Below are 121,896 nucleotides of genomic sequence, written 5' to 3'. Positions count from 1 at the left end.
TCTTTTTCAGTTCATTGTGATTTAATTGGTATCAGTGATAGTGAATTAATTAGAATAGAATTGAGTTAGTTATATTAGTACTGTTTGCCCAGAGGGCTATAAAAATGTGCATATCCTTTGACTCAGTAATACCACTTCTAGGGCTGTATCCCAAAGAGATCATAAAAATGGGGACAGGACCCACATGTGCAAAAATATTTATAGTAGGTCTTTGTGGTGGTCAAGAAATGGAAATTGAGGGAATGCCCATCAATTGGGGAATGGCTGAACAAGTTGTGGTATATGAATGTAATGGAATATTATTGTGCTCTAAGAAATGATGAATAGTCAGACTTCAGAAAAACATGGAAAGACTTATATGAACTGATGCTGAGTGAAGTGAGCAGAACTGGAACATTGTACCACAGTAACAGCCAATCTTTGATGGCTTTTGATAGATCTTCTCAGCAATGTAAAGACCTAAAACAATTCCAAAGGACTCATGATGGAAAGTGCCATCCACATCCAGAGAAAGAACCATGGAGCTGGAGTACAGAGAAAAGCAGACTATTTTCCTTTTTGTTTTATTTTGTTTTTCTCATGGTTTCTCCCATTCATTATAATTCTTCTATGTAACAGGACTAATGTGAAAATGTGTTTAAGGGGAATGTATGTATAGAGCCTATATCAGACTGCATGCTATCTTGGGGAGGGAGAGGTAAGTGAGGGGGAGAAAATTTTAAACTTATGGAAGTGAATGTTGAAAACTAAAAATAAATAAATAAAACTTAAAATAATAAGTTATGATTAATCCACTATGTATCGATTATATTAATTGTATTGGATTTATCAGATAGTCATACCATATTAGGATTGTTAAAAGGATTTATTAGTACAACCTTTCCCCCTACCTCTTTCTAAGTGTACTATGCTTGAAATAAGGTTCATAAGCCTTAGCAATATCCCCTCACCCCTATGAATCACCACTGCTGCTCCTAAGTGACCTTTGCTTTAAAACCACAACTTCCTTGGTCCCCTAGGATAGTGTTGGTCAAACATTAGTGTTTGATGGCCTGTGAAAAGCCCCTGCTGAGATGGCCTGTAGCTGACGACCTATGAAGGGCCTGCTAACAACGTAGTTATGATTAATGGACATTGTCCTTAGTCAATCATGGGGGCTCCCCAATTCTGAAGATTAGCCAATCATAGGAGTCTCCACACTTCTGAAGGAATATCCCCAGCACTAGGGGAACCTTCCAGGGACTCCCCATGGTCTATAAAACCACCTCAGCCCTTGAGCATCAGGTCCATGACTGTGAGGAAGGTCTTGGACCCAGTTGCTTAGGAACCACTAGTTCACATTGGTACTGCCTGTTCATATCCAGGTTTGGCATATATATCCTTCACAGTCTGGCCCCTTCCTGCCTTTCCAGTCTTCTTAGACTTTATTCCCTTGTGTGATCGTGGGCAATTCACTTAATCCGTTCACCTCAGAGGCTGCTAGGTGGCTCAGCAGATAGCTTGTTGGGCCTGGGGTCAGGAACACCTGAGTTCAAATCCACCCTCAGATTCTTACTAGCTGTGATTATGGGCAAGTCATCTTAACTTCTGTTTGCCGTAATCCACTGGAGGAAATGGAAAACTGTTCCAGTATCTTTGTCAGGAAAACCACATGGACAGTGCGGTCCACAGAACCATGAAGTCCGACACAAACCACACCTTGTGTGATCTAGCAGCACCTTTCACATGACACTTCATTCTCCTGTCTCCATGCATTTTCACTGTCCCCTAGGCCTGGATTTGCTCTCTCTCAATTGGATTCCTTCACATCTCAGCTCAAATACCTTTTTGCAACAGGTTTTCCCTGGCTCCTCTTCCTACCCCCTCCCCCCACCTCACAGTTGACAGTGTCTTTAAGATTACCTCCCATTTGCCTCATTTATCTTCTTATGTACATAGTAGTTCCCTGTCCACTCCATTAGGTGAGCCCCTTGAGGTCAGACCTTATCATTTATTGCCTTTGTCTGCCCAGCACTTATTACAGTGCCCTGTACAAAACAAGTGCTTCTCATTCAACTCTGATTAACACAGTGACCTCAGTTTCAGACTTTAAAATAAAACATGCTGCTCAGTTCCAGATAAAGTGATGGACCAAATGCAGATGAAGCTTAGGTTCTTTTCCCTTTTTTTGGTCAAAGCCAATGTGGGAATGTTTTACATGATTATACCTACTTGTAATGGGTTTTGTTTTTCTTATCTATGGGTGAGGAAGAAGGGGAATATGGAATTGAAGAGAAACATTTTTTTTAAATCATGTTTTTTAAAAATGCACATGGGATAACTTGGCATTACCTGTTCTTGTTAAGATGTGTTGGCTCTTAAATGATTCTACACATTCACAATCATTCACATCTTAATAGTTAAGAGTTTTGACAATGCTATATAAACATTAGCTATAATTATGATCATACTTGTAAGACCTTTGTGATCTGTGTCTGACACACAGCAGGTGGCTAGACATCTCAGCTCAGCAGCTCCATCTCCCAGTTCTGTTGGGACCCCTCTGATGGAGCATCCTAGCCTCACTGTCTCAGATCTCACCTAGACTTCCTTTTCATTTCTTCAGTTCAGCAGAGGAAACAGACACTAATAAATGCTGTTTTGCCTTCTCATTGCTGATGCTGGGCTCCCAGTCCTTTTCGGTGCCTTTGGTTTTCAGCAGCAGCCTCGGTTTCTTCCAGACTTGGGTATTCTTGCTTCTATGACAGAACTTGTCATTCCTTGACATTCATTACCTGCCCTCCTAGGAATGATTTCTTTTATATTTTGAAGTTTTGTTTTTTGAGGGCTTCCCATCCATTTTCGGATTAATTCCCTCTATACATTTTTAGGAAGAGGGATTCTCTGAACCTTCTGAAAGTTGCTCTCCCCCAAAATAAGACTAGTACATAAGATACCACCAGCCTTGCTTGTCCCCAAAGTTTCTACCTGCTGCTTACATTTCAGCAACTAGTTCCTCCTTGTTGGACATTAAAGATTTTTCTATAGTGTGTTTTCTGAGGGGTAAGATAGCTTAGTTCACATTTTTATAGAATGTTCATTTGTGTTTCAGGTCATCACACAACTCCTTGGTTCAATCAATCCAATAGGTATTCACTACCTATCTTCCTCTTCTTATGAAAAAACATTTCTTTTCCCTCTAGAGAAGGGGAAAATCTCCTTGCAATTTAATGTAAACTAAATTATTTCTTTAATAATGAAATACCAATCTGAAGAGATGAGAAAGTATCAAATAGCCCCCTACCCCATGATTTTTGCAGAGGAAACAAACAAGCATCTGAGAATTGAGTTAAAAGTTGTAAGAAGGACCCACACAAAAGAACCACCACCAAATGAATTTCTTTTTTTAATTTTTTAAAAAAAGAGCACTTTCCACAGCACACTGCAAGAATGTCATACAGCAATGGTTTGCTGCTCTTTGTAAAACAAGGGTATGTTATAAAACCAAAAATTTTTAGATGTAAAGGTTTTCAAAGTTAGTTCTCTTAATGTATACAATTCATTAAATAACCAGTCCTCTTAAAACCCCTGTCAGAGTAGTAACAACATGTTTCAGAAGTAATGAATTTTCTATCAAAGATTGTATCTCTCTAGAAGTGAGCAAAAAGCAACACAAAGGATTTCTTTTACTCAGAAGAATAAAGGAATCATTAGGTTCATTTTTCAAATGTAGTAGTTTTCAAGTCTAAATATTTAGATTTTTACTTTTTATGTTAACAGAGAACCAATGAGTTTTCTGAAAGTGTTCCAATTTCACCTAAGTTCTGAGAAAAATAACAAAGATGCAGTTAATGAACTTCATTGTTAGCCCAGGTATACAATCGATTTTCTTAGAATCTGAAATTAGTACATGCTGAATGTTCTGTTAAAACCGAGGTCAAATAGTCTGTCTTAAGTTTATGTAAATTGTGGTACCCCTGAGTTGTATTATAACGAGTTTACTCATATGATTACTTCCAATCGTCTTCCAGCTAGCTTGCTTAGAGCCACTTCAAAAAAGTGGATGCCATTCAACTTCACACAGTTACAAGTTAGCAAAATGTAAAATGTGCTATATTTTTAAAATAAAAATTTCACTAAAATACATAAAACATGGTTAATTCTCAAGTTCTGTCATCCCAAGTAATTTAAATTTTAGTTCTAAGTGTAAAATGCAGGTACATTATTCTTATCAAATTAAGCCTAAAAGTAAAAAACACAGAAGCTCAGAAATCTGTAAAACATTCAAGTTAAACCTCTGGGATATAATCTGACTCAGAACTATCCAGGAGCCTATGATGCCTTGTCTTAAATAGGTATGGGTCTTAATCGGATTTTCAATTGTACCAATAAAGGACACATGGCTAATGTCTCTTTCACGCAAGTCATTCCAAAACATTTTTCATTCATCACTTTCTCTTTAGAATCTTGGTCAAGTACTTCATTTGGGGAAGAAAAATTGAGAAATACTGACTTCCGTAAAATGCTCTGGAGAGTATATCCAACATGGAAAAGTAAGGGAAGAAAAAGAAATTCTACTAAAACTCTCTCTTTTCCAAATATAGTTGTCCTTTCTTCATACTTAGAAATGTTACCTAAATTTTAAAAAATATGCACCAAAACACTTATGCCCTGAATCATGCAAAAATCATGTCTACTTCAGCTACAATAACCTAATGCAGCTGAAGAATTAAATTAGCCCAATCACATAAGAGGTAGTGACAATCTATTCTTACAGTGCCAAGCTAAAAATCCCACACATCTGGCACATGGGTCACAATGAAAAAACACACAGAAGCACCATTGCATACTCCTCGTGTTTCCTTTTTTTTGGTATTTCAAGTCACCCACAATTCCACTTGCCACTGGCAGGTGACAATCACCACTGCACCAACATAGTTAGAGGCAGCAAGTTTTGTTATTCATCACATATTATTGGTGGGCCTCCGTCATCTTTTAAAAATGAAGCAGACTTCCTTCCATTCTTCTGAACATGATCTTCATTCATCTTCTCCAAAGCTTCTATCTACAAGCGTAAAACAGACTCGTTAAAAACACTGCATTTGATATTACAGCCCAGAACTACAAACACTTCAGGCAGGCCAGAATTGACATAGGGCCAATTCCAACTCACCTAATTATAGGATAGTGAAGGCAGTGGGGGTTTGGTGGGTAACTGGGCTCTATCACTTCTTAAACTGGATCATGACCCCATATGGCATCTAGAAAAATTTGGCAACAAGGTTTCTGAATGCACAATCACCAAAAATTAATTCAAAATCAACTGCATAATGAATCCGAGATGTTTCTGGCAGCACTAGCCTGTGCTGAGTGCATAACTTCACTGCAGCTTTCACTGTGAAAACGAAGCATGTGCAATTTGCTCTTCACATGCTGTTGCTCCACATAATGCCAACAAACGCTGCTGAAATTCAAAAAAGCACCCTGAGTGGAAAAAAGTTTTAAGAAGCCATGGTCTAGAAGACCTCAATTCAAATCCTGCTCCTGACACATGATGGCTATGACCTCTGGCAAATCCTAACCTCTCTGTGCCCCAAGCAACTCTAGAACTGCACAGCTGCACAGCAGCTGCTGATCACCAGGAGAATGCATTTTCTAATAAAGCAAAGAAATCAGAAGTCCAGACCACACCTCACTGCACTCTTCCCCCTCCTCTATGACAAAAGACATGCTTAATTACAGGCTAACAAACTAATTAGAACTGGTTTATTAGTAAGATGGCTTGGTCTAATTATATTCCTAAATGCCATGTAACACCACTAAACTTGTCCCCTCTTTTAATGACATTGGCAAGGATACCTGGCTGTGGACATTGTACATTGAAGGTGGTACAGCACTACTTGTTCAGCGTAGGAAGCAGGTGAGTTGTAAGCATAAACAGGTCAATACATACTCATTTATAGTCAATCACTGATAGAAGAAAACTTTCATAGGAGCTTAGGTCTATTGGTAGGAGGGACCTCGGAGTTACGTGGAAGCTCAGACCAAGCAAGGTTAATGTCTTGCCCAAGTCATAGAAGTGTAAGTATGAGAGGTGGAATTTGAAGCTAGGTCCTGATGCTTTCCCCCATACCATGCTGTCCTCTTAAACAGGTGTTACTAAAACAAGCACCTGATTTGTTTTTCGTTAATTTTATTTTCAGTTCCCAATTCTCTCCCTTCCCTAATCCCCTCTCCACCCATTGGGAAGGCAAGAAATGATATCCATTATACATATGAAGTCATGCAAAACATATTTCCACATTAGCCATGTAAGAAAAAAGAAAAAGAAGAAAGTAAAAAAATATGCTTCAATCTTCACTGAAGAGTTCATCAGTTCTCTCTCCAGAGGTGGATAAGCAGTTGGTATTTTGAATATTCACCACCTGTCTTCCAATGAAGAAATAACTAATGCTATTCTACCCAACAGAGAAATAGCTAAGCCATGCTACCTAATATTTTACATATTTACAGTATGACTTGGGATTTTCCAAAAATAAATTTGTAAAACAATGGTTAAGTTTTCCTCTTAAGATACAGCTCTCAATTATCTAGATGTTGATCAATGAGTCTGTAGAACATTGATACAAATAGTTGAATGCTTTCTATTAACTAAAAATATTAAGACATCATTCCCTAATTTAAAGCTGACCATTTTTTGGCAGACAACTTGGACTAGGTCTTCCCACATGATAATCCACCTTCATACTCCCACTATTTTCTCTGGCTGTCCCTCATGTCTGAAATTCTCTCCCTCCTCATCTCCCCCTCTACATCCCTTCTGGCTGCCCTGGCTTCCTTTCCTGATCTCCCGTAATTCTGATGTTGCATTGAGATCATCTTCAATTTATTCTACCTCATTTGCTCATGGTGATTTGCATGCTGTCTTCCCCATTAGACTGTGAGCTCCTTGACAGCCAGGACTGTTTTTTGCTCTTTGAATTCCCAGAACTTAGCACAGTGCCTGACATAGTGCCTGTTCATCCTTCGTTGCCGAAGAAGACCATGCCATCAGAGAAATAATGACATGACTTGCACTTGACTTCGAGGGAGGGCTGTGCAGGTCACCAACCTCACTTCTCCTCCAGAGTCATCTGAATCCAGTGACTAGATATTCATCAGAGTGACTGGAGATGATCCAGGAAGAGGCCATTGGGGTTAAGTGACTTGCCCAAGGTGACACAGCTAGTGGGTGTCAAGTGTCTGAGGTGAAATTTCAACTCAGGTCCTCTTGACTCCTGCACTGGTGCTCTATCCACTGCACCACCTAGTTGCCCTGCCTGATTTATTAAATGCTTTGATATAAAAAGTGTGCAATCATTTGATATGCCTATAAACTCTGAAACTATAAAATGTTACTTATACATGTTGTTTTCAAGTAAGTAGACAAGACTATCCACCCCAAAATAATGAAGCAGCAGACTAGATAATGTCTAAAGCTTCTTCTAGTTCTACCTCCTATGAAACCTATGAATAACTAAGAAAAGCTTGAACTAGGGTGATGCCATCAGAAATAGAAAAGGACATACTTGAAAGCCACAAATCCAAAGGAAGAACTGTGTTAGAACTTCCTGTTTGTTAAAAGATGGTGGAGGAAGAATGAGTGATAAAGGAGTGGTCAAAGATTCTTCTCAAGTTGTGAATTTGTGTTACTGGTGGAACTAGTGGAGTACCAAATTCCTCCCAACGCCTTCCTTTATGGAAGCCAGAAACAGGATTTTTAGGTTTACTCCATTCTGCAGGTGCTGCTCCGCCTGGTTTAAAGGCCACAGAATGAGATGTCCTCATGATGGGAACCCTCAACCTTCTTTCCCAACTCCCAACCCATGATTTCCTGCCTCCCACATTAGACTGTAAGTTCTTTGAGGGCTTAACTGTATTCCCTGCACTTAGCGTGCCTAGCACTTAGCAGGTACTTAATGTTTATTGGATTAGAGCAGAATGACAATTATTTCTAAAAGGGAAATCTAGATTGGTAGTTGGTTTCTGAGGAAAGTTGTTTTAGATATACAAAGCTTGAAAAGCCAGTGACTGCCAAGGAAATGATGTAGCAGGCAGCTAAAAAAATACTGAAAATTACGGTGTAGGTAAGGGTTGGATATGTCCACTTCAATCAATAACATAAAAGAATAGATTAAGCAGAGGGAAGGGAACATGAGTTATATTTTGATTCAACCTTAAGGCTTGGTAGAGCGTTAAGCACATAGTAGGTACACAAACATTTGTTAGACAAAGAACAGGAGGCTTTAGACTAAGTCTTAGGGGACAAATAATTTAGGGGGCAGAAAGAAGGGAAGTAGGAAGAGGAAAAGGTAAATACAATATCCTAGAAGCTTTAAGGAAAAAGAGTTTCAAGGAAAGGATATTTACCAATAGCATCAAATTATCACTGCTGCCTATGTTTTGGTCATTTTAATTTCTCAAGAGAGCATGTAAGGAAGGAGATTTAAAAAAAAAATCAAACTGTAGATTTCAGATATCATCTAATCAAATCCCCTCAGAGGAAATGAAATTCTAATTTTTGTTACTTGTTAGGGGTCTTCAGGGAGAAAAACTTGAAATTAAAGGTTGAAGTGAAGGTTTTAAATTATCTAGAGCTTTTAAATATTTGTTCTGCCCTTGTCTCCTATTATGACAAGTAACTGCACAGTTGCTTAAAACACTCACCTCAGCCAGGAAATCAACTTCATTATCTGCTGTTATGTTTAAGCCTGACACAGCATTGAAGAGTTCTCGTTCACCGAGGGCTTCACTTACCCCTCCTTTCTGAAAAAACTAGTAGACAAAGTACAAGGTCAATCACTGCACCATTAAAATTATTTTTTCAAGATGAACAAGCTGTAATACAACTGTAACTACAACTGTAACAGCAGTGTATTATTCAAGCCATAATATCTCGTAAAAAGTTAATTCTCATTAGGCCTTATTCCAAATCTCTTTTTTCTCCTCTAGAATACTTAATTTGACATGTTACCTCCTCTAAAAACTATTCAGATAAGATTAATACACATGAGAGCTTTGCTTTTCCTGATCCTTGTTTGTTTGAATTCAAAACCACCCAACTAAATAGCGTGACTTTGCTTGAATTGATTTATTCCATAACTATCTGAGCCTACATCAGCATCAGGTAAACAGAACTACTCACTGTACTTCTAGGACTGTGAGGAATATATTACCCCTTTTAAAATGCTTTACAATTATATCAGCTGTGAACAACACTCTCCTTTAACCCTAACACATCATTTAATTCTCACCTGTGACACATTCCTGCAATCTCGAAACAAGAACTCCAGACCATGAGGGTGGGTTGGCTCCACAGATTGACTAACGTCAATCAACCAGACCTAGTTCAAAGGCAAGGCACAAACTGATTTACTCATCTATATAGCAAGTTTCTATTACAATTGTGCAAATGACATTAATGGACTGTGAACTTCTCACCTTTCCAGCGTGCCACAGCATGTTGTACTCACTCAAATCAGCATGGACAAGACTGCACTCCTTATACAACTTCTGCATCATCTGTGGGAGAAGGACAAGCCTTTAAGAAAAGGTGTCAAATCATTTCAACTAAATGGGGGCAAAATGATTCTGACAACACTTTAATGTTGCTATCATCTTGTTGTTCAGTTGTTTTTCAGTCATGTCCAACTCTTCATGACCCCCTTTGGGGTATTCTTGGCAAAGATACTGCAATGTCTGCCACTTCCTTCTCCAGTTCATTTAACAGACTGAGTAACTGAGGCAAACAGGATTAAGGGTGGTACACAGCTATTAAGTGTCTGAGGCCAGATTTGAACTTAGGAAGATGAGTCTTCTTGACTTCAGGCCCATTCCATTTCCCAAATGTGGTAGGAACAATATTCTAAATCCCTATCCACAACCCCATGCAAGTCAGGCTAATTTTTCTTTTAAAAGTAGTGAGACCATTCTCAAATCTTGATTGGCTCAGGGACCAAAGGCTCAAGCTATGAGATCCCTCCTGGTCACCTCAGTACAAAGCAGCCATAAAAAGTTCCAAGAATTCTCTCTGATGCTTGGTCAATCCCTTAGGGAAACTCAAGCAAGGGAATAAATTCAGGGTGTCCTCAATGCTGTTCTTTGTTGAATATCCTCCTCTTGCTTTGGCTAAGTAAGATTCTTTCTGTTAACTCTTGAATGATCTCTTGGCATCATTTTGTTCCAGGCTGAGTCAAGCCCAGCCCAGAACACCATGGGAAATGCAAAAACAAAAATGCCCCCTCTCACTATTCAACTAGAAGAATAATGTTCCCTCTTACCTATCCCCTACCTAGCCATTTTTAAACACATATTTACCAAGGGGAAAAATCTTTGGTTTTACAAAAAAATTTAAAGTACCCTTTCTAAAAGTAGCTACAAAAGTAAAAATATTTTTATTTTTGGGATGGAATACTTATGGCATAAAGAAATAAGATACCACATTTTTATACATATACAGTAATATTAAATTTTATTTGGTTAAGTTTCGGGGACTGAATGCCAAATTATCAAATCTCACTGTTTATCCAATGATACTAATGCTATTGACAGAAATTATAAAACCACCCCAGGTATTCATTTATCCAACTATTTGGAAACATACACATCTCTCTATCACTCCAGATACATAAGCAGAAAACGTCCTCAAAACTACAGCGTAACATAAGTATGTCATCTCAAAACTGGAAATGTAGAAATATAAAAGAAAATTTCAACTTACATGGAGGATTTGATAGTAGGCCTCTTTCATGTCTTCACTACTGAGTTTTACTTCCTTTAGTTTGGGAGCTGGGACTTGATCTTTGCCAATAAAAGACATAACCAAAATGTGTTTCTTTAGCATTATGACTTCTGGGCAAGAGATACCAGCCTTTTGCATTCTGGATATGGGAGAGAAATCATTAAGGGAGGGTAGTGTTAAAAAAAAAAAAAAATCAGATAACTATATAGCTCAGCAAAAATGTATTAAAAAAAACCTTCTACTTAGTATTTATGATCTTGTGCCTCTATAAATTTTATCTTATGCCTTTTGCATTTTAGTATATGCTTCAAAAAAGCAAAAACAAATCACAATAACAAGATGAGAAGTCATCATGAAATATATTACAATTACTTGAGATCTATTATAACTTGTAAATTGCCCTGAGAAGCAACAGAGTAAAGCAGAAAGAACTGTCAACAGATGAAGGCCCTCATTCTGGCTCTGGCACAAAACTCAGCTGTGTGGTATCACTGAACCTCTCAGAGCCCTAGTTTTCTTTACTGTAAAATGAGGAAGTTGGACACATGATTTCCAAGGCTTAAGCCTCCTCTAAATTGTTGACTGAAACATAAATCAGAATTACAAATACAGTGAAAATTAAAACTAGTAAAACAAATATCTTCTGCTATAAAAGCTTACAAATATTTTGTATTCCATGTCACAAAAGTTGAAGAAAATCTTCAGTATCTAATTTGGTACCAATGTAAATGAAAACAGATTATTTAGCCTGTAGAAAAAGAAGTGAAATCTTAAAAAATAGCTCCATGATATAAAAGAATTTTTATATGTGGAAAAAAATGTCCAGTTGCTCTGCATTTCCTCTAGGCAATTTAGTTTTGGGAATGTTATAACAAATAGGAAAATATTTCACTGTGGTATTTAAAAACTCTTGTTATGAAGAGAGATCAAGAAGATTCCTTATCTGGTAGTCTTTAAATTGACATTTAGGATACCTAAAACAATAGTGACAGACACCCAAGACCTCTTTTGGCCTTTTGATTTTCTGTACCTTGTTAGGTTGTGCATTTCTTTTTCTGCCCACATACGGATGATCTTTCGGGGATTCAATTTACTGAAGCGATCTTTAAACCTGAAATCATCCTTAATGTATTTGTCACGATTCTTGAATTCATTAAGAGTTGTTTTAAATACCTTTAGGGCACATTCTGAAGGTACAACCTTACTATCTTCTTTCCCATCTTCCATGCTGATATATAAAAGGAAAAAAAGGTCAAGTCAGTACATATTTCCAGATCCTAAGTAAGGCCTCTTCTAACTTAATATTTTAAGATACCAAGCCTTTCAGCAGAACAGAACTTCAAAAGAACATTCCTATTTTGAGGAACCATCAAATTTTTTTCTCCAAAAAGGTCCACAAATCTTGAATCATGAAAACCCACGTTTTAATAGACAATTTTCACCTACATGACAATAATTTTTCAGCAGAACTCAGTAATATCATTTTCCCCTTAATGGTTCTGGTGATAAATTCAAGAAACACGACATTTTAAAATGAATGAAGAAAAATGATGTTTTAAAAAGAGGCTAGATTCTCATTTGTTTGTGGACTAGGTGTGACAGATATAAAATAAGAGGAAGACAAAATGATCTTTCATGGTATTTTTCAAGTCTCTGATTATATGAGCAACTCATTATTTGGTATACCTAAAACTGACAATCTGAGTCCCCTCAAGCCCATTACATTGGATGGGTAGAGTGGAAAACTTTGCAAACCTGTGTATCTTGATTTCAAAATGGCCCAAAAAGTTTCTCATGATATCTTTGCAAAAAAGTAAGAAAAATGTGGCTTCAGTCACATGATTAGGTGAAAGCACAACTTAAATGACTGAAAGCCAGATGAATCAAATCCTCATTCTCTGTGACTCCTTGGACAAAAAACATCCCCTAGTTACCTCTCTTCTATATCTATGCCTATTAGAATATAAGCTCCTTGAGGACAAAGACCAAGACTTACTTTTAAAATTTATATCCCCAGTACTTAGCACACCAGACGCCTGATACATGTAGTAAGCCTTTAATATGGTTTTTTTAATCCATTATTAGCTGAATGATTGTAACCAAAGAAATGATGAGCAATGTCAACCAGAAAGGATTTCCCAATGGTGTGCTGGAAGACGCTCTATCTTGCCCCAAGCTGGTCAATTCTTCTGTCAACTACTTGCATAAAGACAAAAGATGGCAAGTAACAATGACCTAAAAATATAAAATCTTGCACTTAAGAATGATAACGAACTAGGCTGGTTTGAGGAGTCATCAAACCAGCTCCCATGAAAAAGAACTTAGTCAGCATGAGCTGATAGTGTGATAATGCTGCCAAAAAAGCTTGTCCTATCTCATGTTTAACAGAACAAGGGAAGTAACTGTCACCCCTCTCTGCCATGGTAAGACCATGTCAGAAGCCCTCTGAGGACTACATTTTAACAGATCACCACCAGAGACCCAACAGTATGAGAACATGTTGTATGAGAAGCAGTTGAAAGAAATGGTAAAGTTAGACTGTAGAAATGCCATGAGCAAGTGAAATAAGTGAGGTGGTGATGAGAGGGCAAGAAGACAGCTGTTGCCTTCAGATACATGCGAAGAGTATGTCTTGTGTATGTGTGAGTGAAATATGGATAAACTTACGTTATGGGCCTCTAAAAGGGAGAAATGTGAAGCATCACCTTCATACTTCACTAGTATTGTTCCCTTACCTGGCAGGCCCAACACTTCTGTGTTTTTCCTGTCCATTCCCTCTCCTCTTCCATCAACTCTGATTCCTCAAGTCCCACAATATTTAATCTGTATCACTGGATTCAAAGGTTTTCAGTTTATATTGGGCTTCAAACTCACTCCCTCCAACCATATTAAAATGTAACTGGAAAATGCGTAACAAAATACATTTAAATATAATGTAGACTGTTAATTTGTCAATATGTAGCACCCACAGGGATCTCTTTCTATGGAGTTTGATACCACTGATTTATTCCATTCCTTTAATGACACTGCACTCATCTCTCTTAACAATTTTTAAGATAATTATAGTCATTAGTAAAAAGGGACAAAAGGTTCCATTGAGTATCTCTTGCAAGACTATATGCTCCTTGGTGACTGGATTTGAGATACCTGAACTCTATCACTAAATTAAATACTTTTTTATACAAAATCTTTTAAAAAGCTTGTCTTAGTAGTAGTGTGTCTTCAACTTCAAGGGCTAAGCCCATATCTTATCTCTTCTGTATCCTCAACAGCATCTATTGTAGTAATTGCTTTAAAAAAAGACTGAATGCCCAACCTGGGAATATAAACCAGCATGCCCCTAGTATTTAATTCTTCTTTTCTCTATAACATGAAAACTAAGTATTCTCTGCCTCTTGCATTCTGAGAAAGGCAATATATTGAGGGGAAAAGAGGAGCCCAGTGGTCATATAATAGAATACTAATGCATCCTCTCTACGTCTTGCTCTGAGAACAGTAATCAAATCAACACTACCATTCCCTCTGGAAAGAGACTTTATGGATAGCCCTTTTCCCCCACCCACCATCTCTGCTACTTCCCAAACCTTTAACTCCCTTCCCTAGTTACCTCTCTCTTCTGTGCTATCTCTCTCATTAGAATGAAAACTTACTGAAGTGAGAAACTATCTCATTTTTGTATTGTATACCTAGCACTCAGCAGTGTGTGGCATATTGTCAAGTACTTAATAATTTTCTTTATTCTTTCATAATTTGAGAATTGACTCTCCACAGTCCATCATTATCAGATAAGTTTTATCTGCCTCTCCTAGATGCCATACAATTTACAGCCAACTTACTCTTCCAAAGCTATGCTACTCTTTCCCACACTATAGGGGCAAAAGCATGCTCTAAGCCAATGTATCTCTTAAAACAAAGGTATGTTGAAAGTTGATTCACGCATATCAAATAGGCCAATATCAGTACCTCCTTCTATCTTCTGCCCTAGCAACACTTTCCTGGAATGGAACAGAGCCTCCTACAATTTATACTTGTGCCCCCATTCCCCACTTTAAGAATCATAGAAGCTCTGAGTTCCCATTTAGACTTCAGGCTCCTCCATCCCCCAAAAGGAAATCTTATATTTAGACCAGAATTTATTAGATTTGCAAATGTCTCTGGAGCTTTTATTTTTGCTTCATGTGAGGTTTTAGGGTACATAAAAAAAATATATACATATCACACACACATACATATATAAAATATAGCTTAATGAAGTCAGAAAAATTTTCTAGCAAAAGTATCACGAAATAAAAGATTTTTATATGTAACAGAGAGTTTCAAACATTTTTTTTGCTTCAGTTAAAAAAAGATAGTTTGTTATAAACATTTTGTTTAAAAAGGGATTCCTCTGCTTTTAAATGCTACTTCAATGCATCCATAACATGAAAGTGACCCTGGAGTTTCAAAGGTCCTGCCACACTGAGCAAATAGAAGTATTAAAATACAGAGAGTATAGCTATATAAATAACTAATACTATAAGGGGGAAAATGGCATCCTTGACTAATTCTCTTTAAATTAGAATATTTTGCTTATTTACCTCCCTCCATATGCATGAAAGACAACAGATTCCTTTCCTGTACTAATACAGCCAGTGATTGTCTCCAGCATTCCAGAATTGACCATCTTGTACATAAGTAAACGTGTTTTAGGATCTACTGCTTTTTCCTGTAAAAATAAAGAATTACACATGCAAAAGATTACTCAACTATACACACACACATCAAAAAGGTGGAAATTTTTCATACTCTTTCAAGTGTGGTTGGACTTTTATCTACAAAAACCTGACAACAGGTTTGGTGATTTAATTTTCTTGCTATTTAAATGCATCTCTAATGTAACTAATATGAACTACTAAAGTCTGGTTATAAACATAAAGAAAAAGCATAAATCAAATAAATCTTTTTTCAATGAAAAATCCTGAAATATTCATCAGCACATAAACTATATATTTTGCTTTATGAACTTGCAAAAATCACAATAAATTAGGGAATAATAATCTAGAAAGTTAAGTGATTTTAGAAAATTATTTGTAGCTTTGATTTGAAAGGCCCAATCTTGTTTAAAAAAAAAAATTTTTTTGGTCCAGTCCTTTGATTTCGTTCACATAAGGAACAATAGTGAGCAAATTCCCTTTACCAATTCAAACTGGCACCAGCTTTTCAACCTAGAGAGTCTTAAGAGTTACCTGGGGCACTGAGAAGTTAAGTGACTTGCCCAGGTTCACACAGCCTATAAGTGAACCCAGATCTTCCCTGACTCAACAGACAAGTTCTATCTGCTATGATATGTTGTCTCTCCTGTTAAAAGATACTACCAAAAAAAAGCAAACATTCTAAAACCAAAGTGAAGTGTTACGGCTAAATCTTTTCACCAGACATGAGAATTTGAGAACACTTACTGCCGTAGAATGTTCCTTTTTCTCATGGACACGGGCACTCCGACGTTCCTCAGAGTAGGCATGTTGTTTTAAAGCATTGAAGACCTGATTTGGTAGTTTTAAATCCATCCCAATTCCATCTCCTACTTGGAATCCAGGTGCAAACTACCAATAAAAATTTAAGACAACACTGTTATGCTGCAATATAAATGATTACTAAGTTCAGTCCTAACTACTAAGGACTCAAAACAAGCTAGAAGACCTAAATAATGCAAACACTTCTTACATTTTTTATTTCTAGGCTTTCCTATATTTGCTTGGCACTAGGATTTAAAAGATATTAGAACCCATAGATCCTACACATAAAGAAACTAATATTCACTTACTACCAACTCTAAGAATTCTTTCCAGAAGAACAAAGTGACTAACTGTGGCTCTTTTCACATTAAGATGAAACTTTTCAAACTGAAAAGTTTAAGGTATAGAATTATCTACCAAGATACTTGTGATCCCTTATTTAAAGCAATAAATCTATCATTTTCATCTAAGGTTCCCTGAAATTCTTATTTGCATTCAAGTTTTTGCAAAAGTTTCTTCTGTCAATTGAAGTGTTTTTAAAGTAAAAATTAAAACTTTCCTCATAAGTATTCTATATTTCTTCTTATTCAATTAAACATGCTTTTAGAACATGGCACCTGTTTTGTTTTGGTTTTTTTGATGGCTTGAGAGCTAAGAATAGCTTTTACATTTTAAAATACAATTGGCCTGGAGACCACAGCTGTGTGATCCATGTTCTAGAAGGCAGACACACATTCCATAACTTACATTTTCCATTCGTGCTGTATTCTTTCTTCCACACACTACTTCATCATGTTTGGTGGTAATATCTTTTCCTTTTCCAATAAAACCCTTCTTGGGAGTAGGAACAGGTTTAGCTATAGGTGACCAAAGCAAAGGAAACGAATAATGAACAATAACCTGTAATAATCAACATTTTAAAGCTAAAAGACAAGAAAACTAAATGGTAAACTTTCAGTTACTCATTTTTGGTTCATGAATCCAATGACAAAACATAAAATTGTTAAAAAAAAAAAAGAGAGAGAGAGAGAGAAAGAAGGGAAAAAGAGTCTCTCCCTTTTCCCTCTCCTCAACATATACAAAAGTGAAGATAAACCTGGTACCTGCTCTGTAGGGATCATGGCGAGTATCCTGCCAGTCAACTTCATCTTCAGAGCTATCGCTGTCTTCATAAGGATGCACCATTCGATAATTTTCAAAGGAAATGGAAACTTAAGGACACAAAACATTTGAAGATTTATTTAGTAAAATGTCATATGCATTTGGTACCAGTCAATGGAGTTCATACAATAGGAGAAGAGTACCTTTGCTATCTCCATTGAATTTCTTTTCTTCACGCCGAAGTTGGGCATCATATTCTCTGTCAAACTCCATCTGCAACATCTGAGCCAGCATTAGATCACTAGAAGTATCAATATTTTCTCCAGTAACAAATGGTCCTTCAGCAACACTACCCAAAATAAGAAAATGTAAAACTCATAAAAAATCCTTTAAGTACAAAGATGGTCCACCACCCACAGAAAAACCATTTTCCAGAACATAGCTAATAATGGATACAGTTATCCCTTTCACATCTCTGGGGTTAAGAGTGTGGCACCCTTGAGATCTAGAAAATCCATGTAAAATTTTTTGGCCCTCCTTTCCTACCACAGAAGAAGTCTGAATTTTTTCTTTTATAGTGTGTTCACGTTTCTTATTATAAATTTTGCATTGATATTATATAATAATATACATATATTTTATGCGTTTCTAAGTTTCTAAATTTTTTCATCATCTGCTGGCCTTCACATGTTGTCTGTGGCTTCTGCAAAACTCCCCCAAAATTCCCATTTAATTTCTTATACCGACCTTCAACATATCAAAACCACAATAGGAAAAGTCAAGATGTGGAAGGGATAACTGTATTAGCACGCCCAGTTCTTCTTATGACCAATTACATACATTTAGGAGATGGCTGGTCAGGATTGGGAGTAGAATGACAGAACAAAAAGCAAAAAGGTCCATAAGGAAATTCCAAGAAATGACATCTTCACTAGTCCCCTACTCACAAAGGGAAACAATGAGAAATAGATTCACTACACATATTTTGGCCATAATTTGGTTCTACTTCACTATTCAGTATCAGAAAATATATGCTTTTCAGAAAGAGCAGCTCATTTTATTCAATAATACAAAGTCTAAAAAGAATTGTTTGTATAGTCAAAAAGATTTAGAGCTGGAAGGCACACAAAGCACATGCATTTACACATAGTCCAACCCTTTCATTTTATACATGAAGGCGCTGAGGCTCCCCAGCAGCTTTGCTTAGTGCTTAGAATGGTGCTTGGCACACAGTAAGTGATTAATGAAGCTTGTTTACTTTGCAAGTTTACAAAGGTAGAAGGACAGAGCAAGAATGTGATCCTGGGTCCTTTAACAATTAAACCACTAGAAAATTAGGGTTCTTGGCAAATCATACTTACGCGACAGCTTCTGGAAAAGCAGCGGCTTCATCTTCCAATTGTAGCTCTTTAGCTAATTGTTCACTCATTACATCAGCCAATGAACATGATATTGTATTTTGAGAGGTGCCCCAAGGACACTATAAAACAAATAAAAATTTAATAAATTTCACAATTTGTAATTTAGCTTTGTTTTTATATCCTAATATGCTTTACCAAGCAACACCAAATGTAGATTTATATTTTAGAGACTTCTAAACATTCAAATTAAACACCTGAGTTCAAAAGCAAAATAGTATCTCTTAAAAATCAACTACAAGGTGGAAATGGTAGCACTTAATGTAATCGCTGTTACTGGGCAGCCTGATGTTAGTGTAACATTTGAACCCCAGAGTTCTGAGCTGGAGTAGACTATGCCAATTGAATGTTTTCACTGAGTCCATCATCAATATGATGAACAGGGGGACCTAAAGAGCCCAAGTCAGTCAAACCTTATGTGCTAATAGACATAGAAAATGGAGTATCAGAGCGGCAATACACTTCCAGACTGAGTAAAATAGGGAGATCTAGTCTCAAATCAATTATAATATTCAGGAAAAAGGAAGAATGCCAGAAATGGTAAGCAAATATGCACTACTGCAAGAGCTCTTCCAAAAAGGGACAGTTGTAGTTCTTGATGTAAGTGTAATCATCCTTGTAAACTGTAAAGCTCTCATTTTCCACCTGCCTGCACTCCTTTGGACTTCGCTACCCTCCCAGAAATGTCATCAGCAGGAATCTTATCATCCTGCAGGAGTATATCACTTCACCAGGACTCTCAGTACTCTCTTCCTCTTTGGCTGGGTCCTGTGGAAAGAAAAGCTCTTCCCCAAACCTCCATGTAAAACAGAGAAGCCAGAACAACAATTTCTTCATTTCCCACCTGGCTACACAGCTCTGGACTTTTTCCCCATGCTTTCAGGACAGGTACTTTCCTACTCCAACCCCTTCTTTAGGCTTCCTTTTGCATATTGTCTTCTGCTATTAAACTGTAAGCTCTTTGAGGGCAGAAACTGTCTTTTCTTTTTTCTCCAGATTTGTATTCCCCAGCGCTTAGCATAGTGCACTTATTAGGCACGTAATAAATGTTAACTGACTGACATGCCCATTTTTCTTAGAAGCCTAAATCTATCTGCAATTTCTACTCCTTATTCTTAATTCTACCCTATTCTATATAACAGCCCTTCAAACACTTTAAAAAGTTCTCATCATCAATCATTACTGCCCCACCCCAATTCCCACCCCTTAAGTCCTCTCTTATCTAGTCTAAGCATGGCCATTTCCTTCAACCAGTCCTCTTATGGCATGATTTTAAGTCCTTTACCCTCTTAGTCACCCTTCCTTGGTCACTTTCCAGCACATCAATGTCTTCTAAAATGTGGCATCCAGCCATAACTGCAAAGAACAATCCAGATAGAGTGTGACTACAGTAAAGTCTATTACTTCCTGTAGTGAGTAAGAATGGTGTATTTGGAGACAAGAAAACCTGAGTTCAAATCCTACCTCAGACATTTGACCTAATATATCTGTTTCCTCATTTGTAATACAGGGATAAGGAAAGTCCCAGGGCTGTTGTGAGAATTAAATAAGATACTGTATGTACAGCAATTTGCAAATCTTAAAACACTATAAAAGTACTAACTATTATTATTATCACTACTACTACTGTCACTGCCACTGCTACTCCTTCTCCCACTCCCGATAACCTTGTCTCTCTTTAATCCAGCCAAAGATTATGTTAGCTTTTCTGGCTGCCTTAATCACACTCTTACCTCATTTTCGAGCCTCAAGCCGCTAAGATCTTTTTCAAACTGCTACCCTGCTATATTTCCTCCATCCCTGTTAAATATCATTTTATTAGACTCTAACCAATGCAGTAGCCTGTCAAAACCTTTTTGGATCCTGACTCTAACGTAGAGGGTTCTTAAGCTACAGTCCACAGACCTGAACTGATTTCAAGGGGTTTATGAACCTGGATGGAAAAAAAAGATTACACCTGGGGGAGGAGCCAAGACAGCAGAATAGAAAGATACACATATGCTAGCTCCAAACCCATAGCTCACAAAATATCTGTAAAGAAGAACTCCCAACAAATTCTGGAGCAGCAGAAGCCACAAAACAAGGGAGTGGAGGAGATTTCTGTTCCAGAGAGCCCTGAAAACAGACACCAAAGGTCCATCGTGCACCGGACCCGGGAGCAGAGCCCAGCACTGCCTTGGCCATGCAGCACCTAGAGGAGCAGATCCCAGCAGGCTTCAGGGACAGAATCTCCAGTGGCCGCCCAGGTCCCTCCACCCACAGGTGCCAGGGGTGAGTGAGAGAGTTTTTTTGGCTCGCCAGGACGGAGCGGGGTGTCCCCACCACCCATAACTCAGGCCCCCTCAGGAGGCAGCAGTGGGGGTGGCAGTGGACAAGGGCTCCCAGAGCAGGCAGGAGCCCTGATCCATTGTTGAAGGTCTCTGCATAAACCCCCTGAGAGAACTGAGCCCTGTGTGGCGGTCCTGCCCCCACCTAAGCACCTGAACTTAATCTCACACTGAATAGCAGCCCCGCCCCTGCCCAAAGCCCTGAGGCTAGGAAGCAACATTTGCATCTCAGACCCCAAGCACTAGCTGGGCAGAACTGGAGGTGAGATGGGTGTGGAGAGGAAACTCAGAAGTTAAGTCACTGGCTGGGAAAATGCCCAGAAAAGGGAAAAAAAATAAGACCATAGAAGGTTACTTTCTTGGTGAACAGATATCTCCTCCCTTCCTTTCAGAGGAGGAAGAACAATGCTTACCATCGGGGAAAGACACAGAAGGCTTCTGTATCCCACACATCCAAAATAAATATACCATGGGCTCAGGCCATGGAAGAGCTCAAAAAGGATTTTGAAAATCAAGTTAGAGAGGTGGAGGAAAAACTGGGAAGAGAAATGAGAGAGATGCAAGAAAAGCATCAAAAGCAGGTCAACACCTTGATAAAGGAGACCCAAAAAAATGCTGTAGGCTAACTCAATTGGCAAAAGGGGTTCAAAAAATGAGGAGAAAAATGCTTTCAAAAGCAGAATTAGCCAAATGGAAAAGGAGGCTCAAAAGCTCACTGAAGAAAATAGTTCTTTCAAAATTAGAATGGAACAGATGGAGGCTAATGACTTTGTGAGAAACCGAGAAATCACAAAACAAAAACAAAAGAATGACAAAATGGAAGATAATGTGAAATATCTCATTGGAAAAACAACTGATCTGGAAAATAGATCCAGGAGAGATAATTTAAAAATTATGGGACTACCTGAAAGCCATGATCAGAAAAAGAGCCCAGACATCATCTTTCATGAAATTATCAAGGAAAACTGCCCTGAGATTCTAGAACCAGAGGGCAAAATAAGTATTCAAGGAATCCACCAATCACTGCCTGAAAGAGATCCAAAAAGAGAAACTCCTAGGAACATTGTGGCCAAATTCCAGAGTTCCCTGGTCAAGGACAAAATATTGCAAGCAGCTAGAAAGAAACAATTCAAGTATTGTGGAAATACAATCAGGATAACACAATATCTAGCAGCTTCTACATTAAGGGATTGAAGGGTGTGGAATATCATATTCCAGAAGTCAAAGGAACTAGGACTAAAACCAAGAAATCACCCACCCAGCAAAACTGAGTATAATACTTCAGGGGAAAAAATGGTCTTTCAATGAAACAGAGGACTTTCAAGCATTCTTGATGAAAAGACCAGAGCTGAAAAGAAAATTTGACTTTCAAACACAAGATTGAAGAGAAGCATGAAAAGGTAAACAGCAAAGAGAAGTCATAAGGGACTTACTAAAGTTGAACTGTTTACATTCCTACATGGAAAGACAATATTTGTAACTCTTGAAACTTTTCAGTATCTGGGTAGTTGGTGAGATTACACACACACACGCACAGAGAGACAAAGAGCACAGAGTGAATTGAACAGGATGGGATCATATCTTAAAAAAATGGAATTAAGGGGTGAGAGAGAAATATATTGGGAGAAGAAAGGGAGAAATGGAATGGGGCAAATTATGTCATAAAAGAGGCAAGTAAAAGACTTTTCAGTGGAGGGAAAAAGGAGGGAGGTGAGAGAAAAACATGAAGTTTACTCTCATCACATTTGACTAAAGAAGGAATAAAATGCACACTCAATTTGGTATGAAAACCTATCTTACAATACAGGAAAGTGGGAGAAAAGGGGATAAGTAGGGTGGGGGGGATGATGGAAGGGAGGGCAATGGGAGGAGGGAGCAATTTGAAGTCAACACTTGGGCAGGGACAGGATCAAAAGAGAGAATAGAAGCAATGGGGGGCAGGATAGGATGGAGGGAAATATAGTTAGTCTTACACAACACGACTATTATGGAAGTCATTTGCAAAACTACACAGATATGGCCTATATTGAATTGCTTGCCTTCCCAAAGGGAATGGGTGGGGAGGGAGGGATGAAGAGAAGTTGGAAGTCAAAGTTCTAGGAACAACTGTTGAGTACTGTTCTTGCTATTAGGAAATAAGAAATACAGGCAATGGGGTATAGAAAGTTATCTGGCCCTACAGGACAAAAGAGAAGATGGGGACAAGGGAAGGGAGGGATGATAGAAGAGAGGGCAGATTGGTGATAGGGGCAATTAGAATGCCCGGTGTTTTGGGGTGGGGGGAGGGGACAAATGGGGAGAAAATGTGGAACCCAAAATTTTGTGAAAATGAATGTTAAAAGTTAAATAAATAAATTTAAAAAAAAAAAGATTACACCTTCACTTTTATCAATTTCTACCGAAATTTAGCATTTCCTCCAAGTATGAATATAGGCAAAAAACATGATTCCAAAAAATGATTAATAGCTTCAGTAGACTACCAAAAAGGTCTGTGACACACTAAAAAGGTTAGAATCCCCTAAAATTTAATGTCATCCAAACAACTGGTAATAAATTTCTCATATATACATACTTATATGTATGTAACTATATAAATATACATATATGTACATACATAAAATCAGTCAGTCAAGTTGTTACCCTGAGCGCTTTATGTCCCAAAGTAAACTCATCTTTCCTGGCCTCTGCCCCTATAACTGACTCTTCATATTTGAAGCTCTAGTGTGAATCACATCTGACACCCTGAAAATGATCTAACTCTGGATCTAACATTTTCTGAAGAATTCCATGCCCTCCATAATGCAGTACAATAAAAAAATTTGATAGCACATGAAACTTCAAAACTATTATGTATAACTTGCTATTCTTTTAAAATATATAATAAAGTTATTGTGAAAAAAAAAAAGAATCCCATGTCCATCAATTGAGAAATAGCTAACCAAGCTGTGGTATAGTATAGGATTGTAATGGAATATTATTATGCGATAAAAAATGACAAGCAGAATGATTTCAGAAAAACCTGGAAAGACTTAAACGAACTGAGGCATAGTGAACAGAACCAGAATGTTTTACATAGCAAGCAACTGTGAACGACTTAGCTATTCTCAGCAATACTGAGAATCCAAGACAATCCGAAAGAACTAATGGTGAAGCATATTATCTGCCCCCAGAGAAAGAACTGATTTGACTGAAATATTGACTGAAGCATACTATTTTTCATTTTCATTTTTTTCTTTTATTCAAGTTTTCTTGTACACAATGACTAATATGAAAATGTTTTACATAACCTAGATATGACTGCTTACTATTTGGGTGTGTGGGGGAAGAATGCAATTTGGAACTCAAAACTTTCTTTCTCAAAGGCCCCCAGGGTTCCTCCGCCTTTGGTACTGGGGCTTTCACCTTTGTGGCGGTACTCTGTTCACTCCTAAACCCAGACCATCTTGCCATCAGCCATGCTGCTGATGTGCTGCCTCTTCTCATCTGGCCTAGCATGGTCCAAACTAAGCCTCCAGGAGATTCGTCCCAAATCCCCAGAAACATGTCTTCACATAATGATATCCAGCTACCCCCCCCCCGGCCCCCCAAGCCATCTTGTCATCCGCTTCTGATCTGCTTCTGTGCCAGGTCAGAACACCTTTCCTCATTACTCATATCCAGATATATAGTCTGTTAATGCTTCTTAATAACACATGTCACCTTTATCCCTCCTTTATCTCTCCACAACCACCTAGCACATATAGCCCAGGGCAGGACTTGAGGTCTGGAGGCATCCTCAGGACTGAATGTCAGTCTCACAGTTGGTCTAGTTGTTATTCTTTCCCACTTTCGATCTGCAATTCATCCCCCTCACCAAGACTAATCTTTAAAAACCAACAATTTAATTAGATATAGATCCCCTGCAATAGCTTCCTACTACCTAAGTATGGGTCAACAACTTAATGTAAATATTAAAAAATTGAACAGATACGATTTAGTGGGATTGCCAAGCAATGTTTGTTTTTCACATTCCTTTTCTCTCTTCTGGTGCTTTCAGACATGTCTAGAAACTTGTTTATCTCATTTTTACAATTAGTTATCAACTAATTCTATTTAGGAATAGTCAAGACATTAGCTTATAGACCCGAAGAGGGGTATTGACATTTTTTAAGGTAACTTGGGACACTATCATAGGCCAAGGGTGGGCCCAGGGGATCAACTCAAATTAATAATCAAAATCATCCACAAACGTACTTCCTCCTATTTTTCCAAGTTTATCTAATACCACCAATATGTCTAGGATGTGCTATCTCTTTTTAGTCCCTAACTTCCTTCAAAGCTCAATTCATACACCACCTCCCTTGCATAAGGCCCTTCCTGATCTCCCTCCCCCACCCTGTTAGTGCCTCTCCCCCAAAATCACTTTGTGTAGATTCATATGAATGTACACATCATTTTCTATAACAGAATGCAAGCTTGAAACCAAGGGCTGTTAAATATTTGCCTCTATATTCCTAGTACCTGGCCCATAATAGTCATTTAAATAAATACATGATTTAGTGAATATTCTACAAAAATCTCTTCTAAAAATCTTTCTTACAGTCAAGCTTACTGCTTCAATTGTTTCTAAATTTACTAAATACAATCTTACCATCAAGCACAAAGTTCCTCGTTGCTAAGAAATATACTTCCTGTTCATTAAAGGGTACGGGTTTTATCTTACTTCTATTATTTACCATAGCACCTAAGCACTCAAACAGTAGCAGACTGAAATGTAATTTTGTAGATGTGACCAGAGACAAACCCAAATATATCATCTCTATCCATTTTATACAACTTATAAAAATATTTGCCCTAAAAATTAGACCAAACTTTGTCTTTCTTCACACTCTTTGTCAGCTTCATTACAATTATTGCCTGGTTTATTTATTAACACTACCATATGCTAATTACTTACCAAAAGAAATACACAAAATTAATTAACACACACTTAATCTAAACAGAAATTAAGCAACAAAGGAACTTCTTGCTCTGAGGCCTCTGCTCTCCTGAATCACTTTTAGGAAAACCCTCCATTACAATTTTTCATTTTACTTCTTACCATCCCCATTTCCTCCACAACCTCCCCACCTATCTTGCTGGCTTGTACCCTTCCTTTCCTCTGGCTCACCAGGTCTGAAATTATTAAAAAATATATATATATAACTCTGTCAAGTTCCTGGATTGGGGTGTGTCAATATACTTTCTATGGCTCAGGGTGTGTCAATATACTTTCTATGGCTCAATTCACCATCCCTGTAACTTTCTGGACCAAAGTGCCCTTCTCTGGACACTATTTTCCTAGCTGCGTTGTGCCACACTCACCCATTAAAATGAAGGAGCCAATAACACTTGAAACATAATGCTTAATTTGAAAAGCGGGAACCCTCTGCTTTTGATTTGTACCCCAACTGCTTAGCAGGAAGGAATACGGTGCTTAATAAATACTTTTTCAGTCATTCATCCAAGCTCACACATAATACACTGGGATAATACCTCTTACTTCCAAACACAGGAAAGTATTTTTTATGTAAAATACAATATTTGAAAGGATTAAGTGTTTAATTTTTCTTTGTATTTACTTAAATGACCATAATAAATGCTTTCCCGAAAAATGTAAAGTCATGAGACATACTAAAAATACCATCTAGTATCACTTCTATATACTGCTAGCGGCCTTGACGAAGAGGTCCAGACACCTAATGTAAAACTCACTCTATTGGTCAGCAAACAAAAAAAACTAACTTAGTTCAGATAAAGCTACAGTTATTCTCGTTACTTTAAAGAACTTCTATAGGCGCTTTATTGAATTCAAACTTATTTTCTTTAAATTCATCTGTAGTTAAATTAAGCCAAATAATTATTTCCCCCTTTCAGGGAGATACATAACCTAAAGTCCCATATAAGATCCTTTAAATGGCTATGCTCTCTCAAAGTGAAAAAAAAAAAACCAACTTTTAAAGCCAGAATTTTTATTTCATCTATTCAGAACCATAATCTGTTGGCAACAAAGTCCTAGGAAGAGAAGTTTCAGCACACTAAAACACATCACCACCAATATGAGGACAAAAAGAAAAGGTGATTCCTTCTCCTATACAATGATTCATTCCAGCACGTCCAACAACGGATCACGAAGCATGAGATCTCGGCTTATAAGGAAAGGAGAGGACGGATATAGAAAGCGTCAGTGCTCCTTTAGCTCCACCTGGACGTTTAAAAAGGACTGTGAGGGGCCCTCACCCTCGCCAGGAGAAGGGCAGGAGGAAGAATTCTGGCCACCATCGGCCACTACAGACCTCAAACCGCCACCCTCGGGAGAGCGGGTCTAGGATCACCAGCGTTTCAAAGAGACACAAGAAAAGGGTCGCGATCACCGAGAACTTCAACAACGGAAAGCAGGGACGGCTCGAAGCCATCGCTCCGCGGTCTCGAAGAGAAAAAGAAGCCTCCCCACCACGGGAACTCGAACCCCCTGGACCCGGCCCCGGCATCGCGGTTTTTTCCGCTCACTCCACCTCATCTCTACCCTCTCCCCACCGCGTCCCGACGGGAAAGCCCCCTCCCTCACTAGTCTCCCCTTTTTCTAAGGACCAAAGAACCAATCCGGCCCCCCCTCACACACACACCTCTCCGCCCCAGAGACTTCCCATTCAGGCTCTCAGAGTCTCGCAGGACGGACTGTCTCCGGGAGGGCCGTCCCCGCCATCCCCAAGCCTCCTACCTTATTTGGCCCCCAAGCCGACCCTGGCCTGGCCTCAGGAGTGGTGACACCGACCAGATCCATCTGCAGAGGACACACGTACGGAGCAGCGAGGGGAGGAATGAGAGAGCGGGCACAGCAGAGGTCTAGGACGAGGAGGCAGAGACGGCGGCAGCGAGAGCCGGAGGCGCAGGTGACAGATGGCGAGGGCGGCGTCCGGAACTGAACCTCTTCTCTTCCGCCCTCACCCCGGCGACGATCGCTTCCCATTGGCCCTCCCTCCCAGCGCTTCCGCTTTCGTCAGCTCGCTTCCCCGCCCCACCCACTCAGGAGCGTGACTTCACTTCCGGCTCAGACTCCGGGGATGCGGGCGTTCCCTGTCGGGTTGTTTTCGAGTCTCCAGGACAGTCTTAGGGGGAGGGGGACGGGTGTGTCGTCCTGACGTCGTTGCACTCGGTATCCCTGCAGGTTCCGGCGGAGGGATGTTAGTGACATCTTTGGACCTGGCTAAGCCCGCACTGAAATTGACCTGAAATTGATCAGTGACTCAGCAGCCCCTTGTTTATCCCGGTATTGATGAGGGGAAAATGGGCCTGAGAAGATCGTCACGTTGGAAGCTTTTAAAAATATTCAGAGGGCCTGGAGTTGGACCGGGGCCAGATCTAAGCCTGCGTTTTGCCAGGGTAACCATTGAACTCTTGTTAACATGCTCTAACCAGAATTCATTCACTTCCTTGTTAAACCCACCCCTCCTCCAGACTATTTCACTTTAAAGCACCTCTCTCAAGGCATCCAGGTTCTCGACCTGAAAGTCATCCTTTGCCTTTGTCAGTGGAAAAGAACAGCGAATTTAGAATCGGAAGCCCTGGGTTCAAATCATTTGATTATAAAACCAAGTGTTTTTCAGTTGGCACCCATGTGACAGAGTAAGTGACTTAAACTCTGTGGGATTGCTGGATGACTGAAGGTCCTCACTGGTTCTGAAACCATGAAACTTCCTCTTGCCTCAATAACCAATGAGTTGCCAAGTCTTAATTCTACCTCTATCACATCTCTTAAACAGGTCCTTCCATATCCTTAGTTCAACCCCTCCCTTCAACTCTCACCAGGAATATTGCAATATCCTCCTAATTTGGGCTACCTGTGTACAAACTCTTCATTTCAATCCATCTAACACATAGCTGCCAAGTCAATAATTCTAAAACACTAGACGTTCCCTTCTAAAAAACTCACGTGGCTTCCAATTGTCTCAGATAAAATACAAACTCCTTTGCCTGGTATTTGAAAAGCTCCACAATTTGGCCTCCAATCTTATTTCATATTGTTCCCTTTCCCACTTTATAAACCTAATCTGATTGATTTCTAATCCATGTCTAATCCAATCTAGGTGATTAATTCCAATCGAACTGGCCTGCTTGCCGCACCCCAAAGTTGTGACTATTTCACCTTCTGTGCTGTTGCAGAAGCTGACCCAAATGCAGGCCATACTTTCCTTTCTCTCCCACCTTTCTGAACCTTTACTTTCCCTTAATGCTCAACTCAGCTGCCACCTCTTATACCAAGTATTTCCTGCCATTCTCAATTGTAAGTGCCCTCTCCTCAAATTACCTTTTATGTGCTATGTATATATTGTATTCTAACAGGAGAATGTTGTCATTGAGGGTAGGCATTGTTTCAGAGACTGTGTCATCTTTTGTGCTCCAGCCCTTTGCCTTAACAGCTAGCATGTATTATGTGCTTAGTAAATATTTATTGAATTGAAACAGGTTGAATAGTTACCAGACCAGATTCTCATGATTTAAGTATTAGACTGTCATTCATTTCACTAATTACTTGAACACAGAATTGAACCAGGGACCTTTGTCCCTTAGGCAATTTTGTGCAGAATAATAACAGTCAAATAACTGTCTCTGATGACTACTGGACTTTTCTACCTTTCTACCTTTTTCCCCTGCTTCAGAAATTATTTCAAAATCTCCACACTAAAATGTTGTAGATCATCAGCCAAAGCAGGATGGGGGTGAGTGGGAGAAGGAGCTTGATAAATCAGATTTATGGATTTGTAGGGAGTGGGAATAGGATTCCTTTTGGTATGCTCAAGCCATTTGGGGTTCGAAAGGAATTGGAAATGAAAGATACATGAAAGTTGAGAAAACGTGGGTGGAGTGACAAATGAGATGAATCTTAGAAAGCTTTTTAAGAATAGATTATTTTTAGTTTTCAACATTCATTTCAATAAGTTTTAAATTTTCTCCACCTCCCCAAGAATTCATGCAATCTGATATAGGCTCTACATATACATTCTTATTGAACATATTTTCACATTAGTCATGTTGTATAGAAGAATTAGAATGAATGGAACCACGAGGAAAAAAAAGCAAGACCAAACAAAAAAAGAGGGCAAATAGTATGCTTCAATCTGCAATCACACTTCATATTTCTTTCTCTGATTATAGATGGCATTTTCAGTCATGAGTCTTTTGCAGTTGGTTTAGGTCCTTGCATTGCTATGAAGGGCTAAGTCTATCAAAGTCAGTCATCAAATAATGTGGTTATTACTGTATACAATGTTCTCCTGGTTCCACTCATTTCACTCAGCATCAGCTCATTCAAGTCTTTTCTGGTTTTTCTGAATTCTGCCTGTTCATCATTTCTTATAGCACAATAGTATTCCATTACATTCCTATACCACAACTTGTTCAGCCATTTCCCAATTGATGGACATCCCCTCAATTTCCAGTTTTGTAGCCACCACAAAGAGAGCTACTACAAATATTTTTGTACATGTGGGTCCTTTTCCCATTTTTATGATCTCTTTAGGATACAGTCCTAGAAGAGCTATAGCTGGGTCAAAGAGTATACAGTTTTATAGCCCTTTGGAACTATAGCATAGTTCCAAATTGCTCCCCAGAATAGTTGGATCAGTTCACAACTCCACCAATAATGAATTAGTGTTCCAATTTTTGGCAGACTTTTAAGGAGAAGGAAAAGAAAAGGGATGATCAGCCAGGGGAGGCTAGTAAATTTAGGATGTAATTCATGTAAAGGAGCAATAAAATAGTAACAGAAAAAAGAAGAGCCTAGGCAGAATAAAGCACAAAATGTGTAGAGGAATACTTCAGAGAGGAAATTGGAAAGGGCAGGAATTTGGAGATTAGAATTAGGATAGTTCTGGACTGCTTACTTCAGACTCGCAATGTGTATGGCTGTAAAACTTTAAATTATAGGTTTCAAATATTATCTTGTCAATTAAGATAGCATCTATCTACAAACAATAGCTATCTTTGAAAAGGAAAAAATGGGTGTGTTAGAATATGCTCTCTTTCAGAGAGTCAACGATGGAACAAAGGGCCATTTTAATGTGAAATTGAACAGATAGCTGTAATTGCAAGGAATAATCTTCATCTTGAGGTCCCTATTATGAATTTTGATAAACTCTCTCATGAACATCATTGACAAACTATTTTTTTTTTTTAACAAAGGGTAGGTCAAGAATCTGTGCTGCCTAAATTAATCAAATCAATGTGCCTTTTGGATTTTTTCAGCTATGGTGTGAAAGTTGAAAATAGTGTCATCTCAACAGGGTTAAGAATTTAGGACCTTTTCCATTCCTTTACTTAATAAATATTTAATACCTAATCTTAATTTTTAAAAAAGCTGCCGAGACTTCCAGTGCCGAGATGGTGGATTGAGGAAGGAACTCTCTGACATTCTCAAATTCTCTTTTAGACAACTAGAAAATCACCTCAGAATTAATCTAGGAAGTGTGAAGCAGCTGACCAACCCAGCAGGAGAGGTCTAACTCACCAGAATGGGAGGGGAGCCAGGTCCAAGAGAATCAACTGTTTGCCACTGCCTCCAGCCTCACAGCAAAATACAAACTTCCCAGCATATATAACAAAGACTCAGCTCCTGATGGACTCAGTTAGTAGGCAGGAAACCTATGTGATTAAGCACATCTGTGAACTCTCAGGGTTCAAAGGAGATCAATCCTTCAGATGTTTTCAATGAGCCTAAGAAACTGAGCTCCAAAAAGAAAACAACAAAAATCCCACTTTTCTTCCTCTTACACTTGGACATTTTTCAAGAAATTGTCAAAGATGGGGCGGAGTCAAGATGATGGAGTAGAAAGACACACATACACTACTTCTTCCCCCACAGCCCATGAAATACCTATAAAGAAAGACTCTCTTCAAATTCTAGAGCAGCAGAAGCCATAGAACAATGGAGTGGAGATTTCCAGCCCAGGGTGACCTGAAAGGATGGGAAATGTCTGTTGTCCAGATGAGGAGCTGAGCCCAGCCCAGCCTTGGCCTCAGCACACGGCACCTGGAGGAGGACTCGAGCAAGCCTCAGGGGCAGAATTCCTAGCTGAAGTAGCAGTGGTTCCCTGATCTCTCAACCCACAGGCACCAAAGGTCGGTGAGAGGGTTTTTTTCAACTGGCCCAGGAGGGAGAAGGACCTTCCCATAGCTCCAGCCTCGGCACAGCAGAGGCCACATATGATATTCCAAAAGTCAAAGGAACTAGGACTAAAACCAAGAATCACCTACCCATCAAAACTGAGTATAATACTTCAGGGGGAAAATGGTTTTTCAATGAAATAGAGGACTTTCAAGCATTCTTGATGAAAAGACCAGAGCTGAAAAGAAAATTTGACTTTCAAACATAAGAATGAAGAGAAGCATGAAAAGGTAAACAGCAAAGAGAAATCATAAGGGACTTACTAAAGTTGAACTGTTTACATTCCTACATGGAAAGACAATATTTGTAATTCTTGAAACTTTTCAGTATCTGGGTAGTTGGTGGGATTACATACACACACACACACACACACACACACACAGCACAGGGTGAGTGGAATAGGATGGGATCATATCTAAAAGAATGAAATTAAGGTGTAAGAGAGGAATATATTGGGAGGAGAAAGAGAGAAATGGAATGAAGTAAATTATCTCTCATAAAAGAGGCAAGAAAAGACTTTTCAATGGAGGGAAAAAGGGGGGAGGTGAAAGAGAAAACATGAAGCTTACTCTCATCACATCTGACTCAAAGAAGGAATAAAATGTACACTCATTTTGGTATGAAAACCTACCTTACAATACAGGAAAGTGGGGGAGAAGGGGATCAGCAGGGTGAGGGGGACGATGGAAGGGATGGCAAATGGGAGGAGGGAGCAATTAGAAGTCAACATTCTTGGCAACGGACAAGGTCAAAAGAGAGAATAGAAGTAATGGGGGGGCAGGATAGGATGGAGGGAAATATAGTTAGTCTTACACAACATGACTATTATGGAAGGCATTTGCAAAACTACACATATATGGCCTATACTGAATTGCTTGCCTTCCCAATGGAGATGGGTGGGGAGGGAGGAAGGAAGAGAAGTTGGAACTCAAAGTTTTAAGAACAAATGTTGAGTATTGTTCCTGCATACAATTGGGAAATAAGAAATACAGGTAATGGAGTATAGACATTTATCTTGCCCTACAGGACAAAAGAGAAGATGGGGATAAGGGAAGGGAAGGATGTTAGAAGGGAGGGCAGATTGGTGATAGGGGTAATTAGGATGCTCAGTGTCTTGGGGCGGGGGGGAGGGGAGAAATGGGGAGAAAATTTGAAACTCAAAATTTTGTGGAAATGAATGTTGAAAACTTTAAAACAAATAAAGAAATTAAAAAAAAAAAGAAATTATCAAAGAAAGCTGCCCTGATATATTAAAACCAGAGAGCAAAATAGAAATTGAAAGAATCCACCAATCACTACCTGAAAGAGACCCCAAAATAAAAACTCCCAGAGACATCATAGCCAAATTCCAAAGCTCACAGATCAAGGAGAAAGTATTTCAGATGGCCAAAAAGAATTTAAATATCACAGAACTACAGTCAGGATTACATAGGATTCTACAACTTTCATTCACATTAAAGAACTAGAGGGCTTGGAATATGATATAACAGGAGGAAAAGTAGTTAGGATTACAACCAAGAATTATCTACCCAACAAAACTGAATATAAGTTTTCAGGGAAAATAAATGGAAATTTAATGAAACAGAGGACTCTCAAGCATTTCTAATGAAAAGATCAGAGTTGAATAAAAAATTTGACCTCCAAATTCAAGACTCAAGGGAAACACAAAAAAGTAAAAAAGAAATAAGAAAGAGAATACATAAGAAATTCAATAATATTAAACTGTTTATATTTCTATATGGTAAGATAACATTTGTAACTTAATGTTATTACTATAAGAGCAATTAAAAGGAGTACATTCAGACAAAGGGTGTGGATATAAGGTGACTTTGATGGGATGATACCTGAAACAACAAAATAAAAGGATGAGAAAGAAAACTGTACTGGAAGAAGGAGGGGGAGATTAAATGAGATAAATTATCCTACATAAAAGAGGCATGAAAGAGCTATTATAATGGAGAAGATGGGGAGATTGAGGAGTAGGGGGCAAAGCTTAAACCTCACTCCCATCAAAATTAGTTCAAAGAGGGAATAACATACATATTTAGTTGGATATAGACATCTATCTTACCCTATAAGGAAGTAAAAAAGGACAGAAATAATAAAAGGGGGAGTGGGGAACTGATAAAAGGGAGGGTATATTGGGGAAGGCAGTAATCAGAAATAAAACATTTGTGAGGAGGGAAAGGATGGGGTGTAAGAGAGAAAGGAGAATAAACAAGTGAAAATAGCATGGAAGGAAATATGCAGTTAGCTATAACTAGAAATATGAATGGAATGAACTCACCTGTAAAATGGAAGCAGATAGCAGAATCCTACAATCTGTTGTTTACAAGAAACACATCTTAAGCTGAGAAACACACACAGGGTAAAGGTAAGGGGCTGGAGCCAAATTTATTATGCTTCAGCTGAAGCAAAGAAAGAAGGGGGAGCAATCATGATCTCAGACAAAGCAAAAGTAAAAATAGATCTAATTAAAAGAAATAAAAAAGGGAACTATATCTTACTGAAAGGTATTATAGACAATGAAATCATGGCAATACTAAACATATATGCACCAAATGGTACAGCATCTATGTTTTTGAAGGAGAAGTTGAATGAGTTACAGAAGGAAATAATGAAACTATATTAATGGGGGACCTCAACTTTCCCTTCTCAGAACTAGATAAATCTAACCAAAAAAATAAACAAGAAAAAAGTTAAGGAGGTGAATAAAATTCTAGAAAAGTTAGATATGATAGATCTTTGGAGAAAACTGAAAGGGACTACAAAGAAGTGTGCTTTTTCTCAACAGGTCATGCCACTGACGCAGAAATTGACCTTCTTTTAAGATATAAAAACCTCTCTATAGATTTTTTCATTATGCTTGGTTGGTTGTTGTCCTTTGTTCTTGAAGAGTACCAAAATGACATCACCATGATAAAGTGAAGTTTTGGTGTGTTCGATTGTAGCTGATCAGACCAGTACAATCTCAGAAAGCTCTACCACAGATTGGGCACAGATACTCCATGTGAGTATTTGGGGTGGTTATTTCAAATTTGTGCATCCTATGTTTCCTTTATGCTGTTTCAATTTTGCTTTGCTCATACAGCACAGCACATTTTCTGATATGGGCATGCTATGCTTAGAGGTCCTGTGCCAGTGTCTCCCATGTCACACAATCAAATCCAAAATTCTTGAGAGTGTCCTTGTATCGCTTCTTCTGACCACCATGTGATTGCCTAACCCATGTGAGTTCTCCATAAAATAGTCTTTTTGGCAAGTGTACATTTTGCATTTGAACAATGTGGGCAGCCCATCAGAGTTGTGCTCTCTGAAGCATAGTTTGAATACTTGGCAATTCAGCTCGAGCAAGGACTTCAGTGTCTGGTACCCTATCCTGCCAGGTGATCCTCAGAATCTTCCAAAGGCAATTCCAATGGAAACGATTCAGTTTGCTGGCATGGCACTGGCAGACTGTCCGTGTTTCACAGGCATACAACAATGAGGTCAGTACAACGGCTCTGTAGACCTTCAGTTTGTCAGTCTAATACCTCTTCACTCCCAAACTTTTCTTCAGAGCCTCCCACATACTGGCTCTGGCAATGCATGTGTCAACCTCATTGTCAATGTGTATATCCCTAGAAAGTACACTTATCCACAGCATTCAAAACTTCTCCATTTGTTGTAACTGATGGTTCCACATTTGGGTGGTGTGGTGGGGGCTGATAGAACACCTGTGTTTTCTTGGTGTTAATTATTAGGCCAAAATTAGCATAGGCAGCAGAGAGTTGATCCATACTTTGTTATATTTTAGCTTCAGAGGCTGCATTGAGTCCACAATCATCTGCAAAGAGAAAATCACGTACCAACACTCCCTCCACTTTGGTCTTGGCTTGTAGTCTTTTCAAATTGAAGAACTTACCATCAGTATGGTAGTTGACCTTGATGCCTCATTGAAAACATTTGACAACATGACTGAAAATATCATGCTAAAAAGCATAGGAGCAAGCACACAGCCCTGTTTCACTCCATTGGTGACTGAAAAGGCACAAGAGCATTGTCCACTATCCAGAACCCAGGCAAACATGCCATCATGAAACTGACATACAATACTGATGAACTTCTCTGGGCAACCAAATTTTGACATAATTTTCCATAAACCCTCATGACAGTGTCAAAAGCCTTGGTCAGATCTACAGATGTTGTGTACAGACCTCTGTTCTGCTCCTGGCATTTCTCCTGGAGTTATTGGGCAGTAAACACCATATCGACTGTTTCTCAACCCTTTCTAAAGCCACTCTGGCTCTCAGGTGTATGACCATCTCCCAGGTAAAGGATCAACCTATTAAGGAGGACTCTAGCAAGAATTTTGCCAGCAATGACTTAAGAGAGAGACCCTCTTGTGATTGTCACAGGACAATCTATTCCCTTTACCTTTATAGAGATGGACAATGGAGACATCCTTGAACTCCTGGGGGGTAACTTCCTCTTGCCATATAACCTGGAAAATTTCAGTCATTTTTTGTAAGAGCAGTGGTCCCCCTACCTTGTAAATCTCAGCTGGAATAGAATCAGCACCAGGTGCTTTGCCACATGCAAGGAGCCTAATGGTCCTCAAAATGTCTTCTTCATTTGGAAGTTCAGCTAGTGAGGGATTGACTTCAACCTGAGGTAAACAGTCAATGGCTTCAGCATTGATTGATGATGGTCTGTTGAGAACTCTATGGAAGTGTTCAGACCATCTCTCTAGGATCATGTGCTTATCACTAATCAATGTGGCCCCATCAGCAATGAGTAGTTGTAATACACCATAGGTTTTTGGTCCATAAATAGCTTTCAGGGAATCATAAAAGCACTTTGGATTGTTGCTGTAAGCATAAAACTGAATTTCATCTGCCTTCTTACTGAGTCAGGAATCCTGCACCTCTCTAAGCTTTGCTTGTACTTTGCTTTTGATGGAATTAAATGCTGCCTTCTTAGAGGTGGATGGACTATTCTGCTGGTAAATCCTGTGGAGTTCTCATTTTTCATTTAGCAGCTTCTGAATTTCCCCATCATTTTCATCAAACCAGTCTTGGTGTTTGCGAGTGTTCTGACCTAGATGAGCAAATGCAGTGCTGTATACCAAATCTGTGAAAGCTGCCCACACATTTTCTGCTCCACTGTTGCCAACTGTGTGTTGGCTCAACTTTCTCTCCAAGTTAGCAACAAACTGTTCAAGCTCAGAGAAGAGCTCTAATTTATTGACATTGATTCTTTGGGTACTTATTTTGCCTTGGGGATGCCACTTTTGATGAATGGGAATATTTAGCTTGGAAAGGATAAGTCTGTGATCAATCCAGAACTCTGCATCACACATTGCCTTTGTCACTCTCACATCTTGTCTCTCTCTCTTCTCCTTACAATCACATAGTCTATTAGATGCCAATGTTTGCTGTGAGGGTGCATCCATGAAGTTTTATTGCATTTAGGTAAATGGAAAACAGTGCTGGTAACAAGAAGGTCATGTGATGTACAAGTCTTCAGCGGTAAATGACCATTGCTGCTGCTGTTTCCAACTCCATTCCTCCTCGGACTCTCTGCCAAGTCTGGTAGTCTGAGCCTACTCTAGCATTAAAGTCACCGAGAATTATAAGCTTGTCCTCTTTTGGCACATTAATGATAAGGGTCTCTAGGACTTTATAAACTTTTTCTTTGACCTCATCAGGGCCAGTGGTGGAAGCATAGGCCCTGATGATGGTGGCATGGCATTTTTCTGCAAGGGCAATCACATTGTCATGAGCCTGTCACTCTCTCCTTTCAGCAGGCATACCAACTTGCTGACTAGATTAGTTTTGATTGTGAAACCTATGCCAGCTTCACAGTGTTCCCCTTCACTGTGACCATTCCAGAAAAATGTGTATCCAACTCCAACTTCAGTAAGCTGGCCTTCAGTTGCCAGCCTTGTTTCACTCAAGGCTGCTATTTGGATGTGATACCTGTTGAGTTCTCTTGCAACAAGAACAGTTAGTTTTTCAGGTCTATTGGATTTTGTGTTGTCTATAAGTGTGCACACGCTCCATATGCTGATGGTGAGTGGAATCATCTGTGCAGATGTTTTTGTACATTTGTACATTTTTTTGTATTTTGACCACATAATGGGATTCCTTGCCTGCCATGGTAATCAGACTAAGGTTATGTACGCAGACAATTTTTAGGGCACCTTTTCTAGCTCCCTTCCTTACACCAGGAGGTGAACAGTACAATCCTTAAAAAGCTGCTCAGACACCCAGGGGGCTGCTGAGTCCCACTGTTGCTTCCAGTGACAAATGACCCTATGGCCTGGGCTGCCTATGTGCAGGGTTGTGACTACAGCTTGCAGTGTATCTGCACCTGCTGCTTCATCACTTGCCTGTCACTGCAAGACTTTGAGGTATAATAGTAAAATGGTACAGGTGATGTCTTTTGATTTGTGTGTAAATTGGATTTAAATGAGGCAGAGTTGCATGAAGTCATTAGCCTCACTCTTTACTCCAGAGTCATCATAGTCCAGTGGCAGCACAGAGTTAAGATGGTTGTTGATGGCTCAGGATGCAGTGATGGATGACCTTGGCGTCTTCAGTGTCTAAACAAGCTCTAAGCTCTCCACGTTGCCTGCTTCAGCAGCCATTTCAGAAAAAGAAATTGAGGAAGCCATCAATGAACTTCCTAAGAAAAAAATCCCTAGAATCAGATAGATTCACAAGTGAATTCTACCAAACATTTAAAGAACAATTAATCCCAATACTATATAAACTATTTGGGGAAAAAAAGGGAAAGAAAGAGTCCTACCAAGTTCCTTTTGACACAAATATGATGCTGATACTGAAACCAGGTAGAGCCAAAATAGAGAAAGAAAATTATAGACCAATTTCCCTCATGAATATTGATGTAAAAATTTAAATAAAATACTAACAAAGTGAATACAGCGATATATTGTAAGGATAACACACTATGACCAGGTGGAATTTACAAGGAATGCAGAACTGGTTCAATATTAGGAAAAGTAGCAGCACAATTGACCATCTCAATAATAAAACCAACAGAAATCATATGATTATCTCAATAGATGCAGAAAAAGCCTTTGACAAAATTCCTATAAAAAATAGTAGAGACCATAGGAATAAATGGAGCTTACCCTTAAAATGATAAGTAAAGTTTATCTAAAACCATCAGTAAGCATTATCTATAAGGGAGATAGGCTAGAAGCTTTCCCAATACAGTCAGGGGTGAACCAAGGATGCCTATTATTACCTCTATTCTTTAATATTGTACTATAAATGTTAGCTATAGCAATAAGAGAAGAAAAAAATTAAAGGAATTAGAATATGTAATGAGGAAACAAAATTATCACTCTTTGCAGATGATATGTTATACACAGAAAATCCTAGAGAATAAACTAAAAACCTACTTGAAATTATTAAGCATTTTAGCAAAGTTGTAGGATACAAAATGAACTCACATAAACCATCAGCATTTCTGTATATTACCAACAAAGTCCAGTAGCAAGAGATAGAAAGAGAAATTACATTTAAAATAATTGTAGACAATATAAAATACTTGGGAGTCTACCTGCCAAGATTAACCCAGGAACTATAGGAACATAACTATAAAACACTTTTCATGCAAATAGTCATATCTAAACAATTGGGAAAATATTAACTGTTTATGGGTAGACCTAGCCAATATAATAACAATGACAATTCTACCTAAATTAATCTATTTGTTCAGTGCCATACCAATCAAACTATCAAAAAATTATTTTGTGGAGTTACAAAAAATGATAACAAATTTCATCTGGAAGAACAAAAGAATCAATGGATCAATGAAAGAAATGCAAAAAAAAAGGTGGTGTAGCCATACCAGAACTCAAACTGTATTATAAAGCAGTAATTATCAAAAGAATTGGTACTGGCAGGAAATAGAGTGGTAAATCAATGGAATAGATTATGTACAAATTACATTATAGGAAATGATCACAATAATCAAGTATATGATAAACCCAAAGATTCAAGCTTTTGGAACAAAAACTCATTATTTGACAAAAACTTCTAGAAAAACTAGTAAACAGTATGTTAGAAACTAGGCATAGACCAGCATCTCACACCATATACCAATATAAGGTCAAAATGGGTAAATGATTTACAGATAAAAGGTGATACTACAAGGAAACTAAGAAAGCATGGAATAGTTCATCTGTCAGATTTGCAGATAAGGGAAGAATTTAGGACCAAGGAAGATATAGTGAGCATTACAAAATATAAAATAGATCATTATGATTATATAAATTAAAATGTTTTTGCTCAAACAAAACCAACACAATTAAAATTTATAAGGAAAGCAGAAGACTGGGGCAGGGGGAAAACTTTTACAAGGATCTCTGACAAAGCTTTAATTTCTCAAATATATAGAGAACTGAGTCAAATTTATAAAAATATAAGTCATTCTCCTGTTGATAAATGGTCAAAGAATGTGAACAGGCAGTTTTCAGACAAAGAAATCAAAGCTATCTATAGTCATATGAAAAAATGTTCTAAATCACTAGAGATCAGAGAAATGCAAATTAAAACAGCTCTGAGATACCACATCACACATATCAGAGTGGCTATTATGACCAAAAAGGAAAACGTTAGATGTTAGAGGGAATATGTGAAAACTGGGGCACTAATGCACCGTTGGTGGAGTTGTGAACTGATGTAACTATTTTGGAGAGCAATTTGGAGGTATGCCTAAAGGGCAATAAAACTATGCATACTCTTTGATCCAGCCATAGCACTGCTAGGTCTATATCCCACAGACATCCAGAAAAGGAAAAAGGACCTATTTATACAAAAATATTTATAGCAGCTCTTTTTATGGTGACTAAGAATTAGAAATCAAAGGGATACCCACCAATTGGGGAGTGGATAAATAAGCTGTGGTATATGATTGTAATGGATTATTATTGTGCTATAAGAAATGACAAGCAGAATGATTTTGGAGAAACCTGGAAAGACTTACATGAACTGATACATAGTGAAGTGAACAGAACCAGGAAAATGTTGTACACAATATTGTTCAGTGAACTATGAATGACTTAGCTCTTCTCAACAATACAGTGCTCCAAGACAATCCCAAAGGACTAATGATGAAGGACACTATCCTCATCTAGAGAAAGAACTGATGTTGACTGAATACAGACTGAAACATGCTATTTTTCCATTTCTTTTCTTTTATTCAATTCTTCTTGTACAAAATAGCTAATATGGAAATGTTTTACATAATTGCACATATCTGATTGTTTACTATCTCAGGGAAGGGAAAGAGGAGGGAGAAAGGGAGGGATAGAATTTGGAACTCAAAACTTTAAATAAAGTGTTTAAAAATTGGGGAAAAATCAGCTGCCAACAGATTTGTGCTTGCTGAATTTCCATAGATATTTAACCAAACCATAATTTATATTTTGTTATTGGGCTCCAAGATTTCAAGTAACAGAAATAGAGCCATACACTCAGTTGAACTACAGGTTTATCATTTTGTTACTTTGTCTTATCAGTTATGTCTGACACCTCATAACCCCATTTGGGGTTTTCTTGGCAAAGATACTGGAGTGATTTGCCATTTCCTTCTCCAGCTCATTTTACAGCTGAGGAAACTAAGGCAAACTGGGTTAAGTCATTTGCCCAGGTCACACAGCTATTAAGTGTCTGAGGCCACATTTGAACTCAGGAAGATGAGTCTTCCTAACTCCAGGCCAGGTACTCTATCCATTATGCCAGTGGATAGAGTACCTGGTTTATTGTTATGATAGTATAAAAAAAAAACTGATCTGGTGGACAAAAAATACTGGCCATATACATTCCCCAAATGTTTTATGGATTTCAGTGTTCTAGTTCTTATTCTTAGCACAAACATTTCACAACTCTATTTGGAAAAAATATATATATATACATACATAAAGATTAAATAACAATACAAGACTTGGATTATAATACGAGAGATGTCACAAGAGATGACCAATGTCAAATGAGCATAAACAATGAATGAGAGTTCAGAGGAAGTAGAGAATGATGTCACAGAATGTGGGATCTCAGCTGGGACTTGGAGGGTTTGCAGAAGTTGGAAAGAGAAAGATGTCATCAATGAAATATATAAATAAAAAAGATGATTGGTCACATGGCAGCTAATCCAGGTTTTTAAAAGGTATACAAGAAGGAGGCAAAGGCAGGAAAACAGGATGATTATGAAACTATGGCAAGAGCTTAAGAAGTATTTCTTAAGTATCTACTATATGCCAGTCCCTGTGTCAAATACTGAGGATACAAAGAAAAATAAAAGCGTGGTCTCTGCTCTTAAGTTTACATACAAATGGGGGTAAGCAAACAATCTTGTATAAATGTGTGTGTACACACACACACATACACGCACACATATACATACACATACACAATGTAAAGGGGAGAAGGAAGGTACAGTTAGTACATGTGGGAGTGAGGTAAAAATTTGTTAAAAGATTGCCTTGCCACAGTGAGGGACCAGTTGAGATTATGTCGTATAAATCTGTATCAATCCAAGAAGTATGGTTTAGGGATTTTCTCCATTTTTACTAAACAGCAAAACAGTAGGAGGAAAGGCAGCAGATGGTAGGAGTAATCCAAGGCTAAAGACTGAGGACTCAAGAGAAGAGGATAGTGTAGAGTTGAATTGTTTCACCAAGAGGTCAAGATGGAAGAAGAAGGACACTGTAGCTAGTGCAAAAGTCATGGCTTGGGAGAGAAGTGAGGAATGGAAGGATTGGAAGGTGTGTTGAGGACAGGTCAGAAGGAGAGATGAAGTGACAATAAATTGTGATCAGATAAGGGAATTTAGAGTTTATGAACATGGAAGTCGAACACTTTAAGGTGTTGGCAAGATCAAAGCTGTCTCTGGATGTGGTTGAGGCTGAATGGAGGAATAAAACAGGAAAAATAAGTAAATGGAGGAACTGGGGGGTTGAGGTATTTGAAAAAGTATCTATATATATATTGAAGTCCCCTAGTATGAGGGCAAGAATTCAGAAAGAAAGGAAAACTGTGAGCTAGGCATTGAACTCATTGAAGAAAGTGCCTTTTGGCACTAATTAGTTGTATTGGGAGCAGTTAGGTGGTGCCAGATTGTACAGAGTACCAGGCCTAAAGTCAGAAAGACCCATCTTACTGAGTTCAAATCCAGCCTCAGACATTTACTAACTGTGTGATCCTGGGCAAGTCACTTAACCCCCTGTTTGCCTTGGTTTCCTCATCTGTAAAATGAGCTAGAAAAGGAAATGACAAACCACTCCGGTATCTTTGCCAAGAAACCCCATATTGGTTACAAAAAGTTGGATATAATTGAAAAAAAAAACTGAACAGCAGCAAAAATTAACTGCATTATTTTGAATGTTACTGAAATTCTTCAAACCCCATTTTCCTCTGGTATAAAATAGAGATAATAATACTTGTACTACATACTTCACAATTTTGTTCTAAGGAAAATACTTTGCTCATAATCAGAGCAATAACTACAGTAGGGTGACCAACCAAACTTTTAGAGGGCACTTATCAACCCTCATATTCACTTTAGCAATTGGAAACTATAAAGTTTAGCACTTAGTTAATGAGAATAATGAGTAAAATAGAGAGCTACTAGATGGTGTACTTCCTTCCCCAGCCATCTGTACTCGAGCTGAGCCCTTTGCTGATCCAATCCCACAGCCTTTTAACAGCAGACTCTTCGGCTGCCCATGGGGCCTCTTTCTTTCTTCTCCTAAGAGGTCCTGTCCTAGGGCCTCTTCCCTGTGGGACTTTATGTCCCGAGGTCTGAGATCTCCCCTTAAGTTTTCTCTCTTAACTCTCATCCAAACTTAATTCAAAAAGTTGATTTGACGACATGTTGCTTTCCCTGGACATTTACTGTGCTTTCCCTGGGTTCCCAGAATGACTAATTACTGCTCTGGTCATAGTTCCTAGTGATGAGGTTAAGGGGTGATGGGGAACCCCAAAATACCGACGGTCCGGGTCGTGCTTGAATGAATTCAACTCAAGCCTTCTTAAAGCCAAAGAAAACAAAGTTTATTAAGGATTCACCTAATTGGGTTGCCTCTTAAGGAGCCTAAGCACTTGTGACGCTGGTATTCACAAGTGGGCCAGACACAATCCCAGCTAGACAGAGTCTGAGCTGGATTGCATCTGAGCGCCTTCATGGAGGCAAGGTGGGACTTAAATACAGAAAAGAGTATAGGAGGGATCTGGAGGCTATCAGGAGATAGACAATGGAGGGTTAGGGTGGGAAGCAGGTAGGGCAATCAAGGGATAACAGACAATGATCACAGATCTGTGTATGAAAGGCCAGATTCTGTGAGGAGATACAGGAAGAGATCAATTTGAGTATGAAAGGTCAGATTCTGTGAGGAGAAACAGAGAGCACAATTTGAGTATGAAAAGCCAGGTTAAGTGAGGAAATTCCAGGGGAGCTCAAGGAAGTTCCTAGAGTCTGAACCTCATCACTAGGATTTAGAGCTAGATTGGAATCTTAAGGATCATCCACTTGAACCCCATCATTTACAGGTGAGGAAAGACTCTTAGAGCTTTACCTTTAAAGCAGAACTTTAAGTTCTATATACATGTTAGTTATTGTTGTTGGTACTCAAATCTGGTTATGCCTTGTCTATGGCATTCCTCTGGTGTACTAATCTAGTAACTCCACCAAGAAAGGGAATTTGTTTAGACTGGTAAGACCTGTTCTTGATGAATACATGCTGGATTTTTGCATAGGAATGCACTGAACTTGGGTGTGGTGGGGTTTCATACCCTATGGCATTGTTCCATCCACCTCTTCTATTCCCCTTATGGTCTCATAGCCAGTAATGCCAGAGGCAGGATTTCAAATAGTTCCCTATGGTATGCTGGCCTATGATCTGTGCACCCCTGTGCCTCTTGGTGATCATGCTTCTCTTGCAAAGTGCTTATATACCATCTCTCTAATAAGATGCGTAAGAATTATCTCATCTGATCCTCACAACAACCCAGCAAGGCAGGTGCTATTGTTATCCCCATTTTTCTTGTTGAGTCTGACTTTCTGTGACTCTATTTGGGGTTTTCTTGGAAAAGATACTAGAGAGGCTTGCTATTTCCTTCTCCAGTTCTTTTTACAGGTGAGGAAACTGAGACTAACAGGGTTAAGTGATTTGCTCAGGGTCACACAGCTAGTAAATGTCTGAGACTGGATTTGAACTCAGGACTTCCTGTTTCCAGGCCTAGGTCTCTATTCGCTGCACTATTGAGTGCTCTCTCAAGAGATTTTTATGTGATGAGACTCAGGACTTAGTTTTCCAATCTCAACTAATATTGGCTGTCAGGTCCTGAGAGTGAGGTTACTACATCTCTCCCTCAGGGGATACACTGAGGGACAGTGGCATTTTAATGGTATTGGCTCAAGTCCTTGTTTTGCTATACTCCCCTCAATGTCATTTGACCAGTTAATTTCTCCCTTATGTAATATAATCAGTGACTAGCACTGCAATATAATTTAAACTAACTGACATCTCCTTGGCATCATAGCAGTAAACAATGTCAATTAGCTTTTACAAAGGGATTTTTTACTGAGAAGATACCGAAAGTACAAAAACCTCCATATCTGGGAGTACCCTCTCCCCTCTTTTCCCTCCTGTCCCTGGGGAGAGTGGACACAAAAGTGATTGCTACAAAGCATTGCTCCCACCAAGTTCACTTCTGAGTTTAGCACAACTCCCTTGCTTGCCGAAAACAGGGTCTCCGTCACCAGCTTGATCAAACTGCTGGGCTGGGTCAAGTTGTCACTCCTCAGGGCCAGCACTTTGCTTTGCACTTCTTGGACCTCTCTGGCTGCTCTTTTGACTTTTTAAAGTTCATGACTTCATAGGTTCTGTCTCTAGTACTTGTGTTTGTCCTTCATTCTTGAGGAAGACCATGACATCAAGATGATGACATGACTTGCAGTTGACTTGGATTTGAGTGAAGGAGGGCTGTGCAAGATCATTACCCTCACTTTCTTCTCCTGAGCCATCTGGGTCCAGTGGCCTGATATTTGTCAGGACAACTGGAGATGGCTCAGCTCTCCAGTATTTAGTACAAGAATAAAACACCAAAGACAAAAATCAGCCCTCCAGCTTCATGGTGACCAAGGAAGTAGCCTATCACTGGGAGACCCAATAGTCTGACCTCCCCACTGGAAAATCACTAGGGAAGGACAGAGGTTAAGTTTCTCCATAGGAACCCTGAGTATACACACTCAATTCTGGCTCAGCAGCCAATTAAAAGATTTTTCTTTAAAGTACAATAAGAAGCCAGAAACAGTCACAGACCTATTCATGCCCCAAAGTGGAGGGCAGAGCCTTCCATTATGCATGCCCAGAAGCAGACTCACTAAGCCCTCCATGGGGGCTGGCAGAGTACAATTGTGTCCAGTTCCACATTACATATAGCTTAAAGAAGCCACTTGTGTCTTTACTCTAGATTCTTTTCAGTTTGAAAAGATTTTGATAGTGGAAAAACAGTGCTGAAATAACAATACTTACTTTAAAATAATTTTCAAGAATTGGGTAAGAAGTTGGTTTATTCAAATTGGAATATATTTAGCAATATAGTCTTTATTTTTTCTTTTACATGTAACCCAAATCAGTGATCCTTTATGCTGTAGTAACAAACAGAGTACGAATAATTATGCTGGCTTTTCAAAAACATGAGATAGAAAGCAAGACTTATTTCACAACATATGGGTCAGTCTGTTAGCAGAATGGTAAGATATCTTATTTTTCTTATAATGAAGTACACTTCTTTAAAACTAATCTAATTTTTGTAAAATAGGCTGTGCTGGGGCAAAAACTGGGTTAGGAATACTGTGGAATAATCAAGATTTATTCATGTAATATCCATGCTCTTAAAGTTTTTTTTCTGCAATGAAAATTTGTAAGGACCAAAAATTATTTCAGCCTGATTACTCAAATGCCAGTGGTTTGTTTTCAGAGTAGTATATTACATTATGGGGTGCTTTGAAATTATACCATGAGCAAAATCATAGTGAAAATTCCCAAAGTGTTACTCCAGTCAAGACTTCCTCTTTCAGTATTGAAAAAGAAATAAATGAAACAGCTATTGATTTGTTCTTGATAATAGCTACTGTACAATGAAGGCTTTCTTTTCTGTTTTTATTTTCTGTACATGATTAAAGAGCAGAACTCTAGTTTGAGTAATAATGACTGACTGTGTTGCAATGACAAACTTGTTGGTTTGGCTCTCACTTGGGTGCTCAAGTTTGCTTTGTGAAACAGAGGAAACTTTGGGCTGTCGAAACAGTGCAAGACATCTGGTTGGATGAATCAGCATCATTAATCTAAAATCAACTTCTGTTTTCTGGGTACTTCAATTTTCCCATTGTACTGGTTTTCCAAGTAAATTCTGCCAAAGAAAATAGCAGTAAAAGCTGGGGAAAATTATAGTATTTGAGATCCAGGTGTCAAGTAACCAAAGGAACTGAAAGAAATTTCAGGTGAATATCGACAGCTTATTGTGAGCACATTTTAGTGGAGACATTTTCTGAAGTTGTAACAGACATATCTAAAACCAAGGTAAGTCATTCCTCAATGTGAAAGGAAGTAAGTATATAGATTTGTAAATCATCTGCATGGAGATGATAATTAAATTCATGGCTGCTACTGAGGTTAATGAGAAGGGAAGAGAGAAAGGAAGATGCCTGTGATAGAATACAGATCCTCTGTGCTTTTGGCTGTCTAGATACAACTTTGGTTGTTGCAAGTAGAGGAATACAGTAGTTCATTTGTAATCATTCATCAATCAATAAGCTTTTATTAAATGCCTATTGTTTCAGGCACTGTGCTAAATGTTGAGAACACAAAGAAAGGCAAAATACATCCCTGGTTTCAAGGATTTTAACCAAGGTGTCTGGGTTCTGGTTTCTTTAAATCATCTTCCAAGAGAAACCAAGAATCTACCTGGGCAATGTATTTTCAAACTGGTTCAATTTTTTTGACTTATTCTTTATGAACTAGACTGTATTCCTGTAATTATGATTTTATCTATCAATTTGCAGATTTGCAAATTCCCAATCTGGTAAATAGGAAAAGTCTGGAAGAAATTTAAAGACAAAAGCAAGTATAAAATCTGTGAATCATCTTAGAGATGATAATTAAATCCATGTCTATCTATGAGGTTACTAAGAGAATATTGTTTTTGGTGAAGAGAGAAGAGAGAGCCTAGGACAGAATGCAAATCCTTTCTGCCTTTTTCTGTCTAGACATTAAACTTAAAAATTAGTCCCATGGCACATAGTGTTTCATAGCATTGTATTTTTTTAAATTATTTCTTTTATTTAATTATCTCAAATCATTTTATGGATGTAAATTTTCACTCTATACTTTTAAATCATGAAAAGTGATAACTAACTGTGTTTTCCTAGACTCCAATTTTATCAACTAATATCACTTGGAACTGGAAGAGATCTTAGAGATTGTCAACCATACCGGAACCAGTCTCTAACCTGTGGGTGACCAGAACTGAACCATGCAGACTAGAGACAGGGGAGTCAGGAATCAAAGAAAAGTTTAATTTCAAAGTGAGGAACACAGCTGCAAGCAGCAGTTCTCCTGAGGAGGACTTATGGCTTATGGCAGGGGTAGGGTTTTTATGTATGAAAACCATAGGACCATAACACAGTCATTCTTAGGTTTTGAGTAAACAGTTTCCATGGTTGGCATTTTTTGGGGACAATACAGGCATTCTTGGCTCCTGGGGGAACAGTCTCTACGTTATTAGAATCATTGAGCCTTGTGACTGTCTCAAGTCATTAGGGTCGTTGAGCCTTGTGATCTTTCTGTGGGGTACATAACCAGAGTTAGCATGGTGGGGAAGAGGAGTGAAGTAACCTGGTTTGGTTCACTTACTATGTAAGGAGATTTGACTGATCACTTTCTGCTACAGCAGGTCAGCTGCAGTACTAGCTCCTCTGTGATCCCACAGGAAATAGAAATCAAAGCAAATCCAAAATTTATATGATTTTGCCAGAGCTAGCTAGTGGCAAAACCGAGACTAGAACTCTGGCCTCAATTTCACCAGTTCCCAATTCTCACTCCAATCCAAACCAAGCCAAGAAACACCTACTATACGTAAGGGAGCTACAAGATGCTTAAAGATAAAATAGAAAACAGTTCCAACTCTCATGTGGCTTATGTTCTACTAGGGAGAATCTATTTTGGCTACAATGTTGCAGAGATAGTAACAACAAATTGATTTGCTTTCTCTCCTCTTTCCAGACAACATAGGTTGTAAAGATGATCTGGGGACTGTTTTTGCTGCTCTTTGGAAATGCTCTCGCCCAGTCTAGCTGCCCCCAAAAGTGCCTCTGCAGTTTTTTGCTGACAGATTGCCGCTTTGCCAACCTCTCTGACATTCCCCAGGGAATAGCTCCAGAAACACAGAAGCTCTTTCTGAATGAGAATCACTTAACTCAAGTTCCACCAGGAGTCCTTCAGCCCTTTGTCAATCTAACTTTTCTTGGCTTGTCCTACAACAAACTCTCCCTGCAGAATGATACCTTTGATGATATTAGCAAAAGCATCCTTGCCCTGGACCTATCTGGCAACAATTTGACAGAGCTGCCGCCTGCCTTGTTTCAAAACACAAAACAACTTTTTTGGCTAAACTTGGCTGAAAACAGACTGAGTGTGCTGAATGAAAAGATTTTTGCCTCCTTGGAAAGACTTACTTACTTGGACCTCTCTCAAAACAGGCTGAGGTTGTCAGTAAATATGTTTATGGGCCTTTCTCAGCTAGATACCTTAATGATACCTGGTAATCATATCAATTCCGTACCTGCAGGAGTTTTTGATCCTATTCTAAACCTGAAGATTCTTGATATTTCCAAAAATGAAATAAGCAATTTACCAGAGAATTTGTTTGAAAACTTGACAAAACTTGATGACTTGCTCCTCGACAATAACAATTTCAACCAGATTCCATCTTCTGCATTTACTATCCTCCCCACCTTAGAGCATTTCTCAGTTTCTGGGAACAGCATCCAAAATATTCCTCCCCTTTTATTCATTGGCAATTCTAACTTAAGGATGCTTGACTTGTCCAATAATTTAGTGTCTGACCTCCCTTTGAATTTCTTTTCAGTGTTCAAGAAGCTGGAATTTCTTAATCTTTCTGGAAATAACATAAACACTCTTCCAGGAGATATATTTGTAAATAACACTCAGCTAGCATTTCTGCATTTGGACAGAAACCAGTTTCACACCCTGCCCATTTTTTCTGGTCTTCAAAGACTGACAGAGTTAACATTGTGTTGCAATGGTATAGAAAACCTGCCCAGAACCTTCACAGACAAAATGTATGAATTAGAACTACTGGATCTCTCCAACAATAATATAACAGAGCTTGAAGCGTTGCATTCTAATGTAACACGAATAATTTTGACAGGGAATCCAGTCTGTACAAAATCAATGGTTTTCAAAAGGCATTGTTAAGAACCCAGACTATGGTAAGGCAAAAATAAAAGGGATGAGAATGGCTATGCTAAGTAGGTATTTACTTTTGCTAATGGAAATAAAAGTTTAATGTATGGTTGTTTGTATCATGTTAGTAAACTTAGCAAGGGCAATGTCCAGGACTATCATAGGTATGGCATAATTAAATTTCATGTTGCATTATGTCTTTCACACTTCTTTACCACAGATATGTTTCCTGCAGTTTGGTCCAATAAGCAAACATTTATTAAATGTCTCTTATGTGCAAAGCACTAGAGATAACAAAGACAAAAAAGTTACACACTCCCAGGCCTGAAGAAGCTTATATTTGAATAGGTTGGCCTGTGGTTGCGTGGGGAAGGGAAATAAGCATTTATTACAGATAGCATCTTCTATGTGCCAAGTACTTTTTACAAATATTATCTCATTTGATTCTCACAACTCTTTTTTTCTTTTTTAAATAGATTTTTATTACTCTCACTTGCCTTACATTGTCTAGATTCCCTTCCTATATCCCTCTTTCTCCCCACTGTGAGAGTCATCTTTATGCCAAACAAATTTAAAAGGAAATGACTAAAAAAACCTCAACAAAATCAGCCAATAAAACAACAGCAACAAAAAAAGGTATCATACACAATGTTCTGCACTCATGGATCCCCCTGTCTCTACAAAGGATCATCACAACAACTCTTTGAGATAAAAAAAGTTTGTTGAGGAAAAGTTTGTTTGCCTAAGCACATTTTATAAATATTATTTCATTTGAGTCTCACAACAACCCTGGGAGACAGGTACTATTATTATCTCCATTTGGGAGATGAAGAAACTAGAGTAAAGTGACTTTCCCAGGATCACACAACTAATAAGTATCTAAAACTGGATTTTAACTCAGGTTTTCCTGAGTGAGGTGGATGGGGCAAACTGGTGGTGCGTTTGTGCGCAGCACTAGACCTATAGTCAGAAAGGCTCATGTTCCTGAGTTCAAATGTGGCTTCAAACACTAGCTGTGTGACCCTGGGCAAGTCATTTAACCCTGTTTGCCTCAGTTTCTTCCTCTATAAAATAAACTGGAGAAGGAAATGGTGAACCACTCTGGAATCTCTGCTAAAAAAACCGGAAATGAGTCACAAAAAGTTGGATGTGACTGAACAAGAACCACATAAGCAAAATGGAGATAATAATAGCCCCTGCCTTCCAGGGTCAACGTGAGGCTTAAATGAGATGAGATTTGTAAAAGCATTTAGCACAGTACCTGGCACATAGTAACCAAGCTCTTGCTGTTGCTGCTGCTACTACTACTACTATTGCTGCTGCTGTTGCTACTGATGAGGGTTGGAAGGGGGGGAACTCCAAGACTGGAATTCCCTGCATGGGCTGTCTGGAGAAGAATTCCTGCACTCAAGCATTGTTGAGGTCAAGGTAAAGATTTATTACACTTTTCAACAGGCAAGAATTCTTAGGGAATCTATAATCTTAGAGGGGTACAGGTAAAGTTTATATAGGATATTCTATAGTATCACTTGTGCCAAATATGCTAACTAGGTGTTTTGGGATGGGATTAGGGAGTGGCTAAGGAGTGGTTAGTTCTTAAAGGAATATGCACTTTTAGCATATACCATGCAGGTATTTTACCCAGAGTTCATTGGGAAATAGCTTATGGAGAGGGTTACATGGAGGTGTGGTTTTAGGCCTGAAACATCACTAAGTCAATTATCAGTCAGGGCTGGCTGACAAATACCCAGGCTGCTCGCATCAATGTCTTGTTAGACAAGATAAATGTAAGGGAGTATATGCGTGTCTAAGTCTAGGAGATATATGATTGATCAGTGAATAGTTAATATTGTCATGAGCCAGTGCACAGCCAGATCAGCCAGTACACAGCTGGTTCAGACTAATGAGTTCTATAGGTGCAGCTGGCCGCTGTAGCAGGAAGGGAGATAATGGTTGTTGTTGAGGCAGACTGTGTCCTTGGGCTGGGGAGAAACTGCCTAGGGTAGTGTTTTGAAGCTAGGGAGAAATGTGATTTTAGAATTGGGGACCAAGTATATGCATTCAAGCACCCCATCACTACTACTACTACTACTATTACTAGCTAATATTTACATAGTTTACTGGGCACTGTGCTAAGTGCTTTACAATTATTATCTAATTTGATTCTCACAACAACCCAAGGAGGTAGGTATTATTATTATCTCCATTTTACAGAGATTTACTGCCTCTATTAATAAATGCATGTTCCCTCCCTCACCCTTTTTGAAGTTCTATCTTTTTTGGTATGTTTTATAAGGTAAACACTTAGTTCAGTAGTACACGCTGGTTGGTTGTTGTCCTTCGTTCTCAAAGAGGACCAAAATGACACCACCATGATAAAGTGAAGTTTCAATGTGTCTGACTGTGACTGATCAGACCAATATGAACTCAGAATGTTCTGCCACAGATTGGGCACAGATAGTCCATGGGAACACTTGGGTGGTTACTCTAAATTTGTGCATCCTATGTTTCCTTTGTGCTATCTCAATTCTGCTTTGCTCATAGAGCACAACACCCTTTCTGATGTGGGCATGCCATGCTGAGCAGTCCTGTGCCAGTGTTTCCCATGTCATATAATCAAACTGAAAATTCTTAAAAGTATCCTTGTATTGCTTCTTCTGAACTCCATGTGATCATTTGCCCCATGTTAGTTCTTCATAAAATAGTCTTTTTGGCAAGCATATATTTTGTATTCAAACAGCGTGGCTGGGCCATTGGAGTTGTGCTCTCTGAAGTATAGTTTGAATGCTTGGCAGCTTAGTTTGAGTAATACACATATACAGTTTATAAATGGGCAAATATGCATATATTGAACTATGCACTATAGTGACAATGCATAGCCAAAAAAAGCTTGTAGACCACTGTTAGAGGCAATAGAAAGAGACATTGAAGTGTTTTGTTTTTTGTTTTGAGCAAGGGAGTGATGCTGTCAGACCTCTAAGGTGAGAAGGCTATTTTGGCAAGAGTGTGACAGATAGTGAGTATTGTGACTAGTACCCGGTCGCCCTGGGATTATGGTTGCCAATCAAGTGCCCAGCCTGCCTGTCATCTATACAACCCAACACTAGAAGGCAGACTTTTTCCTACGTGCTTCTCTCAGGTACTCAGTTATCTGCCATTCTCTCCTTGGCACCTGTATGAATGTGGTTGCTTTTATTTCTTTAGAGATTGGTGTGGATCAGGCCACAATATAAGGCCCATGGGCTGCTTGTAGCCCACCAAAGAATTCAGGTGGCCTGAAAACAATGTAGAGGCTGTAAAAGGAAGTAAAGATAAAACAAGTGCTTTGTCTGTGCCCCGCTTGACCCATCTCCCACTAGTCACTATCATGCCCACCATGTAACTTGGCAGGGGGGTTGCCACTGCACACTCTCTCCTGTTTGTCACATGACCCACAGTCACCCACCATCATCAATCTGTATCTAATGACTAGACTATCTGCAGCCAAAGAAGTATAGACTATTTTAATTTTGGCCCCCACCTATTGCCAAGTTGTGCAGGTCTGGTGTGAATTGTCCAATCAAATCAAGAGATTTAAGCTTTCATGCTGTTTCCTAATTACTCAAGTTTCCATGTATAGGTAGAATAAATGTTTAATCAAATTAATAAAAACATAGTAAAACAAAAGGATCAATAGGGGTCAGCTTCCACTTTCATTAACCCATTCACAGAACCACAACCTTTAATCCCTCTCCACCTGCCCAAGTCACCTTATACCACCCACCTATCAAGCACTGATAAGAGGGAGAAGCTATAACCAGAATACTGGGAAATTCACTTATTCTCTTACCAGAGGAGGTATGGTATCTGATATTGTAAGAAATGACACATATGAAGAATTCAGAGGCATGTGAACTGATAAATGAACTGATAAAGAATGATGTAAAACTAAGGGAAAAAACCCAATAAGCACAGTGTCTATAACAATGTTAACAGAAAGAACAGTCAAAATAAAACTGAATGCAGGGTAATTATAATGGTTATGCTTGACCCCAGAAGGGAGCTGAAAAAATGTACCTCTTTCTCTTTATTGCAGAAATGGAGGATTATTAGTGCATATATTATCATTTGGAGATAACTTTTGAAAAAAATATTTATTACAAAGGAAGATTCCCTGGTTAGGAAATGGGGGAAGGATATGTTTGAGAATGGATGTGGCATAAAACCAAAAGGCATTAATTTAAAAAAAAAATAGTACAAGTTAAAGTAATGCATAGTAACAGTAACAGCTAACATTTATATAGTACCTACTAATGAAATTTGTTTCTAGGGCATTGTCAGTATAAGTGCAGAATTGGGGACAAATGGAAGAGATGTTATGAAGGTCAAATTGATAGCACATGGCAGCTAATTGAATTTTGCAGGTAAAAGAGACAGAAAGTTAAGTTATAACTGAGGTTTCAAAACTAAGTAATCAACAGAGAAGGGAAAGTTGGGAGTAGGAACAAGAATAGGGGGAAAGAAACATGAAACTGAAAAGGTTTTGCACAAACAAAACCAATGTAGCCAAAATTAGAAAGAAAGCAAGAAACTAGGGGAAAATTTTATAGCAATTTTCTTTGACTAATGCCTCATTTCTCAAATAAATAGGAAACTGGGACAAATTTATTTTAAAAAAAAAAAAGGAGCCATTCCCCAATTGATAAATGGTCAAAGCATATGAACAGGCAGATTTCTAAAGAAATCAGAGCTTGTAAAAAAGTCATAGAAAAAATGCTATAAATCATAATTGATTAGAAAAAGGCAAATTAAAGCAACTCTGAGGTACCCCCTCATATCTATCAGGTTGGCTCACATGACAGAACAGGAAAATGATAAATTCTGGAGGGGATGTGGGGAAATAGGTATAGTAATGCACAGTTGGTGGAGTTGTGAACTGATCCAACCATTTTGGAGAACAACTTGGAATTAGTCTCAAAAGTCTATAAAATTGTGCAAACCCTTTGACCCAGAAATACCTCTAGTATATCTGTATCCCAGAGAGATCAAAGAAAAGGAAAAAGGATCTATTTGTATAAAAATATTTATATATGGCCTTCCCCAGCCTCAGGGCAATGGTGGTGGGGTGGTGACAGTGGTTTCCAGTAGTGGCAGCAGCAACAGCAGTGTTAGAGGCTGCTTCTGAAAATCCCTAAAGCCTGGAACAGTACATCCACACCCACACCCACACCCACACCTACTGGAAGCAAAGGTCTATTTTGACAAAGAGTTAGAAAGTCAAGTGTTAGGCTGGGAAGATGAGTAAACATCATAAAAGAACTCAGACAAGAGAATCTTACTTTGGTGACAAGGAAGATCAGGGCATACAACCAGAGGAGGACAGCAGAGTCAAATCTCCTACATCAAAAAGTCTCCAAGAGGAATATGAATTGGTCACAGGCTATGGAGGAGCTCAAAAAGGATTTTGAAAATTAAATAAGAGAAGTAGAGCAAAAACTGGGAAGAGAAATGAGAGTGATGTAAGAAAATCATGGTAATAGAGTCAACAGCTTGCTAAAGAAGACCCCCAAAATACTGAAGAAAATAATACCTTAAAAAATGGACTAACACAAATGACAAAAGAAGTCCAAAAAGCCAATGAGGAGAAGAATGCCTTAAAAAGCAGAATTATCTAAATGGGAAAGAAAGTCCAAAAGCTCACTGAAGAAAATAATTCCTTCAAAATTAGAATGCAGCAAATGGAAGCTAATGATTTCATGAGAAATCAAGAAATTATAAAACAGAGCCAAAAGAATGAAAAAATGGAAGACAATGTGAAATATCTCGTTGGAAAAACCACTGACCTGGAAAATAGATCCAGAAGAGATAATTTTAAAATTATTGTACTACCTGAAAGCCATGATTAATAAAAGAGCCTAGACATCATCTTTCAAGGAAAACTGCCCTGATTTTCAAGAACCAGAGGGCAAAATAGAAATGGAAAGAATCCACCTATTGCTTCTGGAAAGAGATCCTAAAAGGAAAACTCCTAGGAATATTGTAGCCAAATTCCAGAGTTCCCAGGTCAAGGAGAAAATATTTCATGCAGCCAGAAAGAAACAATTCGAGTATTGTGGATATACAATCAGGATAACACATTAAGAGATCAAAAGGTTTAGAATATGATATTCCAGAGGTCAAAGGAACTAGGATTAAAACCAAGAATCCCCCACCCAGAAAAACTGAATATAACCCTTCAGGGGAAAAATGAACATTCAAGGAAATAGAGAATTTTCAAGCATTCTTGATGAAAAGACCTGAGCTGAATAGAAAATCTGACTTTCTAATACAAGAATCAAGAGAAGCATGAAAATGTAAACAAGAAAGAGAAATTATAACAGATTTATTAAAGTTGAACTGTTTACATTCCTACATGGAAAGATGATATTTGTAACTCAATACCTTTCTCAATATTAGGGTAGCTGGAGGAAATAGATAGATAGATAGATAGATAGATAGATAGATAGATAGATAGATAGATAGATAGATAGGTAGGTAGGTAGGCAGATAGAAGGCACAGGGTGAGTTGAATATGAAGGGGTGATATCTAAAAAATAAAATTGAAGGGTAAGAGAAGAATATATTGGGAAAAAGAGAAAGGGAGAAATAGAATGGGGTAAATTATTTCTCACATAAAAGAGGCAAGAAAAAGGTTTCACAATGGAGGAAAAGAAGGGGGAGGTGAGAAGGAATGAGTGAACCTTACTCTTATCAGATTTGGCTTAAGGAGGGAATAACATACACATTCAGCTGGGTATCTTACCTTACAGGAAAGTAGAGGAGAAGAGGAGAAGGGGGGGAATGATATAAGGGAGGGCAGATTGGGGGAGGAGGTAGTCAGAAGCAAATACTTTAGAAAAGGGATAGGGTCAAAGGAGGAAATAGAATAATTGGGGGGCAAGATAGTATAGAGAGAAATATGGTCAGTCTTTTACAACATGACTATTATAGAGGTGTTTTGCATAACTACACATGTATAACCTATATTGAATTGCTTGCTTTCTCAATGAAGGTGAGTGGGGAGGAAAGAAGGGAGAGAATTTGGAACTCAACGTTTTAAAAACAAATGTTAAAAAGTTGCTTTTACATTCAACTGGGAAGTAAGATATACTTGGGGTATAGAAATCTATCTTGCCCTTCAAGAAAGTAAAGGGGAAGAGGATAAGAGGGGGGTATGATAAAAGGGAGGGCAGAGTGGGGGTAGGGTAATCAGAATGCATGCCATCTCAAGGTGAGGGAGGGGAGAGATGGGAGGAAAATGTGGAACTCAAAATCTTGTGGAAATGAATGTTGAAAACTAAAAGTAAATAAATAAATTTAAATCTAAAAAAATAAAGCCTCACTTATGTGGAAGCATTTAAATGTTATAAAGAGGCCAGGAAAGAGCTTCTATTTATTTTTTAAAAATCTATAAAAATGTGATTTTTAAAGAAACAATTTCAAGGGCACAAAAGAGATCCAGGACTTCACTGAGAATTCCACAGTTGAGACATGAATACCTCCCTTAATTTGCATATTCCTTTCTTTTTTGACTAAACAGGATAAAACTGAGAACATGAGAAACCATGTAAACATTTGGAGACTGGGTTATGATTGAAAAAAGACTCTCCATGTGGTATAAGAAATTTGAGGAATTATAACTTCAGCTTCAGCTTTAGCCTGATTGGTTGGAGCTTCAGAGACAGCTATTGGAGAACCTGGAGTTGGAGAAAATTAAAACTTCAATAGAACTTGTTGCTCTTCTGCCTCTTCTGGAAAAGCAGAAGGCTTTACTCCCCTCCCCCCACTTTGGGGGCAATTATTTTGACATATGATTAGATCACTTAAAGTCAGCCTGAACTGGGTTGCTGTAGGCTTTGTTCTTTTTGAACAGAGCAGAATCTGAATGAGTGAATGGCTAGCTGGGATGGACTGTATAGCTCAGAGATTGCCGGATTGATGAACCTGGCAACTGTCTACTTTAAAGAAAACTATTATTTATATTAAGAGTTAACACTTTAAAAAAAAGAACTAACACTTTGAAAAGCTTCTACACAAACAAAATTAAGGTGTATAGGGATAAGAAGGGAAACTGATCAGTAGGGGAAAAAATCTTTGTATTAAATTTATCTGATAAGATTTTGGTATTCAAGATAGGTAAATATCAATGCATACATATTTACGTTATATATAATATTGTCATAATGTATACTGAAGACATTATGTTGTATATATAACATTGTTAAATATTGCATAATATATTATCACTATGTTATATATTTATATAGTAAATAATGTTGTTATATATCATTACTACATTGTTTGTATATTACATATTGTTACTATATTAACATGTATCAATTTAGCACATCTGCCAAGACAGTTCTAACAGAGATGTGGATGCTGCTTATGCTACAGCTTCTTGGAGCCACAGGTGAGAGTTGAGTGACTGGTTAGACATCAAAAGTGGATGAGCAGCCCTGAAAATGGTTAGGCAAGCCCTCACGTCAGAGACACTAGTCTTCCCTTAATGCCCTATAGGATAGGTCTCAAACCTGTTGGTGAGTTTGATGTCTACCTGAAGCATGTGAGGATGTGCCCCAGCCAGATGGACAGATGAGAACAATTTTTTCCAGTGGCCAGGTTGGTGACTGAAGCAGGTATTGTGGAGTGCTTAGAGCCTGATCAGACATCAAAGATGTCAACTTCATCTACTATATGCCAAGCCATCACCACTTGTCCTGACTTTTGTCTTGCCACTGGACTTCAGTGACTCTGGAAGAGAAAGAGAGAGAGGCTGACAACTTTGGGCAATTCTGCCTCACTTAAATCCAGTTAACATACCAGTCAAGATCATCCTGTAATATCGTCGGTCCTGTTTGTAAACAAGGACAAACAACATTTAAATCAAATGATTTACCCTCATTCTTCACTACGAAGTTTGAGGCTTCCTCAATTCTATTCCTTCTTCTTTTCAAAACTCAGCAGTGTCACCCCCAGTTCTCTGTTTTCCTCTAGTTATAGAAAAGGCATCCTTACCTCTTTCTAAAACTCATCACTCTGTGGAATTGATTCCATCCTTGTCTCTGTCATCTAGTTTCTGAAATAAATGTCTCATGTATTTTCAATCTCTTCTTCTGCATTCCCCCCCCCCCCCCGCCAATTTACTGATAAAGAGTCAAATTTTCCTACTACTAAAAAATCCCTTCACTTGACTTTCTACCCAGTCCACCTACTATCCTATTTCCTTTCTTTTCACCACTCTCCATTAATACCAAACTTTTTGAAAAAGTTTTTTGTATCCTAATGTCCTCACTTCCTCACCACCAACTCTCTCCTCAACTCAGAATATCATAATCACAGTACTGGAAGGGATTTTAGAAGCCATTTAGTCCTGACCCCTCAACAGCATTCTTAACAAGGAGTCTTTTTTAGTCACTGTTTGAAAATACATAGTGAGGGGAAATCTACCCCTCCCTTGAAGTAAGCTAGGCCTCATTCAGGATCTTGTCCTTCCTATGAGCTAGAAACAACTTTCACCCATAGATGTCCTCTGGGCCCAAGAAGAATAATCTTAGTCCCTCTTTCATGTGACAGCCTTCTAATCTTTGAAAATAGCTAAAGGAATATGTAAAGGAAATGTAAAGAAGCAATCCCATTTTTATTGCTTTAGGACATATGTAGAAGTTCCTCAGTCAAGCTTGATGAATGTATTGGGTGGTTTCTCACTGGAAGGCTGAAGGATTGGTCATGCCACCTGGTGACTTTTAAATAGTAAACCATCTTCCAGCAAGTTCCCAAATAATTAACACAAAAAGGAAAAGGAAAGGAATGCAGCATATAAGTTCTCGAGGCTCTTTTACAATCATAGTACTGTCCTTTTGTCTGTGTAGATGTGAATGTGCAAGAAGGACCTTGATACTGTAGATATGGGTACAATGAATGAGGAAATGCCCCATAAATATCATCATGGTAAGATGGGATTGGTCTTTAGTGTTTCTCAGGCACTGTTAGAGGCATTGTTGTAAACAGACATGTTAAGGGCAAGATTCTAGCTCAAAGATTCAAGTTCCAGGTAAAATTCCACCTTCTATAGGAAGTCTTTCCTGATCTCTTTTAATTCCAGTGCCTTCTCTCTGTTGATTATTTCCCATTGCTTCTCTATTTGTACAGAATTATTTGTACAGAATTGTTTGCATATTGTCATTCCCTTAGATTGTGAACTCATTGGAGGCAAGGACTGTATTTTCCCTTTCCTTGCATCCCTAGTGCTTAGCACAGGAACCATTAATATATACTTATTGACTGACTTACTGACTAACCAAGAATTAATGCTCGTGGTGTTCATGCTGACCTCGTTGTATGCCTATGAAACCTGGACAGTCTACCAGTGCCATGCCAGGAAACTGAATTAGTTCCATTTGAAATGTCTTAGGAAGATTCTGAAGATCACCTGGCAGCATAAGGTACCAAACACTGAGGTCCGTGCTCGAACTAAACTGCCAAGCATTCAAACTATGCTTCAGAGAGCACAACTCACATGGGCTGGCCACGTTGTTCAAATGCAAAATGTACGCTTGCCAAAAAAGCTGTTTTATGGAGAACTCACACAGGGTAAGCTATCACATGGTGGTCAGAAGAAGTGATACAAGGATACTGGTCTCTCTTAAGAAGTCTGGAATTGGTTGTGTGACATGGGAGACACTGGCACAGGACTGCTCAGCATGGCGTGCCCTCATCAGAGAAGGTGCTGTGCTCTATGAACAAAGCAGAATTGACACAGCTCAAAGGAGACTCAGGATGTATCCACCCCAAGTGTTCACATGAACTATTTGTGCCCCACCTGTGATAGAGCATTCTGAGCTCCTATTGGTCTGATTGGCCACAGTTGGACACAATGTAACTTGACTCTAGTTTTGAGAATGAAGGACAGCAACCAACAACCAACAAAGCATGGTGAGCATACTGAACACTCCAAGAGCAGAAAGAGCTTCCTGAAGCATGCAAAGGAAAATGATCAGAAGAAAAGAGTTGTGTGAATTCCCAAGGAGCGTCAGCCTGCTCCATGAAGAGACGCTCATTTTGGGAGAACCAATTGTAATGAACTTGAGTTACTGGAACCAATCACTGGCACAAATAAAACTGTCAAATGATGGAAGTTTTTGGATTGAAAAAACGCAAACTTATCAGCTCTGAAGTCAGTCATAACAGAAAGAACACTATCAATCAAGGTCATTGACTGTCAGAAAATAGAATTAACTGTGGAATAAGAACCCAACTCTTAAGAGGGAGTAATTTTCAATCATTCTTGATGGTCTTGCACCTTTTGCAAGTAATGGATTTTCCAGAATGGAATAGGTATAGGTTGGACAGATTTCTCTGCCTTTTTGTACTCCACCTCCCACGCTCACCCTTTCCCTAATGCAATGTCTTCTCACAGGAACACATCAGGAGATACCCCACTTCAAAGCAGAAAGAAAGTCCTGAGAGTTCATCATCTGGGATAGCCCAGTGGGCTCTTAGTTTGGAGTTAGGAGGACCTGAGCTCCAATACTGCCTCAGACACTTACTAGCTGTATGACCCTGGGCAAATCATTGAAACTCATTCAGCCTTAGTTTTCTCATTCATAAAATGAGGGCATTGGCCTTGATGATAAGTCTTCCAGTCTAAATCTATGATCTTATAAGTACAGCTATTGTGCAAATTGATGAGCAAAGCTAGGTGAACCCAGAGAAGCACATGCTCAGCAAAAAGAAACTTTCCCCAGATAGAGCAACATGAGGATTCCACCAGAAGAAAAAAGCACAAAGTTATGCTAAAGATGAGAGTTATCTTGGCCATAGGTATTCCCTGCATGGTACCTCATAGGTAACATTTTCTAATGTCAGTTCCTCTTCTAGGCTGAATACAATGCTTTGTACCCAGTATGCACTTCATAAATGTTTCTTTAATTGGATTGGCTTACTCAGGAGGAAACTCCCAGAATTCTCTTTTCAGAATGTCTATGAAGAGAAGCAGAAGTCAGAAAGTGGTAGAGAAAGAAAATGGCACATATTTCCACCAATAGTATAATGAATAAAAAACCAGAGAGGGAGTTTCTGAGTAATTAATAATTAATTTATTAATTAGGCTAGTGGGTAATCAATATATGGATGGCATGTGGTTTTTCTTGGTAACCAAAGACGAAGACAAGGAGAGCCTGAAAGCCTCAAATGTTTTTGTGAAAGAGAAATCCCCCTGAGAAGTGGAAGTGAAAAAATCAAAAGCCTTGACTGGTTAACGTTTGATGAGGAGGTGGGCTGGAAGTCTTCAGCACCTCCTGCTGAGAATGTATTCCCAGTAAAGAGACTTGGCCACCTCCAGCAATCTGGACAGGGAGATCCATTTTCAACTATACCACTCTGGTTGGTGTTCTCCCTCATGAGCTGGGTCACCATAACTTCTAATGAACGGGTACAAGGACAGGGCTCATTTCTCCAGGGTAAGAATTCTCCCAGACTGGATTCTGTTTACACTCTAAATAGAAGTTAGGTCTCCTAGTTGAGTGGGGTCTGTCTCATCCAGAGTTAAAGAACATGTTCCTTGAGGGCTAGGAGTAATTCCATCAATCAGTCATGTCCTTCAGAGACTGACTTTTTCCTGGGGCTGGGCCTTAAATGAAGAAATAAAGGTGAAAAACCTGCATCCCAACTTAATCATTATTAATACAGTAGTAAAATAATTTCCCTCAGTGGAGAGTAGAAGGTGGCAGTATCACTGAAGTGACTCACATGAGAAAAGGACAACACCCTCAGAATAATCTGCCAGGTCACAAAGTGATCACGAGAAGCTCTCTGACCACGAGAGATCTGCTACTGGAAAAAGGCGGCGGACAGAGTACTATTAATGGTCCCTAATTCTGCTGCTGACAATGAACGACCTTGGGAAGTACCCAAAAGGCAGCTAGGTAGTCCACTGGAGAGAGCATCGGGTCTCCTGGAGTCAGAAGGTCTGAGTCTGAATATGACCTCAGACACTTACTAGTTGTGCAACATTGGGCAAGTAACTTAAACTTCCGCTTACCTCAGTTTCTTCAACTGTAAAATGAAGATAATAATAGTATCTATGATGAAATACTATTTGTAAAGCACTTAACATAGTGACTGACACACAGTAGGTATTATGTAAATGCTATTATTATAATAATAATTATTACTACTGTCCCCTTGCCCCCACCAAAAAAAGTGGGTGGAGAACCAAATAAACTATTGAAGGCTAAACCTCATCATTTCAACCTAGCGGAGCCCCTGCCTTCCTGGACTATTTCTCAGCCTCAGTCCCAGTGGCCTTCTCATGCTGGTTAAGCTAATATTGCAATTAACAAAGGGCAAAGGGCAGGGATATGCTAGTAAATGTTTAACAATGAGCTCTTCAAATAAAAAAGCATACGGAAGACATACTTTAGTTTAATCTGAATGATTAACACAACTCTGATCTCATCCTCTGATTTGAAGTGTATCTACCCAGTCATCCATGCTCACTTCCAACCCCACTCAGCACCTGACAGGAGGCCTACTTCTCTGCCTTGTCCCCTACAAGCTACCTCTCCAATCCCCTTTTTAGATGTTTTCTTCCTCCGTTAAAATGTAAGCAGACTGAGGTCAGGAATTGTCTTGTTTTTTGCTTGTATTTATATTTCTGGTGTTAACGTACAGCGCCTAGCATGGAGGAAGAGTTTAATAACTGCTTTAACTAATCTAATCTCTCTAGCTGTGATTCAGTTCTCTAGTGATATGAGTGGTGATTGCTGATAAGTGAAGAGTACAGCCCACACGTAGCACAGTGCTTGGCACGCAGTAGTGCTTAATAAATACTTATTGATTTAGAACAGAAACTATTAAATAGGGATTTGGTTTCCAAGTAGGAGGTTTGAGGAAAAACAATATGACAAACCCCTGAAATCTAACCCAGGACCTTGCCCTAGGGGCACCTATGACACCAGGTTTACAGGGACTTCAGTATCTGCTTCTAAAACTGATTGCCAGTACGGCCAGGAGCAGGTGGATAGGGAACTGGCCCTCCAGTCAGGAAAACACAAATCAGCCCCCTCCTCTTAGCTTTGTATCCCTGGGAAAATCCCTTTACCTCTGTGCTGAGGATGACAGTCCATACTTAGACATTTCAGATTAAGACTGTAGCTATTGTTTTCTCATGGGGTGTTCCCTATGCCAGTGAATGAAATCACTTCCCCCTCTGCAAACAAAACAAAATAAGTGGTTGGAAGGAATCCCTCTTCTTTCACCACTCTCAACTTTGCAATGATGCAAAACTTGAATACACTATTATTTTTCTCTAATCAAGTCATTGTGTGATGTGGTATAATGTATTTGGAATGAGAAGACCTAGTTTGGGGACAGTATTTTGCCACTTACCATCTGTGCGAATTTGGGCAAGGTTTCCTCCTCTGTGGATGGGGAAAAATAATGCTTGACCCACTTTCCCTACTGAGGCTGTTTTTTTCTGGGGAGGGAGGGGAGAGAGGAAGAGGAGAAAAAATAACATGAGATAATACTAATAACTAGTATTTACGTAGGGCTTTACAAATAGTTTCTCATTTGATCCTCACAACAGCCCTACCAGGTAGATGCTATTATGCTTCCCATTTTATAGGTGAGGAAACTGAGGCACAGGTGAAGTACCTTGTCCAGGGTCACACAGCTAGTAAGTGTCTAAGGTCAGATTTGAACTCAGGTTTGCCCTGACTCTGGGCCCAGCCCTCTGTGCACTATGGCACCATCTCTCAGGATGTCATACTCGTTATAAGGTAAAGTTCTATCTATGTAACTATTAGCTACTTTATTCTCTATGTCCATCAACCACAGTGGGCTTTGACCTCATTGTCAGTATGCCTGTGTTTGTAAGCATGTGGGTATATATTTCTCTTTTCACTATTCACTTTCATATTTGTACATGTGTTATCTTGGTCTCATTGTGCTTTTTCCAAATTTGCCTTTGGCTATATCCCCACATTTTTAAAGAACATGGGCATTTATATGTCAGATTACATGCTGGCTTGGGGAGGGGGATGGGAGGGAAGTGGAGAAAATGTAAAATCTATGGAAATGAACTTTGAAAACTAAAAATAAATAATTTAATAATAATAAAAAAGAATATAAGCATATTCAGCCCTCTTGGATCACTATCTTGTCATGGTAGAGTGCTTTGTGTAGCTCGATGAAATTGTGAGCCATGCCATACAGGGTTACCCAAGATGGACAGATCATAGTGGAGAATTCTTACAAAAGGTGAAGAAGGGAGTGGAAAACCACTCCAGTATTTTTACCAAGAAAATTTCATGGACAGTATTAAAATGTTCAAAGATATGACACCCAAAGATGAGCCCCTCAGGTCAGAAAACCTGGGGAAGAGCAAAGGACAAGTACAAGTAGCTCTAGAACTAATGAAACAGGCTAAATCCAAAAGGAAGCTCAGCTGTGGATATGTCTGGTAACAAAAGAAAAGTCTGATGCTGTAAAGATCAATATTGTATAGGACCTATGAACTAAAGTAAGCTGGATATGGTCAAATAGGAAGTGGAAAGACTAAAAATTGAAATTTTGTGGATCAGTGAGCTCAAATGGATGGGAATGGGTGAATTTAATTCAGGTGATCATTATACAGACTACTGTGTGCAAGAATCCACTAGAAGAAATGGAATAGCCCTCATAGTTAATAAAAGAATGAGAAATATAGTACTGGGGTATAATCTGAAAAACGACAGAATATCTGTTTGCATCTAAGAGAAACTGTTCAACATCACAGTAATGTAAGCCTATGCTCCAACCACTGATACCGAAGATGCCAAAGTTGATGCATTCTATGAAGACCTACAACATCTAGAAATAATATAAAAAAAAGATGTCACATTCATCATAGGGGATTGGAATGTTAAAGTTGGAAATCAAAAGACAATTGTTTTAAGAATGACTTTGAGTGAATAAGTTATTTTGTCTATTATAAATATTCAAATTACTTATAAAGGACATATGAAGAAAAACAATGTCTTTAGAGAAAAAACTGATAAATGGTATATAGAGAATAATTTTACATATACATATATGTGTATACGTATAACAATTTGTGTCTTAAAGATAGCCATCTCTAGGGTGGAAGAGGAGGAAAGAATAAAAGAAATTTATATGATAATTAAGTGTATTTGAAAGAAATAGCAAGTTGTGTACAGTAGATTTGCAGTTTGGTGTACAATCTTCTTTTTTCTATTGTACTATATTTTGGAAATGCTTGCTTTATTCCATAAATTTAAAAAAAACCCTAGGCGGGGCAGCTAGCAGGGGCTCTTTCACCATGCTGCCTCTCAGTATAGAAATACAATGTCTTGAGTGCATACTATTGATTCACAAGAGAATATAAAGTAAAGAATGCAGAATAAAAAAAAGGCAATTGGAATAACAAGCAAGTTTGACTTTGCAGTACAAAATGAAGCAGGGCAGAAACTAGTTTCTCAAGATAATTTGCTGGGCTTAGCAAACACTCTTTTTCAACCACCCAAAAGGTGACTCTACTCAAGGACATCACCAGATGGTCAATATTGAAATCAGACTAATTACATACTTTGCATCCAAAAGTGGAGAAGCTCTATACAGTCTGTTAAAACAAGCCCTGGAGCTGATCATGGTGCAGACCATGGACTTCTTATTGAAAAATTCATACATAAGTTGAAGGAAGTAGGGAAAACCAACAGACCATATCTGTTCCAAACTCATTATCTTTTCTCCTAAACACTTTGCTTCCTAACTTCCCTTGTGACTGGAGAAGGCAACATCATCCTCCCAGTCACCAGGTTTGCAACCTAGGTGTCATCCTTGACTCCTCACTTTATCTTCCCCCAAATCCAATCTGTCACCAAGGCCTCTCAATTATGCCTTTGCTGTTGGGCTCCAAGGTATAACACTGAACATTTAACAATTGGCTCTTGCTAGTTGATTCTGCATCCTGGCTTTAGCACATCTCTGGCATGGAAGGGATATTTTCTTTACTTTTTTGCTTGGAGAGCCAGATTTATTCTTATACTTAAAGAAGTAGTAGTATGTAGGTGCATGTGTTTTCATATTCAAAGAGTATACAATACTTGTGTTTGGCAAAAAGTCATTGCTATTTCTACAAATCTGTAAACAATATCTGCAAATCCTTGTTTGGGGAAGCACGTCTAGGAGAAGGCTAGCAATGTGGGAATAGAGGCTTTCATTTTATTTCCCTTTTTTCTTTTTGCTGTATACTATGCCATTTGGTAATCTTATCAGCTCTCTTGGGTTCAGGGGTCATCTCTATGCAGATGATTTCCAGATCTATGACTATCCAGCCAGAGTCTCTCTGTAGGGTCACGCATAACCAGCTGTTTCTTGGATGTCTTGAACAGGACGTCCCATAGGCATCTCAAAGTCAATGTGACAAAAACAGTTAGCTCATCAATATTTATTAAGTACCAACTATGTGCCCTGTGAAATGCCTCGGGGATATAAAGAAAGGTAAAATATAGTCCTTGCTCTCAAGCAGTTCAGTCTAATGGAGGAGACAATATGCAAACAACTTTGAACAAACAATCCATGTATGTGATAAATTAGAGATAATCAACAGAAGGAAAATATAGTAATTAAGGTTTCCTATAGAAGGTGAGATTTTAGTTGGGACTTGAAGGAAGCAAGGAAGCAAGAGAAAAGGAGAGGGAAGGGAATAAACACATATATCACCTACTATGTTCAAGTACTTTTAAAAAGAAAATTTTGTCCTTTGAACCTCCTAACAATGGCCCAAGGTAGGTGCTATTATCATCCTCGTTTTCTAGGTAGGGAAACTGAGGTAAATAAAGGTTAAGTAACTTGCTCGAGGTTACATATCTAGTAAGTGTCAGACTGAATTTGAATTCAGATCTTCTATCCAGCACCAATGCTCTACCCATTGTGCCACCAGCTGCCTCCACAGAGAGATCATTTCATGGATGAGAGCAGCCAGTGAAAATGCTCAGGTAGAGAATGGAAAGCAAGGAGGCTGATATCATCGGATCACAGGATATGTGCCAGTGTGTAAAGGTATAAAAAGACTAGAAAAATGAAGGGAAAAGAGAGGCAGGTTATGAAGAACTTTGAATGACAAACACAACATTTTATGTTTGATTCTGTTCTGATGAAGTGTCATTGGAGGTTACTGAGATGGTCAGATCTGCACTTCAGGAAGATCACTTTGACAGCTGAGTAGCAGACAGACCCCAGTGAAGAGGAACTTGTGGCAGGCAAATCAATCAGCAGACTATTTGAATAGCATTGACATGAAATGTAGAGGGTTTATACAAGGATGGTGGCAATATCAGGGGAGAGAAGAGAGCATCTGTAAGAGATTTTACAAAGGCATAACTGACAGACCTTGGCAACAGATTGGATTTGGGGAATGATAAAGTGATGAGTCAAGCATGACACCTAGGTTGCAAACCTGGTGACTGGGAGGATGATGTTGCCTTCTCCAGCCATAAGGGATGTTAGGAAGCAGAGTATTTAGGAGAAAAGATAATGAGTTCACTTTGGAACATGTTGAACTTAAGAATTCTATAGGACATCCAGCTTAAGATGTTCAGGAGGCACTTGGAGATGAGAGACTGGAAGTCAGCAGAGGCTGATATGTAGATTTGAGAATCATCATGATAGTGAAGATAGTTGAATCCAGAGGAGCTGATAAGACCACCAAGTGAAATAGCATAGAAGGTGAGGAGAAGAGGGGCCAGAACAGAGTATCAGAGAAGCTTAGCTTTAGTGGGCATGTCCTGGTTGAAGATCCAGCAAAGGAGACTGAGAAGGATACATCAAACAGGTGAGACGAGGACCAGGAGAGACTAGTATCCTGAAAACCTAGAGAGAAGAAAGCATTAAAGTAGAAGGCAATGGACAGTGTCAAAGGCTACAAAGAGGTTAAGGAGAGTGAAGATTGAGAAAAGACCAGTAAATTGTTAGAATCTTTGACGAAAGCACTTTTTGTGGAATGAGTTTGGAAGTCACAATGTAGAGTTAAGAAGTTGTTGTTCATCTTTCATTTCGAAGATGACCAAGGGTTAAGAGAGTATGAGGAAGGAAGTGAGGACACCTGTGGTAGATGAACTTCTAAAGGAGATTAGCCATGAAAAAGAGATATTGATAGTGGGCACTGATGGGACAAGTGATGGCTTCTTGAGGAGATACAGGCACGTTTGTAGGTGGTAGGGAAGCAGGCATTAGATGAGTATAGAGATGGAAGATAGAAGTGAGTATAGATGACAGAAAAGGCATGTCCTGTAGCAGGGACAGCAGGTGCTTGTGAAGAGGGGTTTGCCTTGGGGAGGAGAAGAGCCATTTCAATAAGTGAGACAGGCGTGAAGCTGGAGATGGTGGCAGAGGGCATCTGGGAGATATGAGAAGAGAAGAAGGAAAGAAGAATGAGGTTTCTGAATGGACTTAGTTTTTACAGTGAAATATGAGTCAAGTTCTCAGCTGAGACAGGCGGGGAGGGGAGTTATGGGAGGTTTAAAGGGAAATTAAAGGGTTTGGAAGAACCACTGTGGGATAGCGAGTCAATTAAGGAGGTGTAAGAGAATTGCTTTATTATAGTGGGGGTCCAATAGAGATTATGTAAACATACATAACACCATCAGAACCCTCCCCTTTTCTGAATTTCTTTATTATGATTGAATCATTCTCCCAGTCACCCAGGCTCACAAACTTGATGTCATCCTCTGTTCTCTCACTCCCTCCCAGCCCATCTGTTGTCAAGTCTTGTCATTTCGGCCTTCAAAGTGTCTATGGTATGAGATCACTTTTCTCAACCCATAGAACAGCAACCATAGTTCAAGAGCTCATCCAGTCTAGCTAGGACTTGTACAACAAGCCTCCTTGCCCAAAGTCTCTCTTCCCTTCAATCCCTTTTTTACTCAGCTTTCAATAATATTTTTTCCAAAGTATAGGTCTAATCATGTAAGTTTTCCCCACCTCCCATGAGCACCAGGATCAAATATAAAGTCCATCTTTGGTATTCAAAGCTCTTTATAACTTGGCCCCTTTAATCTTTCCAGTCCCCTTCCCATACTCTACAATTCAGCTACATTGGTCCATGTGCAAGCATCACAATCTCCCACTCTTTTGCTCTATGCCTGGAATGCTCTGCATTTTCACTTCAGCATTTCGGTTTCCACAACTTCCTTCCAGCTCAAGGTCCTCCGCCCCTTTTTTTAGAGGAGGCCTTCTAGGTCCCTCAGCGGTTAGTGCCTTCCCTCTAACGTTATCTTCCATCTACTCTGTGGATATCTTATTTTTACTTATATGTTGTCTCCCATTAGAATGGAAACTCTTTGAAAGAAGGGACCTTTTTAATGTCTTTTCTTTTGGATTTCCAACACAGGGCCTGGTGCATATTAAGCATTACTTAAATGCTTGTTGACTGACAAATTATTTTCTGAAGGACCCTTAGTGAGGTAGCATTTTATAGTGGAGAGACCATTGGATTGGGACTCAGGAGACCTGGGCTCTAATCCAAGCTTTTCTACTAACTAGCCATGTAATCTTGGGCAAACTGTTTAATCTAAGTATTCCTCAGTTTCCTCATCAGTAAATCAAGGGGATAGGACTAGATAAACTCTAAGGTTGTTTTTTGCTGGAGTTTGACTTCCTTGTTCCTCAGCCCCCTAAACCACTAGCCAGGTTCTTTCCATTTCTCTGACATTTCTTTGATATCTACCCTCTCTTCTTGACTTTTACTGCAACTTCCCTAATTCAGACCCTGATCCCTCCTTTGTTAGGATGTTCTAAGAGCCTTCTAAATTCTCTATCAGTCCTTTAAATTCCTACCTCCCAGCAAACTTCCTAATGATCTGGACTCTGGGGCATTTGAAACAAGGAAGTGACTCTCCATGGCTAATTAACAGGATTTGAACCTAAAAATTCTTCCACCCGGTGCAGGAAAGTGATCTCTGAAAAAGAAGCATGCTCGGAAACTTGGGATTGGCTACTTGGTAGTAATTGCTTCCTCTCCCAGGAATGAAGCACACTCCATCCCACCCCATCTCTGCAGCAGAACAAAGTCCCATTCACCCTGTACTAGTTATAGCTTTTCCTATCAATAATGTGTAAGCTCCTGACTCGTTGCTGCTGTAGAGGACCAGTGACATCAGGAAGGTGATCTCTTGGCTTGTAAGTGAATTGGATTCAAATAAAGCAGGGTTGTGCAACGTCACCAGCTTCCTTCTGTCCTCCAGAGCCATCTTCGTCCAGTAGCAAAACACGAGGACTGGAGGTGGTCCCAGATGCAGTAAGAGACCTTGGCTTTTTTAATATCTCAGTCTGTCTGTGGCCTTAAACCTTAATGGTTAAGGCTGGGTAAGAAATGAAGCAGAAAAAGACCTTTTTTATCTACTAAAAAAAATCAGTCTAGGAGGGAAAGACCCTCAGGGTTTCTGGCCAGAACAGAAACCTCCTGACTCATGAACTGGTACAAAGTCAGCTAAACAGTACTAGGAAAATATTATACAGTATGACTGCAGTCATTATAGTTTCTGGGCACTCAGTTTTAATAATGATGAAGCTTGGCCCAAAGAAGAAAGATGAGAAGGTGCCTTTCCCAGGATTGCATAGGTAGTAAGTAAGTCAGGTTTCAAACTCAGATCTTCTCAGGAAGACTCATCCACAGAGTTCTTGAGTCCTGTCTTAGAGAACAAAGCCAAGAGTTAGGAAAGAAAGAAATCTGTATAGTCTTCCCAAACAGGTCAGTTGGGGTGGAGATTCTTCATTCAAGAGCAATTCTTTCTTTTTTCTATAAAGTCTGATGCATAAACTCTCAAACGTGAGGTGGTCTCTACCATGTTTTTCTGCAAGAAATCTGGCAATGCCTCTGGCTGCTAGTATCTCTTGGGGCATTCTGTGGGATTCTGGAAAAGAAAGAATCCCTGGACTGTCAAAGGGTTCATCTGATGACAACCCAAATTCAGTTTCTTTTTAAGTCCAGAAACAGTTATTAAGCACCTAAAGTGCATTGGGTACTACGCTAAATGCCTGGAACATAAAGGCAAAACAAACAAAACAGCCAGCAACAAATCCCCAAACAACAATACGATGGTCCCTGCTGTCCAGGAGCTCACGGTCCAATGGGAACTGATAGTGTGCAACCTCTTTTTGCCTCAGTTCCCTCACGTGTAAAATGGGAATCCTAACAGCACCGACCTTCCAGGGTTGTTGTGAGGATTAAAGGACATAGTATACGTAAAGCAAGAAGGCACCTAGCAGGTGATACGTCAGTGCTAACTCTTACGGTTATAACCTGGGGTTCCTGTTATCTCTCTTTGGGGAAACCCAGCCATGAATTATTCAGTACTCATTGTTCAGCTGACTCTTCATGACCCCATCTGGGGTTTCTTGGCAGAGATACCGCAGTGATTTGACATTTCCTTCTCCAGATCATTTTTATGGAAGAGGAAACTGAAGCTAACGGGGTAAAGTGACTTGCCCGGGGTCCCCCGGCTAAGTGTCTGAGGTGGGATTTGAACACGGGAAGATGAATCTGACTCTAGGTCCGGCATCCATCCACTTCACCACCGAGGGCCAGGCCACGAATTACACCTGAACTTAATATCTCCTGGACTAACTCCGGGGACAAGGGGGAGTCCAGAGGGATGCTTGGTCCCCCAGTGTCATGGGGGTCCTGGTGAGTTCAGTCCCGGTGGCAAGGGGACTGGGGGCTCGGGGTTACGGACGTGTTACTTTAGTACGGCTTCGTGTCTGACTCCTCATCGCCTCTTTGGGGGGTCACCGGAGTCCTGTGCTATGTCCTTCTCCAGCTCATTTTCTGATGAAGAAACTGGGGCAAAGGTCGCCCGGGGTCACACGGCTAGGAAGCGTCAGATCAGTCTTCCCGACTCCGGGCCTTGCCCTCTGGGCACTATGGCGCCACCTAGCGGCCCTGGGTGAAAAGGCCTCACCTCGTGGAGCAGGCCCTGGGTGGGTGTGACTTCTCTTTATCGCTCTAGCACAGAGCCTTTCACCGAGCGGGGGTTTCCTGTTGAACGGATTTAAACTACAGAGATTTAGTGACATTTATCCAAGCTGCACGCTCGAATGGGGGCAGTTAAGGTCGCACTAGTTCTCCCCCCTCCCAACACAGAGCTGGGAAACTCCTCCCCTTCCCCGGCTCCGCACGCCTCGGCTGCCACAGGGAAGCCTTTCCCAGCGCCTTCCCGAAGCGGGTGGGGGAGGCCTCTAAAGGGGCATGGCCCCTTTAAGAAGGCGGAGCCCCGGAGGGCTGTCCCTTTCGCTGATTGGAGCCCGGGCGGAGCCACGCGAGTCTGTCGTGGCTTCTTGTCCTGGCCGCGGGCTGCAGCGCCCGGCGTTGGCTACCCGCGCTCCTTCCCTGGCCCGCCGGCCGGGAGGATGCTTTGACAGATGCTTCCCAAGCGGCCCTCCCCGGGCCTGACTTTCTGCGCCTTCTACCTGGCCTCCTACCTCACGAACAAGGTGAGAGCCGAGCCGGGGCGGCCCCGGGAGCTCGGGCGCCGCAGACAGCCCTCCGCTAGGACGGCCCGGCCGCCTCCGAGCCCCCTGCGCCTCGGCAGTCGTGCCCGGCCAGCCTGAGGAGTTCTGCTGAAGCCCTCGATTCGGTCCTCTGGCCCAGCCCCCGCGCGTCCTGCGCTACCGGCCCCGGGGTAGCGGGAGCGCCCGGAGGTCACCGCGCCCGGGTGCTCCTGCCCCTGTCACGGCTTTGGGGTGACGGAGGCTGAAGGGACCCGGCCGGTCCCGGCCGAGGGTGCTCTGACCCCCAGCCTCACCCCGTGCCGCTGCGCGCCCGGGACCAGGGCAGGGGTGAGAGTGAAGAATCCTCCCCATCCGCCTGTCAGAGGGAGGAGAGCCGCAAAGATCCGGGTCCGAGTCCTCCCCGAGGGACCCGCCCCTGGGGGCCCTGGCCGGGGCACTAACCCTTTCCTGCCTCCGTTTTCTCAGCGGTAAAATGAGGTCAGACTTCATCACGGATCCTTGGGTCTTCTCCAGCAGGATCCTGTCTTTTTCTTCCTCGTTCCTATGTATATGCTGCTGAATTTTCTTTGAAGTAATAAAAGCTTATATTGTCTCCACCCCATTCTTCTCAAAAGAAAAACAAAACAGGAACCCCTTTGTGTGTGTCTGCCCTTTAGCAGTCTGGGGAAGGCCATCAGTAGAGGCTTTAATTTTTATATGAATAGAATGAAATACGTAGGATAATAAAGGAAGCCACCTTTATTGAAATACAAACGCTATTCTTAGGGCCCACGTCCTAGAGCTGTTGTGAGGTTCAGATCAAATATCATCTGTAAAGCACTTCTCCCAGGGCCTGCCACATTCAGTTGTTGTGCTGTCGTGTCTGACTTTTCCTGATCCCTTTTTGAGGTTCTCTTGCCAGAGATACTGGAGTGGTTTTCCATTTCCTTCTCCAGCTCATTTGCAGAAGAGGAAACTGAGGCAAACAGGGTTGAGTGACTTGCCCAGGGTCACACGATTAGGAAGTGTTTGAGCTGGATTTGAACTTCTGGGCAGTGCTTAATCCACTGTGCCACCTTGCTGCAGTAGCTGCCTTACAGTAAGTGCTATATAAATGTTTGCTATGCAGTTATCAAAATATATATATTTTTTCAAAGGTTCATGGACCCCAGGTTAAGAATTCTCTCCTAAACAGATCTTTTCAACTCCTCCAATAATTCTTGCTCTGCCTACTTGTATTGAAGAAAATGTGCTGTGTAGACCTTGCTGTGGCAATGAGACCTGCTCTGCATCCCTAATTACTTGGCACCCCTCCCCCTATTTCCTTCCTCAGGTATTTTAAGTTATAAAATAATATCAAAATTTAAACACGAATTCTCATTTTAAAACAAGTATTATCACATGGCACAGTTAGGAAGTTTGAGTCTTGTCAGGAAACAAGAATAAGGTGGCAGCTGGATAAAGTTTGGAAATTATTATTCCATACAAGCTTTACAGTCTTTTAAAGGACACATCAAAACTAGGGTATTTTTTCCTAGATGCAAGAAGATGCTAGGCCAGAGTTGATTTGGGGACCAGTAAAGGAAAGAATTTGCTGAGGAGTCTGCCTTCAGCAAAATTATTTAATAAGTTTTAGACCTGGCATACCCTGAAGTGAGGTTGAAAGATAGGGATCAAATAAAGCCATCCACTTCTTTTACAGAAGAATAAACACATGCCTCACTGGCTAAAGAGACTTGCCTAAAGGTACAAAGGCCTTTGGCTGAAATTCAGCCTCTGCTCCTATCTCTAAATCCAAAATCCTTTTCACGCTGACACCTGCCTACTTTGGGGTATCTTGAGCCCTTTCCCATTCCTTTGCTCCCCTTTCTTTTTAGATTTCTACTTTGGATCTGTCTTTCTCCTTTGTATCTGTCCTTCCCCATTCTTCTTCCCCTGCCCCAATTCTGATCTTCTGTTAAGTCATTAGTTACCTAATTCTGTGTTTATTGTATGGTTGGTTGTTTCCTTTGTACTTGAAGAGGACCAAAATGACATCACCATGATAAAGTGAAGTTTCAGTGTGCCCAACTTTGGCTGATTAGACTAATATGAGCTCAGAATGCTCTACCACGGTTGGGCACAGGTAGTCCATGTGAATTTGGGGAGGTTACTCCAAATCTACGCATACTACATTTTCTTTGTTCTGTTTCAATTCTGCTTTGCTCAGAGAGCACAGCACTTTCTGATGTGGGCACGCTATGCGGAGCGGTCCTGTGCCAGTGTCTCCCATGTCACACAACCAAATCCAAAATTCTTGACGGTGTCCTTGTATCACTTCTTCTGGCCACCACGTGACCACCTGCCCCGTGTGAATTCTCCATAAAATTGTCTTTGGGGCAAGTGTATATTTTGCATTCCACCAACGTGGCCAGCTCATCAGAGTTGTGCTTTCTGAAGCACAGTTTGAATGCTTGGCAGTTCAGCTCCAGCAGGGACTTCGGGTGTCTGGTACCTTATCCTGCCATGTGATCTTCAGACGTCCTAAGACAGCTCAAATAGAAGCGATTCAGTTTCCTGGCATGGAGCAGAGAGCTAGGGACATTCTTCTTATTTTTTTGTATTGTCCTAAGCACTATGGAGAGTGTCTTAATAAATGTTTACTGAATACACGAATGTGCAAAAAACCTTATATTTCCTCCCCACAATCCTATGAGACAGATAAGGTGAATGTTTCATTGTGTCCCCATTGTACAGATAAAAGAAAAATCTTAGAGTGGTTAAGTGACTTTTGCATATTTTCACAGCTGGAAAGTCTTAGCTGGTTCTAAAATCAGGGTTTGCCATCTTCAAGTCTTATGCTCTTTTTAAAAATTTTAAATTTAAATATTACAAAAAGCATTTCCATATTCATTGCAGGACATAGCAAGAGGATTTCCCATGAAATAATGAATCTTTTATTCTCTATTCAGTTCGGAAAGGGAATAAATGTTGAGTAAGGTTAAAATATATCTCATTCTTGCTATTATTATCCTCATTTATTTGAGGAAATTGAGGCAGATACAGGCTAAGTGATTTATTATACAAAGTCACACTGTGAGTGAATTTGAACTCAAGTCTTCCTCAACCCCTGACCTAGTATCTATCCTACTGTGTTGCCTAACTGCCTCTATTAAGGTCAGATTTCTAGCAGACATTTATACCTTGGTGGAAATCAAAGCCATATATTTCTCTTCCAAGAACACTACATTTTAATTTAAATTGCAAGTTCTGTTTTACATTTAGGGATTTAAGGGTTGGTGGTGAGAGAGACAGTTTTTGATCAGGGAACTTTCCTGATATGACATCTTGGCCCTGTCTGGGAAGGTTGATGAAAATTCAACTTCTTCATTATAGCAGTAGTGACATTTATATGGCTTTATACATTTGTGAGGCTTGCAGCTTTATAATCTTACTTAAGTAAAGTATTTTTAAGGTAAGGAATTAAATTGTTTGTCACTCACTATCACTGTCTTCTGATGCCATTAACACTCTTTCCAGAGGCATCTGGTGGTAAAGTGGATAAGAGTGTAGGCCTGGAATCAGACCCCTGTTCAAATCTGGCCTCTGACACTTACTAGCTGTGTGAGCCTGGGCAAGTCAACCTTTCTCTGCCTCAGTTTCTTCAATTGTAAAATGGAGGGTAATAACTTCCCAGGGTTGTTGTCAGGATCAAATGAGATAATTCTTGTAGTGTAGTAGGTGCTTAATAATTGCTTATTTTTCTTCCTTCCTTCCTTCCTTCCTTCCTTCCTTCCTTCCTTCCTTCCTTCCTCTTAATTCTAACGGACATTCCAACCTAAATATTACTTAGTATCAAATTAAGTATTTTTTACTAATAAGAAATAGCATCCTCCAATCTTTTCCTGTTCCTTACCACTCATAAGTTAAAATTAAAATCTTTTTTGTTAAAGAAAAAAATCTGTATGTACTGAATAACTCTTTTTTTTAATGAAAAGAAAAGCCTTGGCTTATAAAAAAATCACTAAAATAGTTTCTCTGTAATGGTCTTAGTTCTCATTTCTTATATTCAAGATTTGTACATGTTCTTCATCTGAGAGCACTGTTTTCAAGTGACTTTTCTTTTGTTATAAAAGTATATTTAGTACAGTATTTTAATATATTCAGATTGTTATGTTGAAGAATTATGGAAAGTTGCTAATTCAGTGTAAAAGTCTAAAATATCAAATGAGGGAGATTCCACTAGTTTTCTCTAGTCACTTTCTCTTTTCTTCCTCTCCCCACCTTAAACATTAAAAACAAATGAACACAGAACTTTTTGTTTCATATACAAGTTTTATGATTCTTTAACATGTGAAGCAAGTACCTGAAATTGGATTGAAAGGTTGTAGAACTGTAATGACTGTTCATCTTTTTGTTACTTTTATAGACCACTGTTTCAAGGTAGCAAGATTTTTTTTTTTGATGAATGTGATCTAAACACCATATAGCATAGAAGTTCATAGCATAACTTTGATTGTAAAAAAATCTAGACCTAAAGATGCTAAGTGGTGGGAAATATGGGCCATTAAGTACAGCTTCCAAAGGTGTTACTGCCTCCCCTGCCCCAGAGAATTGGAGGAAAGATCAGAAAGTGGCACTTACTGAAATTGAAAGCTATTAATAATAGACATAAATAAGAATGTTTTCCAGTAACTTAGAAGGGGTAGGAAACATTTTTTTTGATCCTGTGTTTAGGCCTTAGGGAACCCCGCCCCCCCCATCCCTTTTTTTCTCTCTCTCTCTCTTTTTTTTTTTTTTTTTTTAAGGAGAGAGATTGAGAGAGAGAGAAAGAAAGAGAGAGGGTCTGGGAGAGGGAATAGGAGATAGAGAGGGAGGTCCTTTAGAGTTGTAAATTAGAACTATTCAATCTGTGGACTCTTTCTCCTGTTGGGCCCTTAATTGGACTAGAGACTAGAGACAGGACAGAATCCATAACATGCCATTATCAGAGACAGTTGGGTGGCACAGTGTTGAGCTGGGCCTGCAGTCAGGAAGATCTTTGTTCAAATATGACCTCACGCACTTACCAGCTGTGTGACCCTGGGCAAGTCAATGAACACTCTGCCTCAGTTTCCTCAACTGCAAAAGGGGGATAATAACTGCCCAGGGTTATTGTGAGGGTCGGATGTTGTAAGGATCAAATTAAAGATTATTAATTGAGAATTATCTTCTTCTCCCTCATGGGTAAGTGTTAGGACGTCAGGACTTCCCTGCCCATGCACTTTTCTCACCTTTTCTTGTTATGAAGTAAAAATTTCCCAGCTCTATGCTTATGGGACATTCAGCTTTCACTTAGCATTATGTACATATGTATGTGTATACATGTATAAATGTATGTTTCCGTATTGCTTTTGCTCTCATTTTCACACTCACAAATTAAGAGGCTGATGAGTTCCTCAGATTTATAGGAACTTTGGTTATCTATTTATTTACGTTGATCATTACACATCTTTACTCTGACACAGCTGTACCTGTTTTGGTAATGTTTTCATTTAAAGCAGAAAAGTGCACCTTTTGAGAGAAGCCTGACTTCATCAAGCTGACTCTGATAGGCTAATGTACAAATCAGCTGATGTCTCAGTGCCCCAAGGAATGCTTTAAGACTAAACCTGCACAGTTGCAAATCTGCTTTTGTAAGTGGAGTCCCATCATTCCCAATACCAATGAAGGGAAGGGAATAAGCATTTATATAAGCTCCTTTTTGTTTGTTGTTGGTGTTAGTTTTTTGCATTCTGTCAGACACTTTATGACCATGTAAGTCAGAGAACACTATCACGCCAAAGGGCTGCTAGCACAGGTTCCCTCTTGTTCTGGTCAGACAGGAAAGATGACTTTGAATGGGTTAATAATCTTACTTTATTTTAGCCTAGTCTTCTCAAAAGGGTTGCTGATAATGGGAGCATTCCCTAATCACCCTTCTCGAAAGGGATGGAGAAAAGGGGGGCAACTATCCCTATGCCTAGATAGGGTCCATCAAGACAGGCACAGCTTGTGCACTCCTCTAAGTCTCCTCAAGCTTCAATGGGTGCCGGTTGAGGCAAACACAGATTTCTCCTCAAGCCTTGATGGGGGCCAATCAAAGCATGTACAGCATTCCAGCTTGTGCATTCAACTGTAAGGGTTCCCCACTCACTGACTAGTGCCCACCTGCTTTATAGGGCATTAGACAAAGAAGGCATCTTGGCAGCAATAGTCTTACAAGTTTACATCCCCTCACCCTTGTATGTCACTGTGTAGTCACAGTAGATATTTATAATTTAATGTTTGTTATTTATCATTATATAATGCTGTGCAAGCATGGTGGAGATATTTTGAACCATAATTGTAAGAACTCATATCTAATACCTGGGAACAAGAGATTGTTATGGCTATGGATCCTGGGGAATGAAACTTTAAGAAAGAATAACAAAAATCTACTTTATGCACACTAAAATCTACCTTGCTTACACCCCTTTCGGGGTTTTCTTGGCAAAGATACTGGAGTGCTTTGCCATTTCCTCCTCTGACTCATTTTATAAATGAGGAACTAGAACTGAGGCAAACAAGTTTAAGTGACTGGCCCAGGGTCACACAGAGCTAGTAAGTGTCTGAGGCCAGATCTGAACTCATCAAGTTGAGTCTTGCTGCCTCCAGGCCCAGCACTCTATCCACTGTGCCACCTAGCTGCCCCTGTATAGCTCCTACTAAGCACTTTTACAAATACTATTTTATTTGACAGATGAATCCATAGGTCTGTTGCCCTCCCCTTTCTTTCCCCCTGCCATGCACCTTTTATTTCAACACTTTTTTTTTTTTTTTTTTTTTTTTACTGCATAGTAATAAGTACTTCCTTGAAATTTATAACCAATGACACCAGATAGAATGGTGGGTACTTAGGCAGATAATTCACTAGGCTGTGACTGGATTCATATCATATTGTCTAGGATTTTCATTGGTACCAGTAGCATCATTTTTTTTTTTGTATGAAAAATGCCCATCCTAATGGGTTGGAATCTGTGTATGTCTTTTCCATACTTTGTTTCTGTTTTAAAACAGCATTTCTGTGTCCAGCAGGACCAACAAAGTGTTTAATTAAAGGAAGGGTCATTCACTTGGTATCAACTCTTCACTCTATTTTTGTCCAGTGCAAAGATATGTGTTTCCTAATACATGACTTAACCGTGGGGAGAAATTATGGTAATGAATTAGGATCAAGACAACAGCTAAGCCCTTCTTTCTCTAGGCCAGTGGTTCTTGACCTAGGGTTCATGACTTTATTTAAAAAACTATTTTGATTACTGTATTTCAACATAATTGTTTTCCTTGGTAATCCTTTGTGTTTCATTTATGCTTTTAAAAACATTATTCTGAGAAGAGGTCTGTTAGCTCCACCAGACTGATAAAGGAGTCTGTGTCACAAAGAAAGGTTAAGAATCCCAGGTCTGGATTCTGATTAGTAGCACGCCAGAATGGAAACCGTAACATCTCAAACATCTCCTTCAATTCACTCACTTGTACATCACCTCTCTGTCTTCCTCTGAGAAACATAGACATAGCCTAGCTGGCTCATTGCAGGCTTATATTCTAAGTGGTGCTCTTTATCAACATGAATTGCTGCAGGGGACATTTCAAAAACCGTATATTTCAGTTTCTTTAGAGAATAGAGGCATATCACTAACAGTCACAATGGTGAATACAGCTTTAAGGTTTGGAAAGCACTTTAAATAATTAGGTGAAGCAGAATTTAAGTGGTGTTAATCTCCATTTTCTAGATGAAGAAAAAGTAGAGAGTTGTCAGAAATGGGAGTCAAACTCAGCTTTTCTGACCCTGAGGTCCCTGGTCTTCTTGGGCAAGCAACAGGCACTGAATAAATATTTATCTCTAACATTTTTAGAATTAATACCTTGTCACTTGTTTTTATATCAGCTGCATTTGCAGGTATATCCTTGACCCCTCCTTTTTCCCTGAGAGCTGTCCCTTGTCACAAAGAATGAAAAGGAGGGAAAAAAACAGTTCAGCACAGCTAAGCAACACCTTAACCGAATCTAGCAGAACATACTCTGTTTTATCCATAGTCTCTCACCTCTGCATAGAAGGAAGAAGGCATTTTCTCTCCTGGGCCAAGTTTGGTTCTTAGATTTACATGGTGTGTTGCTGTTCTGCTTTTTTTGAGAGGCAGTTAGGGGGCACAGTGGTGTCAGGAAGACTCATCTGACAAATCCAGCCTCAGACCCTAGCTTTGTGACTCTGGGCAAGTCACTTAACACTGTTTGCCTCAGTTTCTTCATCTATAAGATGAGCTGGAGAAGGAATTATCAAGCCACTCCAGTTATCTTTGCCAGAAAAATCTCAAATGGGGTTATGAAGATTCAACAACAGCTCATGGAGGAAGATCCATTTTCTTGATTATTACTCTGCAAAGCATGAATTAAGCCCACTTTGTAGTTATCTGGGATGCATACCCAAGGGGATATGTTGCCCAATAGGAAACATGCCTAACAACTCTAATCCACCTCCAGATCTACCAAGAATTGATAAAACCAAATGAAACACTTGATTTTTAGAAGTAAACTGTTTAAAGAACTGCAAAAACAAAGTATCTTCTTACAAAGACAAATAAAGCCACATGTTTTGGACCCTACTGGTGATTTCCTGGGTATAGTGAACTGTGGATGAGAAAACTTCTAGTAGCAATTAATAAATAATAAAGCACTTATTAAGGCCTTCCTACGTGAAAGGAACTGTATTGAACACTGAGGATACAGAAATAAGCAAGGAAGACAGTTACTGCCATCAAGAAGCTTGCCATATAAAGGGGAGCTTGAGTTGGAAAGAGGATGGGGTGGGGGAGTCAAGGGTACCAGGAGGCTGGTTGATACCTGCTGTATCTTAGAGAGTTGTCTAGGACAGCCATAATATAGGTCGTGCCATAGTGCACAGAGTGCCAGCCCTGGTATCTGACTCATCTTTCTGAGTTCAAACCTGGTCTCTGATGTTTCTAGTGACGCTGGGCAAATCACTTAACTACCTCAGTTTCCTCATCTGTAAAATGAGCTGGAGAAGGAAATGACAAACCACTTCAATATTTTTGCCAAAAAAAAAAAAAACCCAAGATGGGGTCACAAAGCTGCAAAAATGACTGAACAGAGACACTGAGGTTAAATGACTTGTCCAGGGTCACTAGACAATTTGTGTTTGAAGCAGAATTTGAACCCAAGTTTTCTTGACTCCAAGATTAGCTCTCTGTTGTCTGTTATGCTTAATAACTTTCAATGGCTCATTGGTTTGAACCTCCTCGATGGAGGTTTTTATCTTCCTGTGAACTGCTTTTAAGCAGTTTACAAACTTAATAACGTTTGTTGATTGACATAAATATGAGTTATTTGTTGACTGAAGATTAGATAATTGACCCGAGGTGGACATTATGAAGCAGTTTCAGCTTTTTCCTGGGGGGATTTGAATATGTCTATGTTGAGGGGACTGATTATTTGAACCTCTGGGACTTTGAGTGATTCATTGTACATGGTGCAAGAACAGGGCAGAAATGTTGAAAGAGGCCATCGTGCCCTAGTAGATAGAGAGATGGCCTTGGAGGCATAAAGACTTGAGTTCAAATTTTACCTCTGACGCATATTAACTGGGTTATCTTGGTCAAGAAACTTAATCTCTCAATGCTCTAGGCAACTCTCTTAAGACTGTTAGTTGTGGTGAAGATACCAACCTATGTCCATAGAGGATGTTTCTTCACTGTGGAAGATATCACAGTGAAATAACAGGTCAAGGAATTTCCTTATGGTACATGAGAGATTTTTAACATGTACAAACTTTGTATTTGTTTTTCAGTATGTCCTGTCTGTCTTGAAATTCACCTTCCCCACCTTATTCCAAGGGTAAGTACCTATTAAATACATTTGTATGAAATAAATGAGAGGTAAGCGGTGCTATAGTGTATAGAGCACATGGCTTGGAATCTGGAAGACTCATCTTCCTGAGTTCAAATCTGGCCTCAGACATGTAATAGCTGTGTGACCCTGGGTAAGTCATTACTGTAAGTAATGGGTAAGTCAAACTGTTTGCTTCAGTTTACTCATCTGTAAAATGAGCTGAAGAAGGCAATGGCAAACCCCTCCAGTATCTTTGCCAAGAAAACCCCAAATGGGGTCACAAAGAGGGCGACATGACTAAGAAGACAACAACAAAAAGGGATTCCTTAGAAATCCTGATTCAGTCTGAGTGATCTCTCCCTTCACCCCTAAATTTAGTCTAGTTCATTTATTACTATTCTCTTTTTTCCTCTAGTTTGGGGACCTCACAGTTCTTCCAAATTATAAGAATGAACTTTATTTTTATTAAAAAAATTTTAATAGATCTTTTATTTTTACATAACCTTCTGAATATGAGTCTTACTCAATAAGCCATCCTTTAGAACAGAACAGAAAGAGGAAAAGGAGTTCTGTACAATTAATCAACATATCTATTGAGTCTAAGACTTTTATTATTGCAGAGCAGGTTTTGACGCTCTCTCTGTCATAATCATTTGCTTTTTAGTGTTTCCTGCCAAAAAGTTGACAACCTGGGCTACCCTTTTGTACCTTCACTCATTTTCCTTGGCTCACTGGTTGAGATGGGAGAGTTAGGATATTCCTTGCTTCCCATTGCCATTTCCAAGTTCTCTCCCTACGTCCATCGCTCAGTAATCCGCCTTCCTTTGAGGTTCATGCTTTTCATATCTACCACCCAATCAATATCCCAGCAGCAGTTTTCTACAGACTCCCAGGTCAATCCCCTTCTTTCCTCAATATGTTGGGTACCTGACTTAGAGTTTTTCTCTTCTCCCCAACTTCTGCCTCATACTAGGAGACTTTAACATGCATATTAATTATCCATCAGACATCCTAATTGTTCAGTCCTTCAACCTCTTCACATCCCATGAGCTACTCCTTCATTCCGCTTCTCTCAACCTCACACAAAGATTGTTGTATCCTTGGTCTTGCCAAACCCACAAATGTACCTCCGTGTTTAAGAGTTTTGAAATCTCTTAACCTCACCATAATCTAGTGGCTTTTCACCCTTCCCTCTGCCTTGCTTTACATAATCCTTCTTTTTGTCTGCACTGTGACCTCTGATTCCTTGACCCCTTGATTCTCTCCCAGTCCATCTCCTCTGTACTAGCCACTGTCTCCTCTTCTGTCCATCTTGACTTCTTGGTGAATCAATTCAGTTTTATGCTGGCCTCCTCTCATGAACAAGACCTAACCCCTTTATCATATTTCTGTATTGCTCCCAGCCATGCTTCAGTCTTGGATCACTCCTACCACCTGATGCCTTCCTACATGTTATTGAATGAAAGTGAAGAAAGTCACACAACTGTTCTGATTGGGTCCACTACAAATTTACGTAACCTCAACTGGGCCCTCATTGCTGCTACGCAGTCCTATTATATCTCTTTTATCAACTTACTATCCCCCTCTCCCTGCTTTTCCAAATAAACCTTTTCATCCTTCCTCAAACTTCCTGTGGCTTCCCCCTTCTACCTTCTCAGCTGAGACCCTTGCCTCATAGTTTGTAGAAAAAAATTGAGGCAATTTGCCCTGAGTTTCCTTTTCTTCCTTCCTCATCTCATCTCGCTCAGGTGCATTCACCCACAGTTTTCCTCCTTTACCCTTGTTTCAAGTGATGAAGTGACATTACTCCTTACCAAGGCTAACCCCTCTACTTGTCCAAGCAATCCCATTCCATCCCATCTCCTTTAACAAGTTGCTTCCTCTGTCATTCCCCCACTTTCATTTATTTTCAGTCTCTCCCTCTCTACTTTCTCATTCCCTACTGCCTACAAATGTAACATATCTCCCTTACCCTGAAAAAAATCCTTATTTGACTCTTCTGAGTCTGCTATTATCCTATCTTTTCCCTTTGTAGCTAAGTTCTGAAAAAGGCTGTCTACAATAGGTGCTTTTACTTTCTCTCAGTTCACTCTCTTTTTAATCCCTTGCAGTCTGGCTTCTGACCTTATCATTCCACTGAAACTGCTCTCTCCAAAGTTACTAATGATCTCTTAGTTTTTTTTAAATTAATTAATTTTTAGTTTTCTGTATTCACTTGCACAAGATTTTGAGTATCAAATTTTCTCCCCATCTCTCCCCTCCACCCACCCCAAGACAGTGGACATTCTGATTACCCCTTCCCCCAATCTGTCTTCCCTTCCATCACACCCTTCTCCCCCACTTCTCTTATTCACTTCACCTCTATTTTCTTGTAGGGCAAGATTTCTATACCCCATTGCTTATATGTCTTATTTCCTAGTTGCCTGTACAAACAACTTTTAACATTTGTCTTTAAAACTTTGAGTTCCAACTTCTCTCCCTTCCTTCCTCCCCACCCCCACCCCACTGAGAAGGCAAGCAATTCAATATAAGTTATACATGTGTCATCATGCAAAATACTTCCATAACATTCATGTTGTGAAAGACTATATTTCCCTCTGTCTTATCCTGCCCCCCCATTCTCTTTTGACCCTCTCTCTCCTCAAAAGTGTTGACTTCTAATTACCTCTTCTTCCCATTTGCCTTCCCTTTCATATTCCCCCAGCCCTCACTTGTCCCCTTCCCCCCTTTTTTCCTGGAGTGTAAGGTAGAGTTTCATACCAAATTGAATGTGCATGTTATTCCCTCCTTAAGCCAAATCCAATGAGATTTTCCCTCTTACCTCCCCCCTCTTCCCCTGCATTGAAAAAACTTTTTCTTGCCTCTTTATATGAGATCTCCGTTTCTCCTCCCAATATATCCCTCTCTCACCCCTTAATTATATTTTTTTCATGCTTCTCTTGATTCTCGTGTTTGAAAGTCAAAGTTTTTATTTAGCTCTGGTCTTTTCGTCAAGAATGCTTTGAAAAATCCTCTGTTTCATTGAATGACCAGTTTTTCCCCTGAATTGTTATACTCAGTTTTGCTGGGTGGGTAATTCTTGGTTTTATGATTTCTTAGTTGTTGCATCCATTGACCTTTTCTCAGTCTTCATTCTCCTTGACCTCTCTGCAGCCTTTGACACTATTGATGACTTTCCTCCTTGATACTCTCTTCTTCCTAGGTTTTCTTGGTTCTTCTTCTACCTATCTGACTACTTCTTCTCTGTCTCCTTTTCTGGATCCTTCTTTAGATAATGCCCTCTAACTGTAGGTGTCCCTCAGGTTTCTGTCCTGGGCCCTCTATTCTTCTCCCTCTATACTACAGCTTTCAAATCCACCTTTCTTGCCTCAGTCACTCTGTTGATCTCCCATGGATTTAATTACCATTTCCAGACTGATGATTCTCAAATATACCTTTCTTGCCTTAGTCTCTCTGTTGAGCTCCAGTTTCACTTTTTCAACTGCCTTTCAGACATTTTGAGCTGAATGTCTGGTAGACATCTTAAAGTCAGCATGTCCAAAACAGGCCTCACTATCTTTCCCCTTAAATCCTACTCTACTCTTTACTTTCCCTATTACTTAGAGGTAATATCATCTTCCTAGGCTCACAACTTAGGAGTCATGCTGAATTCCTCTGTCTCATCCCCTATATCCAGGTTGTTGCCAAAGCATACATATATCACCTTTGTAACATCTCTCAAATATACTCCCTTCTCTCTTCTGACATTGCAACCACAACTCTGGTGCAGGCCATGATCATTTCACCATCATCTCATAACTATAATATTCTGTTGGTGGGTCTGCCTGACTCAAGTCTCTCCCCCATTTCAATACATCCTCCATTTAGCTACTTAAGTGATTTTCCTAAAGCACAGTTCCAAACATGTCACTCCCTTACTCAATAAAATCCTGTTGGAGCTGTGGCTTCCTGTTGCTTCCTGGATCAAATGTAGAATGCTTTGTTTGGAATTCAAAGTCCTTTGTATCCTAGCCCCCTCCTATCTTTCTACTCCTCTTATATCTTACTCCCCAACATGTAGACTTGGATCCAGGGATACTGGACTCATGGCTGTTCCACGAGCAAGACACTTCATCTCTCAGATCTGGGCATTTTCCCTGGCTATCACCCACTGTGAGAATAATTTTGATACGCCCTACTCAATTTAATTAGTATTTACTCAATTCATTGTCATTTAATGGGTATCATTGATTGTAATAGTTAATTAAGTAGAATAGGATTAAGTTGGAGTAAGTTCTGATAATTAATGATGTTAGGATAAGAATTAGGATTAATTAATCTGCTATGTATTGATGATAATATCCATGTATTGATGATTATAGCTGGTAGATTTATACTGTGTAGATTTATAGTGTGATATTTAGGCCTGCATTAACCTGTGTTGGGGATAGAGATAGGGATAGAGACTTGCTGCCCTATTCCCTCGTTCCTTTCTACCCTGGAAGCTACTGTGTTCTGGAAAACCACAGCTTTCCCATCCTTTTGCACCTGATGATTGTAACAAACAAGTAAAAAGCCTCCAAATCTTATTGCTTAGTCATTGACTAAATTCTACTAATTGATGGCATGTGGAAAGCTTGGTGACTTAACTATGGTGATTGATGGACATCTCCCTTGAGCAAATGGGAATTCCTTCTTTTGGTTACTTCCTGTAGCCAGACATCGAGTTTCCACTTCCTGTCCTTGACCAAATCGTATAATGTTCCTCTTTTTGGAATTGACCAGTTGAAGAATTGTACCACTCTATTGTATTTTCAGTACTCTCATTCTCCATGAACATGCCTGGCCATTGGACACAAAGGGGTCATTACCGCAGAGGCGAATCTTGGATCCAGTTTTTTTCTTTTTTTCTTTTTTAAGTGTATTCCGCCCTCCCCCAGTTACATGTCAAGAAAATTTTTAGCATTAATTTTTACAAGCTTTTGAGTTTCAGATTTTTCTCTCTTCTTCCCTCCCCTCTCTTCTTCTGAAAATGGTAGGCAGTTTGATATAGTGTATACATGTGCTGTCATGTAAAACATATTTCCATACTAGTCACAGTTGTGAAAGAAGAAACAGATCAAAAGAAAAAAAACACAAGAATTAAGTGAGAAAAATGTGCTTCTGTCTGCATTTACAATCCATCGGTTCTATATCTGTTTATGGATAGCATTTTCCTTCATGAGACTTTGTACTTACCTTGAATCATTGTGTTGCTGAGAAGAGCAGAGCTAATGTTGCTGATACTGTTTACAATGTTTTCTTGGTTCTGCTCATTTCACTTTGCATCTATTTGTACAAGTCTTTCCAGGTTTTTCTGAAATCTGCCTGTTCATCATTTCTTATTGCACAATAGTAAGTATTCCATTCCATTCATATACAACAGATTGTTCAATCATTCCCCAATTGATGGGCATCCCCTTAATTTCTAATATTTTACCACCACAAAAAGGGCTGGTACATATATTTTTAAACATGTTGGTTGGATCCAGTTTCTTAAGGTTGACCAGTTTCTCTAATAAACTGAAAATGCTCAGAATCCCTCAGTGACATTTTGCACATTGGATTGGAATTTGGGGTCACACCATGCTTGGAATTCTTTCCCTCCTTTGTTACCACTACTGACTCCCAGACTTCCTGTAAGTCCCAATTAAAATCTTACCTTCTAAGGGCTTTTCCAGTCCCTCTTGATTCCAGTGCTTTCCTTCTTTTAGTTATTTCCTATTTATTCTATATTGTAGCTCACTTTTTATCTATTTATTCACACACTATCTCCCTGATTAGATTGTAAGATTTTTGAGGGCAGGGGCCATCTCTTGTCTCTTTTTGTATTACTGGAGCTTAGGACAATACTTGGCACATTGTAGGATCTTAATAAATGTTTATTGATTGATTGAAAAGAAGAACTAAAGGGCTTGGATAATTGAGAATTACAAGTATGGATATGATCCTTCAAAAGAAGTCTGATACTATGAATATGTCAATATTTCTTTATTTTTTTGTGATTCCTTTGTAATTCTGTGTATTTGTAAAATTAAATTTATTTTTTTAGTTTTTACCATTCACCTCCCTAAGATTTTGAGTTACAAATTTTCTCCTCATCTCTCCCCTTCCCTCACCCCAAGATGGCATGTAATTTGATATGGGCTCTACATATACATTCATATTAAACCTATTTTCATATTACTCATGTTGTAAAGAAGAATTAGAACCAATGGGAGAAACCATGAGAAAGAAGAAATAAACAAAAAAAAGAGAGAGAGAAAGCAAATAATATGCTTCTACTTGCATTCAGACTCCACAGTTCTTTTTCTGAATGTGGAGAGGGTTTTCCATCATGAGTTGTCTTAGATCCTTGCATTGCTAAGAAGAGATAGGTCTGTCAGAGTTAGTCATCACACAGTGTGATTGTTGCTGTGTACAGTGTTGTCCTGGTTCTGCTCGCTTCACTTAGCGTCAGTTCATGTAGGTCTTTCCAGGTTTTTCTGAAGTCGGCCTATTCATCATTTCTTATAGCACGATAGTATTACTTGTTCAGCCATTCCCCAGTTGATTGGCATCCCTTCAGTTTCCAATACTTTGCCACCACAAAAAGAACTGCTATAAATATTTTTGTACTTGTGGGTCAAATATATCAATTTTTCAAAAGATCCATCTTGTAAGTAATCCCTTCACCATTATAGGTCACTGTATTTTTGGTTGATGGTCTTCACAAGTTATTGTAGCCAATATTTTGGTGAAGATCCTCTCAGAATTTAGTTCCACTAGACCTCAGGTGACAAATAGTCCATGGCTGGGCCCCTATTCAAAGTCTTTCTAAGTTGAATAGGACCTACGAGTGCTTGTTTCTTAAGAAACTAGGGGCACTTCCATGCCACAGTAAAGCAAGAGAATCATCAAGGTAGGACTATCTTATGGAGCTGGTGTCTCAGATAAAATGGAACATCCCTATGATGAGGAAGTTATTTAGTTTTTAGGTACCCATAAGTCTTCAGGTATATGGCAACCAAAACAAAACAACTAATTACTTAGGTCTTTAGCACCCAAGTACAGTATTGTAGCAATGTCTAGCAATTGATTAATCAAAAAATATTTATTAAGCAGTTACTACTTAGGTGAATGAAACAGTTACTACTTATAGTACCTTATGTTTTACCAGGGAAGATCCACATTTTGATCTGTGATTGAATGCAGCCCAGTGACCAAATGTTGTAATGTTCTGTTCAGTGTTTTGGAGCACAGAACGTGATTTACTAAACTTGACCTGCTCTGGCTTCAAACTGTTTGGACCAGTCTAATTTGGAGGAATAAAGAAGGGGCAAATCTCAGGTGCCAACTTGCCTCCTTTTTTTGCCCCTTTGTAGTCCCTCACAGCTGCTTTTACTCCTGAAAATTAGCTTGTAGCTTAAAGCCATAGGCATAGAGAATGCTAAAGATTTTCTTAGTTACTTGATTTGAAACTTGAGAGAACTGGGCTCTTCCAAAATAGACATACTCCAAAAATCTGAATATTTTTATTCCATATGGCAGTCAGAAAAAAAGAAATATATCAGCTTACTCCAGTAGAAGAAAACTACTAGGGAAAAAACAACATCCTTGGAAAATAAGACTTTAGGCAGCTTTGTTGTTAAATGCCAAATATTTAGTGGGATGTAAAAAATTACTACCATAAATGCAACCAATTTCTAGTCCTGTGCTTGATAGGAATAAGGACCATGAAAGTTTCCTGTGTGGGAATGCCTGTCTACAGGTAGAAAATTGGGGGAGGGAAGAGAATAAGCATTTATTAAGTGCATACTATATGCTAGGTACTGTGCTAAGTGTTTTCAGTAGCACTTTGTTATTATTGTTTCAATTTGTTTTCAAGAAGTAATATGTTACTTAATCTTCACAACAACTCTTGTGAGGTAAATGCTATTTTTGTCCCAGTTTTATGGTTAAGGAAACTGAGGCAAACAGAAGTTAAGTGATTTGCCAAGGGTCACACAGCTAGATTTGAACTCCTGTCCCAGTGCTTCATCCACTGCATCACCAAGAACCTGTTTTAAAAGGCTTAAGAAGTGCCAAAAAAGTATAGATTACATAGGAAACTATTCTGTTCCTGGCCATATTCTCCCTTGAAAGAGGCATTGGTCTCTCTCAAGGAAGGAAATATCTGTAAAATAATTAAACGTGTTTGCATTTGATGTTAGGCCATGAATGTTCTTGGATTGTAGACAGTATGTTTAATGACAGTCGTTTTATCCGCTGTGATCTTTCTGTTGATAACTGTATTATTTCAGGTGGCAGACATTAATTGGCGGACTTTTGCTTCACATTTCTTGGAAGCTGGGATGGGTGGAGATCAACAGCAATTCCAGGTATGGTGAATTCTGCCTTTGCATGATTCATAAACTATTTATTTTTTAACATCTGTTCCTTTCTGAGGTTTTTTTCTGACTTTGATTTTTGAAAATATAATGGTTTGAGTTTTCTCTGAGACATAGGTTAACTCATAACTGGGATATGATAAAGAGTGTAAGACTTAGATCGATGTGTAGTACACTAATACAATGATTATAACCTATTATTAAAGTTGATTTGTTAAAATATCTTAGGGCTTGTAATATTTTTCACTAACTAGAGAATCTACTCTGGTAGATTCTCTTTTCACTTTTCCCCATCCTAGCTAAGCCTATTCTCTTACTATCCTGCATGTAACCATGGTGAAGCTATGATAATAATGCCCAATAACTGACATTTTTCGTCACTTTAAAATTTGCAAAGCACTCTCTATTCTTCAGCTTACTTGATTCTCATGACAACTCTCTGAAGTAGGTATACCCATTTTTACACACGAGTCAAATTGACAAAAATTTATTAAGTGCCTGCTTGTGCCAGGCACTGATTGAGGCTCCCAGGATTAAAAGGCAAAAAAAAATTAGTCCTTGTTCTCAGGGAACTCACAGTCTAATGGAGGAGACAATATGCAAACTATTTACCAACAGGCTATGGACAGGATAAATGAGGTGTAATCTCAGAGGGAAGGAACTGACTGTAAAGCAAAAGGCTTCTGGTGTAGAAGGTGTGATTTTAACTAAGACCTGAAGAAAGCCAAAGAAGCCAGAAGTCAGAGAAGGAATAAGAGCATTCTAGGCTTGGGTGCAGAGAGTGAAAAAACCCAGAGTCCAGAGATGGGTGTCACAGAGTATGTGTATGTGGAAGGGAGCAAGTCATAAGAAGACTGGAAAGGTATGATGAGATCAGGTTTTAAAAGCCAAACATGATTTCATATTTCATCTTGGAGGTGATAGGGAGCCGTTGGAGTTTATTGAGTAGGGAGGTGACATGGTCAGCCCTTCATTTCAGGAAGATCAGATTGACAGCTCGGTGGAAGATGAACTGGAAATGGGAGAGAGACCCGTCCTCTTGCTGCAAGGTAGGGAGACAACCCAGCAGGCTATTACAATAGTCCAGGTGTGAGATGATGAGGGCCTGTATCATGGTGGTGGCAGACGGGTCAGAGGAGAGCCGGAGGCATATGGAGTGTGGTTGTTATGAAGACCAATGATATCAGGAGGAGGAGGATGTCTTGACTTGCAAATGAATTGGATTTAAGTGAGGCAGGCTGTGCAAAATCATCAGCCTCACTCTCTCCTCCAGGGACATTTGAATCCAGTGTCAAGACTTTAGTCAAGACAGCTGGCAGTGGCCCAGCAGGCATATAGAAGACATGTTATGAAGGTAGAATTGACAGGACTTGGTAATTGATGGGATCTGGGGGGTTGGTGGTGAGAGAGACTAAGATATTGAGAATGACATTTAGGTTAGGAGGCTAGGTGGCTAAAAGAATGATGGTATCCTCAAGAGGAATAGAAAAGTTAGAAAAAAGGGAGACTTTAGGGAGAAGGATAATGAATTCAGTTTTAGACGTGTTGAATTTAAGATACCTATGAAAGGTCACGTATGAAATATCCAAGTCATTTGGAGAGATGAGACTGGAGGTTAGGGCTATATAAATAGATCTAAGCATCATTTTGGCATAGAGATAATAATTTAATCAATGGAGTTGTTGAGATGACCAAATAAAATAGCATAGATAGAGAAGACAGCCCAAGATAGAGCCTTGGCAGGATACTTATGGTGAATGGGGGCAACCTGGCTGAAGATTTAGTATAGGAGACTGAGGAGTACTCGGGTATGAGAAGAATCACAGGTGACAGAAAACCAAAGTTAAAGGACTTGTTCAGGTTCACTTAGCAAGGAATTCTCAGAGATGGGATTCAAACCCAGATCTCTTTCTTAATTCCATCAGCAGTCTTTTTAGTTTATCTTGCTTTGTTTCTATATGCAAATTAAATTAAGGTTTCTCAATTATTTAGTTAATTTTCTCAGTGTAGCAATCTGATTCAGATTATTCAATCCAACAAATCCATTTGATGGTCTTAATTATTATTATTTTGATGACTTCAGATTAACTCAAGTTAATTAACTGCTTAATTAACTTAACTACTGGAGGTAGTTAAATTGCTACCTTCATTCAACACTAACAGTGACTTCTATATCGTAGGTGTTTAGTAAGTGCTTGTTGGATCTGCCGAAAAGAATTTATGTGTTTATTGCATTCAGATTTCTCAGCAATTATAAAATCCCCTGAAAAGTTAGTAAAGAAAAATCACAAGAGAGGCTGAGTTTGTTGCTTTTTAAAAAAAATTGTCTATTGATATTTTTTTTAGGTCTGTTGGATTTTTTTTTTAAGCTCTTAAATGATTGAGTGTTGGTTAATTTATAAGCCTTTGTCAAGTGATACCACTGTAGATTGTAAGAGGTAATACACTACACAAAATGCCTAACTTTACCAGTAGGGAGTAATTATTTTCCTGATAGCATTTGGTTAATAATAATAAATTAATATTTTTATGGCATAGTTTTTTTAATTTGAAAATTAAGATCATTTCAGGATTTTGTAAAGATTGACAAATAGAAGTCAAGCACAGGCCTTTCGCATGAAGTTATTTGTCCTTTAAAAGAACATTATCATAGCATTACGTTTTTGCTTGATATAGTAGTAGGTCTTTAAGGGAGCTTCTTATGTCCACAATAAACATTCAGACTTCCTTAGAAAATAAAATCCTGTGAAAAAAATTTCTATAAAGAATGCACTAAGTTACAGTTTTCAGATAATACAAATCTGAAAAACTTTTGGGGCTTCAGGTTATCAGAGGAAAGAGAAAGCTGATTCCAAATCATAAAAATTCATGTTAATTTTCCCCAGAAATTTGTGGCTATATCCCAGTAGATTTTGTTGTCATTAAGGAAACTGCAATTTACAATTACAATTAAGTTTTAATTAAGGAAACTGCAGCTAGATCGGATTCTAAGGATAGTATTTCTCTTTTAATCAGTTTTCTCAACTTGATGGTCTAGTTATTAATATGTTGAAAATATGTAAGATTTGCAAATATGAGTCAGCCTCTGGCCACATATTGTCCTGATTCCATAAAAGTGACTCTTGTCTGAGTCATTTTCCTTTAAGGCTTATTTGCCAAGGCTGTTGGTCATTAGCACCTAATCCTGAATGATCACAGAGTCTTCTGTTTTAAGAAAGATACCCGCTGTTTCTTGGGCCACATGTTTGTTGTTATTGTTGTATAGCAGCTGCTGTGGTTGCCAAATCCTTGGAGGACTTTTAATGTGATTTTTCTAACAGATGTTCAGTCCCTTGCAGAAATAGTTATGCACTTTTGAGCTGTGATCCTATGGGAACATTGTGACCCATTATGCCTTAAGTGGATATACTTGAGAGTGTTCTGAAGTTATAGTTTGGCAATTTGTCCCGCTTGAAGATGGAAGAGTTAGTTCTATGGAATGCATGTTTTCAAGGCACTTACAATTTACATCTAATACTTTTAAAATAATTTGCTGTGATTGCTCAGAACTCAAAAAGTGGCTTTCAGTCTCCTCCTACTTACCACTTTTCAACCACTTTAACAAGATAGAAAATGATTTTGAAGTGAGAGAAATTGTATTGGCTTAACACAAATGCTGTAGCTGTGATTTTAGTTAACATTCCCTTCTCCAGTTTGTGAAAGAAGGTTGCCAGCTGATCCAACAGAAGCTTCCCTAGCTCTCTTACCTAATTTTCCATCAGGGACCTTGCTAGAGAGCCATCAAGATATGTCTTGACTAAAAATCCCAAACTAGTAGCTATATTCCCAATAAGTGAAAACAGTTAATTAGGGACCTACTTATACCTCTAAAGAAATATAGTGTTATATACTTATACTTTTATAGTAAAGAAAAATCAGTTTACTTTAAAGCAAAAGTCTACCTTCATTAAAAACCAGTAATCATACAGTCCACAGATATTTACGATACCTACTATGTGCCAATCACTGTAATATATGCTGGGGATCCAAAGACAAAAGTGAAATAGTTTCTGCCTTCAAGGTGCTCACATTCTAAAGGAGAAAGTCATATTAGTACAAGAGATACAAGATCGTTTGAAGAGAAGGTACTAGTAGCTAGGGGTATTAGGAAAAAGCTTCCTTTTGTTCCGAGCCTTGAAGGAAATTGTGGATTCTGAAGGCATATTCCAGGCAGAGGGAATAGATAAGGCAAAAACATGGAGACTAATGATGGAGGGCCACATATGAGGTGCAGTAAGAAAACCAGTTTGGCTAGACTGACTGTTCAAAGGAAAGTAACGTGTAAATAAATCTGAAAACTAGGGTCGGGTTGTAAAGGGCTTTAACTACCAATATAGGAGTTATTTGGATTTTCCAAGATAAGATCAAATTTATATTTGATCCTAGAGGTAATAGGGAACCCTGGAATTTGAGTGACATGGTTAGACTTGTGGTTTTATATCACTTTAACAACTGTTACAGGCCTACTGCTAGATAATGATGGTATAAATTATCACAAGTAAGTTTGATTTTCATTAGTATTTCATAACCTTGACCCTGCCCATGTTGGTGGTGTGGGTCTTATGATAGTAAATGATTATCTTTTTTTTTCTTAACATTCATTTAAAAATTTTGAATTCCAAATTCTCTCCCTTCTTCCAGTCCCTCCCCCACCCATTGGGAAGGCAAGCAGTTTGATACTCTTTAGACATGCAAAATCAAACAAAACATATTTCCATATTGACCATGTTGCAAAAAAAAGCTAGAAAAATAAAGAAGATAAAATGCTTCAGTCTGCGCTCAGAGTTCGTCAGTTCTCTCTCTGGAGGTGGATAACATTTTTCCTTACGTGAGTCCTTTGGTATTGTCATGAATTATTGCGTTGATCATAAAACTTTCATAGTTGATCATCATTACTATATTGCTGTTACTACCTACAGTGGTCTCCTGGTTCTACACATCATGTTTCCACCAGTTCATACATGTCTTCCCAGGTCCCAGTGATCTTTAAAAGAAGCAAATAGGACACAGATGCCTGAGTTTGCTATGGCTTTTATGTTGCCGAGTCCTTTGGAGACGTGTTATAACACAATGTGTCTCATTCTGTTCCACTGAACTTGGAATTACGCCAAGTTGTGTAAAAGGTTCTACAAAGAGAAGAGTTGTCATGGTGGACAAACACACTCAACAAACCATGATGTTTGTGTTGGTCTTTTTCTGCTAAGTGGTACTACAGCTGTTGCTCAGTCTAGGGGGGGTGGGGCAGGGATGGTAGTACCTGTGACATAGAACCTGATGATTGGGAAGAGACTACAGTTTCCCTTTCACACTGGAAAATCTATGTAAAATTTTTTGGCCCTCTCTTCGTACCAGAAGTCTGAATTATGATGGTAATAAAAGATAAAACATATTGATATTATACAATATTATGCATATATTTTATGTATCTCTGAGTTTTTAATACTTTTTCTATGTTGTCTGCTGGCCTTTCCCCATGATATATCAAAACCGAAATGGGTAGGGTTGCAATGTGGAAGGGTTAACTGTACTTCCTCCAACCTCTGGTGCCTGTCTTAATTAAGGCTGCTGCCAGATGCAGTGACCTAGGTCTGAGGTGAAGACTGGGCTGGGCTGACCTGAGTCAAAAGCATCTCCAGTGCCCAACACTTGGGGCAGTAATGGGAGCAGTAGCACCAGGGTTACCCCAGATGCTCCAGTCTCTGCGCCCTGAATCTGGATTCTGACTTGATGTTTTTGCCACAGATGCCCAGGTCCTTTTGTGGAAGGAAAGAAGAATTACTGAAATAAACGTCCTTGTCATTTCACTCTCAGGACTGTTTGACTGCATTGTAGTTGGAGCATTTGATATAGCCAGGGGCCGTGGTCCTCACTCACAGCCCCTCAGTCTTTTCACACTACAGCAATTCTTGCCTTTCTTCTGTTTTCCCAGCTGTGTTCCCATCACTCTCATTTTCCTTGACTGATTCTCACGTCCCCATTTTCTCCCCCTTTTCCCCTTTGCTCTGACATTCCTTCACTCCTTGCTTTGTTAATTTGTTCTACTTTCCCTTTTGCCCGGCTCCTCCCTATTAAATCTCACAGAGGCCCCCCATCAGAGTTGGGGAAAGCCCTTCCTAAATTCTTATTTTCAGCCACATTTGGTCTCCTCCAGCAGTGGATCTTGAGAGGACAGGATTTGTTCTTTCCTTCAGGGCCACACTGACCCAGAGTAAATTGCCATAGTAAGGTTCCTCATCTTTTCCTACTGGTCTTGTGGAGAATCCCTCCCAGGGGAAGAATACAGCCATGATCCTTATGGAACTCCCTTTTGATATTCTGCCCATGAGCGTGTGAAGCCTTTTCTTCTTGGGCACAAAGAAAGTGTTTATTTTTCTTTTTTTGGAGGTACTCAGCATTAAGTGACTTGTCCAGGGTCACACAGCTAGCAAGTGTCTGGGCCAGATTTGAACTCAGGTCCTCCTGACTCCAGGGTTAATGCTTTTTCCACAGCACCAGCTAATTGCCTCTTCATCTTTCTTTTTAAATAGTTTACCTTGTATTTCCACTGGCATTAAAAAAATGTTTTTTCTACCTTTACTACTAGGTTACTTCCAAAATTTGGTTTAAAACCAAAGGTGCTTACCACCACAAAATGATTAAATCATTTCTGTAGCACGTAAAAGTAGCAGTTAGTTTTAAAATCAACTAACAATATTTAAGAAATATTTTAGGATGTTTCTGAGGAAGTCAAGGGCATACACACATAGGGACATAATTCTTGGGTTATAGTTAAAACAATGTACTGTTTTGCCTTCCATAAACCCGTCCCTTTTCCATTTATTCATATCTGTAAACTCAAAATTACTCTGATCTTGTCCTTTTCTATCAGCTGCCTTGCTTATTCTGCCTCCACAATATCCCTCCCTCTCATCCTCTTCTGTCTTCTCATTGGGCCACTGTCTTCGTTCAGGCCCTTAGTTTTCACTTTTGACCGTTGCTGTAGCTTCCTAATTTTTCTCCTTGGGTCCAATTTCCTCATTTTCCTAAGTATCTTCTACACAAGTGCCGATTTCGTATTCCTAAGACAAATCTGACAATGTCCTTCTCCTGCTCAAATTTCTAGTATAATAATATTACAATGATAGTACCTGACAAATAGTACTGCAAGGTTTATCACATGCTTTTCTTCTCTTGCCTTTGTATCTTTTCACAGGCTGACCTCCCTGCCTTTGTCTTCACTCCTCTTGCTTGTAATGCAGAGTATCTTCACCCCTACTAGGGTAGGGTACTACCCCTATACTAATAGGAATTCTTTCTTGGTGCCCTGACTAATTTGTACTCACTCCTGCTTCATAGGATCTTGTACTTACTTGGTGACTACTTCACCTTGCCCTTGATCTCTTATTTAAAGGAGAAACTATTTTATGTCTAGAAATACAACTCAACAAAGGAAAGACTATTTTATATCTAGGAATACAAACTTAGAGGGGCAGCTAGGTGGCACAATGGATAGAGTTGATGGGCCTGGAGTCAGAAAGACTCATTTTTCTGAGTTCAAATCCAGTCTCAGACACTTACCAGCTGTGTGACCCTGGGCAAGTCACTTAACCCTCTTGGCCTCAGTTTCCTCATCTGTAAAATGAGCTAAAGAAGGAAATGACAAACCCCAGTTGGGGTTATGAAGAGTCTTATGACTGAAACAAGTGAACAACAACAGATCCCTAGAACTTATCACTGTATACATAGCAATCAATAATAGCTTGCATTTATATAGAACTTTAAAGTTTTGCCAAGTTTTATATCCTTTATCTCAATAGGGAGGTACTATTATTATCCCCATTTTTCAGATGAGGAAAAGGAGTGTGAGAATAGTTAAATAACTTGCCCATGGCCCCTCTGCTGGTAAATATTGGAGGCAGGATTTGAATCCAGAGCCTCCTAACTTCAAGAACAGCACTTTTCCCATTTTCCCATTGTTTGCAGTGCTTGCTGACTTGCAGTGGAGGATCCAAAGCATGGATTTAGTACCCCAATGATAGTCTTCATGGACTCAGCACCGTCTCATTTTATATATGAGACCTTTGGACTCATTATTAGAGTCCATATTCTGAATGACTGTTATGCCTTGTTCTACCTTATCATTAGGTGAGGGAAACTTTATTTAATGTTTTTTTTTGTTTGTTTTTTGTTTTTTGCAGGAAACCAGTCTTTACAGAACTAGGATTAAAAGTCACTTTATACTAAGGGACATACTGACATTACTTCTATATTCCATCTTTGGTGGTCTCATAAGAGGGCTCCTGGATATATCCTGTCTCCCTTTCTTCATATTAATCAAGAAGAGATCCCCTTTTCTTTCTTAACTATTCTGTTTCACTTAATCATTTTAGGTAGCTAGTGAATTTAGATTTCCTAATATCACAGTAGATTTCCTAATATCTCATTCATTCTTCTCTAGTTACAAACATACATACATTCTTCTCTAGTTCTCAAGTTACACACATTTATTGTACTTTGTAAACTTTAAAGCTTTATAAAAACCTCAGTTATTCTGAATGGAATTTAGAGGGGAAGAGGGCAAAGAAGGCTCCTTCAGTGTTTCCCCTGTGGGATCAAAAGAGGTGTTAGGATAAGTAGGTAGAAACAACTGAGGAGTTGTTCCCCAAAATGGAAATATATTTCAGCCCAAGGTGTATCTTTTTCTTGGGGGAAAAGATACAGTATATGGGGCTATCTTTTGTATAAAGTTTCCTTTTGGCACTTAAGTGGCATCTCCACCCCCCACCTTGGTTGGATCACAAGACGAGAGTCATCCTGGATTCTGCTCCATAGCAATGTTACAGTTTATCAAGGAGAGAATGATTCTGAGTGAAGAGGATGAGGATGGACAAACCAAGAACAAATGAAGAACAGAGAAAAGAAATGAGGTGAAGTGAGGGACAGAGTGTGCCGGTGATGGATCTGGTTGGAAGGTGTTCTTTGAAGGGAGAAAAAGTCGACATCCAACGCTTTTTCCTTCATCCAAACTGCCCTGCTTGTAGTCTTGTTATTTTTCCTGTTTAGAAATAACTGCCACAATCCACTGGGGGTCAGTAGAATATGGGGAATGTTTTAAAAATTCAGACCACTGAGCCTCGCAAGAAAAGAAGGGATAAATTTTGGAATGTTTTCAAGGAGCAGATGTTCACTTAATAATGCATGCTCTATTTGAAAAACAAGTGATTTAATTTAATTAGTTCTCATCTCAATTACAACAGTTTGATTATTCATGCCAACCAACTTATGCTAGCCTCCTGGGTTAACACTTAGTTCTTTGAGCTCTCAGCTACTAAAAAACACACCTGCAAAAACTCAGACAAGGCCACAATGCAAGGATTTGTGGTAATAAAAATGTGTTTACGTGCACATAAATCCAAAGTGGTAATAATTTCCAAACAGTGCCTTGTAAGGAACAATTAGGGTTTGAGGTAATCAACAAAACTATAAAATCTGCAAAGGGCTCTTAATCCTTCTGAATCTCGCTTTGGCTCATCTTGTGGCTAGTCATCACAACTTTCCTTAGGGGCTTGGTGGCCAGAGATGTTTGCAGGAGCCAGAATCTCCTAGAAATTTAACTTTAGGGACTAGGCCCAGTCTGGATCAGGCAGCAGAGATCTTATCTGAGGCAGGATCCAGCACTGATATTCTCAGTTGGTACGAGAGTAGATGGGTATTATGCTTTCTTAGGGACAAACACATATTTAAAGGTGCTTGTGGTAGAAGGTGCACGGTTAGTGTATCTGTCTATGTCTTGTTCCTGATGAATGAGAACTCTAAATGTTTGTTTTATTTCAGGCTTGAAAACAATTGATAGAGTGTGATTGAGTTTTTTTTAAAATTTTTTATTGTTTGGGGGTTTTTGGCATAGTGTAGTAAATACTTTGAAATTGAGAAGATTTGGGTTCAAATCTCACCTATGATTGTATTGGCAATATGACCTTGGATAGGTGACCTCAGCTCTCTAAAAATACAGGTTACAAAGTGAGTGCTGACTGGCACTGGTAGGCCTTTCCTCACCCAGAGCTTTCCTATCCTGCTAAATCATAGGTCCTGGTCCTGTTACCATTACTGTACAAAGCACCAAGTGTCTGTAAGATAAACCCATCCACCAAATTTTTACCTTCAGGCCAACTTTCTCTGAACCCCTGAAAAATGGAAATAATAATAATAAATACTCGCTCTACCTTCGTCATGTTGGCTGAGGCAAAATCAGAAGGCAGTGTAGATAAAGTACCTTGAAAACAGTGACATGCTATAAAATTCCAGCTTTTGGGGTAGCTAGATGGCACCGTGGATAGTGCTGGGCCTTCATCTTCCTAATTCAAATCTGGCCTCATACACTTACTAGCTATATGACACTGGGCAAGTCACTTAACTCTGTTTGTCTCAGTTTCTTCATCTTTAAAATGACCTGGAGAAGAAAATGGCAAATCACTCCAGTATCTTTGCCAAGAAAACCCCAAAGGGGGTCACAGAAAGTTGGAAATGACTGAACAACAAACATACTGGAAATTAAAGCAGATAAATTTTAAAAATATTAGCTCAGGAGGGAAGAGGAGGGTGTGAGGGAGGGAGAAAAATTTGGAACTCAAAATTTTCTAAACATAGTGCTAAAGAGTGTTTTTACATATCATTGGAAAAAATACTATTAAAGATGACTGAAAAGATCAAGTCATTTAAAGCAGCAACAATAAATTAACAACATGTCGACATAAACAACATATTCTTATGAAAATAACTATTTTCCAGTACAGAGAAGTTAATGAGAAGAGTAGCATTGTTCTATATATTGATAATAGCTGGCATTTGTATAGTACTTTAAGGTCTGGAGAACACTACAAGTATCATCTCATGTTGATTCTCCACAACCCTGAGCAGTAGGTGCTATTATTATCTTCATTTTACAGGTGAGGAAACTGTCACAGAGAAGCTGAGTGATTTACTCAGGCCATACAGCTAGTTTTTTTTTTTTTATTTAGCTTTTAACATTCATTTTCACAAAATTTTGGGTTACAAATTTTTCCCCTTTTCTCCCCTCCCCCCCCAAATGCCAAGCATTCTAATTGCCCCTATGACCAATCTGCTCTCCCTTCTATCATCCCTCTCTGCCCTTGTCTCTGTCTTCTCTTTTGTCCTGTAGGGCCAGATAGCTTTCTATACCCCTTTACCTGTATTTCTTATTTCCTAGTGGTAAGAACATTACAGTTGATCCTAACACTTTGAGTTCCAACTTCTTTAGCTCCCTCCCTCTCCACCCCTTCCCTTTGGAAGGCAAGCAATTCAATATAGGCCAAATCTGTGTAGTTTTGCAAATGACTTCCATAATAGTTGTGTTGTATAGGACTAACTATATTTCCCTCCATCCTATCCTGTCCCCCATTACTTCTATTCTCTTTTGATCCTATCCCTCCCCATGAGTGTTGACCTCAAATTGCACTCTCCTCCCCATGCCCTCCCTTCTATCATCCCCCCCCACTCTGCTTATCCCCTTATCCTCCACTTTCCTGTATTGTAAGATAGGTTTTCATACCAAAATGAGTAGGCATTTTATTCTTTCCTTTAGTGGAATGTGATGAGAGTAGACTTCATGTTTTTCTCTCACCTCCCCTCTTTATCCCTCCACTAATGAGTCTTTTGCTTGCCTCTTTTATGAGAGATAATTTGCCCCATTCAATTCTCCCTTTCTCCTCCCAATATCTTTCTCTCTCACTTCTTGATTTCATTTTTTTTTTAAGATATGATCCCATCCTCTTCAATTCACTCTGTGCACTCTGTCTCTATGTGTGTGTGCGTGTGTGCATGTGTGTGTGTGTAATCCCACCCAGTACCCAGATACTGAAATGTTTCAAGAGTTACAAATATTGTCTTTCCATGTAGGAATGTAAACAGTTCAACTTTAGTAAGTCCCTTATGACTTCTCTTTGCTGTTCACCTTTTCATGGTTCTCTTCATTCTTGTGTTTGGAAGTCAAATTTTCTTTTCAGCTCTGGTCTTTTCATCAAGAATGCTTGAAAGTCCTCTATTTCATTGAAAGACCAATTTTTCCCCTGAAGTATTATACTCAGTTTTGCTGGGTAGGTGATTCTTGGTTTTAGTCCTAGTTCCTTTGACTTCTGGAATATCCTATTCCATGCCCTTCGATCCCTTAATGTAGAAGCTGCTAGATCTTGTGTTATCCTGATTGTATTTCCACAATACTTGAATTGTTTCTTTCTAGCTGCTTGCAATATTTTCTCTTTCACCTGGGAGTTCTGGAATTTGGCCACAATGTTCCTAGGAGTTTCTCTTTTTGGATCTCTTTCAGGCGGTGTTCTGTGGATTCCTTGAATATTTATTTTGCCCTCTGGTTCTAGAATCTCAGGGCAGTTTTCCTTGATAATTTCATGAAAGATGATGTCTAGGCTCTTTTTCTGATCATGGCTTTCAGGTAGGCCCATAATTTTTAAATTGTCTCTCCTGGCTCTATTTTCCAGGTCAGTTGTTTTTCCAATGAGATATTTCACATTATCTTCCATTTTTTCATTCTTTTGGTTTTGTTTTGTGATTTCTTGGTTTCTCATAAAGTCATTAGCCTCCATCTGTTCCATTCTAATTTTGATAGAACTATTTTCTTCAGTGAGCTTTTGAATCTCCTTTTCCATTTGGCTAATTCTGCTTTTGTTTTTTTTTTTTTTTATTTTATTTTTATTTTTTTATTTTTTTTTTTATTTAGCTTTTAACATTCATTTTCACAAAATTTTGGGTTACAAATTTTTCCCCTTTTCTCCCCTCCCCCTCCAAACGCCAAGCATTCTAATTGCCCCTATGACCAATCTGCTCTCTCTTCTATCATCCCTCTCTGCCCTTGTCTCTGTCTTCTCTTTTGTCCTGTAGGGCCAGATAGCTTTCTATACCCCTTTACCTGTATTTCTTATTTCCTAGTGGTAAGAACATTACAGTTGATCCTAACACTTTGAGTTCCAACTTCTTTAGCTCCCTCCCTCTCCACCCCTTCCCTTTGGAAGGCAAGCAATTCAATATAGGCCAAATCTGTGTAGTTTTGCAAATGACTTCCATAATAGTTGTGTTGTATAGGACTAACTATATTTCCCTCCATCCTATCCTGTCCCCCATTACTTCTATTCTCTTTTGATCCTATCCCTCCCCATGAGTGTTGACCTCAAATTGCACTCTCCTCCCCATGCCCTCCCTTCTATCATCCCCCCCCACTCTGCTTATCCCCTTATCCTCCACTTTCCTGTATTGTAAGATAGGTTTTCATACCAAAATGAGTAGGCATTTTATTCTTTCCTTTAGTGGAATGTGATGAGAGTAGACTTCATGTTTTTCTCTCACCTCCCCTCTTTATCCCTCCACTAATGAGTCTTTTGCTTGCCTCTTTTATGAGAGATAATTTGCCCCATTCAATTCTCCCTTTCTCCTCCCAATATCTTTCTCTCTCACTTCTTGATTTCATTTTTTTTTTTAAGATATGATCCCATCCTCTTCAATTCACTCTGTGCACTCTGTCTCTATGTGTGTGTGCGTGTGTGCATGTGTGTGTGTGTAATCCCACCCAGTACCCAGATACTGAAATGTTTCAAGAGTTACAAATATTGTCTTTCCATGTAGGAATGTAAACAGTTCAACTTTAGTAAGTCCCTTATGACTTCTCTTTGCTGTTCACCTTTTCATGGTTCTCTTCATTCTTGTGTTTGGAAGTCAAATTTTCTTTTCAGCTCTGGTCTTTTCATCAAGAATGCTTGAAAGTCCTCTATTTCATTGAAAGACCAATTTTTCCCCTGAAGTATTATACTCAGTTTTGCTGGGTAGGTGATTCTTGGTTTTAGTCCTAGTTCCTTTGACTTCTGGAATATCCTATTCCATGCCCTTCGATCCCTTAATGTAGAAGCTGCTAGATCTTGTGTTATCCTGATTGTATTTCCACAATACTTGAATTGTTTCTTTCTAGCTGCTTGCAATATTTTCTCTTTCACCTGGGAGTTCTGGAATTTGGCCACAATGTTCCTAGGAGTTTCTCTTTTTGGATCTCTTTCAGGCGGTGTTCTGTGGATTCCTTGAATATTTATTTTGCCCTCTGGTTCTAGAATCTCAGGGCAGTTTTCCTTGATAATTTCATGAAAGATGATGTCTAGGCTCTTTTTCTGATCATGGCTTTCAGGTAGGCCCATAATTTTTAAATTGTCTCTCCTGGCTCTATTTTCCAGGTCAGTTGTTTTTCCAATGAGATATTTCACATTATCTTCCATTTTTTCATTCTTTTGGTTTTGTTTTGTGATTTCTTGGTTTCTCATAAAGTCATTAGCCTCCATCTGTTCCATTCTAATTTTGATAGAACTATTTTCTTCAGTGAGCTTTTGAATCTCCTTTTCCATTTGGCTAATTCTGCTTTTGTTTTTTTTTTTTTTATTTTATTTTTATTTTTTTATTTTTTTTTTTATTTAGCTTTTAACATTCATTTTCACAAAATTTTGGGTTACAAATTTTTCCCCTTTTCTCCCCTCCCCCTCCAAACGCCAAGCATTCTAATTGCCCCTATGACCAATCTGCTCTCTCTTCTATCATCCCTCTCTGCCCTTGTCTCTGTCTTCTCTTTTGTCCTGTAGGGCCAGATAGCTTTCTATACCCCTTTACCTGTATTTCTTATTTCCTAGTGGTAAGAACATTACAGTTGATCCTAACACTTTGAGTTCCAACTTCTTTAGCTCCCTCCCTCTCCACCCCTTCCCTTTGGAAGGCAAGCAATTCAATATAGGCCAAATCTGTGTAGTTTTGCAAATGACTTCCATAATAGTTGTGTTGTATAGGACTAACTATATTTCCCTCCATCCTATCCTGTCCCCCATTACTTCTATTCTCTTTTGATCCTATCCCTCCCCATGAGTGTTGACCTCAAATTGCACTCTCCTCCCCATGCCCTCCCTTCTATCATCCCCCCCCACTCTGCTTATCCCCTTATCCTCCACTTTCCTGTATTGTAAGATAGGTTTTCATACCAAAATGAGTAGGCATTTTATTCTTTCCTTTAGTGGAATGTGATGAGAGTAGACTTCATGTTTTTCTCTCACCTCCCCTCTTTATCCCTCCACTAATGAGTCTTTTGCTTGCCTCTTTTATGAGAGATAATTTGCCCCATTCAATTCTCCCTTTCTCCTCCCAATATCTTTCTCTCTCACTTCTTGATTTCATTTTTTTTTTTAAGATATGATCCCATCCTCTTCAATTCACTCTGTGCACTCTGTCTCTATGTGTGTGTGCGTGTGTGCATGTGTGTGTGTGTAATCCCACCCAGTACCCAGATACTGAAATGTTTCAAGAGTTACAAATATTGTCTTTCCATGTAGGAATGTAAACAGTTCAACTTTAGTAAGTCCCTTATGACTTCTCTTTGCTGTTCACCTTTTCATGGTTCTCTTCATTCTTGTGTTTGGAAGTCAAATTTTCTTTTCAGCTCTGGTCTTTTCATCAAGAATGCTTGAAAGTCCTCTATTTCATTGAAAGACCAATTTTTCCCCTGAAGTATTATACTCAGTTTTGCTGGGTAGGTGATTCTTGGTTTTAGTCCTAGTTCCTTTGACTTCTGGAATATCCTATTCCATGCCCTTCGATCCCTTAATGTAGAAGCTGCTAGATCTTGTGTTATCCTGATTGTATTTCCACAATACTTGAATTGTTTCTTTCTAGCTGCTTGCAATATTTTCTCTTTCACCTGGGAGTTCTGGAATTTGGCCACAATGTTCCTAGGAGTTTCTCTTTTTGGATCTCTTTCAGGCGGTGTTCTGTGGATTCCTTGAATATTTATTTTGCCCTCTGGTTCTAGAATCTCAGGGCAGTTTTCCTTGATAATTTCATGAAAGATGATGTCTAGGCTCTTTTTCTGATCATGGCTTTCAGGTAGGCCCATAATTTTTAAATTGTCTCTCCTGGCTCTATTTTCCAGGTCAGTTGTTTTTCCAATGAGATATTTCACATTATCTTCCATTTTTTCATTCTTTTGGTTTTGTTTTGTGATTTCTTGGTTTCTCATAAAGTCATTAGCCTCCATCTGTTCCATTCTAATTTTGATAGAACTATTTTCTTCAGTGAGCTTTTGAATCTCCTTTTCCATTTGGCTAATTCTGCTTTTGTTTTTTTTTTTTTTATTTTATTTTTATTTTTTTATTTTTTTTTTTATTTAGCTTTTAACATTCATTTTCACAAAATTTTGGGTTACAAATTTTTCCCCTTTTCTCCCCTCCCCCTCCAAACGCCAAGCATTCTAATTGCCCCTATGACCAATCTGCTCTCTCTTCTATCATCCCTCTCTGCCCTTGTCTCTGTCTTCTCTTTTGTCCTGTAGGGCCAGATAGCTTTCTATACCCCTTTACCTGTATTTCTTATTTCCTAGTGGTAAGAACATTACAGTTGATCCTAACACTTTGAGTTCCAACTTCTTTAGCTCCCTCCCTCTCCACCCCTTCCCTTTGGAAGGCAAGCAATTCAATATAGGCCAAATCTGTGTAGTTTTGCAAATGACTTCCATAATAGTTGTGTTGTATAGGACTAACTATATTTCCCTCCATCCTATCCTGTCCCCCATTACTTCTATTCTCTTTTGATCCTATCCCTCCCCATGAGTGTTGACCTCAAATTGCACTCTCCTCCCCATGCCCTCCCTTCTATCATCCCCCCCCACTCTGCTTATCCCCTTATCCTCCACTTTCCTGTATTGTAAGATAGGTTTTCATACCAAAATGAGTAGGCATTTTATTCTTTCCTTTAGTGGAATGTGATGAGAGTAGACTTCATGTTTTTCTCTCACCTCCCCTCTTTATCCCTCCACTAATGAGTCTTTTGCTTGCCTCTTTTATGAGAGATAATTTGCCCCATTCAATTCTCCCTTTCTCCTCCCAATATCTTTCTCTCTCACTTCTTGATTTCATTTTTTTTTTTAAGATATGATCCCATCCTCTTCAATTCACTCTGTGCACTCTGTCTCTATGTGTGTGTGCGTGTGTGCATGTGTGTGTGTGTAATCCCACCCAGTACCCAGATACTGAAATGTTTCAAGAGTTACAAATATTGTCTTTCCATGTAGGAATGTAAACAGTTCAACTTTAGTAAGTCCCTTATGACTTCTCTTTGCTGTTCACCTTTTCATGGTTCTCTTCATTCTTGTGTTTGGAAGTCAAATTTTCTTTTCAGCTCTGGTCTTTTCATCAAGAATGCTTGAAAGTCCTCTATTTCATTGAAAGACCAATTTTTCCCCTGAAGTATTATACTCAGTTTTGCTGGGTAGGTGATTCTTGGTTTTAGTCCTAGTTCCTTTGACTTCTGGAATATCCTATTCCATGCCCTTCGATCCCTTAATGTAGAAGCTGCTAGATCTTGTGTTATCCTGATTGTATTTCCACAATACTTGAATTGTTTCTTTCTAGCTGCTTGCAATATTTTCTCTTTCACCTGGGAGTTCTGGAATTTGGCCACAATGTTCCTAGGAGTTTCTCTTTTTGGATCTCTTTCAGGCGGTGTTCTGTGGATTCCTTGAATATTTATTTTGCCCTCTGGTTCTAGAATCTCAGGGCAGTTTTCCTTGATAATTTCATGAAAGATGATGTCTAGGCTCTTTTTCTGATCATGGCTTTCAGGTAGGCCCATAATTTTTAAATTGTCTCTCCTGGCTCTATTTTCCAGGTCAGTTGTTTTTCCAATGAGATATTTCACATTATCTTCCATTTTTTCATTCTTTTGGTTTTGTTTTGTGATTTCTTGGTTTCTCATAAAGTCATTAGCCTCCATCTGTTCCATTCTAATTTTGATAGAACTATTTTCTTCAGTGAGCTTTTGAATCTCCTTTTCCATTTGGCTAATTCTGCTTTTGAAAGCATTCTTCTCCTCATTGGCTTTTTGAACCTCTTTTGCCAATTGAGTTAGGCTAGTTTTCAAGGTGTTATTTTCGTCAACATTTTTTTGGGTCTCCTTTAGCAGGGAGCTGATTTGCTGTTCATGCTTTGACTTCATGTCTCTCATTTCTCTTCCCAGCTTTTCCTCCACCTCTCTAACTTGATTTTCAAAATTCTTTTTGAGCTCTTCCATGGCCTGTGCCCATTGAGTGGGCTGGGACACAGAAGCCTTGATTTCTGTGTCTTTGCCTGATGGTAAGCATTGTTCTTCCTCATCAGAAAGGAAGGGAGGAAATGCCTGTTCACCAAGAAAGTAACCTTCTATAGTCTTATTTCTTTTCCCTTTTCTGGGCATTTTCCCAGCCAGTGACTTGACCTCTGAATATTTTCCTCACACCCACCTCACCTCCTGATCCTCCCAGCCAGTGTTTGGGGTCTGAGATTCAAATGCTGCTTCCAGCCTCAGGGCTTTGGGCGGGGGCAGGGCTGCTATTCAGTGTGAGATTAAATTCAGATGCTCAGGTGAGGGCAGGGCTGCCTCTCAGGCTCAGTTCCCTCAGGGAGTTTATGCACAGACCTTCAACAATGGATCCAGGCTCCTGCCTGCTTGGAGAGCCCTGGTCTGCCGCTGCCCCTCAGCTTCTGTCTCCCGAGGGGGCCCGAGCCATGGGGGCACCCCACTCCCCCCTCGACCCGCCAAAGGGACTCTCTCACAGACCCCCGTCACCTGTGGGTGGAGGTACTTGTGCGGCCGCTGGAGATCCCGTCCCTGAAGCCCGCTCGGATCTGTTCCTCTCGGTGCCGCGGCCACACAGGGCTGTACTCAGCTCCCAGTCCCGGCGCCCAGTCCGCAGCACGAAGGACCTTTTATGAGAGGTTTGCAGGTCTCTCCGGAACAGAAATCTCCCTCGCTCCAATGTTCTGTGGCCTCTGGGTGCAGAATTCGCCGTGAGTTACTTCTTTGTAGTTGTTCTATGGGTTGTGGGTTCGGAGCTATGTGTATGTGCGTCTTTCTACTACGCCATCTTGCATACAGCTAGTTTTGAAGTTGAATTTTGAACTCAGGTCACCCTTACTCCAGATCCAGTGTGCTATCTGTTGTGCCACCTAGCTGTTCATTTTTTGCAAATCTCTTCAATGTCTGACTTAATACAAGTTAGTTGGATTCACATATTGACTTCTGCATTCAGCCTTTTGTGATAATAGTGTTTTGGTTGAAATTTATGAAGAAAGTACAATCTTAACCCAGATAAGTAGGTGGAAAAAGGAGGACCCCCAGTGGTCTGTGGATCACCCTTTGAGAACTGCTACCTTAGAGATTTTAATTTCTCTTATTAGTGATTTGGAGAATTTTTTTTCCCATATAGTTACTGATAGTCTATATTTCCTTCTTTGAAAACTGCTCATATGGGAAATGGCTTCTGCCCTTCTGCCCTCCCTTTGTTCCTTCCTTCCTTCCATCCTTCCTTCCTTCCTTCCTTCCTTCCTTCCTTCCTTCCTTCCTTCCTTCCTTCCTTCCTTCCATCCATCCTTCCTTCCTTCCATCCTTCCTTCCTTCCTTCCTTCCTTCCTTCCTTCCTTCCTTCCTTCCTTCCTTCCTTCCTTCCTTCCTTCCTTCCTTCCATCCATCCTTCCTTCCTTCCATCCTTCCTTCCTTCTATCCTTCCTTCCATTCTCTATATATCTTAAATATAGAATTTAAGGATGTAATTGAAGCAAACGCTTTCCTCTTTCTACTGTTTCTTTTATCTTAAATGTTTTTTGCGAAAGCTTTTTTATTTTATTTAATAAAGTTGTTTGTTTTGTTCTTTCATGATCACCTTTATCCCTTGCTTAGTTAAGAATTCTTCCCCTATTCATAGAACTGAAAGATATTTCCATTCTCCAGTGGCTTTTATATTTTAGGCAGTGTATTTATTTGACTCTTACTGTAGCGTATGGGGTAAGATGCTGGTCTGAATCTATTTCCTGCCAAATTATTTGTTAGTTTTCCTTGAAGTTCCTGTTAAATAAGGAAGCCTTTCCTTAGTAGTGTGTATTTTGGGGTTTATAGAACAATGAGCTACAGTGTCCAGTTTCTTTTGGGTCTTGCTTATCTTTTTGATTGGTCTACTTTTCTGCTTTTTAACCAATACCAAGGTTTTGATGATTTACTGCTTTATAATATAGCCTAAAATTTGGTAATTGGAGCCCTGCTCACTCCTAGTTTTCCCCCCATTATTTTCCTTGAGATTTTAGATCTTTTATTCCTATGAAAATTTTTGTTGTTGTTCCTTCCAATAAATATAAAATCGTTCTGCAGAAGGGAGCAACATATCAAAATGCCAAGCCATTTGAAAAAAAATATACAGAGTATTGGAATTTAAGGAGATTTGTTAGCAGGGATAAATATTAGTTTTATTGGTTTACCAGCCAAATGCTGAAAGGATTCTTGATGATTGGCAGAGCTAATTAGAATTTCAAAGTAGGCATGTAATTATAATAGGATCATCAGTAGGTTAGCCCAACACCTTATCCATAGCAGTTTAACTCCCTAGTAACCAAATTCAGTTATACCAAAGACCATTAGAATTTTTTTCAAAAATATTTTCACTTCTGTAAGAATTCCTTTTAAAATTTTTTTTTAATATAGCACAATGAGCATGTCCACACCTTACTTTTCTCCTTCTACCTCAGTTGAGTCCCAACAAGCCAATTGAGAAGAATGATGGCTGCTATTTGACTAACACCATCAGAAGGGAAAGGCAGAGGAAAGAATGAAGGAGGTAGAGACAGAGATAGAGATGAGAACACTTTTTATTCTCCCAGATGGTTGGAACCTTCTGGATAATATAAATAGGAAAACATGGTCAGAACTGGTTGTATAAAACATTAGGTGTTACAACCTCAGGGTAGGATTTTTGGTGTTGCCAAGTCTTTGGAGGTTCGCTTGCTGTTGACAGTGGCAGTCTGCCAGGGGGTAAATTTTACAGAGGAAAGTAAATCTTGCATTTTTTCCTTCAGATTGTGGGGGTAAGGAAATATAGGGCACCTTTTCAAGTGTGATTAATACCAGTGCTTACTGGGATATGAGGGGATAGATCATAACAGTATATGTTCAGGGTAGACCTTTCTATATTATTAGAGGTGCCCAGAAGTGGGGCCATGGATAGAGATTCGGAGCTATAGGTAATGTTTGTAAAACTGTTTGCCAGGGGCCCAACATATCAGAAATGGGCACATAATTTATAGAGAAAGATGGCATTTCTGGATCTTAAATTGTTGTCTTCTTGGGACTTGAGGAAGCCAAGAGAAGAAAACAAAAATCTGTTTATTTCACCAAGATCTCCCACCTGTTGGCTGTGGTCCTTAGGGTTTTGTCGTTATAAGGGATGATTCCTTTCTCTCTGTAAAATGCCTATAATTATTTATACAGTCACATGGAGAAAATATAATCTTCCATAATAGAGAAGGCGAGGATTTAAAAAAATATCAACAATTCTCTAATAAATACTATTTTAAAATTTGAATAATACTTGATTTTCCCCCCAGTGTTTTCCCTGTTGTTCACAGTATCCATGACAGTAGTATTGCCCATTTCAGTTCTTGGATTTATGTGAAAAGATTTCCTATCCTGTGCTGACTACAAAACAAGTAGGGTCCCATTGGCGATGGAGTCCCTCTTTTCTTTATCCTGTGCAGGGTTTTTCTGAGCAGTATTTGCACCCATGTGTGGCAGCCAGCTCACAGCTTAATTACAAGTAGTTTTTGTTTGTCACGACTGGTAAATAGTGCAGGGAATATGTAACAACTTCCTTGAATGGTATTATAGTTTTTTCCCAGGATATTGTTTATTATATACCTTCATAAATGTTGACTCCATGCTTTGTCATTCTGAGCTGTTTTCATTAAAGTCCAGAATGAGTTTGTCTTACATTTTATGATAGAACAGTCCTCCCAGCATTACCACTAGAAGGCTTCTGCTCACAAAAGTGATCAAAAAAAGAGGGAAAGGACCCTAAAGTATAAAAACACTTGTAGCAGCTCTTTTTTTGTGGTAGCAAAAAACTAGAAACAATGTGGTTGCCTATCAACTTGGGGATAACTGACCAACTTATGATAGGTAAATGTAATGGAATGTTATTGTACCATGACTTGATGAAAGGAATGATTTCAGAGAATCCCAAGAAGACTTGTATGAACTGGTACAGAGTAAAATGAGCTGAACCAGGAGAACAATTTATATGATAACACCAACATTTTAAAGACAATTGTGAAAGACTTAAGAAGTTTGGTCAATGAAATGATCAAACACAACTCCAGAGAAATGGTGTGATGTTGTATGATGCTTTCCACCTTTTGGCAGAGGGGTGATGGACTAAGGGGTGCAGGCTGAGATCTGCACATTCAGACATAACCGTTTTGTGAATTTGTTTTGCATGGCCATATTTATTTGTTACAAGGAATGCTTTTTTTTTTCTTTTTTGGTGGGGGAAAGTTGGGGAGAGTGGTACCAATGGTAATGTTAAAAAAAAAAAAGGAAGAAAAGTTGTCAATTAATCTTTTAAAAAATCAAAAGAAAGCAGAAGGAATTTCAGAAGGGGACACAGGCAAGCAGGACAGTGTTGGAACTACTCTGTTAAATTTGAATTGTACCAAGAAACCAAAACAAGACCCCAAGATATAGGGGGGCAGCTGGAAGATTCAATGGATAGAGTAGTGGGCTGGGAACCAGGAAGATCCACCTTCCTGAGTTCAAATCTAGCCTCAGACATCAACCAACTCTGTGACTCTGGGCAAGTCACTTAACCTTCTTTGCCTCAGGTTCCTCACCTGTCAAATGAACTGGAGAAGGAAATGGCAAGTCACTCCAGTATCTGCCAGGAAAACTGCAAATGGGGTTGAAGAGTCAAACATGACCAAAATGATTGAGCAACAACAACAAAAAGCTGTATGTGATGGAAAAAATGAACGTAACAGAATTTCTCTATCTGATCTCCTTTGTTTTTCTTTGTCTATTGAAATATTAATGTGTGTTGATATTTAAGGAGTTTGTAACAAAAAAAAATAAAAACCTGCCATATGTTCAGTCCAGTCCATATTCAATAATTCAGTACACAGTTCCACACACTCATGAGTCCCATTTCTAGTTGACTTCCATTGCATAATCTGAGAAATTTTTTCCTCAAATTTGATAGGATTACATTCTTCAAACTCTGCTTGCTTTAACTGTATTAAATTTACTTTTTTTAAAAAAAGAATATGGTTTAAGCCAATGGTTACACCCAACATTTGTGCAAAAGTCTTTCTTCCCAAGTATTTAATTTGTTTGGTAGTTTCTAGTTGAGAGAGGGATTCTTTTTGAATTAGGCTTTGTATTCCATATCTCTCTCCTACTGAAGTGTATTCAGTCATATAAGGTTAGGATGATGGTTATCAGGAAACCTAGCAAAAGCAGAGTTATCACCCCTATGAATTATAGTGAAAATATAATATTCCTTTGCGCAGCCAAGTAGAACAGGGAATAGAATCAGGGCCTGCAGTCAGCAAGACTCATCTTCCCGAGTTCAAATCTGGCCCCAGAGACTAATTGTGTGACCCTGGGCAAGTCACTTAACCCTGCTTGCCTCAGTTTCCTCATCTGTAAAAATGAATTGGAGAAGGAAATGTCAAACTACTCCGTTGTCTTTGCCAAGAAAACTCTAAATGAGGTCATGAAGAGTTGGCCATGACTGAAAAACAACTGAACAACAAATAATTTTCCTAATTTTTCATTAAGTGGATATCTTCATTGACAGTATCTCAAAAAAAGCATAGATAAATCAAACCACTGTCATGCATGAGAAAACTATTTCCCCTGCTTTGTTGATTAAGAAATGGAGGCCGAAAGAAGTGATTTGCCTTATGTCTCTTGGATAATGATTATTATAGCTGTGGAGTGTGTTTAGTCATTTTTATTCATGTCTGACTCTTCATGACCCCTTTTGGGGTTTTCTTGGCAAAGGTACTGGAGTGGCTCACCATTTTCTTCTCTAGCTCATTTTATAGATGAGGAAACTGAGGCAAACAGGGTTAAGTGTCTTGCCCATGGTCACACAACTAGTAAGTGTTTGAGGTTGGATTTGAACCCAGTTCTTCCTGACTCCAGGTCTGACATTCTATCCTCTGTGCCACCTAGCCACGCCCTAGATCTAGAACAGATTTCAAAGGCCCTCCAGTCCAACACCCCTCCTCATTTTACAGGAGAGGAAATTAAGGCCAAAGGAGGTTAAATAATTTGCCAAAGGTCATGCAGGTAGTCAACAGCAAATGTGCTCAAATCTATGTCTTCTGTCGTCAGAATTAGTATTTTTTTCTTTCTACCACTTAATGACAAAGCCAGGAATAGCACCTGGTTCTCCTAACTCCCAGCTCTAGGTCTTTTCCAATGGACCACATCACTCCTTGGCTGATCTAATGTTATCTGCATAGGGCCCAGTGTCCAGGAACTAGAGGGTGATTTATTTCTCCTCCTAGGTCATTTTTTTCCCCCTAGAGATACTTCTTAGCCTATTGACATTTCAGCATGATATAGTGGAGAGAGGCCTGAATTTCACCTGGGTCCCAATTTCTGTGCATCACTTGACCATATCTGTATGATCTTGGGCAAGCAACTTCAGCCGTCTGAAAGTCCGTTTCATTATAAAATCAGGAGATTGGCTTAGCTGACCTCTAAGGGCCTTTCCAACTCAAAAAGTCTGTTCCTCTGATCATTGTCAGTTGTCATACACATTGCCAGTAGCTGCATATGACCCACAACACTTCTAGAGTGTGACCAGGAGGCAGATTAAAATGTAATTGTAATTAAAATGTACAATAAATAAAAATATAATAGAACATAGGTAATGTTATTATGTGGGTTTCTAAGTCAATAAGAAGCATCAGGGATCATTATGTAAAGTTTAGTGGCCATGTTTCTATCCAAGATTGACACTATTAATCTAGTCTGGATTTTATTTACTGTCAGGGAACCTTCCTCAAAGAATAAGGGCAGAATATAGGAGCAGTGGGAGTTTTAAGGCTTCCTGAGAAAAAGAAAGCCCAGAACAGTGATAATAGCTTATTTTTATATAGTACTCAGATTCATAAAGCACTTTCCCCATAGCAACTCTATGAGATAGCTTGTATAAATATGATTATACTTAACTTTACAGAGAGGTTAGATTACTTGACATAGTGTCTGAACTAGGATTTACTCTCTTATCTGACTTCCAGTCCTATAGAACGTTGACTCTTAAAAAAAACAAGTTGATTTACTGATACCTTTTGTTTTCATATAAACTGTATTCCCTACAGCATCTCTACCCCTGTCCACTCCCAGAGAAGCATCTCTTATAATACATAATAAATCATAAGAATTTTTAAAAGAGGAAGAAAAAAAGTTCAGTAAAACTAACCAGCATTTAGAAAAAATGATCTCTACAGGGGTTCTCCACCTTTGCAAAAAAGAGGTCAGGGCATGGGGAGTATTCTCCTGTCTTTTCTTTGGGGCCAGGCTTGGTCATTGTAATTTCACAGCATTCAGTCTGGGTTGTTTTGTTATTTTAATTAACACTTACATTGTTATAATCATCATATTTACTGTTTTCCTGGTTCTGCTCACTTCACTTTGAATTAGTTCATATAAGTCTTCCTTGCTTCTCTGTCTTTTTTCATAATCATCATTTTTGCAACATAGTAGTAATGTTACATTATATTCATGGGCCACCATTTGTTTAGCCATTCTACAACTGATAGGCACCTACATTTTGTACTTCTTTGCCACTATAAAAAAGTGCTGCTATAAATATTTTGGTGAATATAGGGACTTTTTTTTTGTCATTGACCTTGGAGCATATGCCCAGTATGTTGACTGTTAAGAAGAAGCAAACTTGAGTGGGAGACAGAGCTAAGATGGCATAGTAGCAGGAAGTGGTACATCAAGCTCTCCCACAAAAACTCCTTCCAATTGAACTAGAAAATGCACCAGCTTAAATTTTACTGGGGAGAGCCAGCAAAAGTCACAATGAGTCATTTGTCCAGCCTAGTTTGGCATAGAGAGTGAGACAGAGATCTGTGGACACTTGGGACAGGGTCAGATCAGGAGCATGTTGTGTTTGGAGCACTCCTACACCCAGGAAGAGGCCATGAATCAGAAAGAGAGGAGGTCCTAGACCCATACCAGGGTACCACTGGGATAGGTGACAACTGGCAGCTTTTTTTGGTCCACTACTGAGTTCTAACAGATCCACAATAGATTGAGAAAGTACCCAAGGGTGGTATTCCTGGGTAAGGAGACTCTGGGCAGTACTGAGAAAGGAGATTTCAGAATTTCAGAAGCAAACAAGAGCTGTATGACTCCAACACCAGGAGCAGAATGAGGACTGAGTTCCAGCATCTAGCCCACCCTGCAAAGAAATAACCAGGACAGGAATCCCAGATCAAAGGGGGACCTACAATTCTATCATTTTGAATGAACAAGTCTCTCTAGCTGGCTAATAGAGGCTGCCTACTGTCTACTATACTCTGCTGTCGACCAGTGACAGTCTGCTATCCCTCAGATCCAAACCCAGGTCAGGAATTTGCTGAGCTCAGACCAGGTGAGCAGTAACTTTTATTAGCCATCAGACCACTTTGGGAGCATTGAAAGTTTGCAGGTCCCCTGCTTGTCTTTGAGATCCTGGAATAACCTAACCCTCAATACCCCAAGAAAGCAGCACCAGATCCAGCTGAGACTTCCCCTCCAGAAATGCTAGCCCAGTTCTAACATCAAGCCCAAAGTGAAGAAATTGGCTGGAAGAATGGGTAAACAAAAAAAGAATCCCACTGGACACTCAAGACACAAATGCAGAAAAGAATGATGCCAAACATTTAAAGGCAAGACTCAAAGTAAGGGTGACTAATTTTCTGTTTCGAGTACAAATGAAAAGGGTGGGATTTTCAGTGGACTTTAAGTTCAATATGAGTCAACCATTGTACATGGTGGCCCAAGAATCTTTCTTAGGCCACATTAACTGAAGCATGATACTTAGGCTGAGGGTGGTGATAGTTTTTTTGTACCATGCCCTGGGTCAGTTGTGGGCACTGCATTTTAGGAAAAGCATTCATAAGCTGGAATGGGGTAATCAAGATGAAGAAAGGCTTGGAGGCTATTCCATAAGAAAGAAATGGGACATTTAGTCAAATCATCAGTTGCCTTCAAGTATTTGAATACCTGTTATGTAGCAAACATTTCCCTCCCAGTTAGGGGTGTGTCAGTAGAGTGGGATGCAGCTGCTTCCTCATTGAAGGTCTTCAAGTAGAGACTGGATGACCAGTTGGGGTTGCTGAAGAATGCATTCCTGTTAAGTACTGCTTGGATGAAACCTTTCACTTCCCTTCCAGCTCAGAGTTTGTGCTTCTAATGACTTTCAAATTATGTTGGAGATAACTTAGTTTAGCATCAATATCTGTCATTGATCTAATGGTGACCTAGGTACCAGTTCCCAAAGTGTCTGTATGGCCAATGGCACATGCAGAGATAAAAGATCTTTCCTGCTTTAGGGAGTTGTGTGTGTGTAATGCAAAGCAACAAATATTTCAGCAACTTGCCAAAATCTTTTTGGTTCAAGTCATGACTCTTGTTTTTGTTTTGTTTCTTTCCTCTAGTTTTTTTTTAAATTATGTTTTGAGGTAGAAGGTAAATAGACAAGATGTTCCCTAGCAGTGTTTTCTTTTCCTTCAGGTCTACTGACTTTTCAGTCTTAGTGGTGTCTCTTGGAATATCCAAGTCAGCAGGAGTTTGTTTTGTTTATTTTACAAGAGGGAATCAAGAACAAATATTTGCAACCTCGTTGACCTTGCATACCAAGGACCTGTGCCTCCAGCTGTACCAGCCTCTTTCCTTAAAGGAGCTGATCCATTCTTGAGGTTGATGTCTATGATCTATTCTTCCTACCACAACACCACACTTGGCTGTTTCTGCTTCAAGCTTGGATCGTAGCTACAATGCCCCTTGTCAGCTAGAACTAGAGACACTTAATGCTGAAGCCTTTTCCTGGAAGAAATTTAGCAACAAGCTGACCCTATTTGAGATATTAGAGAAAGTTTTGGCCCCAAAACAAGATTCTGTTTTCCCCACTCTGTTTGCCTTGGGGTTTAGATTTCAGACATCTCTTTACTCCAATGCTTCTGGGAGCCAGGGAATCTCTCACAGATGATTTGTGTTTTAATTTTGTCTTGTAGCAGGCAAGGAGCTGCCTGTCTTTGAGGGTTCAGCAACTGGAACAAAGGCAGGTATGATCCAATATGTGGGCGTGAGTGATGATGTGTCTGCACATGCACTCCAGACCTTTGAAGAACTTAGTTGTGGGCAGGTGCCATTCATGTTGGGCAATTTCCGATAACTGACACTCAGTGTTGGATTACCTGAAATGAATGCCTTTTGCTGGAATATCTTCATTTGTTTGTGTTGGTTGTTAAAATGACTAAGAGTTTCAATCACTAGATGCAAATCCATTTGTAAGTGACAGGCACTGGTGAGATATAGCATCAGTAATTTGTACCCTGGACTGTCCAGGGAAAAGGAGTGTTTTTCTTGTTTGGGACAAGATTACAGTATGTCAGTCACAAGCTGTAAATCACACTGCAAAGGCGGTGCCTAGTAGTGCCATAATTGAATCAAAGAAAATTTCTCCTTAGTCCTTGAAGATTCCCAGAAACTGAGTGTACAGGAAATGTCAGATTAATGGTTTAAGCAGCCATTGTGGGGCTGCAGAGATGGCTTTTCATCACTCTTCATCTGGCTCCTGTCCTGTGAGGAAATCATCCCTTCTGCTTTGGTTGGGTGGAGCTGTCAGGGACACTCGTCAAAAGAAACTTTCTTATTCAAACAGAAGGAACAACAATTGGTCATTTTTTTTTTTTTTTAACAATCTGGCACTAGTCTGGCTTTTATTTTTAACCTATTTGAGAGATAAAGAATGGCTCACTTATTTGCAGAGCTGTAACTAGGAATTTTTGCTCCCAGAATAATCACAAAACTATAGTTGGAAGAGATCTTAGAGGACATCTGCTCCACCCTGTTTATTTTACAGATAAGGTAACTGAGGCTCAGGGAGTTAAGATGACCTGCTGGTATTATGAAGGTATCATTAAGATTTAGGGGTAAGATTGGAGCCCAGGCTCTCTGACTCCAGAGCCAGTGAACGTTCTTTCTGTTTTACTACATTGTCTCCCCAAAGTCCGCCTAGAAGCAGCGGAGTGACGCAGTGGATTGAGCACTGTGCCTGGAGTCATGAAGACCTGAGTTCAAACATTTACTAGCTGTAGGACTCTGGGCAAGTTACTTATCCTTTGCCTCAGTTTCCTCAACTGTAAAATGAGGAGAATAATAGTACCTACCTGTTGAA

General features: G+C 39.3%; 3 protein-coding genes and 1 long non-coding RNA gene across 5 annotated transcripts in view; 3 read left to right on the top strand and 1 right to left on the bottom strand.

The window, feature by feature from the left end:
* Positions 1-3,372: 3,372 nt before the first annotated feature.
* Positions 3,373-28,106, bottom strand: RIOK3 (RIO kinase 3). The gene is made up of 13 exons (XM_072604394.1): positions 27,840-28,106; positions 18,717-18,835; positions 17,559-17,704; positions 17,358-17,465; positions 17,002-17,111; positions 16,198-16,341; positions 15,337-15,464; positions 11,790-11,987; positions 10,739-10,898; positions 9,460-9,540; positions 9,273-9,362; positions 8,686-8,793; positions 3,373-5,044 (listed from the first exon to the last, which is right to left on the bottom strand). Exons 1-13 carry the CDS (start codon positions 28,086-28,088, stop codon positions 4,937-4,939), a joined length of 1,749 nt encoding a protein of 582 aa, XP_072460495.1. The 5' UTR covers positions 28,089-28,106; the 3' UTR covers positions 3,373-4,936.
* Positions 27,962-33,256, top strand: LOC140501133 (uncharacterized). Of its 2 annotated transcripts, none has more exons than XR_011966074.1 (2): positions 27,962-28,501; positions 31,548-33,256. It is a non-coding gene; the product is annotated as an uncharacterized lncRNA (long non-coding RNA). The 2 variants fall into 2 exon arrangements; XR_011966073.1 differs by having other exon boundaries at positions 27,962-28,744.
* A 14,370-nt stretch (positions 33,257-47,626) lies between these two features.
* On the top strand, positions 47,627-50,982 carry LOC140498386 (uncharacterized). The gene is made up of 2 exons (XM_072599498.1): positions 47,627-47,883; positions 49,585-50,982. The coding sequence occupies exon 2, from the start codon at positions 49,603-49,605 to the stop codon at positions 50,797-50,799; it is 1,197 nt and encodes a 398-aa protein (XP_072455599.1). The 5' UTR covers positions 47,627-47,883; positions 49,585-49,602; the 3' UTR covers positions 50,800-50,982.
* A 23,188-nt stretch (positions 50,983-74,170) lies between these two features.
* TMEM241 (transmembrane protein 241) overlaps positions 74,171-121,896 on the top strand; it is a 208,670-nt gene continuing 160,944 nt past the window's right edge. The window contains exons 1-6 of the mRNA XM_072604385.1: positions 74,171-74,301; positions 84,143-84,189; positions 92,484-92,566; positions 98,510-98,540; positions 100,383-100,409; positions 114,254-114,272. Coding sequence (XP_072460486.1) covers positions 74,230-74,301; positions 84,143-84,189; positions 92,484-92,566; positions 98,510-98,540; positions 100,383-100,409; positions 114,254-114,272 — 279 coding nt within the window. The 5' untranslated portion in view covers positions 74,171-74,229. The remainder of the gene's footprint in view (positions 74,302-84,142; positions 84,190-92,483; positions 92,567-98,509; positions 98,541-100,382; positions 100,410-114,253; positions 114,273-121,896) is intronic.

The sequence above is a fragment of the Notamacropus eugenii genome, chromosome 4 (assembly GCF_028372415.1).
Source record: "Notamacropus eugenii isolate mMacEug1 chromosome 4, mMacEug1.pri_v2, whole genome shotgun sequence".
NCBI classification, from domain to species: domain Eukaryota; kingdom Metazoa; phylum Chordata; class Mammalia; order Diprotodontia; family Macropodidae; genus Notamacropus; species Notamacropus eugenii.
The sequence above is the reverse complement of the archived record's forward strand: the minus strand, read 5'-3'. Positions and strand labels throughout refer to the sequence as shown.

What these genes read in the sequence shown, in the direction of transcription:
- RIOK3 (XM_072604394.1), bottom strand. Translation starts at nt 28,088, where the DNA reads ATGGGAAGCGATCGTCGCCGGGGTGAGGGCGGAAGAGAAGAGGTTCAG. An exon ending in ATACAGCACGAATGGAAAAT is followed by an intron (nt 16,342 to 17,001) that starts GTAAGTTATGGA and finishes TTTTATTGGTAG; the next exon opens with TTTGCACCTGGATTCCAAGT. An exon ending in TTTCATGCATATGGAGGGAG is followed by an intron (nt 11,988 to 15,336) that starts GTAAATAAGCAA and finishes TTTATATATCAG; the next exon opens with CATGGAAGATGGGAAAGAAG.
- LOC140498386 (XM_072599498.1), top strand. Translation starts at nt 49,603, where the DNA reads ATGATCTGGGGACTGTTTTTGCTGCTCTTTGGAAATGCTCTCGCCCAG.